Consider the following 121,896-nt stretch of genomic DNA (forward strand, 5'->3'; position numbering starts at 1 on the left):
ATTGCCCTAGACTTTTTTACTTCCATTTCCTTCCTCCTGGACCAGCTGACTCCTACCATTTGCTAGAAGCAGAGAACTATTGAAGCCCTCCCTGCTGTACCAGCCTATATAGGGGGGCATCAGAGAATCTTGCACGCTGCAACTATCTGCTGGTAGGGGGGACAAAACCCACTTGTCTGGACTGGTTTGGCAGGATGAAGAGGAAGGTATTAAATTCAAGCTATTGTAAATAGTTATTTGATAGGCAGCAGAAATAGGGGAAAGGGGGGAGAGTACCCCACAAGGGTAGGTTGATAATTTGGGCAAAATATTTAGTAGTCATTGCTAATTGGAGGCTTATAAATAGCTATTGAGCAAAAGTTCACATTAAGGGCTTGATTTACTAAACATTTTTTCCTTCCTATAGATAAAGAATGAGAGAAAAGCTTCAGTTATCAAGTCCCAGCTTTCTCTGTAACTTTTCAAGCACTACTGATTCTTTTTACTAACTCACTGCTTGAGCAGAGACTATTGTGGTCATGAAATGCAGGGATTTTCTAATTTTTACTTATATATGTATCTCTCTTCATATATCTCTCTATCACTATCTATATAAATAAAGGATTGTGTCAGTCAGCCGGTCACCCTGTTATGTCTGTCTGTGGCCACAGGTGGAAGATGGAACAGTGGAAGATGCACTATGAAGGGCTTGTAAGGATGTGTGTGTGTCTCTCTCTCACACACACGGGCAGACAAGCTTCCCAAAACACACACCAGCAGAGGCACAGGCCCCCACCCTCACAGGTTGTTACTGACCAGACATCACCAGGAATGCCAGGCACTTTTTGACTTTTTGTTAGTATATACAAAAACACACACACATATATATACACACACACACACAGATATATATATATATATATATATATCTGTGTGTGTGTATGAACATAAGAACATGCCATACTGGGTCACACCAAGGGTCCATCAAGCCCAGCCTCCTGTTTCCAACAGTGGCCAATCCAGGCTACAAGTACCCAAACACTAAGTATATCCCATGCTACTAATGCCAGTAATAGCAGTGGCTTTCTCTAAGACAACTTGATTAATAGCAGATAATGGACTTCTCCTCCAAGAACTTATCTAAACCTTTTTTAAACCCAGCTTGGTTTTGACTGTAAATATTACCACCCTTAACATAAGGCTTGGGCATATCCTGCATGGAGCGGCAGTTACTACCTTAACTGCCGCTTGCTGGACAGACTGGATGGGCCGTTTGGTCCTTTTCCGTCATTACTATGTTACTATGTATTTTTTAGCCAGGTAGACTTGGGAAAGCCAGCGCTCAGCTCTGGGAGTGAGATACAAGAAACAGATCAAGTACTGGGGGGATCTGACGGGTACTTGAGACCTGGACTGGCAACTGTCAGAGCCAGGATGCTGGGCTCAATGGACCCTGGTCTGAGCCAGCAGGGCACGTCTTATGTTCTTATTTTTCTGTTTCTTGTCTTATCTTTCTTCACCCTTCCATTTCACCTTCCTCTGTCATTTTGTTTCTCTCTTGCATCAGAAATGAAATTGTGCAGACAAGATAGAATCTAGTTGCAGATAAAGACCATGAGGCCTATCATTTTGTTTTCACTTATTTAAAGTGTCTTTCTTTGGGTTCTCGTTTTCTTTCCTCACTGTTTTTGCAGACTGTACATGATCCTCTGGCTCTCACCACCTCACCCTCTACCCTATTTCCCCCTTCTCTCACCACCTCATGGAGAAACTTAACACTGTAGGATTATTTCCAAACATTTCATCCACGGAGAATACTTACTTATCCTACTTGCCCTGAAGTTGTAGACGGATTCAGTGTTCTTGAAATGCATCCACTGTATTAATGTTGATGTAAACTCCAAATGATTTTAACCAAACAAAAAAGCCGAATAGTGTTTGTTCGTGCCTTTGGTCACCTTTTTTCTTTTAAAGTTGTATAAATATGGACTTTAATTTGCAATCTATAGAAACATTATTTAAAAAATAATAGTGTTTATGGCCAGTGGCATTTTATGCACTTGGATGAAGAGCTGAAATGTTTGTAAACCTTCCTACTTTGGAAGTCAATTGGTGCTGTCAGCTTTATGGGCCTCTTGGGTCAGGGATGTTGGTTTTATAGTTCTTAAGTAAATACCATAGCAGTAGATGCCCTGTAAATTATAGGAATGTACTGAGCCTAAACCTTCCACATTTACAGGTAGCAATTAAAACCACTTGGGTGCTAATGTAAAGAAACACCATGTTCTCAGCCTGGGCCAAGAATAAATGAGCTGGTCATTGTTCCTCAAGTGAGTTTTACTGATCAGTTAAATTGTCGCCTGAAATGTCTTTTTAAATACTGTGGTGCCTGTAAGTGCTGCCCTGGGATCAGGGCGGTACCTGTTGCATGTGAAGTTCATTCATTAAAAATGTTTGCAGTCGTGATTTCCCATGAAACTATGATTTTTTGGTGCAATTTTTGCACTGGAGCAAAACTTTGCTGAACAATACCCAGAGTGTGTGGCAACAGCCTGTTGCTTTGTAGGCATCACCCGTATATCCTTGCAGTGCTGTTGGTTGGTGCTAACCTGTGAGAAACTCTAGAAGACACAAAAAGATCTTCTTTTAAGGATCTGGAAAAAAGCAAGTCACCAGCCGAAAGAAACTAGGGGCATTAGTTAGTAATTCATAACTAAGGATCTGATTTATCCAAGCATTTTCCCCTCGAGCCTGTGATAAGAAGCTACACTAGATTTTAAGTTTTACAGTACTGAGCAGTGAGCACCATTTCAAATCTCAGGTGCTCTGCTCTCTTCTTTCTTTAATGAATGAAGTAAAGTAACATTAGGGGCTGATTTATTAAGCTTTTCTCCTGTTGATACAGAATGAGAGAAGTCTTAGTGAATCCGGCGCAAATAATTGATGGCCTCTTTCTACTGCTCTAAGAGGCTGGTGCAATAAAGTGCACCCAGCCTAGCACACAAGTTAACGAGTGGTTGCACGGATCCGTAACCCCTGACACAATAAGGAGATCAGTGCCTCGAACGCGTGCATACAACCAAAGGTGTAGCTACTGCTCATCACACGTAAATGCCAAGTAGATGAGACTATTAGATATTACCCCGTGATGCAAAAAGAAATTGCTGTGTGCTCAAGGCGTGCTTTTTAACCCATCCCATTTTACGTCTGCCCCAGAGCAGGTATAACGTCTTGCCATGCATCAAGGGGGTCTACTTAGAAACAAAATATATTGCTTTTCCATGGTCCCTCCTACCTAGAATTGTTGTGGTACAAGTAGGAGAAAGCAGCATCCTGAAAAAAACAGAAAGGCTTGAGGGAAAAAAAACAATTCTGGGTGCACAATACACACTCCAGGCCGTGTACATTGTGCTGGTAAATTTGCTGCTGCGGAATAAAATGGGCCGATTGTAAATTGCGTGTCTGTTTTGGTAACCCGCACACAGCCGCGGCTCCTGAGCGCCCGATGCCAAGGACGTGCTAGGGTACGTATTGCCTTGGGCACCCAGGAGAGATGGATGTGCGTGCATTAAGAAACGGGCGCCCAGTTCGGACACACGTTTTTTTTTACATGCACTTTATTGCATCGGCCTTTAAGAGGGATTTTTTTGCTGCAGAATTCCAGTTAAAGACTGACCACGATTACGGTAATACAAATCTGCTTTCAGTCTACAAACGAGATTGGGCTCCTTTGCATGCAAGTGTTTTAGTAAAGAACTGAAAATGCAACTGCTGCTGAGACTTTGAAGAGAGTAGGGAACAGGGGTGGCCAACTCTACTCCCCGAGAGCCACAAACAGTCCAGGTTTTCAGGATATCCACAATGAATATGCATGAGATAGATTTGCATGCATAGCCTCCATGGTATGTAAATCTATCTCATGCATAGTGATTGTAAATGCCCTGAAAATCTGGCCTGTTTGTGGCTCTCGTAGACTGGAGTTGGCCACCCCTGGAGTAGGGGTTTATTTCTCAGCTACCTGGTTAATGACCCATTGAGCTTCAGCTTCTGGCTCTCACCTGCTTCCTGGCAGGAGCAGTGGGTCTGGGGTCAGAAGCTACTATCACACACTTACAGCTCCAGACAAGGGGGCAGGAAGTAGCTCTGAGCCATGCCAGGTGAGAGCCACAACGCTCTTGGCCACAGACAGATGGATTTGTCTAAAAATGGAGTTGGCAGTTTTCTGACCTGAACCTATTCTTGACTTAGTCTCACACCAGGAAGCCATGGGCCAGTGAGCCGGCTATGAATTTATAAATGTTATGGGAGAGGGGTAATCAATAACAGGAGAGATGGCTAAATGGAATGAGAGAAGGGGAAGACTCACTACGATTATATGAGTTAGCTTTAATTAATGTATTTAAAAGGTTTATACACCAGGAACTACATCAAAGTGTTCTAAGTAGTGCACAGCTTTACAGAAAAACATCAATTAAAACTCCTCATGTATTAAAACAGTGGTACTAAAACATGTTGAAATAATCAATTCAAGTATCTACAGCACAACAATCAACAATTCTCAAATTCTTCTGTAAACAAGGAAGCTTTCAACTGCTTATGAAACACCTTTACATCATGAATTAATCTTAAATACTACGGAATGGCATTGCAAGGTTGTGGTCCAAAATACAAAAAAGCCCGGTTTCATGTCGCTTCTAAATGATAGTTGCTCACGCCCGGCGTTGTTGATAAATCTGCTTTTGATGGTAAGGGCCAGGTAGGAACCTATTTCTGCATGAAGGATGGATAAATAAGATGAGCTCATTTCAACGCTTTACAAACTAACAAGAGAACTGTTTGAGGAGGGCAGCAGCATGGTAATACACACGTGCGGCGGTATTCTGTAACAAATGAGTGGACTTTATAGCACATTTTGGTAATCCGACTAGCAGGGCATTGCAATAATCTACTGTGGTTAATAGAAAGGACTGAACAAGATTTCTAAAGTCGGCTACTTCTAGAATAAAACTCAAACGTCTCAGCGTACCTAATTTGTAGAAAACAGATCTTAAAACTTTCTTTATATGGTCAATACATGTCAGAGAGGAATGCATGACAAAACCTAGATTCCAAATATGTTTTTAAAAAGGAATGAAACTCATTAAATATTACTAGTTTTTGGGGGTTTTTTTTTAAATTTAAAAGCAGCTGGTTAATATTCAACCAAGAATAGATATTAGTGGTGCACTAGCAGATGGGAAGATGCAGTGAGCATTTGCACAAAGCATTGGACAAAAGCTGAACCTGAGGGCTCTGATTAACCTGGGTGACTATGGAGAAGGGGGACACACTCTGAGAGCCCCTGGTAAAAGGGACTAAACGCAGGCAGCAGGGCAGGTACGGAGGCTCCTTTCTCATTAAGATAAAAGGTTTATACAACAGCGTCTAAAGCCCCCTTCTGGGATTTGCAGGCCATACTGCCAGCCAAGGAATAAAAGAGAAATAATGCAGTCAGGAAAAGAGGGCAGATTGTGCATGCAGATTAACGTCTGCCTGGAACAGGGGAACATTGCCCCAGGAGAAATCAGATGAAGATGGTGATCCAGGAGGGACGGAGAAGGAATCCAAGGAGGCAGAGCCATTATCAGAGCGGACTATTAGTGCTCCATTGTCACGCGCTGCCCTATAAGCCTTGTGAAGGATCAAATTATCATCACTACAATGCTCAAATTCGCCCACGTATCGTATTAGAAGAGATTAAACATGCCAGGTTTGCTCCCATGTGGAAACAAGAGCTGGATTTCACTTGTTTTAAGAGCTCTTCTCGTCTCAAAGCCCATTACAGAGACCTGGAGCTGGCACGCCAGGCCGGGCTGAGGTCCTTAGCTGCAGGACAATTCAGGACGCCAGGGCACCAAGTCCCGGGAAAGCTGCAGTTCTGTCCATTGGATGGAGTTGGAAACTCTTCGCTGTGGTGCTGAAGGACTTGGGTTTCCCAGAACCATGGGCTGATCTGTCTAAGCTCTGGCCCAGTTTCCAAATTCTGCATCTTGCTCCCTTGTACGATTGGATGCCTCTACTCAGCCGCGGGCGAGTCGCACTCTTGCAGGGAAAGCACCACCACTGTGATGCTGCTAGTGCTGGGTGTTGACAACAACGGCATCTCCTCAGTGTTTTGGGTTAACTGGGTACGCAAACGTCCAAGACAAACTGCTATAAAATATCTTTAAGAAATGTTTACAAATGGTCTCTTTGGCACAGCATACAAAGACTCCAAAAGAACATAAGAAAATGCCATACTGGGTCAGACCAAGGGTCCATCAAGCCCAGCATCCTGCTTCCAACAGTGGCCAATCCAGGCCATAAGAACCTGGCAAGTACCCAAAAACTAAGTCTATTCCATGTAACCATTGCTAATGGCAGTGGCTATTCTCTAAGTGAACTTAATAGCAGGTAATGGACTTCTCCATCTCCAGCAGAACCGCATGGTGAAAAGGAAGCCAGACTCTTGCTGTTCCATTGCAGTTCTTTCAATAGAAAGCTTTGACCAGGAGGGAGAGGCTGGAACAGCTTGGCTCAAATAAATGACCAGTCTTAGGGGACGAACAATCTTCTGCAGCGCTGTACTCAGGGCAGCCTCTGCAGGAGGACGCTGAAGGCTGGGCAGTCTGGACGGATTTATTTGCACTGCAGGAAGAATAAGTTAGCAAATCGATGGGCATCTCCTCTGTGGCTGTGACCTAGTTATGAACAGGCGGCTTCAGGGGGTGGATAGGGCTGAGCTTTATTAAGTCTCCTCTGGTGAAGATGCCCCAGCAGCGAGATGATTTGTTACAAGCAGATAAATAACACAAGGGGCTCCCAGCTGAAGAGGCCTCCAAGGTGATTATGGTGTAGAAAGGTTTAGCGACAGACCTGAGGGGAGATATTAACTCGAGCAGCCGCGACCATGTGGCCGCCCCGACTGCGCTCACCTCCCCACCCCAAACCACACAATTAAAACATAAGCATTAGGTGGGTGAAAAGGCCGCAGCTTTATTGAACAGCAGAGGTAAACTTTCAACACCTGTACCCCAGCCGACCCACAAAAAGCCAACCGGTAGCAGTGAACCAAACAAGGCAGCAATCTATCAGGGCCTTCAGGAGTATGGGGCCCCCATACTCCTGAAGTGTAACAACGCCTCGTCATTAGCCGTAAGGCGCCAGCCTGGCGCTGTCCTTACCGTGATGCACTCCTATCCCACGTCTGACATCCCCAAACAGGCTCAGGCACCCGCCCCCCCAAGCTGCGACAATATAGCCCATACATAGATATATCTATTTGTTTGCTAACTGCATAACATTTGCTGCTCTCTGCGCTACATGGGGCGGATTTTAAAAGGGTTACGCGCATAACCCTTTTAAACCCCCTCCTGTGCGCGCTGAGCCTATTTTGCATAGGCCCGGTGACACGCGCAAGCCCCGGGACGCGCGTATGTCCTGGGGTGGGACCGAGGCCTCTGGCACTGCGGCTGTGCCGGGGGATCGCGTGCCGGCACTCGGCTGGCGCGCGCAAGCTACGCCTGCCTTAAATAAAAAAAAAAATAAATGTGGGGGGGGGCGGAAGGAAAGTTCCCTCTGCGGCCACTCTGAATTTCGGAGCGGCCTCAGAGGGAACGGGGAAAGCCATTGGGGCTCCCCTAGGACTCGGCGCACAAGTGTGCACCCCCTTGTGCATGCCAACCCTGGATTTTATAAAATCGGGCGTAGATTTGTGCGTGCACAAATCTACGCCTGCGCGTGGATTCGAAAATCTGGCCCTATGCATGTAACAAGAAAAGTTTCACATATACTATATATACTATATATACACACACACACACACACACACACACACACACACACACACACACACACATACATATCTTTGATATGCCATTTTCTCATTCTCCCCTGTTTCACCACCCTAGTTTTACGTAATTTCATTTCTTTTGTTAACTATGTTCGATGTAAACTGGCACGATGTTCCCACGAATGTCGGTAGATAAAAGCCTTAATTAAATAAATAACATATCATTGATGACTAGCTGCCATTCTAAACTATCTAACTGGAGATAACAAACAGCCCTGTAATGCCCCACAAAACCAACTGAGATGCCATCCAGATCTCAAGAAATGCCTGCCATGGTGGGCATGCACTAGCTCAAATTGAAAAAGGGCGACCGGTCCTTAGCACAGTCCTTAAATATGGTGCACTGACATCATAACAGCATGCCGACGGCTAGTCCTCCCCCCCGCGCAATGCTATCTGGGTAACACGGCCGAGTGGAGGCAGGCAGTCAGGCACCACATCGACATCACTCCTCCAGGAGTTCCGGGCCACGTGGCGCCCAGTTACTGGTGGGCTCCAGAAAAGCTCAAGCCCACCCGTGTCAGAGATATAAACTTATGAGTCAACTAAATTCAGGACTTTTAACATTTGCAGCCAGAAGACAGTCAAACATGCCCCCTGCTCCGACTCGTGTCACACATTATCAGAGCATGAATCTCATTTTTCCTTTCTAGATAGGCAGTTGTTCTTCTGATGTCACCAACATCTGGACTTGCAAAGGAAGCTCATTGAGTATTCTGGATTTGTAAGATGGCGTGGTGTTAGGGAGCAGTACGTGAAATGCGTTGGTTGTATGCTAGTGTTATGAGCAGACAGTGAGGATAAGTCTTACTTGCTAATGTGGCTAAGCAGTATGCCAATACTATATGTACTTTTTCATATTCCAATGGCAAAATAAAAAAACTATACGGGTACCATAAATACCAGTAAAATTATTAAAGGATGGTTATCTTACATTAAAAAAAACTACAAAATGTATTCTTTATACAAACACCATTTTAAGTCACCAAAATAAATACTCCTCCAGAACTGATATCAGTGATGCATGTGTAATAATCCATGTCTACAGCTTCTGCACTTTTGGACAGATCCCCTTGATGAAGGTCCTATGAAGGGTACAGCCTGCTGTTAAATATTAATAGAACGTTTCTCATCTACAGACCAAAGGAATTCTGATTAAAGAATGGTGACTGATAGTTGGGCGTTTTAAGTTTAGTTTTAATGAAATGTGTTTGAAGCCCTTCGAATTCCTATATATTTGCTATCCTGATAAAATTCTCTTTTTGTCCGACTTTGAGAGAGAGTCCGCATGTGCAGCGTTTTTGTAGTTGTTTGAAGTCTTTCTACTTGCAACATATTCGCTAACAGGTAATGTATTTCTCTTGCAGTTTTGTGTTTTAATTTTGGCTTGCTAAGCATTATTTATGCAATAGTTAAATTTACATTTAGGGACATATTTTAAAACTTATGCGCATCATGTGACCCGCCGCAGCTGCTGGTTATGAAGACCGACGCCGGTAAACTTGGCCTCGGTTTTCATAACCTGCCTGTCTGCCAGTAATAAAAATGGCTGCCGAGGTTATCTGAGACGCACATTTATCTTTTTGCATTCGGAGTGAATGACTAATAGGCTCATTCACATGAATTTGCATATGATGAGCACTCTCTCATTCACTCTGTGTCGGACGTGCGTTAAATAGGCACTAATCCCCCCTATTAAATTAGGGGATGGATTGGCGCCTATTTATCCCACGGACTGCGGATTATACAGTACGCTCAGCTCGGCTGCAGATTATACAGTGCACTCGGCTCGGCTGAGCGCACTGTATTGCATCGGTCCCTCTGTTTCCTGTTTTTTAACCAGTTTGTAATCCACGAAAGGACATCACCTCCTATCCCATGACTTTTTAGTTTTCGTAGAAGCCTCTCATGAGGGACTTTGTCAAACTCTTTCTGAAAATCCAAATACACTACATCTACCGGTTCACCTTTATCCATGTTTATTAACCATCAAAAAACTGTACATATGCGAGGCAAGACTTCCCTTGGGTAAATCTATGCTGGGTGTGTCCCATTAAATCATGTTTATGGTTATCGGGTAGTGGTTTTCTCATTTATACGTGTTTATTTTTCACTTTTGAGGATTAGATTGTGTGCAATGAATTAATTAATTTCAGGTATTGCTATGTTCAGTTTATTATTACAAATTTTGTATAGGATTGATTTTTTTTCCCCAACTTTAATTTGGTCAATTAAATTGATATTTTTTTTTATAAAAATAATTGTGAAATTTTTTTGGTTTTAAATCATGTTTACCATTCCCTTTTAAATGTGCCCTTTTTTGAAATAGTTCTTTTCTTTTTTTTTGGAATCAGCCACCAAGCAGGGGAAACACCTCCCTGATACCTTAGCACAAGCTGGCACCCACCAGAGGAATTTTATCGTCCCTGGGCTGGTATAGACGGGGGGGAGAGTGACCGGCCCACCAGTAAATACTCCCCCCAGCTCACCGGGTAGGAACACAATCTCCAGGTAAAAAAGCATTAGGGCACTGCCCTGCCTTGCCTGCCCTTCAGGACGCTTGCCTTTCCTGACAGTATTTATTATTAGTTATAGAGATATACTTTTTTTTTTTTTTTTTTAAATCAAGATTGATCTAGCCAAAGGTCTAAGGGATATCTCAGATGCCAAACCTTTCTCAATGTACAGGATTATCACGGAATTTGACAAGGAACAGGACCGCAGGTTATGCTTTCCTTCATCTGCTAGAGTCAGAGAAATCTTGGAGGATCGCAGGTGGCACACCGGTATATCTAGGGGGTGCCTTTCAGCTTTTCTCTGACTCCATCTGCTGGAAGGGAGGCATAACCCAGCAGTCTGGACTGATCCTGGTACGTACAGGGAAACAGTAATATTGATATGCACGGTACAGGATCAGCTTTAGGGATAACCGTGTCCTGCGTGAGTGCCAGAAGTGGCACCTTCCACCCCACCAAACAGGAACAGCACTTCACATTAGTGAGAAGTAAAATTAGATAGTAAAGCTCCATGGAAACCATGTTAAGCAAAGTGGCCCAGTAGGCTGCCATCCCTCGTGCTGATGAACAAGTCTTTCAAATACCCTCTAAAATCGGAAGTGTTTGGGGGAAGGGACTTATTGTACCACAACTGTAAGGGAAAAATATCTTGCAAGAAACCTTCACTGTTATTGGAAAGGCAAACTAAAAATCTCAAAATTAAAGTTAAATAAGGTAAAAATAAAAGATAAAAGTTGTTTCACGCACAGGTGGGCCCGCCTGGTCCTGCTCTTCCAATCTGGATCGAGAGATGAAAGGCTTTCCCTAGGTCAGGTTTGTGCTTCTGTTACTTTCTCACCCTTTCTGGGGCCAATGCAATAAGGGGGCGCTAAACCTATCGCAGCTTTTTACTCACATCTTAGCATGGGTTTTTCAGCACTAATGTAGTTTTGGTATGTAAAAATAAATTTAGGCCACCCCCCCCCCCAAAAAAAATAAAAAAAAAAACCACGCACTAAAAAACCCTTGGCAGGCTTAGTGCATGGTGCATGCAAACTGCATGGTAATATCCTAATTAGCTATTACCCTGCAATGCAAGAGATTGCCTTGCGTGTCTCTTAGTACAGCTAGAAATTGACCGAAGCTCCCTCCGCACCCACACGCAGCCCAGGTCAAACTCGGAGGTCTTCTACCTGAAATGCTGCATTCTCAGGTCCATGACTTAAAACAGCACTTGCCAGATCCTAAATCCTCCCTCCAGCAGGACTGTTCCCAACTGGTCCTTTTCACTGACACTTGTCAGTGAATGCACCAATTGGCAGTAAGTGAAAGAGTGAATAAATTAATATTAAAGTGCCCAGCAACTAGCTGCGCAGACTACATGGACAACCTTTTTTTTTTTTTTTTATCTGCAGCAATTTATTATACTACTATGAAAGATAAAACAATTTGTGAGTGGTCTTGTGTGTTAAGAGGGTGTGTTTATTGTAGATAGCTTACTTACCTTTCCTTAAGCCTAAAAAAGTTTTCAGACTGCTCCCAAAATGCTCAGCAACACTTGCGCCTAGAATAGCAGCACATACGGTACATTTGAGAGATCTGGGAGGCAAGCAAAAGTCACTTATGCAGATGGGAGAAAGCAAAATTGCTTACCTTGTAATAGGTGTTATCCCAGGACAGCAGGATGTAGTCCTCACATATGGGTGACATCATCAGATGGAGCCCTGGTACGGAAAACTTCTGTCAAAGTTTCTATAAACTTTTGGCTGGCACTGTGGGCCTACTGAGCATGCCCAGCATGCCATGATATTCTCAGCCACAGGGGTCTCCCTTCAGTCTTGTTTGTAGCATTTGCGTAAGCCAAAAAAAATAAAATAATAATAAAACGTATCGGACCCAACTCCGGGGGGTGGTGGGTGGGTTCTGTGAGGACTACATCCTGCTGTCCAGGGATAACACCCATTACAAGGTAAGCAATATTGCTTTATCCCAGGACAAGCAGGATGATAGTCCTCACATATGGGTGATTAGCAAGCTACAGGCCGAGTCACTTTTATATTCTACCAACAGCATACAACTGGTGCAAGAAGCACAACAACAGGTGTACTGCTGGAAAAAATGAGGCAGCCTGAAATCACAGCAGGATGGATGTAGAAGGAGTTGGGATTAAACTGGAAACAAGTTCTTTTAAGACAGATTGTCCAAAGGTTGAATCTTGTCGTCCTTCTTTGTCCAAACAATAATGAGCTGCAAAGGTGTGAAGGGAATTCCATGTTGCAGCTTTACATATGTCTAGGATGGGCACTGAACGATAGTGTGCTACTGATGTGGACATAGCCCTTACTGAATGCGCTTTTACTCGCCCCTGGAGAGGAAGGTTTGCTTTTTCATAACAGAATTTAATACAGTCTGCTAGCCAGTTGGAGAGAGTCTGTCTTTCTACCGCAACTCCTGGTTTATTTTTATCGAAAGAAACAAAGAGTTGGGTGGATTTCCTATGGACCGTCGTGCAGTTCAGGTAAAAGGCTAGTGCACGTTTGCAGTCCAAGGTGTGTAAGCCTCTCTCTCCCTGGTGAGAGTGAGATCTTGGAAAGAAAGTAGGCAAGACTGTTGACTGATTGATGGGAAAATCCGTTACTAATTTTGGTAGGAATTTTGGGTGAGTGCGAAGGACTACTCTGTCATGCAGGAACCCCGTCTTTCCACAGCGGGTCCTCCGCAATGGAATGCTCTCCCTCCAGATCCCCGGCAAGAAAGATGCACTACAACCTTCAAAAAAAAAAGACTCAAAACCTGGCTTTTCGGTCAAGCCTTTCCTTAACTCACTAATGACCCACCCCTCATCATAGGCTTGTCAACATCCAGACCAGCTCTCAGCTCTCAGTTGTCATCTCATTATCCATTTCCATTCATAGCATTGTAAACAAGGCAAACTTCTATCATTAATTTTTCTTTATTGAATTCTGATCCTATTTCTCTTAGTTTATTGTATTTTAATTCTTTTAATTCTATTACTGCCTCACTTGGGATAATGTTCTCCACCCCAGACATTTTTTGGTGTTCAATAATAGTTTCGTCGCTCTCCAGAAGAGCTCAGTATTTATTTGTACCCTTTTGTCTCCCAGTTACATTTATCCCTGTTCTATGTAATGCATTCGTCTATGCTTGTTTCGTTTCACTGTAAACCGATCTGATATGTTCTTTTGCACATGAATGTCGGTATAAAAAAGTTCTAAATAAATAGTACAGGGTGAGTATGTGATGAGAGCTTGCAACTCACTGACCCTCCTAGCTGATGTAATGGCTACCAAGAAAATTACTTTCAATGTAAGAAATTTTTTATCACAGGAATGTAGAGGCTCAAACGGAGACCGCATGAGTCTCGTCAGTACTATAGTTAGGTCCCAGTCAATGACCAGTGGTCGAATGGGAGGCTTAAGGTGAAGTACACCTCTCATAAACCTACTTAGTAGGGGTTGCGCTGTTATTGGCGCCTCCCCTATTCCCTTGTGGTATGCCGCTATGGCACTTAGGTGTACCCTTACAGAGGATGTCTGGAGACCAGAATCTGAAAGGTGGCATAGGTAATCTGGAAAAGAAGGAGTGGGGCAAGAGAAAAGATCAAAACCTTTTTGTGTGCACCACTTAGTAAATCTAGTCCCCTTAAAGTGGTAAGATTTACATGTGGAAGGCTTTCGTGAAGCTACGAGAACTTTAGAGACTTGTGTTGAAAGATTAAATGGTTGCAGAATTTCAACATCCAAGTTGTCAGGGCAAGAGTTGTCAGGTTGGGATGATGCAACTTGCCCTGATTCTGAGTGATGAGAGTGGGCTCTGTGCCCAGGCGGATTGGTTCTCTGGTTGAGAAGTTGAGGAGTATGGGAAACCATACTTGTCGAGGCCAGTACGGGGCTATGAGGATCATTGTTCCTCTGTCCTGTTGTAGCTTCACGAGAGTTTTGGCTATGAAGAATGGGAAGCATACTGGTGTCGGCCAGGACGTGGGTCTGAGGAACAGTAAACCCCGTCCCGGTTCAGCAGTAGATGAGTGCTGGCTATGAAAGGCAGCGGAAGAGACACATTTAAGAGGCCCTTGATGGAAGAAAGGCATCTATTGGAACGCATTAGACACGTGTAGGGAGTAGAATCTGTGTACTGTATGATTCGATTCGGACGCAGAGGGCAAGATGGTTGATCTCAGCGCTAGACGATTTCTCTCGCTACACATGTAGTCCGAGACCATTCGAGAAGATGGACACCTATATGGAGAAGGTCTGCTAGTGCGTTTAGTAATGTCTTAGATAATTGGCCAGAGGATGCATTGAGTGAGCAAGGGCCAAGGGTAGAGCTGTGCAGCTTCCTTGCCGAGCAGCTAATCCTATGCTGTCTGTCTGTATGCACAAAATTTGTTGCAGATGCAGTATTGGAAGGCATAAGGGTATAACTCATAGCTACAAGACCCAGGAAGTTCATATGAAACTGTGCCTGGAGTGGAATAGACACATATTGGGTTGAGAAGTTTTTAGGTCAAACTTACAACCCTGAGTAGGATCAGACTAGGTTTTGGTTCTAGATCTGCAATATGGATGAGGGACAAAAGCGGTTGAACAGCTTAGACCCACTGATAATGGAATTTCACTGAATCTAACCCATAGCAGTTTTGGATCTATGAGGAAAAATGCATAGTAGAAAAACCCTATGGCCCAAAAATGAAGAACAGAGGGGCTGAGGTTATGGAAAAAAGCGCTCAGGGACACGTAAGAATTTATTAGAATGACTGCGCGTATGCTGGACAGGAAGGTCATTATGACTGTGGTGTCCAGAAGTGTCGTATAAGGGATTTATGGCAGTGACAGTAATCCCAGTTAGTAAATGTATAGTGAGTCATGAAGAAGTGAGAGCTCCTTGCGTGGAGTGGCTGTGGTTATGCAGCTGTCTATGCAAGGAAAAACGTGAAGATTAGAGGTAAGGTACTTACTGTGATATGGAAGCATGGTAACAAGAGATACCATTTTACCTGTGCCTTCTGAAGAAAGTTGGTATTTCTGAGGTCCAGGATGGGCGGAGTGTAACTACTTTCTGTTGAAAGAAAGAATAGTGTAATTAAAACTCCCCAACCCCCCCCCCCCCTCCTTCCCAACTCTGCGCTTTGTAGCGTCTGGGGAAGTGTACCGGAAACCTTGGTACAAGGTGGGGTGGCTGCTCTGATATCCGGCCAGCTGGAAGACCAGGAGGTGTCCAACTGGAGGGGCTGATGTAATCTGGATATCACATAACCTCCCACGGGAGCGGTAAAGTCTTACCGGTATTTCTGTGTACTGTACAAGGATACATCGAGACCTGTCATTAGGCTTCGAGGTGGACTTGTATTTGAGGCAATATTTGCTGTATCTCATATTTAGCAGATCAGCGAATGCACCTGGAGCTTTGGTTCTGAAGCAGGAACCAGAAGCCTGAGCATTAATTAGTACAGAGCCTCACTGCTGAAAAAGGGAGGAAGCCCTGATACAATCCCAAAGAAATGATAAGAGAGGTTCTCCTGGTATTGTGGCTGACATAGCGATGTGTGACACTAATACGGTCCTTGGACGGTACATGACCTAGAACTTTTCGAACCATGTGGCTCGAATTAGTGAACACATCTCAATGGGAATGCTGCAGAAGCGGGTACTTACCATCCGACGTGGATCGCCGAAGGACGAGCAGATGAAGATTGCTGGCTCCGTGGATTTCTGGAGTAGCCTGTGGACGTAAACGTCCGTCTCAACTCTGATACCTGGTATGGTGGCGCAGGTATAGAGGAGACAGGCTGGGCGTGGGTGGCGCTTACAGCGTAATTAGCGGAGGGCCACAATCCCGCATCGATGATGATGGGGCACGCCTGGGAACAGAGGAGCCGATGAACAAACTCGTGATCCCGATCCTCGTCGCAGCGGCTCGATGTGTTGTGACGCCAGTGCAGAATCCTTCTGACCTCAATCCAGTGTTTCTGGAGCAGCAAGGACTGACAAAACTGTGCGGAACAGTGCCGATGGCAGTGATGATGTTGCTCGGCAAGAAGGATAGCACTGATGTGCTGGATGGCGTCGGTGGTGGACTGTCATCATGTCGGTGACGATGCATGCCATGGTGCTTGGCCCGGTCTTTCCCCAGTGCCCAGATGGAAGCCCTTGCTGTCTTGGATGGCGACTGATGACGGACTGTCAGCATGCCTGCTGTGCTCCTGGTACTATGTAATGTCATAGGCTAATATGGGGCTTTAATAAGAACCCAAAACATGGAGCACTGTGTTCAGGCGAGGGCATTACGTGGCAGTGCTATGTCGGTACTGACGGTGTCGATGGCGGCCTCAAGGATATCGACAAAAATGTATATGAAAAAACATCGATGACTCGGCCAGAGCAATGATGACAGTGATGGAGCACTGATAGCATCGGCTTAGGTATCTATGGGAATGATGTGGTATCGAATAGTCGAAAAAACATCATTGGTATTGAAAAATGATGCCGGCATCGACGGATTCGATGACCGCATTGATAGGAATGTCGAAGACACCGATGGAACCGACGCGGGCATCAATGTATGAAGGTGGGCGGCGACATCGATGGCATGGCCACGGGCATGGACGGTATGGACCATGGATGTTGACGGTATCAATTGGATTGACTCTGGCAGCAATGGTATGCATGGCATCCGTGCCACGGACGGTATGGACCATGGATGTTGACGGTATCAATTGGATTGACTCTGGCAGCAATGGTATGCATGGCATCCGTGCCACGGACATGGGCATCAATGGCACCGACATGGGCACAGAGGGAATCGATGTTGGCATGGACCCCATCGATGGAATTGACTGACATCGATGGAATCCACTTTGGCACTGACTTCATCCATGGAATCGGCATGAGCATTGATGTCCATCGATGAAAAACATAGAAACATAGAAATGACGGCAGAAGAAGACCAAATGGCCCATCCAGTCTGCCCAGCAAGCTTCACACATTTTTTCTCTCATACTTATCTGTTTCTCTTAGCTCTTGGTTCTATTTCCCTTCCACCCCCACCTTTAATGTAGAGAGCAATGATGGAGCTGCATCCAAGTGAAATAACTAGCTTGATTAGTTAGGGGTAGTAGCCGCCGCAATAAGCAAGCTACACCCATGCTTATTTGTTTTACCCAGACTATGTTATACAGACCTTATCGGTTGTTTTTCTTCTCCCCTGCCAATAAGCAAGCTTCTCCCCTGCCAATAAGCAAGCTACACCCATTCTTATTTGTTTTACCCAGACTATTTATTTTATTTAACACTTTTCTATACCGACCTTCATGGTAGGGACCATATAGGGTCGGTTTACATCAAAAAGGGGGAACTGTAACGAAACCGTAGGTAACAGGAAGAACAAAGTTACATTCAACAAGGGAGGTAAAACTTGGAAGCAAAGACTGCTGGAAAGAAAAGATTTAGGAACGAAGTGCTTAGGATAATAATAACAGCTGTTTTAAGAGTCAGGGTAGGCTCTTATATCGAGCTTGGGGATAGTAAGGGGATCCATTGTTCATGATGGCTATGTTACACAGCCCTTATTGGTTTTTCTTCTCCCCTGCCGTTGAAGCAGGGAGCTATGCTGGATATGCGTGAAGTATCAGTCTTTCTTCTCCCCTGCCGTTGAAGCAGAGAACTATGCTGTATATGCATTGAAAGTGAAGTATCAGGCTTATTTGATTTGGGGTAGTAACCGCCGTAACAAGCCAGCTACTCCCCTCTTTGTGAGTGTGAATCCTTTTTTCCACATTTCCTCTTGCTGTTGAAGCTTAGAGCGATGTTGGAGTCACAGTAACATGTATATGTTTATTTAATAAGGGTATTGTCTCCAGGCAGTAGCCATCATTCTGGCGAGTCACCCACTCTTCATTGGCGGCCTCTTGACTTTATGGATCCACAGTGTTTATCCCACGCCCCTTTGAAGTCCTTCACAGTTCTGGTCTTCACCACATCCTCCGGAAGGGCATTCCAGGCATCCACCACCCTCTCCGTAAAGAAATATTTCCTGACATTGGTTCTGAATCTTCCTCCCTGGAGCTTCAAATCGTGACCCCTGGTTCTGCTGATTTTTTTCCTACGGAAAAGGTTTGTCGTTGTCTTTGGATCATTAACACCTTTCAAGTATCTGAAAGTCTGTATCATATCACCTCTGCTCCTCCTTTCCTCCAGGGTGTACATATTTAGATTCTTCAATCTCTCCTCGTACGTCATCCGATGAAGATCCTCCACCTTCCTGGTCGCCCTTCTCTGTACCGCCTCCATCTTGTCTTTGTCTTTTTGAAGATACGGTCTCCAGAACTGAACACAGTACTTCAGGTGAGGCCTCACCAAGGACCTGTACAAGGGAATAATCACTTCCCTTTTCTTACTCGATATTCCTCTCTCTATGCAGCCCAGCATTCTTCTGGCTTTAGCTATTGCCTTGTCACATTTTTTCGCCGACTTCAGATCATTAGACACTATCACCCCAAGGTCCCTCTCCTGATGGCATGGACCCTGGCATGGATGCCCATCGATGGAAAGGACTTGAAAATCGATGGAAATGTCCTGGGCACCAATGGCATCTATAAAATAAAGGATGGCATCGATGAAATGACCCTTGCATCGATGGAAGTACCCTGGGCACTGCCCCGAGTATGGATGGCAGCGACGAGACAAGGGTGTGCGTCAATGGCATCCATCTGGGCAGTGATGGCACCGATGGAACCCAAGAAAAAAATCAGTGCCATGGATAAAAAACATGGACAGCACTGATAAAAACTATGGCAGGAGGATGGCATCAAGGTACTGCGGGGGGAGGGGGTACCGATGGTAGCGATGGGGCATAGATTGCGTGAGGGTACCGAGGAAAATCAGACCTGAATCTACAGGGGCCCTGGCGGCAACGGAAACCATGGAAGTCCCTGTCCCACAATAGCTAATAACCAAGCAGAGTGTCACAGAGGGACACTCACAGGCTATGTGTAGCTAACTGAAAAAAATAGGGAGAGGGAAGGCCGCAGTTGGTTGGCAGCCAGAAAGGTGATAGGAACAGACCAAAAAAAAAGGGCATAGTACTCAAACGTTGAATAAACGCACGCAGAGGGAGACCCGTGCAGGGAAAAGTGTTTTTGAAGTAAAGTTTAAATCTTTCCGTGAGGAAAAAATGTTAAGATTTCTCACAGAGCTCCTAACCGCTGTGCTTACTGGCAGAGCAGAAAAAAGAAGACTGAAGGGAGACCCCTGTGGCTGAGAATATCATGGCATGCTGGGCATGCTCAGTAGGCTCAGTGTGCCAGCCAAAAGTTTATAGAAACTTTTGACAGAAGTTTTCCGTACCAGGGCTCCATCTGATGATGTCACCCATATGTGAGGACTATCATCCTGCTTGTCCTGGGATAATCAATATTTGTATCTGCGCCTGTGCCTGGAGCCGAGGCCAGTTATGGGGAGTCTGTGGGAGCTCTTCCTGTAGCTTTGTGGCAAAAACCTGAGCAGTGCCCATCATTACCCCTGACTATAACTTGTAAAGGATGGACAGAGAAGTCATAAAAAGGGGGTGGAGTAGCTCTTTATGTCAAGAATAGCCAAGCAACTGAAATGCAAGGGACATGGGGTAGGGAAAAAGCATTATGGGCTGTCAAAAAATAAAAATAAAAGAAGATGGTGCTTCCGTTTACACTGGTGGTGTGGTCTACAGGCCTCCAATTCAAAGACAAGAACTGGATAGAGATCTGATTGAAGACATACAAAAGATGGGAAAGAAAGGAGAAGAGTTGCTTGATGGAAATTTTAACCTGCCGGCTGTGGATTGGAGTATCCCTACTGCAGAATATGCAAGTAGTAGAGAGATAGTGGATGCCCTGCAAGGGACTCTGCTCAAACAAATGGTAATGGAACCCATGAGGGAGTGCACGATACTCAACCTAGTGCTCACAAAAGGAGATATGGTCTCTAATGTGCAGGTAGGGGCTTACCTGAGCACCAGTGATCAGCAGATGGTATGGTTTGATATTGCAGAGCAAGCCAAACACAAACCCCTCACACACACAAATGCTGTCCTCAGACAGAATAAGTCACACAAACAAGGATCAGCCAAAACAAAAATAGTAAAGGCGAAAAGGGGATGTCAGAGAATGTAATTCAAATGGGGTGTGAGCAAGCCGAGCGAATGGGCAAGCCCTCCTTAAAAACAGGAGGTTACCCGGACCTCAAAGAGCTGTATAAGTCAACACTACATAGTAAAAAAAAAATTATTTATTTATTTTATTGTAACTGCATTGACTCTCTTCACTTGTTCAAGGTTCAAAGTTATCACTCCCCCTGTTATTTTGTAAACCAGCATGATGTGATTGTATCATGAATGCCGGTATAGAAAAAGTCTAAATAAAATAAAATAAAAAATAAAAGAAAGTGTGATTGTTGAAACTATTTAAGCACTGTTTTCTACTGCAAATAAAAGATGCCTATAGGCAAAGCTCAGAGAAATCAATGTGACATAACAGAAACAAAACCCAGACATCAGCTGGTTTTTTGGATCTCCTGAATCAAGTGGACTTATCTTAAACAAGTCTTCTCCAAAAGTCACTCCAACTGGATCAAACGATCTCCAACAGGAGTGCGCTCCATACCGGTGTATTATGAGGCACTCTGTCATTCTCTCTCCGTCAGGTATACTTCATTATATTATTCCTAACATTTAATTTAAAAAGCTATTTTTCTCCATAGCTGTTGGCTCTATGCACTTCTTGGACCACATCACCTGGAGGAAGAATTAGAAGGCTAGGAGAAAAAGGGGGAGGTGAAACAACACTGGGCCAAATTAGAAAGAGCTATTACAAAGGCAACAAATCTATATATGTTAGAAAGTTACACCAAAGTAAGAGCATAAAAGAAGCCAATCTGGTTCTCAGGAGTATCCCTACATAACCCTGACCAGTTCTCCAAGTTGGGGCCCATTTACCATCACTCTTTAGATAATCCTTTGTTCTGTTAAAATCTTGCTGTTCAGGGCAATCTTTATATCTTAGGCTGTGTTTACAGATGCCCCTCTAATCGCCATTCTAGCCTGAGGTTCTGACCGTTGCCTTCTGCTCTTGTGACCCTATAATTAGGCATCTGTGATCAGGGAAATCTTTAAGAGGATTCACTAGGGTGCAACACATAATATCTTTGCTTGTTCTCATATATTGGTAGGACAAAGAGCAATTTGCACAGTAGAATCAAAGAACACAAGTTTCTCTTAAAAGAGAAGATGCATAATAGTGTGCTGGTGCCCCAAAGCTGGACATCAGAAAGATTTGGGTTTTTGGTTTGTTTGTTTTTTTAAATAAGCAACTTAAGTTTTAACTTAATGCACATGGGGAGATACTGATAGAAGGTTGACATTGTTGTGATGGTTGGGGTGTTAGCAAAAAATGTGGAAAATCCTCTGCCATTTGCAAAGAAAGGCTTATGATGCCACACAACCCTAGTAGAGTCTGGTTCTGTCTGAGCTGGCAGTCCAAAGGTGCAGCAGGAAACCAGGCCAAAAAAATCAAAATACATAAAATCAGGTGAATTCTGAATAGATTCATTGAGTACAATGGCATTGTATGAATTACAGTGAGCCTTCATAAGACTGTCGCATTCTCTTCTAAGTGTACTCACACACACATAAACAGCCAGTACAGTGATAAATGTGGCAGACTGTGAGCTGCCTGGAATACAGTTTTATATAATGAGATGTGAATGCTCTGGTATTTAAACTTCTCTTTTTTTTTTGCAGGTTTTTAAATAATTTAATTAACATATGTTTGACTATCTACCCAAAGTGGATGTTTCTCAACTGAGCAGACTGGATGATCTAATTTGGTTTTTATCTGCCATCATTTACTAAGTCCCATTATATGTAAACTGTTGCAAATCTGTAGTTGATTTTTTTTTAACATAAGAACATAAGACAATGCCATACTGGGTCAGACTAAGGGTCCATCAAGCCCAGAATCCTGCTTCCAACAGTGGCCAATCCAGGTCACAAGAACCTGGCAAGTACCCAAAAACTAAGTCTATTCCATGTTACCATTGCTAATGGCAGTTGCTATTCTCTAAGTGAACTTAATAGCAGGTAATGGACTTCTCCTCCAAGAACTTATCCAATCCTTTTTTTAAACACAGCTATACTAACTGCACTAACCACATCCTCTGGCAACAAATTCCAGAGTTTAATTGTGCGTTGGGTAAAAAAGAACTTTCTCCAATTAGTTTTAAATGTGCCCCATGCTAACTTCATGGAGTGCCCCCTAGTCTTTCTACTATCCGAAAGAGTAAATAACCGAGTCACATCTACCCGTTCTAGACCTCTCATGATTTTAAACACCTCTATGTATGTACGACAGATTGTTGGAGTACAAATCTCACAAGCCTTCTCCGATCCACCAGACAATCACTAATGGCCTTCCACTTTCACCCGACCTTTAGACACTTATCTCCATGAACTATGGACTCTGGCTCCTCCAGGTTAAAGCACCTTCAAGCTTTAACCCGTTCTCACTATCGTATTCATTTATTATTACTTACCTTCATCTTCCTTCCAGCTTATTATAAGCTTCCAAGTTCTCGATTCTAGTTGATTGTAACTTTGACTTATTCATATCTATTGTTATCTATTGTTTTACCTGAATTGTTTCCTTCAGTTATACCCCCTGTTAAATGTAAACTGATCCAATATGGTTATTTACTATGAAGGTCGGTATAAAAAACTGTTAAATAAATAAATAAATATAGGCGAGACCTAAATTCCATGGTCACTTTACTTAAGATTTTTTGGAGTTGTAGCCACTCAAAAGGTTGGTGCCTTAGACGTAGCTCCACCACAGGGTGTGACTCTTGCTTACTGGATCAAGCTAACAATCCAAACACGCTGTAATCCCTGAATTCAGAGCCATTAGGTACTTGCGGGATATCTCCGAGAAGTTGAAGAGGTAGTTCCCAGTCCTTCACCCTGCACACAAGAATATTAAGTGCCCTCAAGCCCAGAGTCACTCTGAAAGCCAGGGCAAGTGCCTGCAGAAAAGCAAGCTGTCATTTCTCAACTCCTCCAAATCCCCTGGTAATATCCATCTTCTTCTGCGGTCTCCAACCCAAGGCAAGCTTCCTTCTCCCTCCCTTCACTCGTGCCAGTGACGGCTGGGCCACCCAGGACTTCATCACAGCTTGCGGCGAGGCACAGAGACGCAGTAAGGGTTGGAAAGAAAGCTTCAGCTCCAGCAAACATCCTTTATAATTAGCCAGGCCGACAGAAAAGGGATATGCTTTTATATTAAGAAGTAACAGTTCTATTCTACTCTCTTTTAATGTTTAGGATAAATTCATATTTAGTTTCTCAGCAAAGAATAATGAGAAGAGGAAATTAGATTCCTTGCTTAATGAAAGGATGGCCGAGCTGCCCTGAACTGAAAAGGAGGCAACTGTGCCAGTGCGCTTAAAATGCCCTTTCATAATCGAGGTCACTGTGTTTATTTCCACTGTGACTGCAGCTATAGTGTCCCTATCTCTGGATACAGAAAGTACGCCTGCAGCCTCTGTCAACAGAATAAGAAAAGTGCTGGCTGTCAGGCAAGTCACTTTCTGACGTTAGATTTCCTGTCTTCTTGACTTGACGCTTCGTGGAATCCTCGAGTTGGGATGACCGCAGGGTGAGCGGAAGCACTAAATGAACTAGGTGATCGCCTAGAAAGCCATGGTTTGGGGACGGTGACAGGACCGGCATTGCAGTGCATAAAGTGGTCCCCGCCAAACAGAGGAGGCCAGGTGCCAGCAGGGCTGGTACAAAGGTAGCCGGTGCCTTAGCAAACCTTCTGCTGCTCCTTCCTCTCAACATACACACACACACAATTATCTTTGGAAAATCTGACACCGGCCGTGAATTCTTATGTATTACTGTAACTTAATTTCCTGCCTCTCTGGGCTTGCTCGAGACAGGTTTCAGGAGCATTCAACAAAATGCTGGGGGGAGAACCAAAGACAATAAAACAATTCACAGCACAGAATATTTATAAAACATTCAGAGACAAATGATTCCGACTACACTTTCACAACATATGCACCGGAAGGACTGCACGTTCAAGTTTAGAATTGTACTTTCCTTGCTTCCAGTTTAGTGCAATGTTTTAGTGCAATTCTGAGATCTACACATTAGGTGGCCAGCCCAAGTCTTTCTTGCACCAGTGAGGAACGAACGTATGTTTTAATTAACTTTAGCTTGGAAAAGCTTCGCTCACCCCTGGCCACAGAAAGAGGGATGGTGAAAAGGATGCAGAGGGTAGGAAACGAGTTTGTGACACTGTCCGCTTCTGTTTGCATACAAAGGTCGGTGCATTGTGTGGCGAGGAACACGTTCAAGCTCATCTTGCGATTCACTGCACAGATGTGAAGCATTAATAGCTTTGGAGTCCCTGGGTTGCTCCAGTTTCAGGAAACATTCCACAATTTCATTTGCAGTCTGCCAACCGTGAAAATCATAGAGGAAACCAAGCACAGCACTAACAATGCATCTGTGTGAATCTTTCTTCAACTGATTGCTGCAAAATAAAAGTCCACTTTGAATTTTTCCCCAGCATTCCTCATTGCCTCACTCTCGCTTTCATATGTGAACTGCTTCCTTGTTCATCCCTAGAGACCCCAGATCTGGTATCACCAGCTCCTAAACCAAGTTCACGTGTATCTACCAGTGTTTTCACAAACCCTTCGTCACTCCTGCCGTCTACAAGAAACTTATTGCCTTCTTTCAGTTGCTTAATGGCATCGTGTAGCTCAAATTCCTTTCACCTGAAGCTGTTTACCAGTCATAGTAAAGGGAGGATAATCAAGCTACACAGCAGGAGAAGCTACAAACTTGAAACCAGAAATACCTTTTGCAAGAGCTTGCGCATCTGCTCCGGAGGTAATGCCAGATGATCGTCAGGATACTGCAGGGTTGGTTCTTCCATTAGGCAATCACCTAGGATGCCAACATTTTTGGAGCTGGCAAAAACCTCCAGGTGCTGCCTAGCCACTTTTAAGGCACAGAACCCACTAGAGAAAGGAATGGATGCTGGGTAAATACAGGGGGTAGAGACAGAAGGGGAAGCTAAATGGGTGAGGGAGTTGTGGAGAGAGGGTGCTGGGCAGGTGAGGGTGGCATCAAGAGAGGATTCTGGGCAGGTAGGGGGTGAAGAATGATTCGAACAGCAACCAAGGGCCCCGACTTTTACTGTCTGGGGAAACAAATAAACATGGGGTAACTGTCTGCATACAGCGGTTACTACCCTTAACCAATAAGCCAGATACTTTGATGCAACTCCAACATTGCTCTCTGCTTCAATCGCAAGAGGTAACAGGGAATTGGATTCAAGCACCAACCAACAAGGGCCCCGTTTTATGGTCTGGAAAACTGATAAGCATGGGGGTAACCTACAGGCCACAGCAGATGCTACCTAAGCTTGCTGGGCAGACTGGATGGACTGTTTGGTCCTTTTTTTGCTGTCATTTCTATGAAAAAAGGGGACATAGATATTGGGATGATGCTGGTGTAACTGGGCAAGGAGGAAGAGGCGACAGAGGAGGATGTTGGGAGGGAGAAAAAGATGTTTGACAGGGAGACAGAAAATCGATGCTGGGCACCATGCTGAGGAGACAGAGAGAGGGGGATGCTGCACCAGGACAGCCACCAGTGGGTAGGGGTGTGTGTGTGTGGGGGGGGGGGTGTTGAAGATTTGCTTAGGGCACCTAATACTCTTGCACAGGCCGTGCTTAATGAGAACTCTGGTGTTCATGTTCCATGTCCATTTTCTAAAAATGGAGCAAGAGAAACTATCTTCATGTCTCATTTCTATCTATCTAGCAGCCTCCCACCCTACTCACTTGCTGGTGCAAGACAGACTGCAGCAGTGAGATGAGGAGAGGCCGATCCAATGCTGGGTTTACCCCTTCCTACTGTATGCGTGCACCTGAAGTTCTGAATCATATCTCCATGCAGGCACTGGGGGAAACGCTCAGACTGTTTCACTCTCCGATCCAGTGCTGGGTTTACCCCTTCCTACTGTATGCGTGCACCTGAAGTTCTGAATCATATCTCCATGCAGGCACCGGGGGAAACGCTCAGACTGCTTCACTCTCTCCCTTCGGACTTGGCGGAGTCCAGGCACGGAAGGAACAGGTGCCATCCTGTTGAATTTTTAGGAGGAAGGTGTAGGCTGCTGCACTAAGATGCTCAGAGTGTGAGGCTCGTAAACAGAAGGGTAGGCAGCTGGCCTTTCCTCTGAAACCAAGATGACGTAGGAGGCTTTGTGTTTTGGCAGAGACGCACACAAGGTGCTCCTCCGTTATTGGCAGAAGAGGCAATGTGGATTTTTTTCCATTGAGTTTTGGATATCTCCATGTTTTCTGAGGATATGGATATCCCCATGTTTTCAGAGGACTGGACCATCGCCGTACCTGTGCTGCTGGAGGCATGAAGGTATGGCCTGATGACAAGAGGCTAGGATTTCAGCCAGACTAAGGGGCTTGGTAGCCTGTAACGGTGCTGCTGTTTTGTTCCACTAGCAAGTTGTATACTGTAAGAAAAATCCAAGCACAAACTGTTCTTGTCCCCATACAAATAAAATGCAAAACTAAATGTGCTACGGGATGTGTGAAAATCAGCAAAAACAAACATTAAGACATTAACCTGAAGCCAGAGCTCCTCCCCAATTACTCTTTATCAGCACCAAAATCTGTCCCTTCCTTTCTGAACACCCTAGCCAAGCCCTTCTCCCCTCTCCTTACCCCCTGCAATCTGCTCCTTCCAGGCCTCCCATCTCTCCCCAGCAGAGTCTCCACAATTCAGCTGCATGACTTATCTTCCTCCACTGTCGGAGATCACGCAACCCCTGTCCCACCCACTTCTGCCTTCCCAGGTACCCTGTTCATAGGGTAAGCTGCTCTTCTCCTCCATCACCGGCTCCTGACTCCGCACCCTCGCTGTGTACCTGGAACAGCATCCCCCCGATTGGTGCCCATTACCAAGTTGCTCATTTCTTTTTGATGTGCTGCTGCACATGCTCAGGACCGAAGCAGATCACAAACTAGGGACCCATGATATCAAGAGCCGGGAGCAATCAGCTTGAGCTTCACAGTACATTCTCCATACGCAGTAACAGCCTAAGAGTCTATGATGTTTCTGAGGAAGAATAAAGGGGAGCGAGAGGTTAGCCATGGAGCAGGCATGTGTACACCACAGAAGGGACTTATGCTTGCAAAATTCTTGTTCCCAGTTAAGAGATGCTTGTGCGTAAGACTGAAGGGACCATATTCAGCATGCACGGTTCATCTTGCTTCCTTCTTTCTGGCAGGCAAGAGCACACAGAGGACTGGACCATCGCCAGCACAGACTCCTCGTCTCCGATTCCCCAGCTCCTTTTAATTCATTTCGCCCCTCACAAATCACCATAAATTTACATATGGCATTTCACTGTGTGATTGGTCTTGAAAGGTGGGAGGCTGAGAATGTGTGCTTGTAATTTTCTCTCATTACAATAACACAACTTTTTCAGGCATTTCTGTTGATTGCTGGAGATTGTAAAGAGCTCAATTGTCTCGTGGAACAAAAGCAGCAGCACCGTTACAGGCTACCAAGCCCCTAAGTCTGGCTGAAATCCTAGCCTCTTGTCAACAGGCCATACCTTCATGCCTCCAGCAGCACAGGTACGGTGTTATCCTATGTTGTTTCAATGAAACCTAGCACAGACTGTGGAAAACCTTCAGACTGGAGCGTGCAGCTCAGCTGAAATCTCTTCTTTGGGGAGCCCAGAGTCCTTCACCTCTAAGCCAGACAATCAGGCCGATACACTTCGGTGTGCTCAGCCGGGCGCACTGTTTAGCACGCACATCTATTATGCCTTATACTGTAAGAGGTTTGCATGTAAAAAACGCACAGCCAACCCTCCCCCCCCCCCCCCCCCCCGAAAACTAATAGCACTCATCACATGCAAATGCACCTTGATGAGGCTATTAGTTAGGCGCCCAGGATACTGAAAGTAAAATGTGAGGCCAAGCTGTACATTTTGCACTCAGAAATTAACACCTTCCCAAGGGCAGGCATTAAGAACATAAGAACATGCCATCCTGGGTCAGACCAAGGGTCCATCAAGCCCAGCATCCTGTTTCCAACAGTGGCCAATCCAGGCCATAAGAACCTGGCAAGTACCCCAAAACTAAGTCTATTCCATGTAACCATTGCTAATGGCAGTGGCTATTTTCTAAGTCGACTTAATTAATAGCAGGTAATGGACTTCTCCTCCAAGAACTTATCCAATCCTTTTTTAAACACAGCTATACTAACTGCACTAACCACATCCTCTGGCAACGAATTCCAGAGTTTAATTGTGCGTTGAGTGAAGAAGAACTTTCTCTGATTAGTTTTAAATGTGCCACATGCTAACTTCATGGAGTGCCCCCTAGTCTATTAACTGAAAGAGTAAATAACCAATTCACATCTACCCGTTCTAGACCTCTCATGATTTTAAACACCTCTATCGTATCCCCCCTCAGCCGTCTCTTCTCCAAGCTGAAAGTCCTAACCTCTTTGGTCTTTCCTCAGAGAGGAGCTGTTCCATTCCCCTTATCATTTTGGTCGCCCTTCTCTGTCCCTTCTCCATCACAATTATATATTTTTTGAGATGCGGCGACCAGAATTGTACACAGTATTCAAGGTGCGGTCTCACCATAGAGCGATACAGAGGCATTATGACATTTTCCGTTTTATTAACATTCCCTTCCTAATAATTCCCAACAATCTGTTTGCTTTTTTGACTGCTGCAGCACACTGAGCCGACGATTTCAATGTGTTATCCACTATGACACCTAGATCTCTTTCTTGGGTGATAACCCATGCTATAATTAGGTGCTGTTTTTCCCTATATGCATCACCTTGCACTTATCCACATTAAATTTCATCTGCCATCTCGATGCCCAATTTTCCAGTCTCTCAAGGTCTTCCTGCAATTTATCACAATCTCCTTGTGATTTAACTACTCTGAACAATTTTGTTTTTTATTTTTTTTAATTTCTTCTATACCGCTAGCCGTTTGCACATCGTATCAGTTTACATATAACTAGGAACATTTAGGCAGAGCCCCTACATGGAACAATAACAACTATATGAGGCAAGGAACAGTAAAATAACTATAAGTTAAGTTTGACGAACTATGTGTTACACATCAAGCAAAAGAACTAAAGTACTAGATAAAGTGAACTATAATACAAGAGGTACAGCAATTCTTGGTCATTCCAGAGCAACACTAGTGGATCAATTACAAGGAGGTAAGAAAAACGTCTGAGCTGAAAAGTTGGTTAAATAAGGATCAAGAGGAGAGGATCAAGGGTGGAGCTCACTGAAAGTACAATAAACACAATTCTGTGCAAGAGGAGCCTGAGAACAAAGGTTCATCAGAGGAAGGAGGGGCGCAAGGAGAGGAACGTTAGAGGACGAGGTGTTAAACGCTGTAAAATTAGGAAAAAAGTAGTGGATAGCGAAAAGATGAATGGAGAAGGGAGAGGTAGATAATACTAAGGTAACCAGGGGGGTACCAGAGGTTGAGGATAAAGGGGGGGTAGAGAGTGGAGAGACTGACACCTTTATAAGAACTCAATGGTTCAATTACAGGGATTTTCAGAATTCTTCGTGGAGAGGGAGGAATGTGAGGGGTAGGCCTGAAGGAACAACCATGTTTTTAGTTTGTTCTTGAATTTAGGAGTGGAAGTCTCTGTGCGTAAGTCTGGAGGTAGGGAGTTCCATAGGGTACGGCCAGCAAGAGAAAAGGCTCTGTTCATAGTGGAGGTAAGTTTGGTGGATTTGACTGAGGGCGTGCGGAGTGTTCCTTGGAGGGCAGGGCGAGTGGGTCTTGTGGACGTGCGAGGAAGGAGAGGAGGGTTGATCCAGTGGAGGTTTTCATTTATAAGGCTTTTATGGATGAGGGAAAGTGCTTTGAAAAGTATTTGTGATTGTATTGGTAGTCATTTTTGTATCATCTGCAAATTTGATTACCTCACTCGTCGTATTTCTTTCCAGATCATTTATAAATATATTGAATAGTAAGGGTCCCAATACAGATCCCTGAGGCACTCCACTGTCCACTCCCTTCCACTGAGAAAATTGCCCATTTAATCCTACTCTCTGTTTCCTGTCTTTTAGCCAGTTTGTAATCCACGAAAGGACATCGCCACCTATCCCATGACTTTTTACTTTTCCTAAAAGCCTCTCATGAGGAACTTTATCAAACGCCTTCTGAAAATCCAAGTACACTACATCTATCGGTTCACCTTTATCCACATGTTTATTAACCCCTTCAAAAAAGTGAAGCAGATTTGTGAGGCAAGACTGGCCTTGGGTAAAGCCATGCTGACTTTATTCCATTAAACCATGTCTTTCTATATGTTCTGTGGTTTTGATATTTACAACACTTTCCACTATTTTTCTTGGCACTGAAGTCAGGCTAACCGGTCTGTAGTTTCCCGGATCGCCCCTGCAACCCTTTTTAAACATTGGGGTTACATTAGCTATCCTCCAGTCTTCAGGTACAATGGATGATTTTAATGATAGGTTACAGATTTTTACTAATAGGTCTGAAATTTCATTTTTCAGTTCCTTCAGTACTCTGGGGTGTATACCATCAGGTCCAGGTGATTTGCTACTCGTCAGTTTGTCAATCAGGCCTACCACATCTTCTAGGTTCATCGTGATTTGGTTCAGTCCATCTGAATCATTACCCATGAAAACCTTCTCCATTACGGGTACCTCCCCAACATCCTCTTCAGTAAACACCGAAGCAAAGAAATCATTTAATCTTTCCGCGATGGCCTTATCTTCTCTAAATGCCCCTTTAACCCCTGGATCATCTAACGGTCCAACTGACTCCCTCACAGGCTTTCTGCTTCGGATATATTTAAAAAGTTTTTACTGTGAGTTTTTGCCTCTATGGCCAACTTCTTTTCAAATTCTCTCTTAGCCTGTCTTATCAATGTCTTACATTTAACTTGCCAACGCTTATGCATTATCCTATTTTCTTCTGTTGGATCCTTCTTCCAATTTTTGAATGAAGATCTTTTAGCTAAAATAGCTTCTTTCACCTCCCCTTTTAACCATGCCAGTAATCGTTTTGCCTTCTTTCCACCTTTTTTAATGTGTGGAATACATCTGGACTGTGCTTCTAAGCAACCTGGAAGAGTGTAGAGAAAAGCAGAAAATTCTGCTTTTCCGTATACCCTCCAACTTAATATCCTAGCAGAGGAAACAGAATAAAAAAAATAAAAAACAAATCTGCAGGTTCGAAAAATGGACACTATTTTACCGGTATCCATTTTCCTAACTCGTGGCTGTTAGCAGGGTTGGAAACCAACGCCGTCAAAATTGAGTGCCGGTTGTTGGAACCCACCGATAGCCACTCGAGACACTAGGGCAGTGATGGCCAACCTTTTGAGTTCAGTATGTCAAAATTCATTAAAAAAACGAGCATAACTCGGGTGGTGTGTCACTTCTAGAAAAATCCATAATTTTGTGATATTTGTAGCTCTAATTAATAACAAAAAGTTATAATTTTAATATATGTACTGTATTTATTAATAAAGCAAAAACAAATAATAAGAACATAAGAAATTGCCATGCTGGGTCAGACCAAGGGTCCATCAAGCCCAGCATCCTGTTTCCAACAGAGGCCAAACCAGGCCACAAGAACCTGGAAATTACCCAAACACCAAGAAGATCCCATGCTACTGATGCAATTAATAGCAGTGGCTATTCCCTAAGTAAATTTGATTTATAGCCGTTAATGGACTTCTCCTCCAAGAACTTATCCAAACCTTTTTTGAATCCAGCTACACTAACTGCACTAATCATATCCTCTGGCAACAAATTCCAGAGCTTTATTGTGCGTTGAGTGAAAAAGAATTTTCTCCAATTAGTCTTAAATGTGCGACTTGCTAACTTCATGGAATGCCCCCTAGTCCCTCTATTATTCGAAAGTGTAAATAACCAATTCATATCTACTCATTCAAGACATCTCATGATCTTAAAGACCTCTATCATATCCCCCCTCAGCCGTCTCTTCTCCAAGCTGAACATCCCTAACCTCTTCAGCCTTTCCTCATAGGGAAGCCGTTCCATCCCCTTTATCATTTTGGTTGCCCTTCTCTGTACCTTCTCCATCACAATTATATCTTTTTTGAGATGCGGTGACCAGAATTGTACACAGTATTAAGAACATAAGAAAATGCCATACTGCTTAGTGACTTTTTTTGTTGCTGAATTTCATTGGCTAAATATTCAATTAAAACACTCTCTCCCCCTCCACAAAACTCTTACTCCCCTGGATTTTCTCATACACACTCATGCTCTCACACTCACTGGCTCCCTCACATACACACAAACACATACACCCAGACAGGCTCCCAGTCATTCTCACACAAACACTGAACCCTAGGCAGGCTCCCATTCATTTTCACACCACTCCCGTTCCATCCTCCAGGCAGACACCCATGCATTCACACACATACATCCCCAGGCAGAGTCCCATTCATACACATGTACACACTAAAGGCAGATCCCCCTCTCTTTTGCCAGCAACTTCGGAACCTCTCTTATTCCTCTGCTGCCACTGTCACTGCTGCCACGTGGCTATTGGGAAGGTGCCGATTGCTGCTACTGACACTGAAGCCCATTCTGCTGCCTCCTCTGTGCAGGCCTCGTGGGTTTCCACTTTTTCCATGCTGATCTCGTACATTGTGAGCTCCGCATAGAGAAAGTGCTACTCTTGCACGTTCCCAAAGATTACATGTGCCAATCACTAAAAAGTAATTTATTTATTTTTTTTACCTTTGCTGTCTGATCTTAGTTTTCTAATTGGTTGGTCACAGGCTTTTATTTTCCACCTTCCCTTTCTTATTTTTTTTGCCAATTCCTTTTATATTGTCTTTTTTTCTGTTTCTTTTCTCTCCATCTTCTTCCCTCAAACACACAGTCAGGTTCTCATTCTCACATTTATTTATTTATTTATTTTTAATTTTTATATACCGGAATTCCTGTATACAATACAAATCAATCCGGTTTACAAGTAACGAAAAGGTTGCCCTAGTCTGGGAGGTTAGACCGGGGTTTTTTTTTTACATGGAACATTGAACAATAACAATCAGCCATTGAACCTTATTACAACTATTTAACCTTATTACAATGAACATTGAAAGTAATAATAATTATATTTAACAAATTTAACAATTAACAAAACCTTAACCGTGTAATGAATAGTATGTGTGAGTTCATCTTTTTACAAGGAATTTTAGTATCGAATATGGTCTGCAAAAAGCGGCTATATAAAGGTGAATAACATGCATTTCTCTCTCTCACACACACAGGCTCTCACTGTCACATGCTGTCTGACTCTCACACACACAGGCTCTCTCTCACTCCCATTTGCACAAATACTTGCTCAAGCACAGGCTCTCACTGTCACATGCTGTCTCTCTTTCACACACAGAGGCTCTCACATGCTGTCTCTGCAAACATTCAGGTCCTCACTCTCACACACAATCTCTCAACTCATCTCATACACGTGCACACACACACCCTCTACAGACCCTCAGCCTCTCTCTCACCTCTGGGCCTCCTCTTCACGGGCCGCTGCAGAGCCCATCCTGGCCTGATCTTATTGGGCCACGGCGGCCCTGCTACCGGGACTCTTCCTCTTCTTGGGCCACTGCGACTTGGGATTCGCGGTGGCCAGTAAGCGCTGCTCCTCTTCTGCACGTGCTGATGCTCCTCCTCCTTCCTGCCTGCGCGGCTCTGGCAAAGTTTACTTCCGGGGCCGCGCAGGTAGGAAGGAGGAGCATCAGTGCGTTTAAATGCGATCTTTTTCTTCAGGCCGTGGTGACGTGAGCCTCACCACGGCCCTGCCTATCTGCCTGTCGCTGCGCCGCATGAGCGTGGGGGTGGTGTGGAGGGGTCCGGAGGGTGGGGGATACTAAAAAACTAATTTTAAAAGGTCGACGCAGCTGATAAAAAAAAAAGGCTCGGCACAGCCGATTAAAAAAAAAAAAAAAAAATTCCCGATAGTCCAGGAAACGCTGCGCGTGTCAGCCAAAACATCTTGGCGTGTCATAGGTTAGCCATCACTGCACTAGGGACATGCTATTGTCCCTAGCACCTCTTTATTAGTATGACCCCCTCATTTAAATACAGAATCATTTGCCCAGGAGAGGTGGCTGGGCATGCGTTGGGAGAGCAGGCGCTTAACACAGATCGCCTGCTCTCCCACAATTCCTACTGTATTGGCCTGAATGAGCAGAAACATACAGCAGGTCCCTGCAGTGGCACAACATGCTACCTAGGAGGCGCTCTTACCAGGAAGCTTAAGAATCCCCTGGGCTCTGGCCCCAGGCATCCCCAATCAGTGGGGTTTTCTGGATATGCATATTCACTATGGCCATCCTGAAAACCTGCTGGGCAGGGGATCAGAAAACAGTCACCTAAGGACCCAGCACAAAGCACAGGGGGAAAATGCAGATCACCTTAGGTGAAATCTGATAAGATATACAGTATCTGAAGAATTGTAGTTGCACAGGTCCTAAAAACCACTCCTGTTCACTGCAGGAAATTCAAGCCACGGTCAAAAGATGCAACATTTCAAAACTGTGCAAACCAAAGGTGACTGCTGAGGGAGTGGGAGAAGGTGTTGTCTCTATTTGCCCAGTCATTAAATCTGCTCCAGAGAAATGAATATAGCACAGGAAGCCTTAGGAGGAGAGCCGAGAAGAGTTTAAACAAAAAGGCCAGACTGGACTCACTGCACAAGAAGTAAAAGAACGTAGATTACAGGACGCACACGTCTGTAGCCTGCACTTGTGCATGTGCGTGGATCTGATAAAAAAAAACCAAAAAAATCACCTGACGTGTTCTGAAAACGTGGGTTGGATAGGACGCCATCTGGGAAGCTCTTTCCTTCATAGAGTAGCCACAACCTTGCCAGCCCCATCTTATGGCTGTGTTAAAACAAGGAAGTGGGAATCCCTGTCAGGTCTCACTCTGAACACTCGCCATCCGCTCATCCAGAAACTGCCAGGAGTGCAGGCAACAAGTGGACAAGTCACGAGCATGGGCACAGGTCGCTCTCTTACCTCCTTCACCTAGGAAGCCGAGGCTTCCAGTTACCTGCAACACAGCGGACTCGTGCGCTGCACTTAACCTGTGCACCTCGCTTCTGCTTGAGGGGCGAGCAGTTATTTAAAATGCCAGCACACACTAAAAACCCGGATGCTCAATAAGGCCCGTGAAGGCAGCGCTCTCGCCGTTGGATTGCACAGCACTTCAGGTATGTAGTATAAGCAGGCGCTCTAGGCACCTTCTTCTTTGCACCGCCCACCCCCGGTCGCAGCCCCGGCTTCAGGGGCGGGACCAGATGCCACCGCCCACCCAAATTTAAATAAACCCACCCGCCCAATACTCACGTAAACCCATGGTGCAGCAGGGACCCGGGAGCGATCTGCCGCTCCCGGGCCATCGGCTGCCACTAACCAAAATGGCGCCGGTGGCCTTTAGCCCCTACCATGTGACAGGAGCTACCGGTGCCATTGGCCGGCCCATGTCACATGGTAGGGCAATGGCTGACCGACGCCATTTGAAAAAAAAAAAACCAAAAACCCAACCCCGGCAGATCGCTTGCTGGACCACCAGGGGTTTTCGTGAGTTATTGTTTTCGGTTTTTTGGGGGGGGGGCGGGCGGGCAGGCAGGGTGAGGCGGGGGCTGGCAGAATTTTGAAGGGGCACTTTTAGCCCCTTGAAAATTCTGCCGCCTCATCTGCTCGCGAGCGACGTCAGCGGCGCCCCCTAATGGTTGGCGCCCTAGGCCTAGGCCTAGCTCGCTTAGTGCTTCCACCGGTCCTGTTCTATTTTTTCAAGGTAGATCAGGATTTGGACAAATTATTCTCTTCTCCGGTGCCCAGCTGTCTCCTCATTTCCCTCAGCCGTCGCCTATCATCGCCAACAATGGGGGGGAGGGGGGTTGGCAACCTAAGGAGGCACCTAATCTGCCTTTTTCAAGAAAGGAGGGGGAGGCAGGGGCTCAGAATTCTGCTTCCTGGTGGCCACCTCACCCTGCCTCTTTGGCTCGTGAGTGGCAGTGGGGATGTCCCCTAATGGTTGGCACTCTGTGCCCAGGCCTAGCTCGCCTAGGTCTTCCCAGAGCCTTCATCATGATTGCTGCTGGGCCCCCTGCTATTATATAATGCATATCATTTTACCTGTTCATTTCCAGGTCACATTGAGGCTAAGCCCAGCCAGCACCTGGCATGTGGCTGTGCAGGCAACCTGTGTATGCATCATTAGTGCTGACATGTGCGCTGCAGCAGCAAGTTCCACACTGCAGGATGTTCTCCACGAGTTGTGCAACTTGGGCCAGCCAAAGACGACCAGGAAAGAAGAGAAACCTCTCCGAAAAGAAACTGGTAAATCCTGAGCTAAACCTAGGTTCTAGTTGCCATAAACTTGAAAAGCTACCAGTACAATTTCTGCATGAAAATCTGAGGCACTGGCTGTGTGCTTCTCTCCCCCTCTCTCCCCCTCTCTTGTAATCTGAGTGTTTTTAGCCCATCCATGTTGTCAGCAAAAGGCAATCTGGAAATGCATGACTTCATAGTTCTCAGTGCATTTCTGGCTCTAAGAGAGACTGCTGCATTGCTACAGATAGTCACAGAGTGGCTCCTGTGGATATATTTAGAGTTCCCTGTACGTACCAGGATCAGTCCAGGACACCTGGGTTGTGACTCCGCACCAGTAGATGGAGACAGACTAAAACTTGTGGGCGGAGCCATATATGCCCCTGTGCCAGTCACAGCCCCTCAGTCTTACTCTGTCTCCAGTAGATGGTGCAGGTCCGGTCACAGCCCTGCCTGCCCTGGTTCTGGTACTCCGTCAGGGTCGGTTCTCTTTTTTTATTCCTTTAGGCCAGTTAGGCTACGTTACTTGGGTAATTTTCCAAATTGTCCCTTAGGTCCCTTTCGCCCTGCCTCCCAGGGGGGTTGTGAGGTTCTGAGGGGACCACCCCCCCCTGGTTGAGGCCGCTGCTAGGGTCGAGGACCCAGCTGGCCTAGTAGCAGCGTCAGGGGTGACACCGGGGAGCCCGGTTCACTCACCCCTGCTGGATTAGGGCTCCAGGACCGTGGACAGCGACAGGCTTTTTTTGTTAAAAAAAAAAAAAAAAAAAGTCACGGCTACGCGTTAGATTTTGCTCGCATTCCAGTGGACAAGTTCCTTGTGTCACCCTGCAAGGCTCCCGAGAAGAAAGTGGCGGTGCTAGACACCATCCGCCGCTTAGAGGACTTGGGAGCCATCTCCCCCGTTCCTGTCAGCCAACAAGGAAAGGGCCGTTACTCCATTTACTTCATCGTTCCAAAGAAGGACGGCACGTCCCGACCAATTCTGGATCTCAAAGGGGTGAACCGATGCCTACGCGTTCCTCGCTTCAAAATGGAGACCATCCGGTCCGTCATCGCCGCGGTCCGGCCAGGCGAGTTCCTGGCCTCCCTGGACCTCACGGAAGCGTATCTTCACATAGGTATCCAGCCGTCATTCCAACGCTTCCTCAGATTCTGCATTCTGGGTCGGCATTACCAGTTTCGGGCGCTCCCCTTTGGGCTCGCAACGGCCCCTCGTATTTTCACGAAGGTGATGGTCGTGGTGGCGGCTCAACTGCGCCGAGAAGGTCTCCATGTCCATCCGTACCTGGACGACTGGTTGATTCGGGCGAAATCCGAGGATCAGTGTCGGATGGCGGTGGCCAGGGTCCTCCATCTGTTGCAGTCCCTGGGATGGGTGGTCAACTTCAGCAAGAGTCATCTGACACCAACGCAGACCCTGGAATATCTGGGAGCTCTTTTCGACACAAAGCAGGGCAAGGTGTTTCTTTCCCTCGAACGGATGGTCAAATTGCAAACTCAGGTACAACGCTTGTTGTCTCTCCGCCAACCACGAGTCTGCGACTACCTTACGGTCCTAGGGTCTATGGCTTCCACGCTGGCGCTGGTGCCATGGGCGTTCGCTCATCTGCGACCCTTACAGTCATCCTTGCTTTCCCGCTGGAAGCCGGTCTCGGAGGATTTCCACTTACCACTTCCTCTAGCGGGACACGCGAGATCCAGCCTGCGTTGGTGGCTGGACCCCAGTCACCTTTCCGCCGGAGTCTCCCTCCTGGTGCCCAGTTGGACAGTGGTGACCACGGATGCCAGCCTCTCCGGTTGGGGAGCGGTCTGCCTAGGGAGCTCAGTTCAAGGCCTATGGTCGGTGTCGCAAGCCCAGTGGTCTATCAATCGCCTAGAGACCAGAGCGGTCCGTCTGGCCCTGCAGGCTTTTCTACCATTGCTGAGAGGAAAGGCGGTCCGAGTGTTGTCGGACAATGCGACCACCGTGGCATACATCAACCGGCAGGGGGGGACCCGGAGCCCCCAGGTGGCGGAGGAAGCTCAGCGCTTGATGGCCTGGTCGGAGCTACATCTCAGCAACCTCGCAGCGTCTCACATTGCGGGAGTCGACAACGTGCAGGCGGACTATCTCAGCCGTCATCGTCTAGATCCCGGAGAGTGGGAGCTGGGGGACGAAGCTTTTCTTCTCATTTGCGAAATGTGGGGAGTGCCCCACATGGATCTGATGGCCACGTGGCACAACGCGAAGGCCCCGCGATTTTACAGTCGACGTCGAGAGCGGGGGGCAGAGGGCGTCGATGCGCTGGTGCTTCCCTGGCCGACGGATGTGCTGCTCTACGTGTTTCCCCCATGGCCGATGATCGGCAAGATTCTACGGCGCATAGAGTTGCATCCGGCCAACGTGATCTTGGTGGCACCGGAGTGGCCTCGCCGGCCGTGGTTCGCAGACCTCGTACAACTGGCAGTGGCGGCACCCCTTCGGTTCCAGGGAATGGCGGCCCTACTCCATCAGGGCCCCGTCTGTTTGGAGGATGCGGATCACTTCTGTCTCGCGGCATGGCTTTTGAGAGGAATCGACTGAAGAGAAAAGGTTATTCAGATGCGGTGGTGGCCACGCTACTGCGTTCCAGGAAGCAGTCGACGTCTTTGGCTTACGTCCGTGTCTGGGTTGTCTTTGAGGACTGGTGCGTGCAGCGCGGGGTGGACCCCACTTCGGCTTCCGTCGCTGAGGTTCTGGCGTTCCTCCAGGCGGGTCTGGCCAAAGGTCTGGCGTGCAGTTCCCTACGGGTCCAAGTGGCGGCGCTGGGGTGTTTGCGAGGTAAGTCTCTGGCGATTCACCCGGATATTGCTCGTTTCCTTCGGGGTGCTAAACACCTTCGCCCCCCCTTACGTCTGCCTTGTCCGGCTTGGAACCTCAATTGGGTTCTCTCCGCTCTATGCATGGCGCTGTTTGAGCCCTTGAAACGCGCGACTCTTAAGGATCTCACTTTAAAAACGGCATTCTTAGTGGCGATTGCCTCGGCACGGCGTGTTTCCGAGTTACAGGCCCTGTCCTGTAGGGAACCTTTCTTGCGTATCTCTGAATCGGGGGTTTCCTTACGGACGGTCCCTTCCTTTCTACCGAAAGTGGTCTCGTCTTTTCACGTTAATCAATCGGTGGAGTTGCCCGCTTTTGCGTGCGGAGACTCCTCTGCTACTGAAGAGAGGGAGTTACGGAAGCTTGACGTGCGGAGATCCCTTCTCCGATATCTGGAGGTCACTAATCCGTTTCGGGTCACAGATCATCTGTTTGTACTGTTCTCTGGACCAAAGAAAGGAGCTACAGCGTCCCGCACAACGATTGCTCGTTGGCTCAAGGAGGCCATTGGTTCGGCTTACTTGGTCCGGGGCAAACCTCTTCCCGTGGGGCTGCGGGCTCACTCGACTCGTTCTCAAGCAGCGTCTTGGGCGGAAGCTTCTCAGGTGTCGCCTCAAGAGATTTGTAGGGCGGCCACCTGGAAGTCGTTGCATACTTTTATCCGGCATTACCGGCTGGATGTCCGGGCTACCGATTCTGGGGGTTTTGGAGAGAGGGTACTCCGAGCGGGACTCTCTGCTTCCCACCCTCAGTAGGTTGCTCTGGTACATCCCAGGTGTCCTGGACTGATCCTGGTACGTACAGGGAAAGGAAAATTAGTTTCTTACCTGATAATTTTCGTTCCTGTAGTACCAAGGATCAGTCCAGGATCCCGCCCGCAGTGCTGCGCTGAAGTAATGGAGAGTCCGCTCTGTGTTTTTTGATTTGCTCTGTTCCGCTTGTTCGCTCTCTCGGTTGGAGAGTCCGTTTCCAGAAGGGGTGTTTCTTTCCCCGTTAGTTAGCGGTATCTAGTTTGGTTTACTTCTCTGGTTGTGTTCTACTTTGACATTCCGTAAGACTGAGGGGCTGTGACTGGCACAGGGGCATATATGGCTCCGCCCACAAGTTTTAGTCTGTCTCCATCTACTGGTGCGGAGTCACAACCCAGGTGTCCTGGACTGATCCTTGGTACTACAGGAACGAAAATTATCAGGTAAGAAACTAATTTTCCTTTTTATGTTTCTAAAAGCTCTTGCTGCTTCCGCCATTCAGAGACTTTGCTATCCTGATCAGAAACTCATGAAGGCATCACGCTGATGCAGGGAGGGCTTGAATACAGCACAGACAGCTGTAGAGTCTCATGCAGGAATACATAAAAAGCACAAACACAGCACTAACAGCTGAAAAGTGAGCACAAAAGTGTGGTAGGACCATAATAAAAGGTGCAGACCTTTCATTTGTAAAAGAGTAAACATATAAATCCACCAAAGAACGTTCCTTCTCCACAGCAGGCCCTGTCCTCTGGAACAGACTACCGACTGACCTAAGGCTGGAACCCTGCCTTCTTACCTTTCGAAGAAAACTTAAGTCGTGGCTTTTCCTCCAAGCCTTCCCCTAAGTCAAAATGTCACGTCAGACTCAGCCCAAGGAATGGGATGTTTACTAATCTCTTAACCCGTCATATATTATTTATATGTTGTTAATTCCGCTCTGTCTACTTCCTGGCTACTATAGCCCCCAAGTTCTATCCCCTTGTTATATGTAACTTTGCTTGTTTCGGCCTTCTTGTTTGGTTACACTTGTTAATCCTCTAAGTTCCATGTAAACCGGCCTGATGTGAATTCCATTCATGAAGTCCGGTATAGAAATATATTAAATAAATAAATATAAACAATAATATGTAATGGACAAAAAAAGAAAGGAAGCTTATGAATAAGACTCCATGAGGAAGCAAGACAGCCAAGAAACAGGCAAGTTGGTGCACTGAGAGATAACATAACATAATTCGATCCACGGGGCTCCAGCGGTGAACTTGGCCTGCGCGATCGGCGCTGAAGCCCGTCGGGGTAAGGCCTCCTGTTCCGCTCCCCCCGATCGGGCTCCCTCGCCGATCGCCGGCCCTTCTCTCCAGCGGCTTACTTACCTGAAAGGCCGCGATCCTCCGCCTCCAGCCGGCCTTGATCGGAGCCGCGAACCCTCGCCTCCAGCCGGCCTCAACCCGGACCACGAGCCCACGCTGCCAGTAGGCCCCGAGCCGAGCCGCGAGCCTTCGCCCCGAACCGCCCACAAAAAACGTCGCGGCGGTGACGTCACAGGTGCGACCGGCGGGGTATTTAAACCGCCGCTCTCCTCTTCATCCTCCTTTCGATCCACGGGGCTCCAGCGGTGAACTTGGCCTGCGCGATCGGCGCTGAAGCCCGTCGGGGTAAGGCCTCCTGTTCCGCTCCCCCCGATCGGGCTCCCTCGCCAATCGCCGGCCCTTCTCTCCAGCGGCTTACTTACCTGAAAGGCCGCGATCCTCCGCCTCCAGCCGGCCTTGATCGGAGCCGCGAACCCTCGCCTCCAGCCGGCCTCGACCCGGACCACGAGCCCACGCTGCCAGTAGGCCCCGAGCCGAGCCGCGAGCCTTCGCCCCGAACCGCCCACAAAAAACGTCGCGGCGGTGACGTCACAGGTGCGACCGGCGGGGTATTTAAACCGCCGCTCTCCTCTTCATCCTCCTTTCGATCCACGGGGCTCCAGCGGTGAACTTGGCCTGCGCGATCGGCGCTGAAGCCCGTCGGGGTAAGGCCTCCTGTTCCGCTCCCTCGCCGATCGCCGGCCCTTCTCTCCAGCGGCTTACTTACCTGAAAGGCCGCGATCCTCCGCCTCCAGCCGGCCTTGATCGGAGCCGCGAACCCTCGCCTCCAGCCGGCCTCGACCCGGACCACAAGCCCACGCTGCCAGTAGGCCCCGAGCCGAGCCGCGAGCCTTCGCCCCGAACCGCCCACAAAAAACGTCGCGGCGGTGACGTCACAGGTGCGACCGGCGGGGTATTTAAACCGCCGCTCTCCTCTTCATCCTCCTTTCGATCCACGGGGCTCCAGCGGTGAACTTGGCCTGCGCGATCGGCGCTGAAGCCCGTCGGGGTAAGGCCTCCTGTTCCGCTCCCCCCGATCGGGCTCCCTCGCCGATCGCCGGCCCTTCTCTCCAGCGGCTTACTTACCTGAAAGGCCGCGATCCTCCGCCTCCAGCCGGCCTTGATCGGAGCCGCGAACCCTCGCCTCCAGCCGGCCTCGACCCGGACCACGAGCCCACGCTGCCAGTAGGCCCCGAGCCGAGTCGCGAGCCTTCGCCCCGAACCGCCCACAAAAAACGTCGCGGCGGTGACGTCACAGGTGCGACCGGCGGGGTATTTAAACCACCGCTCTCCCTGGCGTCGCGCGCCGGGCGTCGCGCGCACGAAGGAGCGCGACAAAGGGGCCTACCCCTTTGTTTCGCCCCTTCGTTTCGACCCTCGCGTCCCCGAGCAGTTTTCACACCAATACCACACTAGAGCTCAACCAGCATCCAACATGCTCACGTCCTTCCAGCTCTCTTCCGCCAAGCAACCATCCAGCGCCCATACAGCGCCCTCTAAGTAATCAACCATCCTGCACCCTCTCAGCAAGTACCCAGCAAGCATCCAGTCTGCGCACTCATCAGCAAGCACTCAGCAAGCAACCAGTCTGCGCACTCATCAGCAAGCACTCAGCAAGCAACCAGTCTGCGCACTCATCAGCAAGCACTCAGCAAGCATCCAGTCTGCGCACTCATCAGCAAGCACTCAGCAAGCAACCAGTCTGCGCACTCATCAGCAAGCACTCAGCAAGCATCCAGTCTGCGCACTCATCAGCAAGCACTCAGCAAGCAACCAGTCTGCGCCCTTTAGTCTGCGCCCTCTCAGCAAGCACTCAGCAAGCATCCAGTCTGCGCACTCATCAGCAAGCACTCAGCAAGCAACCAGTCTGCGCCCTTTAGTCTGCGCCCTCTCAGCAAGCACTCAGCAAGCATCCAGTCTGCGCCCTCTCAGCAAGCATCCAGTCTGCGCCCACTCAGCAAGCAACCAGTCTGCACCCTTTCAGCAAGCAACCAGTCTGCGCCCTTTAGTCTGCGCCCTCTCAGCAAGCACTCAGCAAGCATCCAGTCTGCGCCCTCTCAGCAAGCATCCAGTCTGCGCCCTCTCAGCAAGCACTCAGCAACCAACCAGTCTGCGCCCATTCAGCAAGCAACCTTCCAGCGTTCTTCCAGAGCACTAACCAACCAATTATTTATCTCCTAATCCCAGCCTATCCTCCCATCTGCCTTCCGCCTACACTCTGCGCCAGCCAGCTAACCATCCACAATGTCTCTTGCTCTTCCAATACCAACTCTACAATACCGCCTCCTACCTAAAAGAACATCTACCAGACGAGCCCTTCACAATAACTTAAAAACCCTCACCCCAATCTTGATTACACCAATCACCCAGCTTCTAGGCCTCTCCCTCTTCTCACTCTCTCTTTTCAATGCACAATCTCTAACGAAGAAATCCCTAATTTTCAATGATTATCTCACCGACGCCAAGCCAGATATCTGTGCAGTTACCGAAACATGGCTTAAGCCCTCAGATACAGCTTTAATAAACCAACTACCTACACAAACCTATGATTTCTTTTCACTCCCGAGACTGAAAAAAAGAGGAGGTGGTATCCTTCTGGCTACCAAAAAAAGCCTCAACTTCTCCCAACATCCTTTCAGCTCTAACTCTAAACTGGAAGTCGGCTTCTTCACCTCACAACATCTTCAAATCCTTCTTGTCTATGCCCCCCCGGGACTCTTAGAATCCAATGTCTCCCCCATCCTTGAAATCACCACCATGCTCATTAACCTGGATACTCCAGCAATCATTTTAGGAGATTTCAATCTGCACATAGACAATCCCTCACCATCTAACAGCTGTGTAACACTCATCACAGCCCTGTCTGCTATGGGATTCCAACAACTAGTCAACGAACCCACACACAAAGCGGGTCACACTCTGGACTTGATTTTCGTCAACAAGGGCATTACGACTACATCCAATCTGAAGAACAAAAAGGTTCCATGGTCAGACCACACTCTCATCTCTACTTCATTCACGCTGAAAAAATCCAACACTCCCTACATCCCCTCTCCTTCATTCCACTACAAGAGGCGATGCTCACCAGAAGACCTTAACAACCAATTGGTCTCACAGCTCCCCCTATTAGACCTCACCGACCCGAACACTGCCATTCGCTCCTGGAACAACATAACAGAAAACATAGCCAACAAGCTCTGTCCTTCAACTACAAAAAAATCTCACACCAATGCATCCAACAGACAACCTTGGTTCACTAATGAACTCAGAAAACTAAAACAAAGTTTAAGAAAAAAAGAAGCGACTTGGCGCAAAACCCCTTGTGACATCACCATCTTTTCATACAAATCCACACTATACCAGTACAAATCCCTCACTTCAAAATCAAAAAAAGACTATTTTGCTTCTAAGATTCACAGCCTGGTCTTTGACGCCAAAGCCCTCTTCGCTTATGTCTCCAGCCTCACTCAAACCATTCCGCGAGAAATCCCCGGCAACATGGCACAACCCAAAGCGGAAGAACTCGCTCAGTTTTTCCAAGATAAAATCACCAATCTCCTAACACAACTGCCTCCCAATACAGCCGACCTCCAGACATATCAACAACCTGCCCACAAAAACGTCAGCTTAAACACCTTTGAACCCGTCTCTTCCACGGAAATACAAACCATCCTGAGAAGAATGAAACCTTCGTCTCATCCTGCAGACCACATCCCCCTCCAAACTACTTCTATCTGTTCCAGACACAATAGCCACCTCATTGAAAAATATCATCAACTGCTCTCTAGCCCAAGGAACCTTCCCAGATGATCTCAAAATGGCCTCAATCTCACCGCTCCTAAAGAAACCTAACCTAGACCCGAAGGACCCTAACAATTTCCGCCCCATAGCTAACCTCCCATTCATCGCCAAGATCATGGAAAAACTAGTGAACTCCCAACTCTCAGATTTCATCGAAGACAACAATCTTCTCTTCACACCACAACACGGCTTCCGAAAAAATCGAGGCACAGAATCCCTCCTCACCTCGCTGACAGACCATATATTACTGGGCCTCGACAAAGGAAACTCTTTCCTATTGATCTTGTTAGACCTATCCGCAGCGTTCGACACTGTCAACCACGCCATCCTCCTAAACCAGTTGTCGTCCATAGGAATCTGCGGCACCGTCCTATCTTGGTTCAAAACCTTTCTCAATAACAGAGGTTACAAAGTTAAACTCCAAAACAAGGAATCCTCAAGATTTGACTCAGCCATAGGAGTCCCACAAGGTTCTTCATTATTTCCGACTCTATTCAATATTTACCTGCTTCCTCTCTGCCAACTTCTCACTGACCTCAATCTAAAGTACTTCCTATACGCAGATGATATTCAAATCATCATCCCCATCAAAGACTCATACTCTAAAACTCTTGACTACTGGGAATCATGCCACCAAAAAATCAAACATCTACTCAACAGCCTTCACCTCATCTTAAATTCCTCCAAGACAGAAATCCTACTCATCTCTCCTGAGAACAATACACCTAACATTGCTCTTCCTACCAACCTACATACCACACAAGTTAGAGACTTAGGAGTGTTATTGGATAACCGGCTAAACTTCAAGGCACACATCAACAAAACAACCAAAGACTGCTTCTTTAAACTCCAGGTTTTGAAAAGGATAAGACCTCTCTTCCATGCTCAAGACTTCAGAACGATCATCCAGGCAGTCATTTTTTCAAAACTAGACTATTGCAATTCCCTATTGCTAGGTCTGCCTTCTTCCTATTCCAAACCATTACAGATGGTGCAAAATTCAGCAGCCCGACTACTAACAGGCACAAGAAAAGAGACCACATATCACCCATCCTGAAAGAGCTACATTGGCTACCCGTATACTTCCGTATCATGTACAAAGCCATATGTATCATTTTCAAAACTATACATCAATGCACTTCCCTCGATCTTCAATTCCCTCTCCAAGTATACAACTCGACAAGACCTACCAGAGATGTTTATAGAGGCACACTCCAAGTTCCCCCTGCGAAAACGACTAGACACATTACCCTAAGAGATCGCGCCACTTCCACAGCTGGCCCCCTTCTGTGGAATTCCTTGCCCACAGATCTCAGACTAGAACCCTGCCTCCTAACTTTTAGGAAAAGACTTAAGACTTGGTTATTCAAGCAAGCTTTCCCAGACACAATTTAATGACACAATCCAAGGACACAATCCAAGGACTCCTCTAAAACATTCAGCCATTAATCATGCCATTTGCACATAACTTGTAATTTGACTTGTATATCGTTTAACCAGTTTATTCTTTCCTATTTCTTCCTCTTCACCAAGTTTTGCTACCCTTGTTAATTGTAACTGTACCTTCGGTCACCTCAGTTCTAGTTTGATGTATTTAATGCACTCCCGTTTCATGTAAACCAGCAAGATATGTTCTCATGATTGCCGGTATATAAAAACCTTAAATAAATAAAATAAATAAATAAAAATAATTCAAAATATAACTACACAATGCAAGGTTGCACATTAGGAGTCCAATTCAGGAAAAGTTCTAGGCATCATCAATGATAATACATTGAAATTTCCTGTTCAGTGAGCAGCAGCAGCCAAGAAAGCAAATAGAAAGCTCGGGATTATTAGGAAAGGAATGGAGAATAAAACAGAGGATATCATAATGCATCTGTATCGCTCCATGGTGCGACCTCATCTTGAGTATTGTGTGCAGTTCTGGTCACTGCATCTCAAAAAAGATATAGCAGAATTGAAAAGGAACAGAGAAGGGCGACTGAAATGATAAAAGGGATGGAACAATTCCACTATGAAAAAAGACTAAAGAGGTTAGGACTCTTCATTTTGGAGAAGAGACAACTGAGGGGAGATATGATAGAGGTCTATAAAATAATAAGTAGAGTATCAAGTAAACATTAATTCCCTGTACGTACCCAGATCATTCCAGACTTCTGGGTTTATGCATCCATGCCAACAGATGGAGACAGAGAAAGTTTAACTGACACTGCTCAATAAGCAGTGGTGCCACCTGCAGTTCTGTCTCCAGCAGATGGTGGCTGGTGCATTCACCTGCAGTTTCTGGTGATTTTCGGTCTTTTTTTCTTTTCCATTTATTTTTCTCAGGAGTATTTCTCCCAGGGGTTGGGTTAAGGTGAACAAGCTGGACGTTGGTGACCTTTTTGTACGCTTGCTCTGGCTCCCATCCATGAGGTGCAAATCTGGTGGTCCAGATCCCTCCCTTCAGGAGGCTGCCTAGTTGGCTTTTCAGCTCGGGGCAGCTGCTTTTTGTTTTTAGGGCTCTTTCTCCCCTAGCTTTCAGGCTGAGCTGAAGCTGGACAGCTCCCCTTGGCCTTAGGAGAGCAGAGGCCCTGTTATCTTTGTAAATTTTTAAAAAAAACAAAAAAAAAGTTTCAGCAGGAAGCAGCAGCAGCTGGGCGGTAAGTCTCTCCCAGCTCTACGGGCGGCGTTTTCGCAATCGGGGTGGCGTTTTTCGGGGGACTGTGTTTCGTGGTTAACCGGGTGCTATGGTTGGGCTTGCCGCGCGTGTGGCGTGGTTCCTGACTGCCTCAGCCGTCTCTCTCTCTGCTCGGTGTGTGTTTCAGGTTGTGAGGGGCCTTCTCTTTCCCCTCCCCCTGCAAAACACCGGTGCGTTGGGCCTCCTTCCGCTGCCCATATGGTTGCTATTGGGGACGGGGTTTCCCGTGTTGGGCCTTCGTCCTTGGCCAGCGCGGGAACAGCAGCCATTTTAGGTTCCCCGGAAGAGTTGGCAGTGCTTTTGGGGGGTGGGGTGGCTGGAGGACTCCCCGCCCCCCCCTCCTCCCCGTGGCTTTCCCCAATGCACCCGGGCCCTGTAGGGGGGGCAGGGGTGCCTGGATGAGGCGCTGCCGGTAGATTTAGCTTGGTCGGGGGGGGGGGGGCACAGGGCCTATGGGGTCTGCTCCCCACGGTTTCTCCTCAGAATTTATTTTACTGCTCCACTGTCAGACTAAGGGTCAGACTAAGGGTCCATCAAGCCCAACATCCTGTTTCCAACAGAGGCCAAACCAGGCCACAAGAACCTGGCAATTACCCAAACACCAAGACGATCCCAAGCTACTGATGCCAGTAATAATGGAGGCTTTTCCCTAAGTCAACTTTATTAATAGCAGTTAATGGACTTCTCCTCCAAGAACTTATCCAAACCTTTTTTGAACCCAGCTACACTAATTGCACTAACCACATCCTCTGGCAACAAATTCCAGAGCTTTATTGTGCGTTGAGTGAAAAAGAATTTTCTCCGATTAGTCTTAAATGTGCTACTTGCTAAGTTCATGGAATGCTCCCTAGTCCTTCTATTATTCGAAAGTGTAAATAACCGAGTCACATCTACTCGTTCAAGACCTCTCATGATCTTAAAAACCTTTATCATATCCCACCTCAGCTGTCTCTTCTCCAAGCTGAACAGCCCTAACCTCTTCAGCCTTTCCTCATAGAGGAGCTGTTCCATCCCCTTTATCATTTTGGTTGCCCTTCTCTGTACCTTCTTCATCGCAACTATATCTTTTTTGAGATGCGGTGATCAAAATTGCGCACCGTGCTCAAGGTGCGGTCTCACCATGGAGTGATACAGAGGTATTAATACATTTTCCGTTTTATTAACCATTCCCTTCCTAATAATTCCTAACATTCTTTGACTGCTGCAGCACACTGAGCCGACAATTTTAAAGTATTATCCACTATGATGCCTAGATCTTTTTCCTGGGTGGTAGCTCCTTTTTAGATATTGGGGCAAAATATATTTTAGATGTTACAGGAATTTTTTCAGCTGACATTAATAACACGTCCATTAAATATTTCTTTAATTGTTCTTTAGGAGATATCGCTTTTATACAAGGAAAATTTAATATTTTTAAGTTTAAATAGCGTGTCCTGTTTTCAATATTTTCAATTTTTCTTCTCATTAACTTATCTGAACAAATCAAATTAGTTTGGACATCATAAACAGAGTTTAGCTGATCTGATACTTCTTTATAAGCCTTATAAGCCAGTTTGAGTTTTATTATTAAGACAAATCTATTTTTTATACATGAATATTCACAAAAAAAGGAAAAAGAACAATAAAATGTTTTTTTGATGCTAATAAATTGATTTTGGAGGTTTTTTTAGACCTGTGATTGATCTACCCATTTATATGCTTATATGTTCTACATAGGTTCTGAGGTCTTTTTCCTCCTGGACCAATTATTCTTTAATATCTGCTGGTATATTTAATTTTTGCTTTAGTATCTATATGGAAGCTTTTTGTGATTTTTATTACTACCTCGTTGTCTTACATCTGAGTGTGGAAGGTTTTTGAGGCTTGGTGTGTGGCCAAAGGTGTTGCTGCTTTGCGGGCTTCAGTGTCCCCGGTTTTATCCTTCCTGCAAAATGGCTTGGCCTAATGGTCCACCTGACTCCCTCGCAGGCTTTTTAATTTGAATGTCCCTGAAAAAGATTTTATTATGAGTTTTTGCTTCTTTTCAAATTCTCTCTTTGCCTTCCTTATCAGTGCTTTGCCTCTGACTTGCCAGTGCTAATGCTGTTTCCTGTTTTTCTTCATTCAGATCCCTTTTCCATTTCTTGAAAGATGTTCTTTTAGCTATTATAGCCTTTCTCACCTCACCTTTTAACCATGCCGGTAGTCGTTTAGCCTTCCTTCTGCCTTTTCTAATGCGTAGAATATATCTGGTCTGGGCTTCCAAGATGGTATTTAACCGTGACCATGCCTGAGGTAAACTCTTAACCTTTGCACCTGCTCCTTTCAGGTTTAACTAAGCACTTTCCTCATTTTATCATAGTCGCCCTTAATGAAGTGGCGGTTGATTTCTTTAGAGTTTAATGTGACAGCCTGGAAACCAATCTCGCCTCTCTCTTGCCCAGACTCGATACTTTGTGGACCAGCGCAGAGTTTCTGTATTCGGAGGAAAGGGAGGCCGAGGCGCCAGCTGTTTCCACAGTGAGCCCAGGAAGGAGTTTGGAGGACCTGACGGTGGTGATGGGGGTAATGGGGGACATGTGATTTTAAAAGGTAAAAAGATGGGGGTAGAAGGGATTTGAATCCAGGGGCCAATGTCCTGCACAAGTTCCTTGTTACAAGACAGAACCTCTTATCAATTGTTTAGAAAAACACCTGTGCTTTTTTTTTCCCCCTATATAATAATTTCTGTGGTGAACATTTGTGCTTTTTCTCATTGCTAATGTAGTTGTATGGCTCTAATTGCAGTAAGAAAAAGCCATGCCTTTTGCCATTTACAGGATCCTTTTGCCTTCTGTCCTCCAGTTCTGTGAATGAGAGACAGACTGCTGTTGGCATTTTGCTAGTGTCTTCAGGAAGCTGCACGAGTTGGCATTTCTTAAACTTAGACCCGTGTTATATGTGATTCACTAATCCTGTTCTGTCATGCACTTCTGTTAATGCATATTCCCTGTATGTACCCAGATCAGTCCAGACTCCTGGGTTTTGCCTCCACTCCAGCAGATGGAGACAGAGACATTTTTACAGCCAATGGCATATAACCTGGTGTAGTCTCTCAGTAGTTCTCTGTGTCCAGCAGATGGAGGAGGTACAAAACCTACAGTTCTGAACCTCAAAAAAAAAAAAGAGACGAAGTCAGAGAATTGTCAGTGTGGTGATAGAAGATCCCCTCCCAGGAGGTTGTCTGGTCCTGGTGGGACCATCTCTTCTGGTCGTAGGGTTGGGGACCCTTATCTGCTCTTGGTGACCTAGTGCAGGTGACCCAGTGGAGGTGAAAACTGATGATTTAGTTCCCTGACCTCCAGGAATCTGAGAAGGATCCCTTTGCCACTCTTCAGCTATGCTTCTCTGTGTTTTCTTTTTCTGTAGCTGTTTGTAGCTTTTTCTTTTTCTTATAAAGTTTAAAAAAAAAAAAGAAATACAGACAGGTAGGGCTCATCGGCGATCGGGTTTTGTGTTTCTTCTTTCAGCCGGGCTGTGAGGCATCTCAGAGATTAGTTTGGTTTTTTTTCTCTGTTCCTTCTCCCGCGTTGCTTCCTCAGCCCGTGTTGTCACCACTGCAGATCGGCATGTTTCATGAGCTCCGCTGTACCGTCTGTGGGTCGGCCTCTCCACACTTGTTGCTTGCAGGCCGCTGTGTCCGATGCCTCACCGCCAGTGAGGGCATATTGGGGGGGGGGGGGCCCGTGGCAGCATCTCCCTGGCTACGCAGGTCGAGAGGATCAAAAGCTGCTCAGAGTGAGGTTGTGGTTTCGTTCCCACTCAGCATGGGAACGGCGGCCATTTTAGGGACATTTGCGCCTGAGGCACCGATCGCAACAGGGGGAGGGGATTCTCTCTCCCCCCCCCCCCCCCCCGCGCTTTTCCCAACCAATTTAAGCCCCGATGAGGCCCAGGGCACCCGCGGGGGCAGTCTGAGGAGGAATCTGATCCTCTGGATGAGGATGAAGATTCTTTTTTTTCCCCCTTTTGGCCTGAGTTTGTGCTCTTAATGCACAACGTCTTCCTAGGCCGCGAGGGCGGCCCTGTCGTAAGCACCGGGCCACTGATAGAAACATATAGAAACATAGAAATGACGGCAGAAGAAGACCAAACGGCCCATCCAGTCTGCCCAGCAAGCTTCCCACATTTTTTCTCTCATACTTTTCTGTTTCTCTTAGCTCTTGGTTCTATTTCCCTTCCACCCCCACCCTTGAAATATCTAGCTTGATTAGTTAGGGGTAGTAGGGGTAGTAACCACCGCAATAAGCAAGCTACACCCATGCTTATTTGTTTTACCCATACTATGTTATACAGTCCTTATTGGTTGTTTTTCTTCTCTCCTGCCGTTGTAGCAGAGAGCCATGCTGATCCTCCGAGGGTGAAGAGATCTAAGCTCTCCAAGGCCATGGGGTCCCACGAGGGTTTGACGATTCCAGGTGCTTCCAAAAGCAGGGAATTTGTAGGGGGTCTCCTCCGATGCGTGTGAAGGGGAAGTGCCACCGGATGTTGGCACCTCAGACACTGATCCTGAATGGGGTCCGCAGGATCCATCCAGCGAAGCAGAGTCTGTCCCTGCCGTAGAGAGCGACTATCCCAAGGTGTTTCGCCTGTTTCACAAGGAGGAGCTGGGTCCCTTGATTTCACATGTCTTGGCGGAATTAAGCATAGGGGCTCTCCATGTGGATTCTGACTGGGAGGAGGTGGACCAGGTCACGGCAAGCCTGCGGGATCCAGCCAAGACATTTCCTTTTCCCAAGGCGGTGCAGCAGTTGGTGATCCAGGAGTGTGATACTCCAGAAACGGGCCTGAAGGTGAGCAGAGCTATGGACAAGCTATACCCACTGCCTGAGGACACTTTGGAGTTGCTTTGGGTCCAAGTTTGCATCCAAAGGTGGATTCCTCCGGTGGTTACAAAGAGGACGACCATCCCGGTGGTGGGGGTCGCTGCTCTAAAGGATGTGCAGGATAAGAAGCTGGAATTGCATCTTAAACAGATTTTTGAGGTGTCTGCATTGGGCATTCGGGCGGCTGGCTGCAGCAGTTTTATTCTTCGGGCTTCTCTGAGATGGGTGCAGCAGTTACAAGAATGGGCGGACATGTCACCTGCAGCGTCTCAGCAGGCACAGCGTCTGGAAGCTGTGGTTACTTACAGGGCTGACGCCCTTTATGACCTCATTCATACTTCATCCTGTTCGATGGTTTCCGTGGCTTACACCAGGAGGCTTCTTTGGTTGTGGAACTGGTCTGCAGATGTTTCCTCTAAGGCTCAGCTTGGGGCATTGCCGTTCAAGGGCAAGTTTCTGTTTGGTGAGGACTTGGACTTGCTGATCAAGCTGCTGGGAGAGAATAAAATCCACAAATTGCCGGAGGACAATACCAAGGGCTCTAAGGGTCCCTTTCGGTCTCGCTCCCGTTTTCAGGGGCAAAGGCGATTTCAGGCAGAGCAGAGCTCCGGCGACTGGTCAGTGGCAGGCCTCAGGAAAGTTGCAAACCTGGACTCAGTCCTTTCAGGCCCCCAGGTCGGGTAGGGATGGCTCCATCCAGGGTTCTGGTGGAGCTAAGCCCTCTCAATGAAGCGAGGCTGGTCCACCCCGGTGATAGGGGGTCATCTTTCTCAGTTTTATGAGGAGTGGGCCAGGATCACATTGGACCGGTGGATTCTAAACGTGATAGAACACGGTTACGCTTTAGAGTTTGCTCGTCCACTGCGAAGCCTCTTCATGGTCTCTGCATGTGCCACCGTGAAAAAGCAGCGAGTCATGCTTCAGACTCTCAGCTGCATCAGCTGGGGGCCATAGTTCGGGTTCCTCCACAGGAGCAAAGAATAGGTCGTTACTCCATATATTTTGTGATGCCGAAAAAGGATGGGCGTTTCATCCCAGGAGAATTTCTGGCATCTCTGGACCTGATGGAGGCATATCTGGACTATCAGAGGTATCTCTGGTTCATGGTACTAGGGGGCATTTTTAATTTTGCGCCCTTCTGTTCGGATTGGTAGCAGTTCCCCGGACCTTCACCAAGGTGATGATGATGGTGGTGGCAGCGGCCCTCAGGAAGAAGGGCGTGCTTGTTCACCCATACCTGGACGACTGGCTGATTCGAGCAAAGTCGGAAGGCCAGAGCAAACAGGCGGTGGAGACAGTGATGTGCCGCTTGCAGTCGTTGGGCTGGATAGTTAACTTATCCAAGATCCAGCTGCTCCCCGTCCAAGTACTGGAATTTCTGCGAGCACATTTCAATACCCGAGCAGGCAAGGTGTTTCTCATGGAGCAGTGCATGCTCAAGTTGCAGGCCGCTTTACCCAGAGTTTGGGACTACTTACAGGTTCTCTGCTCCATGGCGCCTACCTTGGATCTCATTCCCTGGGCATTTGCTCATATGAGTCGTCTGCAACAGGCTGTACTGTCTTGCTGGGATCAAGTGTCAGAACAGTTCCATCTCAGTCTACCACTTACCAAATCAGCAAGGTCCAGTCTGTTTTGGTGGCTTTCTTGCCGCCACTTGAGCCATGGAGTGGACTTGGAAATTCCTCAGTGGATGGTGGTGACTACCATTGCCAGCCTCTCCAGTTGGGGAGCAGTCTGCCAGTCCCAGGCAGTCCAAGGTCAATGGACATATCAGGAAGTGTCATAGTCCATCAATCGGCTCGAGATGAGAGCGGTGCGGTTAGCACTCCAGGCGTTTTTACCTCTATTGCACAACCGTCCGGTCAGGATCCTTTCCGACAAAGCAACGATAGTGGCCTACATCAACCGCGAAGGGGGACCAAGAGTTGAGCAGTGGCTCAGGAGGTGGAGATGCTAATGTATTGGGCAGAGCAACATCTGTCTTGGATAGCAGCCTCTTACATTGCAGGGGTCTGACGATGTACAGGCAGACTTTCTCAGCCGCTGGCAGGTGAATCCGGGAGAATGGGAGCTTTCGGAGCAAGCGATCTGTCTCATTACTGGCAGATGGCAACTCAGCAGAATGCCAAGGCTCCTCGATTCTTCAGTCGCAGGAGAGAGTGAGGAGCGGAAGGGGTCGATGCCCTGGTTCTTCCTTGACCAATCGACATTCTATTCAACGTATTTCTGCTGTGGCCTCTGGTGGGCGAGATACTCAGGAGAATAGAGGTACATCCAGGCAAGATAATCCTGGTGGCTCTAGAGTGGCCTCAGAGACCTTGGTTCTCCAATTTGGTCAATCTGGAGCTGGATGGTCCTTTGAGGCTGGGTCATCTTCCGAACCTGCTTTTTCAGGGACCCATATTTTTCGATCTGGCAGATTTCTTTTGTCTAGCGGCTTGGTTTTTGAGAGGTGGCGACTAAGAAAGAAGGAATACCCTGAGGATGTTATTACTACTCTACTGCAGGCTTGAAAGTCTTCTACTTCCCTGGCGTATGTCAGGGAGTGAAGGATTTTCAAAGCTTGTTGTGCTGATCAGAAGATCGATCCGAGGCAAGCATTAGTGGCCCAGATCCTGGCCTTTCTGCAGAAAGGGTTGACAAAGGGTTTGTCTTTCAGCTCCCTCAGAGTTCAGGTGGCGGCTCTGGGCTATTGAGACTATATTCATGGGAAGCTTCTGGCATCGCATCCGGATGTGGTGCGGTTTTCTCAGGGGGGGTGAAGCATTTGCGGCCTCCTTCTAGGTCTGTGTGTCCCTCTTTGAGTCTTAATTTGGTTCTCAAAGGCATGTATGCGGCACCGTTTGAGCCTCTCAAAAGGGCTACTCTAAAGGATCTTACGTTGAAGGTGGTTTTCTTGGTGGCCATTTGCTCCGCCAGAAGGGTCTCTGAACTTCAAGCCTTGTCCTGCAGGGAGCCTTTCTTGCGGATCTCAGATTCAGGGGTCTCTTTGAGGACGGTTCCATCTTTTCTTCCTAAGGTGGTTTCGGTGTTCCACTTAAGTCAATTGGTGGAACTTCCGGTTTTCTTAATCTGGAACCTGCTATGCATGCTAAGGATCTCAGGCGTTTGGATGTCTGACGTGCTTTGTTATGGTACTTGGAGGTTACTAATAGTTTCAGATTGTTGGATCACTTTTTTGTACTGTGGAGTGGTGCTAAAAAGGGTCAGAAGGCCTCGAAAGACATGATTGTTCGATTTATTTATAACTATCTAATTTTTACGTTCTAATGTTCAGACACCCTGTTTAATGTAACGCCTTAACCGTGACTGTTTTGTTTAATGGAAACCGATCTGATTTGATATTCGTATCGAATGTCGGTATATAAAAATTCTAAATAAATAAATGATTGCACGTTAATTGAAGGGGGTCATTGGTCCCGCTTACATTTGTTGCAGTTGTCCTGTCCCAGAGGGGTTAAGGGTCATTCAACCCGGTCCCAGGCGGAGTGACAGCTGATCTCACCACAACTTGGAAATCGTTGCATACCTTAGTCAGACACTATAGATTGGACGTTCAGGCACCGGAAATTGCCAGTTTCGGAATTCTCACAGTCCCACCCAGGTTAGGGAAGATTTGGTACATCCTAGGAGTCTGGACTGATCCGGGGACGTACAGGGAAAGGAAAATTGTTTTTTACCTGCTAATTTTTGTTCCTGTGGTACCACAGATCAGTCCAGAAAAAAAAAGGGGGGGGGATTTACTGTGGAGAGTCTGTTCGATCTGCCTTTTTGTCGCTTGTCCTCATTGTCTGAAGAATGGCACAGGTTTCCTTTTCTCCATGAGATTTTCAGTTAGTTTTTGAATATATCTGGGTTTTTTTTCCCTCTGCTTGTTCAAGAGGTTTAATGTCTCTGAAATTTGTTAGGCTTGTTTCTTACTGTATCTGCTTGGGTACCTAGTAATACTGAGGGATTGCAGGTGCTACACCAGGTTTTATGCCACTGGATTTAAAAAATTGCTCTGTCTCCATCTGCTGGAGGGGAGGCAAAGCCCAGGAGTCTGGACTGATCTGTGGTACTAAGGAACGAAAATTAGCAGGTAAGAACCGATTTTCCTTTCACTCCAAACTTGCCACTGCTGTGCTCACAGTGGAAAGAGATCACAGAGTGAGCATCAGACTAATCTTGGAGTAAGTAAAACTCACGCCTGCATTAGTTATTCCAGGAGTAAGTAATTCTGCAGTAAATGATTGTGAATGGACTTTTGCAGTCCACTCCAGGATTAAGCTGGAACAATTAAAAACACTGGCCCACATTTAATTCTGGAGTAGCTCCCCAGGTGAATGGACCAGGGAGTGAAGCCAGATTAATCAAGGGGGTAGTTAATCCAGGCATAGAAACCTTTATATTTGGGACAGTATAATATGGCAGAGATCTCCAAACTGCTCAGAGCATGGCTGAAGCAAGCAAAGCTGAAGTTGAAAAAACTCTTAATTATTTTTAAATCCCTGGGAATGGTTTTAAAGAGAGCTTATTTCCATTTCAGTGGATGGCCAGGTAAAGTCGCTTTCTCTGGTGCAGCCGGTGTATCGGGGGATAGATGGCGTACCTGGAAGCAGCAAAAACTGCTTTGGGTGCAATGGGGAGAATCTGTACATAAAGGTAAGCCCCTGCTGGCACTTTCCTGCAGCATCGACAGCTCCTGGATTCTTAGCTGTGCATTTTTCTATTTGCAAGGTCCCTTTGGGCACTCTGGTGAAAGAGAATGGGAACGTGGTGGCTGATCTCAGCCAGCCTGGGGACGAGTACGTCGCAGCCTTAGGGGGAGACGGAGGCAAAGGGAACCGCTTCTTTCTAACCAATGAGAACCGGGCACCAGTAACAGCCACAATGGGACAGGAGGGCCAGGAGAGGACCCTGCAGCTGGAATTGAAGACCATGGCGCACGCAGGGATGGTGAGCTGCATGGCATGTCGTTTGGTTACCTGTTTCTCTCCAGTGGTCAGAAAGCAAGAATCTATGATCATTGCACACCCAGAAAGTAGCCAAGGAGCGGAACGTTAGCTTCAGGATCTCTGGTTAAATGCTAGACTAGAGGTTACCAAACCTGTCCTGGAGGACTCCCGGCCAGTCAGGTTTTCAGGATATCCACAGAGAATATGCATGAGAGAAAATTTGCATGCCCTGCCTCCATAGCATGCAAATTTTATCTCATGCATATTTATTGTGGATATCCTGAAAACCGGACTGGCTGGAGGTCCTCCAGGACGGATTTGGGAACCGAGAGACTGGCCAAACTTTGACCCTGCAGTCGTTGTCATGCAGGAACCGGGGCGTAGCCTGGGTAGTTTCAGGCATGCTGTTCAATTTTGCATTATGGTCCAAAGATTGATCCCTGGAACTCCAACAGTGAGTGGGAGCTGCAGATTGTGAAGTTAGCTTTTATTGTGGTGTGTGAGGACTGTATGACGCCTGAATGAAGTTATTTCTGTGTGATGTAATGCTTGGAGCCCAAGTCTCCTTCCCATCATTCACTGTGTGACCTCGAGCAAGTCCTAATGCTCAGGCAGATTGTGAGCTCATTGAAGATGCAATGTAAAAATGAATACTTGCGATATATTCTTGTGGTGTGACAAATGGACAGCCGCAAGGACTTTGAGCTCTTACACTCTGGCACGAAGCAGCCAGACTTCATCTCATCTTGTCTCCTGGTCTGGTTTCCAGGTGGGATTTCCCAATGCAGGCAAGTCATCGCTGTTGCGAACCATCTCCAATGCCAGACCTGCCGTGGCCTCTTACCCCTTTACCACCCTCAATCCCCATGTTGGTATCATTCAGTACCAAGACTACGAGCAGCTCGCAGGTGAGATCCATGGGAGTGGGAGTTAAAAATGGAAAATTGTCCTGAGTAGCAGATGGAGTCAGTCAGCTGACTGTATCTGTGGACTACAAGTCCCAAGAAGCACTGAGGCAAAACTAGGTCTGGCTCAGCCTGTTCTGTATGACATGGACCTTGTTTATAGCCCTTAGTATCAGCAATTATTAGCCTTGCCCTGCAGGTATCCCTGGTCTCTGTGTGAATCTTTTTCTGACATTTGCTTCATCAGTCGGTGTGGTAAATTCCAAACCAAATCTGAGTTCGGAGGCATTGCACATGGGGTGTGATAGAATGCACATACGTTCCCCAGCCACCAATCAGCATCTTCAAACAGGATTTAATTGGTGGCTGGGGGCACAGCGAGAGAGGAGACAGACTCTTATATACAAATAAAATCCCCCCTACCCTGCACTACAAATCTCCCAGAGAACTCTGGGGTTTCATCATCAGCTGTTTAATATTCAACTGGCTGGTAATTAAGATGAAAGTTCTAGAGACGAGTACGTGCATTGGAAATGGAGCTCTGAGCCATGGTGGTTTGAGTAGAAAGCACACTGTCCAAAGGCAACAGCAGCGCTGATACAAACCTCAGCTCCCCTTTTCCAGCCCTATCAGTTTCTGGTTCTGGGAGCTGCTCCTGTGCCGTTGGGTAGAATAGCATTTCCCAACCCTCTCTTAGAGGCACACCTAACCAGTTGGGTTTTCAGGATTCCCACAATGAATATGCATGAGAGAGATTTGCATTCATTGAAGAACCAGGTGATCTAGCTCTATCTCATGCATATTCATTGTGGGAATCCTGAAAACCCGACTGGCTAGGTGTGCCTGTTGGAAAGCACTGGGGTAGAGTGAATCTGGGACATGTACAGATGGTTGTGATGCTGTAGTTGGCTCCAGCTTTGCTTTTCTCGGAGATCCTTTTTAACCATGCCGCACTGTAGCGGTTTCCAGAAGTTGGCTCAACAGTTTTTTGAGAGCATGAGAAGCTCTTCCCTGTGCGTACCCGGGTCAGTCCAGTTAGCTGGGTTTTGCCTCCCTTCCAGCAGATGGAGACAGAGAAAGTTTGAAGGGCTTCACCTTTTAACCTGGTGTGCCACCTGCTGCTCCTCAGTATTTCTCTGTGTCAGGCAGATGGAGATGGTGCAAAACCTGTAGTTCTGATCCAAGCTGGTTGTAGGCGTTGGACAAGCAGGGTTTGGGAACCCTAAATTTGCTCTTTGCCGGCGGGGTGACAGCTGGTGGTCCAGCTCCCTCCTCCTTCAGCCTTTGCCAGTTCTTCAGGGAAGTATCCTTTTCTTCTCTTTTCTGCTGTTAAAGTTTTTGAGTTTAAAAAAAAAAAAAGGGGGGGGTGCAGACTTTGTCATCGACAGCTTGCTTCTGGCGGCAGTGTTACTAGGCTGTGCGGCAGGGCTGGTCGCTGATCCTGGGCCCCGGGGGACTTTAGGAGGAGGTCTATTGTTTTTTCTTCCCTCCCAGTAGTTCTTCCTCTCCCACCCCTGTTGCGGCTGCCGGCATCTGCCTCGCGCTTCTTCGGCACCAGTATGCCACGCACGAGCCGGTGCTCGCGCTGTGGGGAGCGGCTGGCGAGCCACATTTCCTCTGGCTGCTGCGATCGCTGCTTCCCCGGTGGGGAGGGCTTTTCGGGTGCATTTGCAGGGGCGGTTGTGCAGCAGTCGAGCGCCGGGAGGCTGCTCACTGCTCAGGAGCTCCCAGCCGATCCGTTTCCCCTGAGCGTGGGAACGGCAGCCATTTTGAGTGCTTTTCGTGCCACAGAGGAGAGAGCTGTGGGGAGTGGGGATCTTTCTCCAGCCAGTGCCTGCCCTGTGGCGGCCTGAGGAGCAGTGGAAGGGCTCCATGGTGAGGATCCCGTGTTCCCGGAGGGGAGTTTCGGGGGGCCCACCTTCTTTTCTCCTGAGTTTATCTTAACGCACCAGGCCTTTTTAGCCAGCGGTGCTTGCAAGTGCAGTCTCCCCAACCCCCAGGTGCCTGTGTGTCCGTTGGCTAAGACCCCAGGAAGGAGAATATGCCATCAGCGACCAGGATCCGAAGAGTTCAGACCCCCAGGCCCGGGGGGGGGGGGGGGCACTTGGGAAGTCGCTGCTGAAGATTCAGAAACAGGGGAGGGGCCGGCAGACCCCATGCTGGCCCCGGATCTTGATATAGAGCCTGAACGTGTACCGTTGTTGGAGAGGGATGACCCTAAGGTGTGCGCCTTTTTCAGCGTGACGAGTTGACGCCACTAATTCCTCATATCCTGGCGGAGCTAGGAATTTCAGTATCTCCCTTGGACCCAAGCCCGGACACAGTGGACCCTGTTCTCGCAGGCTTGTGGGGGCCTGCTAAGACCTTCCCTTTGCATGACTTGCTCAGACAGATGATGCTCCGGGAGTGGGATACCTCTGAGACGGGCCTCAAAGTCAGCAGTGTAATGGACAAGCTTTACTCCTTGCCTAAGGAGGTCTTGGAGCTTCTGTGGCTTCCGAAAGTGGATGCCTCTGTTACGGCGGTCACCAAGCGCACGACCATCCCTGTGGCAGGTGCGGCAGCTCTGAAAGATCTCCAGAATCGCAAATTGGAGGGTTATCTCAAGAAGATATTTGAAGTTTCTTCCCTGGACATTCGTGCTGTGGTGTGTAGCAGTTATATGCTCCGGGCGGGCCTCTGCTGGGTGCAGCAGTTGCAAAGCACCAAGGACCTTGATTTCCCCCCCTCCCCAAGAGGCGAAACAGGCTGAATGCTTGAAGGCAGCGGTAGCTTATGGGGCGGATGCCCTCTATGATTTGCTTCACACTTCCTCGCGTACCATGGTCTCTGTGGTCTCTGCACGTAGACTGCTGTGGTTCCACAATTGGTCAGTGGATGTTTCCTCCAAAGCGCAGCTGGGGGCACTCCCGTTCAAGGGCAGGCTCCTGTTCGGGGAAGACCTGGAGCAGCTTATCAGGCACCTAGGCGAGAACAAAGTCCATAAGCTACTGGAAGGTAAGCCAAAAGGACAGCAATCTTTTTCCTCCTCCCGCTCCCGTTTTCGCAGCCAAAGGCAGATTTGTCAGAGCAGGGCCCAGAACCCGGGCCAGAGACAAGCCTCGGGGAGGTTCCAGCCTTGGTTGAAGTCCTATCGCGGATGTCGAATGGTCCAGGCCAGGGCAGGACAAGGGTCCAGCAGGGCCAAGTCGGCACAATGAGTTGTGGCCGATCCACTCTGAGAGTCCTGTCATAGGGGGTCGGCTGACCCTCTTTTTCGAGGAGTGGGTCAAGATTACGTCGGATCAGTGTTAAAACACGGCTATGCATTAGAGTTTGCTCGTCTGCTGCAAAACCTATTTCTGGTGTCCCCTTGAGTGTCTCCAGAAAAATAATTTGTGGTTCGCCAGACCCTCTGCCGGCTCCAAAGTCTGGGAGCTATTGTTCCCGTCCCTCAATCTGAGCATGTGAAGGGACGTTACTCCATTTACTTCGTTGTCCCAAAGAAGGAAGGTGGATATGGTCTTAGGCCGCCTAAGGTCCCAAGGTTATGGTGATAGTAGCGGCATTCCTAAGGAGGGAGGGGATTCTGGTGCATCCCTACCTGGACGATTGGCTCAGTCGAGTGAAGTCGGAGACTCTATGCTCGCCGGCGGTGGATATGGTCTTAGGCCGCCTAAGGTCCTTAGGCTGGGTGGTCAACTTTGCCAAGAGCTGTTTAATCCCCTCCCAGGTCCTGGAATTTTTGGGAACTCTCTTCAACACCCGTGTGGGAAAGGTCTTTCTCTCTAAGGACAGGAGGGAGTCGATGCTCTAGTGGTCCCTTGGCCGGTTGGCGTTCTCTGTGTTCCCTCCCTGGCTCTTGGTGGGCAAGATAATCAGAAGGATAGAACTTCAACTGGGACGAGTGATTCTCGTGGCTCCCGAGTGGCCGCGGAGGCTGTGGTTCTCTGATCTCGTGAATCTGGCCTTGGATGGACTCCTGTGTTTGGGTCATCTGCCAAACCTCCTGCACCAGGGTCCTATATTTTTAGATCAGGCAGATCGCTCTTATCTTGCGGCCTGCCTTTTGAGAGGAAACCGATGAGGAAGAAAGGTTATCTGGAGGTGGTTATTTCTACTCTGCTACGAGCCAGAGAAACCTCTACGTCCCTGGCATATGTTAGTGTCTGGAGGGTCTTCGAGTCCTGGTGCCAATCTCACGGGCTACATCCTCGACGAGCTTCGGTGACTCTGGTCCTTTCCTTTCTGCAGAACGGACTCGACAAAGGGCTGTCTTACAATTCCCTGAAGGCTCAGGTTTCGGCTCTGGGGATGTTTTAGGGGCCCTATCCAGAGTTCTTCTCTGGCGACTCATCCTGATGTGGTATGTTTTCTCAGGGGAGTGAAACATGTGTGCCCACCGCCTCGCTGTCTTTGCCCCTCATGGAATTTAAACTTGGTGTTCCGAGGATTGTGCAAAGCCCCCTTTGAGCCACCGAGGAAAGCCACTTTGAAGGATCTCACGCTGAAGGTGGTTTGTTTTTTTTTGTGATTATTAACTTTGCCAGGAGGGTGTCTAAGCTCCAGGCCTTATCCTGCAGGGAGCTTTTTCTCCGCATCTCTGATTCCGGAGTTTCGCTACATATAGTTCCATCATTTTTACCTAAGGTGGTCACAGCCTTTCATCCGAACCAGTCCAAGGAGCTCCCGGCCTTTTCGGATGCACAACTGAAGGATCCTCATTCGAAGGAGCTGAGACGGCTGGATGTTCGCTGGGCCTTGTTGCTCTATCTGGAGGCTACCAATGGTTTCTGATTATCAAATCACCTGTTTGTGCTGTGGCATGGTGCGAAGAGAGGTCAGAAGGCTACTATCGCTCGTTGGTTGAAGGAGGCAATTTTGTCTGCATATATTTGCCATGGTTGACCACTCACTCTACTTGAGTGCAGGCGGCCTCATGGGTGGAATGTCAGCTGGTTTCCCCACAGGAGATCTGCAGGGCGGCTACTTGGAAGTCTCTATACACCTTTTGGACGTCCAGGATTCGGATACCGGCAATTTCGGTGCCAGTGTCCTTCGAGCGGGGCTCTCACAGTCCGCCTTACTTAGGAAAGCTTTGGTACATCCCAGCTGTCTGGACTGATCTGGGTACATACAGAGAAAGGAAAATTGGTTCTTACCTGGTAATTTTCTTTCTTGTAGTACCACAGATCAGTTCAGACGTCCGCCTTCTGGTGTGGTTTTAGGGTTGTGTGAGGAGAGCCCACTCAATCTGTTCTATTATCTCTAGCCTTTTCTGAAGAATGGCATGTGCTATTACTTGTTTTCATTGGGGTTTCCTCTTCATATTTCAAAGTTCTGTTCTTCATTCTGCTCGTTCAGGGGTAGAGGGAAGTTTAATTGAGTTACACTGTTATTTATTACCATTGTTCTGCTTGGGTAAGAGTACATACTGAGGAGCAGCAGGTGGCACACCAGGTTAAGAGGCGGTGCTATGAAACTTTCTCTGTCTCCATCTGCTGGAAAGGAGGCAAAACCCAGCAGTTTGGACAGATCCGTGGTACTACAGGAACGAAAATTAGCAGGTAAGAAACAATTTTCCTATATTATGCTCATGAAGGGAATGTAAAGTAAATTTGTCTCTCACTAAGGGCTGAAGTTTTTTTGTGTTCCCTTTGCTTTCTCATACTTTCCTCGCCACCTTATACTCTAGTTTGCGCATTAGTTCTCAAGCCCACTCCTTCTCACTTTTGCTTGCAAGCCTCACCGTGTTGCACATTTGTACTCACTCTCCCACACCTTCATTCTCTGTCTCTCTCTTGTTCTAGTTGCTGATATACCTGGGATAATCCAGGGTGCTCACCAGAACCGAGGCCTTGGTTTTGCATTCCTGAGACACATTGAACGCTGCCGCTTTCTCCTCTACGTTTTGGATCTCTCTGCGGCTGAACCATGGACTCAGTTCCAGGACCTGAAGTACGAACTGGAAGCATATGAAGAAGGCTTGTCGAGGAGACCTTGTCTTATTGTTGGGAATAAGATTGACTTGCTGCAGTCTAGGGTTAACTTGCCACTCCTCCGGGAGAGGGTGGGAGAGAAGGTCATCGCTGTGTCTGCGCTAACTGGACACAACGTGGAGGAGCTGATATTGTACCTCCGGGAACTCTATGATAGTTGCATAGACACCGATCTCTCAAAGCTGCAGAAACCGCTCAGGTGGTAGGAGCTAAGGCTGTGAAGAAGTGCAGGGTGTAGTGCTTGGGTGGGCTTGCCCCGTCTTCAGGTCACAGGAGGAGCTCTGGACAGAGTGAAAGAGCACGGAGCGATTACAGCCATGTTCAATGAAGGAAACTGAAATTCTGCAGAACAAAGAGGCCTTTCAGCTCTTCCATCTCTGGCCGATGAAGAAAGCTGCCGTCCCTCACCTCTCACCGCAGCTAGACAGTACCCAGGAACCGCTTTGTGGTGGAACATCGGCTGTTACTTCTTGTTCTGCTCTCACCACTAATGAGCAAAGGACAGCACAGCCTGACTGTCCTCATATTTGTCCCTCACAGGTTTCAGATTGAGCTGTGGTAACTTTCCACTGGGCATCATTGAATAATATCAGAATAATAGTACAGGGGTGTGGCATGGGGACAGGGCAGTAGTAAGAGCCCGTTTGTCACTTTAAACCCTGATTTGAAAGGACACGTTTCCATAAAATCTTATTTACAAGTCTACTGTGTGTAATAGTGATACATGATCAGTGCTCACAGAAAGGGATGGACAGGCCAGACCGATTCATTCCTGCTCCGATTGCTCCCAGATCTCTGAATCTATAAATCCATTTTAAATGCAACTTCACATCTTTACATACAACTGGAATTTGTGGGGCCGGGTTCAGTTGGAAGTTTATAAGTGAGCAGGAGTCGTCGTCACCCAGCCACGCAATGCTGAATGTGTACCTGAATCAAGCCAGGTCAACATTAAGTGTCTCGAGCTCTGGTTGACTTAGATGCCAGTGAATTGTACCACAAGAGCTCTTATGTAACAAAGGATGCAGTCAGGACACTCCTCCCTTACTTGTGAGGGGGTCTGATGTAATTCACTGTAAGGGCACAGTTTACATAACACAAGGACACAAACCCAATGACAGACCTTGTCTTTAACACGTAAATGCCCTACAGGGTGTGAGGTACAAGGCATAACAGTGTTGCACTCGGAGAGTTTTCTTAATGCATGAAATAGCAGACACTGGCACTTTCCTGCTCCTCCTCTTGTGCTTCCAGTTTAGTTGGAAACTGCTTCAGATACACACCTCCTCTCCGGTCCTTGGCTAGGAGCCCCAGACTGGGGCTTCCTCCGGAACCTGGTACCCGTGCACCCCAAGTCTGGCCACGAGGTGTCATCATTGCATGAGGGCTGGGAGAGTCGAGAATCCAACCCAGGTCTCCCACATGGCAGCAGAGCTGTGGTCTGGCCTCTGACCAATTTTAAACTCTGTTTAACTTTTTCATCAGAGACGGAGGCTGCATTGTTAATAAGGAATAGCCATGGGCTTGAAGGGAGAGGCATCATGTGTTAATCAGTGAGGCCCTAGCAGTTGAGAGAGGTAAGATATTTTTGATGCCTTATATGGCAGAAGTACTTCTTTACCGCTGATTAGAGTACAGGTATGCAAATGAGTGACAGGTGAGCTTTTGCCTTATTTGGAAGGGGCTCTTTAACTATAAATCTGCTTTTCAGGCTATGCACGTTGAATATATTTGCCTGCACTGCCTCACGTGTATGCAAATGAACCACGTTCAGGATAGCGGAAAGGCAGAGCGGTTTGAGGCCCTTGGCATCCCTGCTATAAATGGATCCAAACGGGCCTTGGCTCCCTGATTGTTACTGGTCCAGAGCAGACTTTCCCCTTGCTGTTCTGGCATCAAATTATTAACGTGTGAGACATTGATGAACGAAGGTTTCTGTGCTGCGTCTAGTGGTGCTGTACAGGGGCAAGTCTGCAGTCCTCTGCTTGCTCTCTTGTGGCTCCTTCTTTCTTATTTTCCAAATACTCTTTCCCATGCTTGGTAGAGTCTCAGCGGGTTGGCACTTGTGAGTCCTAAATAATTAGTTTCAGGCATTTTAAGAATCTCTGAGATAATCAGAAAACTGCGTGCACTTCACACTGCCTCCTTGCCTTCATGACAGTGGTGGCCTGGCATAGTTTGTGCTCAGAACTGAGAGCCAGCACCAAGCAAGAAAGGAGCTTTTGCTGCCCTGCATTGACACTTTCAGGTTAGTTTTGTATTGGCTAAAAGTCAGGTTTTGGTTTTTTTTACTTTTAACATACTGTGTTGCTGTCCAGTAAAATGTATTGGAAGGTTCAGGGTGGCTCTTTTCAGGAGTTGACATCCTCTGTTGAATTTGGCAATATTCCTCCTGAATTTACTGAGCATTTAAGATCTTTCCTTTGAGTGCATGAAACTGTGATTATTCCAACTACAGCAAACACACATTGCATAAAATAATTCACTGGAATTGAAATGAAATCATAAGCTAAATCTTATTGTGTGACCTCAACAGATGATGGTAAATCTTTCTTATTTATGTACTCAGTTGTTTGTATTCTATCTCTGAGTCCAAGCAGAGCACAATAAAAACACAAACAAAATTTAAAACAAAGTTAAATACAACACAAATACAGTATGCAATGCAATAACATCATATAAAAGACATGCAAACACTACTAGAACAGATAAAAATGATATACTCAGGGCCAGCGGAAGCACTAGACGAGCTAGACCTGCGCCTAGAGTGCCGCCGCTCGTGAGGCAGGGTGAGGTGGCCGCTTCAGGTGGCAGAATTGCCAATGTTCATAGGAAAGGACTCTGAGCTGGGAACTCTGAAGAAGATACCTCTGGTCTGTTCAGCTCATCCAACTAAAATAAGCAAATGCTATGCTTTATATATATATATATATATATCTCTCTCTGCAAGTAAACCCTGTGTATGTTTATTCAATAAACATACACGCGGTTAATGCGACTCCAACATTGCTCTAAGCTTCAACGGCAAGAGGAAATGTGGAAAAAAGGATTTGCATTCACAAAAAAGCTTGCTTGTTACGGCGGTTACTACCCAAAACCAAATAAGCCTGATACTTTACTTTCAATGCACATCCAGCATAGCTCTCTGCTTCAACGGCAGGGGGAATGAAGAAAAGTGGATCTATATACAGACAACAACCAACAAGGACTGAATTACATAGTCTGGGTAAACAAGCCTGGGTGTAGCCTGCTTATTGCGGCGGTTACTACCCCTAACTAATTAAGCTAGATATTTCACTTAGATGCAGTTCCAACACTGCTCTCTACATTAATGGTGGGGGTGGAAGGGAAATAGAACCAAAAGGTTACTAAGAGCTAAGAGAAACAGATAAGTATGAGAGGGAAAAAAAAAGTGTGAAGCTTGCTGGGCAGACTGGATGGGCCGTTTGGTCTTCTTCTGCCGTCATTTCTATGTTTTTTCTATGTTTAGGTGCTTCAATTTGCACTTTTACCCAGCAAGATATTTCAGTACCAGTCTTTTGAGCTCCTATTTGGTAAAAGACATCAATTGTTTAACTTATTATCACCTCATTGGTATGGGTACTAGCCTTTAGCATTTGATCTTCCCAGGTGATGATAAATACCAAATGTCTTAGTCTTTGATGTCCCCAGAGATACCAGATGTTCCTTGGGGCCATCCCAATTCTTTATCAGTACATTGGTGCCAGGAAGTCTCAGGAATAAGGGATCAAATGGTGTTAGTGTCATGCCTTTGTACAATCCCTGCACTCAAATCCTATGCAATATATTGAATCATACTCATCAATCATTAGAACCTGTTCTGATCTATAGCTGTCTATTCATGATGCAAAGTTTTCCAGAGATCTAGCTAGCTAAAATTATCTTTACACACCCTGTTGAAGGCCTTCTACTGATCGAGGGACAAAAAGGCCGCTGACAGACCAGATATATATCCCGGACCAAAAAGATGTTATCGAAAACGGTGCATCCGGGGTTCCCTGTACGTACCAGGATCAGTCCAGACCGTGGGTTGTTCCCCCCCACCCTTCCAGCAGATGGAGTCGGAGCAAAAACTGAGAGGGTGGTCCCTCATACCTGGTGCGCCCTCTGTAAACCTTCAGTATTTCTCTGACTCCAGCAGATGGCAGTTGCACCTTCGGTTCCCCAGTTCATTGAGAGGATAGTTTACAGAATTTCTTTTTCCCTGTACGTACCAGGATCAGTCCAGACTGCAGGGTTATGCCTCCCTTCCAGCAGATGGAGTCGGAGAGAAACTGAAAAGGCACCTCCTATATACCCTGGTGCGCCAAACTCAAGAGCCTTAGCAGGCCAGGCAGGGCATTGCCCTAGAGCCTTTCCCGGAGTGTCTTGCTCCCTTACCCAGTGTGAGGAAGGGGAGGATTAATCGGTGGGCTGGTCACTCTCCCCCTCCGCCTCCAGAGATGCCCAATTCCTCGGAGAAGATATGGCAGAGGGGTATTGTTAATTGGCAACCCTCTGCAGGCTCTCAGGTTTTCTAATAAAGTTTATTTAAGAAAAAGCAGTGATTGAAAAAAAAAAAAAAGATAGAAAAACGAGGTATGTGGCTTTCCTTTGTGTTGTCCCCTGCCTGCTTCCTCACTTGGGTCTCCGGAGGGGGTAGCTTGCCACCCGGTCCCGATTCGCGCCGCTCGCGCTTCGTTTTCCCGCCGCTTCGGGATGCCAAGGGGGACTGCCTGTACCGCGTGTGGGGGGGCGGGGCTTCGGCTCTGTTCCCGATGCGTTCCCGGGGACGAGGGGCCTTCGCGGGGAGCGGCCCCGAGGGAAAAACCTCTGCTGCCGTGGCAGACAGTGGCATGGCTCGCTCCCGATATCGGGGGTGGCGGCCATCTTGTCCTCCTCCGTGCAGGCGGCGGCCATGTTAGAGCAGGAGGGGAGTGAAGCGGATTCAATAGAGGACGAAGAGGATCTTCCTCCTTGGTCTCCTCTGGACTTTAGCCCCCACCGACCCTGTGATTTACAAGGCGAGCTTAATTTACTGCCTTTGGGCACAAAGGGAGGTCCTTTGAAGAGGACACATCCTTTTTCATCTCAGTTTGTACTATTGCTGCATAAGGCTTACATGGAAGCCGAGGCTGAATGGGAGTAGGGGGTCCCTATCCCCGATAAATGTGGTAAGCCTTCTCCAAGTCCGGTTGGCCTAGAATTGGGGGGTTCTGGTCCAGTTCCAGCTCCTAGGCCTCCCAGTGCAGATCCCAGGCCTTCCCCCAGCGCAGATGCGGATCTGTTATCCCTGGGCTCGCACTCTCCGGATGCAGGGATTGACGTGGCAGCTGCGGATTCAGTAGAAGGGGATGACCCCCAGGTGCTTCAGTTATTCCGCAAGGAGGAGCTGGATCCTTTAATCGCGCATGTCCTTCAGGAGCTGGGGATTCTGGTGCCACAGGCAGAATCCGATTCCTTGCCAGGGGACTTAGAGTTGTCCGGGCTCCACGCGCCGGCATATACATTTCCTTTTCATCATAAGCTGTTTCAGATTGTATCCCGGGAATGGGATACTCCGGAGGCTACTTTGAGAGTCGGCCGGGCTATGGATAAACTTTACCCGCTCCCTCTTGATTCCTTGGAGCTCCTTAAGGTGGATTCGGCGGTCACAGCCTTTGCTAAGCATACCACCATCCCAGAGACAGGGGGCATGGCTCCTAAGGACCTTCAAGATTGGAAATTGGAAGTCTTGCTTAAGTGGATTTTTGAGGTTTCAGCTTTGGGAGTGCGGCCTGCAGTTGCATGGTGCAGAGGGCTACCCTCCGCTGGGTACAACAGCTATTAACGGCTCAGGATTTGCCTCCGGAGGAAGCTGAACAAGCTAACCGTATGGAGTTGGCGGTGGCTTATGCTGCAGATGCCTTGTATGACCTCTTACGCACCTCGTCCTGTTCCATGGCTTCGGCAGTTTCAGCATGACAGCTACTATGGCTGCATCATTGGGCGGCAGATGCCTCTTCCAAGGCGCAGCTAGGTTCTTTTCCGTTTCGAGGTAAACTTTTGTTTGGGGACGAGTTGGAGCAACTTATTCGCTCGCTGGGGGAGAACAAGGTGTTCAAGTTACCTGAGGATAAGCCCAAATCCTTTCGTTCTATGGGCGCCTTCCATGGCCGTTTTCGAAATCAACGCCGGTTTCACTCCGGGAGGGGTTCATCCTCATATACCCCGAGACAACCACCCGCACGATCGCAAGCGTGGACACATTCCTTTCACGGCAGACGGCCATCGCGTACTGGCGCATCCCACGGCTTTGCCAACAATAAGACGACAATGAGGGGACGCTGGCCCATCCCTCCATGCCGGAATTCAAGGACGACTCTTCCACTTTCGGGAGGAATGGGCCAGGATTACTTCCTACCAGTGGGTTCTCGACATTATAAACCACAGCTACGCTTTGGATTTTGCACAACCCTTGTGCTATCTGTTTCTCATTTCTCCCAGCGGGTCAGGGACGTGCTGTTCCGGAGGGGCTTACTGATGAAGCAGGAGGGTAGGTTGTCTAAGAACGCCGTTTGGGCAATAATATAGATTAGACACCAAAATAGTCCAAGTATAACCTTTTATTTGAGTGGAGACATATATTCATACAGGTGCCCGACTCTGGCCGCGTTTTGCCCCTCTTGGAGCTGCCTCAGGGGCTGTATGGAGAGGTTCTCTTTTTCTATGTCACAACAATATGCTTACGGATAAAACTTCAGTTATCTAATAATTTAGATAGAAGTACTGCGCACATAGTCTCCGATCAGGTTTAGACCGGAATTCAAATTCCGGTCCAAACCTGAGCGGAGACTATGTGCATCAGTACTTGGACTATTTTGGTGTCTAATCTATATTATTGCCCGGAGGGGCTTAAGGCACACTCTCTCTTCGATCACAAGCGGCTTCTTGGGCGGAGTGTAGTTTGGTCTCATCTCAAGAAATTTGCCGGGCGGCTACTTGGAAATCTGTACAAACGTTTGCCAGACACTACCGGTTGGACGTTAGAGATCCGGCGGTGGAGACGTTTGGCAGCGGCGTGCTTCCAGCGGGACTCTCTAGGTCCCACCCCATTTCTTACATGCATGTTAATGTTAAAATGTAAACCGAACTGATTTGTAACTCTGCTACATGAACTTCTGTATATAAAAATGCTAAATAAATAAATAAATAAATTTAGGGCAGCTTGGGTACTTCCCAGCAGTCTGGACTGATCCTGGTACGTACAGGTAAAAGGAAAATTAGTTCTTACCTGATAATTTTCGTTCCTGTAGTACCAGGGATCAGTCCAGACGCCCGCCCATAGCAAGACGAGTCCCACACGTATTCTGGTATTTCTGTTTCCTTTTTATTCCAGTTTTTCAGAGCACTTGGATGTGTGAATTATAGTTATGTACGATGGCATTTTTTCACCTGGTTTCCTCGTTTCCCAGAAGTTCAGGTTTGAATTGATCTAGTCACGGGTGGTTGCTGTAAATTTTTATCATTCTGCTTTGATATCGATTATACTGAGGGATCGCAGGTGGCGCACCAGGGTATATAGGAGGTGCCTTTTCAGTTTCTCTCTGACGCCATCTGATGGAAGGGAAGCATAACCCAGCAGTCTGGACTGATCCTTGGTACTACAGGAACGAAAATTATCAGGTAAGAACTAATTTTCCTATTCTTTGTTTTCCTCTACTTAAAATGTTTATTAAAAAATAAAAAAAAGCCTGTGTTCAGCTTTGCTGGAGCCTTGCAGGCAGAACTTTGTTTTCAATGACAGATCTGACTTGTCCATTCCGTCTTATGTTATTCTGTTGTTTTTGGGGTAAGTGTTTACTTATTTCTTAAAACCAGTATTTCAGCTGCCTTATGGGTGAATGTTGGTGGTCCAACCTCTCCACCACGACCCCCTGCTGCCCTTTATGAAGGTGAATCCGGAGCGGGCGTCTGCGTGCTGCTCGCACCAGATGTCCCCCCAAAGCAAAACGCAGAACAATCTCCTGCAGGAGCCTGGCCTGCAGCATCTTCCGCTCCTGGGCCCTGCAATTGAGCGGGCCGAGGGTGACATTGAAGTCCCCCTGAGCGCCACTTCCTCATCGTGGTCCAGCTCGCAGAGGAAGTCACCAACTGGCGAAAGAGTGCCGTCAGCTTGGTCCCGGCATTGGGAGTGTACACGTTCACGCAGTTGACCATGCAGCTCTCAAATCGCAGCCTAACATGCAGCATCCTGCCTAGCTTGACAGCCTTGATGCTCAGCATCTCCACCTGCAGGACCCTTGAAAACAAGATTGCCACCCCACCAGCCACTCCTGAGTTGTGACTGAAGGCCATCTCGCCGGCCCACTCCAGAAATCAGGCTGCTTTGGCATCCGGAGTGGTGTGGGTCTTCTGTAAAAAGGAGACCGATTACCTGCTGCGCTTAAGGGTAGCAAGTACCCAGTGCCTGCAGAACCCGGTCTTGCAGCTGTTGGCGTTAAGGTTGCAGAACATTAAAACCATTCTCTATCAAGAAGTGCAATAGGTACGTGCATGTTCTGCCCCATTACAGGGCCTCCCGGAGCACGCACGGTTCATGACCATTTCTTTCCTTGCTGAGGAGGGAGGCAGCTCATGAGCAGTGCCGGGCCGCCCATTTCAGAGACCCCTCCCCGACTACGCCATGCTTGATCAACCTCCATGGTTGAAAGAGAAGCTCACTTGCAGGGCAGAACGTGGGCCGAGAAGCCCGTGGCCCCCTTTCCTCAGCCCCTCACCCACTCATATTCACCCACCTTACCCTCTTCATTGAGGCCCCAGCCTGGGGGACCTGTTCCCATCCTTGTAAGAGTGGACTCCCCGTTGTTGAGAGCCCCTCTGGTGTCCTCTCCTGGGAGCTCCCTCCATCCTCTCACTCCCTGCTGGGCTCTGGCCTGCTCTACTGGGTGCCGGGCTGCCTGGAGCAGGGGTAGAGGGCTGGGGAGGGAGAACAAAAGAGAGTGGTGCGGGAGGGGAAGGAGGAATAGGAGGAGGATGATGAAGAGGGGTTTGTGGGATGGGGCAGAAAGGAAAGGAGAGGGGCAGAACACCACCATATTCGAAGGGGGGGGGGGGGAGGGAGGGTCAGGGTCTCCCCTCTTCTAGGGAAGGGTGCCTGACAGAAGCTGGTCAATGAGCTCCTCCCCCCAGTTGGAATCCTGCTGAAATGGGGCCCCTTCCGAAGGAGGGAGCCCGGCCGGACTAGGCTCCTACTGGGACAGGGTGGGAGTGGGGGAGACAGTTGAGGGTAAGGTTCCCCCTTGGGTGAAGGAGGCCCTCCTCCCGACCCACTGAGCCTTCCTCCATTTTTTCTGGAGAAGGAGAAGCAGGGGTGGAATCGGGATTTGGGTTTGGCAGAGGATCTTCCTAGGCTGAAGGTGGTCGGGGTTGGCCCATCTCCTGTTGGTCAGGAGGAGTGAGGGTGGTGTCATTCAGGGCCGGGGGGGTTCTGAGATGGGAGTGGGGAAGGGCAGACCCCCAGAGAGATGGCCTCTTCTTCAGCTGGGGGTGGGAATAATTCTATCTGTCCCTCATCTGTGGATCCTGCCTGAAGGAGCCTGCACGTCCCCGCCTTCCGGGAGGCTAATCCCCAGAGCCAGGTCTGGCTCCCTGCCCAGATCACCGGGCTGAGACTCCAAGGGCCCGTCCTCCCCTCCTATGACCTCCACGGTTATGACCACTTCTTCGGTCGCAGTGGATTCGGGAGGGAAGGAAGGAGGTGCCTCATGGGCAGGGTGGGAGTCCCTGACGCTAGCTATGGGTGGGGGGAGGGGGGGAGGCAGGAGGGAGAAGAGGGCTCCGGCCCCCAGCCAGCTGCCTCCTCATCTGAGGAGGAGGTGCCTTTTGGTTCCCATCCAACTTCCTACCACAAAAGCAGAATTTTGCTTTCCCTGTATGTACCCGGATCAGTCCAGACTCTTGGGTTTATTCATCCCTGCCAGCAGATGGAGACAGAGAAAGTCTTGCTGACACAACTTGATAAGCCCTGGTGCCACATGCAGTACCTTAGTATTTCTCTGTCTCCAGCAGATGATGGATGGTGCATAAACCTGCAGTCTTTTTTTTTTTTTTTTTCCCTCTTTCTTTTTTGGGTGAGCCTTCCTCTCAGGGGTTTGGTTCCCAAGGGGACCCTTTCCCTGCTTGGTTGAGGTGGACGAACTGGAGGTCGGTGACCTTTTTGTAGGCTCAATCTGAGTTGATCCGTAGGGTGTAAATCTGGTGGTCCAGATCCCTCCCCTCCACGAGGCCGCTCTAGTGGCTTTCAGCTCCTTTTCTTATTCAGGGTTTTTTTCTCTCCTGGTTTGCTTGTGGCTGAACTGAGCTGGACAGCTCCCTTCAGCTTTAGGAGAGGTATTCCTCTGCTATTTTGTGAATTCTGTTTGGTAAAGACAAAAAAAAAAGCTCCAATAGCTGTGAGGAGCAGCTGAATGGTAAGGCTCTGGCCCCCCCCTCCCCCCGTTTTTTCCTCCGTGCCGTTTTTTTTTTTCTCCTGCCTCGGGGGGGAATGGTTCATGGCTCGGTTTGCCGCATGGGCGGTGCGGTCCTGGCGTGTCTCAGTCATGCCGGCTTATGTTCTGCATGCGTTTCGGGGGGGGGGGGGAAAGCCCTCCCTCCTCCCAATGATCGCAAAACGTAGGAGAATTGAGAGGCGCAAGGCAGCTGCGGTCAGGCCTGATATTGCTGCTGCCGATTTGCCTTGTGGCGAGAGTGGCGGCCATTTTGGGTGCTGATTCGCGCGCGCTGCCATGTTCGGAGGGGGATCTCCCTCCGCGGTTCTCCCCGGCTCACCCGAGTCCCCTAGAAGGGCAGGGGGGTTCAATAGGGCTAATAGGTAAGAGGAGATAGTTCCTTGGCCTGTGGGAGATTAGGCCTCTGCCTTGCCTGCGGCTTCGTGCCCATTTCCCCCTGATTTTATACTCCTGCTTCACCAGACTTATCTGGCTCAGCAGGAGGGCTTTGCTATGATATCTCAAGGTTACTAATGATTTCAGGAGGTCGGATCATCTTTTCGTTTTATGGAGCGGATCAAAGAAAGGTACCCATGCCTCCAAAGCAACCATTGCAAGGTGGCTATTGGGTCGGCGTATATTATCAAGGGCCATCAGGTTCCTGAGGGTTTGCGGGCCCACTCGACTCAGGCTCAGGTGGCTTCGTGGGCGGAAGCTCAGTTGGTGTCCCCGCAGGAGATTTGCAGAGCGGTGACTTGGAAGTCGCTGCATATGTTTGCGAGGCATTACCGATTGGATTTGGGGGATCCGAACTCCTGGTCTTTTGGTGAAAGTGTCTTGCGAGCGGGACTCTCCAGGTCCCACCCTCTCTAGGAAGCTTTGGTACTTCCCAAGAGTCTGGACTGATCCGGGTACGTACAGGGAAAGGAAAATTGGTTCTTACTTGCTAATTTTCGATCCTGTAGTACCACGGATCAGTCCAGAACCTGCCCGGTTTGGAGGGGGAGAGGCTTTTGCTTAGCTGTAATCCTTGCAGCATACTTCTGTTCTTCGTTTATTCACAACTTACAGAATTTTTACAATGATTCCTTGCCTCTCTGCAATAATGTACTCGCACGTCTTCCAAATGGTTCTGTTTGGCCACCTAATCATTGGAATTCTTCTCTGCCATTACAACACCAGTCATGTCATTCACTTTCCTAATAGTCCTAGAGGTTCCCTCACTAAAGTCCAACTTATCACTAACAAAACTGAGTTGACAGTGCTTTCATTCAGTCTATGGGGTGCAATATCTCTGTTAGGTCACCCTAAACCTTCTTATCGTATTGTTTCACCTGGTATATACTTTATTTCCGAATTTGGTGCTTCTAAGTGCTTTTGGCACCATACTGCCAGATATGCATTATTATGCTAGTCCCAACCATACCCACATCCATCCTGACAACCACCCACATACTCGCTCCCGTCATGCATTACGAGATGTATTTCCTCGTACTTACAACCCCATAGCCAAGCGTCCAGATGAATTTAGTCGCTTCATGCGCATTCTTCTCCCTCGGTGGGGGGCGTGGCTGGTATGGAAAATGCCATTTGTAAGCTTTTTGTCATTATCGAAAGCTTAGCAAATGAAACAGCTGCCTTAGGCAACGCTTTACAAACTGAGATGCCCTCACTTCTTGCCAGGCTTTCGATATGTTACTTGCTGAAAACGGAGGGGTGTGCCAGTATATCAGTACCTCCTGTTGTGCATATATTGCTCAGGACGGGTTACCTCCACCCTCCGGGCCCTCTCCCAGCAGGCTCACATTCCTCCAGCTGTAGATGGGGCTTGGGATTTCTTTCACTTAGGTTCCTTATTTGCAGGGAGGGGCAGAACTATTCTTCTTGGACTGTATGTTTTTTGCTTTTTGTGCCTGTTGCATATTTTTCCTTTTTTGCTAAATCCATTACTCAAGTTGCTATTTCTAAACTTGATCCTCAGGTGTCTTTGATCAAGAATTTTTTTTTTTTGAGAGAGATGTAATCCTTCTCTGCCGCCCTGGGGATGGATTAGGTTGGGGGTTTGTCTAATTGCTGGCCACAATTAGCCCACCTCAGTTAGTGAAAGGCGGCAGAGAAGGAAGATGTCTATGACACCTGCTGCAAATGCTGTTATTTTTAGAGAGTCCTTTCTAGATGTCTCTGGGAACTAAAAGTTATTGGTTTTTTCCAAAGGCTGTGCAGACACTAAAAATGCTTAGGTGCTGAAACCCTGAGAACTGTTAGCCCAAGGTCAGACCAGAAACCTGGGAGTAACAAGGGAGGCAGTAAGCACCAGACAGTACCCAGCAGGTGTACTGAAGGCGATAAAAAGGTAAGCAGGGCTGTGAGAGCAGCAGAGAGTGTCGCCTGTAGCTTATTTCAGTCTCCTGGAGCTGAACGATTTCATCTGTCATTAGGGACGTAAGATTTGCTGTCTTTCTATGTATCTTTCAGTACCTTTCTAATCATTGATATTATTTGCTTGCACTCACCCCTCCAGTGCTTGCTGTTTATGATTTGTATTATTATCCCTTTCCATCTAATCCCTGGGTCCTGCTGTACTGACTCCGTGCAGGTGTGCATCGGACAAGCCCCTCGGTATATTCTCTGTGTGTGTACGGCCAGAACCTAGAACAGGAGGTGACTTGGGGGCTGTCGCCCCAGGCTTCACCCCGCGAGAGCTTCGTCCTCTTCTTGCAGAGAAAGGAGGGTCTGACTCGCTCCGGCTGCAGAGCGGGGAGAGGAGGCAAAGGGAGAGCCTCCATCTCCTCGGGCGCCCTTGCATTCCCCTCGCCCTCGAGGAGCAGCGCTGGGGGTAACCTCTTCCGCCTTGCCCCCTCCCCTCCACCAACAGGAGAGGGGTGGCCCAGGATCCGTCTCCCTCCCCTCACTCAGTCCCTGTCCTACTTCATTGTTGGAGCTCCCCTCGACAGGGAGTTCCGACTTGGGGGGGCTACAGTTCAGGGCCACCCACAGCCACATCAGTGCCCCCATCTGTATGCAATCAGGGGCTGGGGCGGGGTGAAGGGCTTTATTATAATGCCCCTGCAGTGCCTGCTTTTGGAGGGCATGGGAAGAGTACTTGCTGATTTGAGTACCTGAGCAGCAGCAGAGAGCAGGTGTGTGTGTGTGTGTGTCAGGGGCAGACAGAGGAGTGAGTGCGCGCTTTGCTTGGACGAGGTCCCGTTTGAATGTTTACTAAGAAAAGTTCCGAAATAAATAAAAAGAAAAACTGGTGACATTTAGGCGAGCAGGGGGATGGAGGGGGAGGTTTATCGTATGCGCTTTGGGTGCAGCCTTGACCTGGACGGTCCCAAAGGGCAGGCAAGAAGGGCGACCGCCCTGGGTGCCAGGCTGACATTTGGAGTCGGTCCGTGAGCAAGTCCAAAAGGCAGCTGTCATGGCAGCAGATGCCATGTTTGTCATGCCAGCAGCAGAAGGTAAGTATATCAGGAAATGCCCACCGATGGAATGCATTCAGATCCACCCCAAGAATAACTGAATCTCATAAAGCTTGAGTCTGTCCAAACCCACCCCCGCCATTAAACCCACCCCTAACTAAACAAACCCACACCGAACATTATGATCCTGTGTGCAGAGAGCCTCCAGGCCCCCACCAGATGGCCCTGGTGCAAGTTGGGAGAGGGCTGCACGGTTCTGCAGTAGGGAGGGGAGGGCTGACCAGAGAGAGCAGTGTGGGATTTTTGGTTGGGGTTCGCAGGGGAAGGAGCTGTTTTCCTCCTGCCTTTTGTTTGGGTCTCACAGCCCAACCCTTTTTTTTTTTTTTTTTGAGAGAGAGGTGCACTCCCTGCCTGGCAGAGTCCTGGATTAGGTGAACGGTTCTGAGACGTCAGCTTTGCGGGTTTTGTGGTTTTTCTTTTTGTGAAGTCCTGCCTGCAGGAGGGACGGACGCTGCTTTCGGGAGGACAGAGTAGAGTAGACCTGCTGTGCCCCCCTCGCCATCAGTTGGGGGGCAGTAGTGATGCGCCACAAAAGAGCATACCTGGGAAACATTTTGAGTTGTGGTCACCCTGAGATTGCTCTTTATTAGCAGAGGGGGTGAGGGGGGAAAGAATGGAATATGGTATCAGCTTTCTCTCTTCCACCCCTCCCCCACATCACCATCACTCGTCCCTCCTCCCGAGATGACCCCGCAGACTCTCCCCTTCTTCTCTACCTGACCCCAGCGCTCTTTGCTCCTTCCTTCTATAAGTCTCATTTCAATGACTTACGTGTACTCGCTCTACCCTTAGCCGAGTGATTCCCACGTCCTGGAATCTCAGCTGCAGACTGAGTTTTTTCTCTGTGTTGCAGCCTCTCTCCAGTTTCTCCCCACATGCTGCTTGCAGTCTCTGCTCCAAGCTCGCCCCACTTCTCCTGCTCTCCGCAGGTTTTCTGAGGAAGGGGAGTGACTGAGCTGTATACAGAGAGGCCCTGAGATTTCTAGTATTTCCTCTGAGACCCTGCAATTCATACAAATTCCCCGAGTCTCAGGGTGAAATCCTGAGTTCCCAGGTATGCAAAAGAGTGTTTCTGGAGTCAAGAAGATTTGGGGTTTTTTTATCCTTTTCCTAATTTGGGGAGAAAGTTTGAAGCCATCCTTCCTTACCCAGAGGTTGAGAAAAGTGAAGCACTGTTTTCTCAGCCAGAGAGGTCCAACTGAGCAGTTTGGAGAGGGGAGCAGAAGCATCAAAACATCTGGAGTCTTCACCCCTGCAGACAGGACAAGGACTGGTTTTTGAAGATCTGGAATTTGCTTTGGACCTCAGATGCTGTTGGGGAAGGGATCCCTCTACGCACCCAGCTGGTACACTTATCTTTCCATTCCTTGCAGGGTAAACAAATCTCAGGAGCCAGCGCTGAGGGACTCTTACACACAGGCCGATACAGTACAGTGTGCTCTGGCGGAGCGCACTGTTAAACCTGCGTTTGGGCGCATGTTTTCGACGCGCTAGCTTTACCCCTTATTCCAGTGATGGCCAACCTTTTGCGCTCAGTGTGTCAAAATTCATTAAAAAACCAGAGCATAACTCGGGTGGTGTGTCACTTCTAGAAAAATCCATAATTTTGTGATATTTGTAGCTCTAATTAATAACAAAGTTATAATTTTAATATATGTACTGTATTTATTAATAAAGCAAAAACAAATAATTCTTTACCTTACCTGCTTAGTGACTTTTTTGTTGCTGAATTTCATTGGCTAAATCTTCAATTGAATCTTCGTACACTTCAAGCCCAAGCAAGAGTTACAAACTTCATCTGTCAGTCTGTTTCTTTTATTGGCTCCCATTCATTTTCACACCACTCCCTCCCCATCCTCCAGGCATGCACACATTCATTCTCACACACACAGACCCACAGGCAGGCACCCATGCATTCACACACATACACCCCCAGGCAGAGTCCCATTCATACACATTCACACACTAAAGGCAGAGACCCCCTCTCTTTCTTTTGCCAGCAACCTCAGAACCTCTCTTTCCTCTGCTGCCACAGTCACTGCTGCCACATGGTTATTGGGGAGGTGCCGATTGCTGCTACTGGCACTGAAGCCCATTCTGCTGCCTCCTCTGTGCAGGCCGTGTGGGTTTCCACTTTCTCCATGCGGATCTCGTACATTGTGAGATCCGCATAGAGAAAGTGCTATTCTTGCACATTCCCAAAGATTACATGTGCCGATCACTAAAAAGTAATTTTTTTTTTTTGCCTTTGCTGTCTGATCTTAGTTTTCTAATTGGTTGGTCACAGGCTTTTTTTTCCCACCTTCCCTTTTTTATTTTTTTTGCCATTTCCTTTTATATTGTCTTTTTTTTCTGTTTCTTTTCTCTCCATCTTCTTCCCTCAAACACACAGTCAGGTTCTCATTCTCACATGCATTTCTCTTTCTCACACACACACACAGGCTCTCACTGTCACAAGCTGTCTCTCATACAATCATTCATACACACAGTCTCTCACTGGCACATGCTGTCTGACTCTCACACACAGGCGCTCTCTCTCTCCCACATGCTGTCTTGCTCAAGCACAGGCTCTCACTGTCACATGCTCTCTCTCACACACACACACAGAGGCTCTCACATGCTGTCTCTGCAAACATTCAGGTCTTCACTCTCACACACAATCTCTCAACTCATCTCATACACGTGCACACACCCCCTCTACAGACCCTCAGCCTCTCTCTCACCTCTGAGCCTCCTCTTTGCAGGTTGCAGCAGGATGGGCTCTGCAGCAGCCCTGATCTTCTCGGGCCGCGGCGGCCCTGCTACCGGGCCTCATCCTCTTCTCTGGCCGCTGCGACTTGGAATTTGCGGCGGCCCGTAAGCGCAAGTGTTGCTTCTCTTCTGTACATGCTGATGCTTCTCCTCCTTCCTGCCCAAGCAGCTCCGGCAACGTTTACTTCCGGGGCCACACAGGCAGGAAGGAGGAGGAGCATCAGCGCATTTAAATGCGATCTTTGTCTTCGGGCCGTGGTGACGTGAGCCTCACCACGGCCCTGCCTATCTGCCTATCGTTGCACCACATGAGCCGCCCGGGGGCATGGGGGTGGGGGGATACTAAAAAACAAATTTTAAAGGGTCGGCGCAGCCGAAAATAAAAAAGGCTCGGCATAGCCGATTAAAAAAAATAAATAATTCCCGATAGTCCATGAAACGCTGCGCGTGTCAGCAAAAATGTCTCGGGTTGTCATAGGTTAGCCATCACTGCCTTATTCAGTAAGTGGTAATAGCACGTGGAAAATGCACGGTCAAACCCCCCCCCCCCCCTCCCCCGAAACTAATAGTGCCCGCAACATGCAAATGCATGTTAATGGCCCTGTTAGTCCCGCGCGATTCACTAAGTAAAATGTACAGCCAAGCCGATTTAAACTCAGCCCTCGGCTCAAAAACCGGACGCTCAGTTTTGCTGGCGTCTGGTTTCCGAACTCGTGGCTGTCAGCGGGTTTGAGAACCGATGCCAGCAAAATTGAGCGTCAGCTGTCATACTCGCCGACAGCCGCCGCTCCTGTCAAAAAAGAGGCGCTAGGGACGCGCTAGTGTCCCTAGCGCCTCTTTTTACCGCGGGCCCTAATTTGAATATTTTTTTTTTTTTAGTGAATCGCGCATGCCGGCAGAGCGGTGCTCGCCCGCTCTCCCGAGAATTTTACTGTATCGGCCTGACAGAGAGAGAGAGAGAGACCAGTCTGGACACAGATGTAACTGGGAACAGCTTTGTTGATGTAAACTGATTATTTTGAACAAATCACAGTAAATTTTATTTGAAACAGCCAACATAGTAACATAGTAATGACAGCAGAAAAAGACCAAATGGTCCATCTCGTTAGCCCAGCAAGTTTCCTATGGTAGTAACTGCCGCTCCGTACAGGATATCCCCATGTATCTGCTGAGGGCGGCAACTGCCACTGTTACCCCTAAGCCCTATGTTAAGGGAGCAATATTTACAATCAAAACCAAGCATCTTTCAAACCCATTACAAGATTATTGCTAGCAAGTTTTTACAGGGTGCGCAGCCTTCATGATAATTCAGACAATGCTGCTTGAGTGTGCTTTGCTTTTGGACGTGGTCCGTGGAAGCTGTCCTGCGATTTGTTCCTAATGTCAGTACCCTGGATCGTAAAGGTCAGGGTTCAGCATTGGCTATCCTCTGAATCCAATTCCCCTTTTCCCCCTGCCATCAAAGCAGAGAGCGATGTTGCAGTTGAGTCACAAGCATCAAGGCTAATTAGTTAAGGGTAGTAATCCTCATGCCTTCTGATCAAGGTAGTAACTGCCACTTCATGCAGGTTACCCCCAGGCCTTCTGTTAAGGGCAGTAACTGCCACTTCATGCAGGTTACCCCCATGCATTTTTTCCTTTACTTCCAACCTCTAGCCTTTTAGGGATCCACAGTGTTTATCCCATGCCCCTTTTGAATTCCTTGACTGCTTTTGTCTTCACCATCTCTTCATGAAGGGCATTCCAGGCGTCCACCCCCCTCTCCGTGAAGAAATATTTCCTGATGCCAGCGTGTCCTGCCTGTTCCATGCAGTGCACCTACACCTAAGGGGCATCAGTACCACACAGGGAAGGGATTACGCACACACACACACACACGCCTTGGGCCTTGAAGGTCATCTCCCCCCCCTCCCCCTGGCGCAAAAGGACCGGTGACTGTACAGTTGGGTCTTAGCCCCAGGACTGAGTGTGACCCCTGCAAAGTTCAGTTAACACACTCTGGGCCTGCATGTATACTCAATAAATTGAATTATAAGGAATTGCTAATTTCTTTGTATGAGACTGATTTATGTATTTTGTGATGGGTGGAGAGTGTTATTTTGTAGACACGTAAATACTGCTTTTTACACCTCTTAATGTGCGTGGGAGATATGACTGGCAGCATGAGCAATTTATTTTTCTTTTATTATGCAATCTGATGTATTTCATTTTGTTTTATTAATGTAATATGTTAATGGATTTTACTGCTTTGGGTCCCCACTGGGGAGGAAGGCAGTATCTAAGCCTAGAAATAATCTTGTAGCTGTGTGAAGAAAACAGATGGATTCCTTTAATTCTTTTAACAAGAGCTGAACAGAATAAAGAAACACCGCCAGCACTACGGCTTCTGAATTCTATTCCCCAAAAGTTCTGGATGTTCTCCTGGCCTATCAGAAAGACGATGAGGGTTGAGGGTGTGAGGAGGGAAAAGGTTGAGAGGGCTCGCTCTTCTGAAATAAGTTCAACGTTTTTAAAGATTACGTACTTCATGGAAGAAAATGAGACAGAGACAAAATAACCAGCGTCACAACTGCTTCCGCCCCCACCCCTCCACATGCACCCCTAGTCATACATAAAATAACCAACGCATTAAATAAACATTTTGTTCATCGAAAGTATTAGAAATGTGAGCAAAAGAAATCATATACAAATTAAGACACATGTAGAAAGTGCTCTTCCAGGACATTCAAGATATTCTTAATGTAAGAATTTGACTTCCTTTACGTTGTGCATCAATCATGACATCCTTCGACGGTCCCTTAGAATAACATGGGGCTTTGGACGCATCGCAGTCTACAGTCACGTCCCCATGAAATGCGCATGCGGCTGAACTTTGTAAAATCCACCGGCGGCAGCAGCAGCGGGGGCGTGATGGAGCAGACTCGGGACTGACCTGGGAGATTCTTGTCATGATGACACTAATGAAACTTCATGCAAGGGACATCGTTGGCTGATTTTGGAGTGGTAGAACACCCAAGACCTGTACACTACAAGGAACACTGCGTTGTCTGATTATCTTTCGGGACTGACTTGCCTTACGGAAGCCGTGTACATCCATTCAAACCAAGACGCCATCAACTGTTTAAAAGTTTGAGGGGGAGCTGGGATTCAGAGGTGCACTATTCTTTTACAAACAGAGGAAATACATGACTGTACTGTAGGGAAAATATGCCCTTAGGTTATAAAGGCCTCTGAGTTTATTGATTACAGTGCCTTGCTTTACTGCAGAGTGCAAATGGCGTACGATGCTCAGGCTGTGAGTACTTTCTGGAGGGACATCGTTAGCCAGTGACATTTTAATGCCCAAGGAAGTCAGCTAATTGCCAGGAATGATACAAGCTATAACTGAAACTTAAACCGGCCCGCTCATAATACTTGAAATAAATATGCTTCTGAGAAATAGGGGTTAATAAACAAAAAACCCCAAACACTTAGAAAGAAAATAACCAAAGCTGATTCCATGGCAAGGAGGAGCACCTAGAAACCTTAAAGAGAAGCTATGGAGCTGTAACGAAGTCCTGCCCGATGGGCCTTGCTTGGAGCTGGATTTCAGAACACCCTTGAAGTGTCCCTGGGTCAATTATGTAAATCTCAGATGATGCGTGAAATCCCTTCCCCCACCAGCAATGGCATTTTAGAAACATCAAGAATGGAAAGACAGGAAACAAAACTCATGGATGGTGAAGTATAGAAAGCAGCAGAAGAGACGGTGTCAAACCATGGACGTCTTCCAGCCGGTGCCTGGGAGCTCCTTCTGCAGCATGAAATGAACACTGGTCACAGACGGATGGTGTTTTGTGCTAGACACAGAACCAACTTGTTACCATGAATGAAAAGTGTCCATGCAGTGAGGTCCAGAGCTGGACATCTACTGTCAGAACAGGCCGGGCCTGCGGGAGCTTCCTCCTTATTGCTGGTAATTTCCGTACTGGCTCTGTCCACAGAAGAGAGAGGGAAAACATCCACATTAGCAGGGACACAGGTGCAAATGTCCCATCTGACAAACTATCTGCAAAGGGAGGCTAAATGACAACGGAGGGGGTGAGGTAAGGGAGCTTAAAGTGGAGCGATGGGAGACAGAGAGAATAAGATCAAGGAGTAGAAGACAAGCAGAGGGGGGATGGTAAATGAGATGAAGCTGCAGAAAAGGAGATAGTACAGGTGAACCTAGAAATGGAGAGAAGGAGGTGAAAGATGCAAGGACAGGTGGAGAAGTGAGAAGAAGACATATATAACAGAGCGGAGACCCACTCGCCTGTTCGTATCCGTAAGGCCTCTGCTGTTGTGCCGCTGGGCCTGTCTGAGAAGCTCGGTAGGTTCCATACTGCTGGCCCTGGCCCTGCTGGTAGCCGGAGTACTGAGACGCAGCTCCTTGTGCTGGGCCTGCGAGAAGAACAATGCAACGCCGTATAAAACACCCCCTAAAGCCTTTCTGCAAAGAGAATTCAGCCACTATTATTAGCAAGCCTCAACGGTGAGGCACTGCAGAAAGACCTCGTGAGGGCAGCAGCTGAAATTGAATGTGGAAAAGTGCCAAGCGATGCCCACGGAGGGAAAAATAATCCCAGCCACAGGTTCATGATGCTGGGTGCTGTATTGGGAGTCGCCCAGGAAAAGGGCCTGGGAGTCCTTGTGCTCTGCACGCAGTGGCGGCTAAACCAACAAAGAGAACGCTAAGAATGAGCTGAAAAGGAACGGAGAATAAAACAGAAAACATTATATTGCAACTGCACCTTGAGTATTGGGCGCAGTTCTGGTCGCCCCATAATGAAGACGGCAAGTGGCACTAGAAAAGGTGCAGAGAAAGGCAGTAAAAATGATAAAGGGGATGGAACATCTCTCCTGTGATGAGAGGCTGCGCAGGCCAGGGCTCTTATTTATTTATTTATGTGCTTTATACACCGTCATTCCATGTGAAAATCACTGTACAGGTTAGACATTCATAAAGAAATGAGAACGGAGGTAGGCATAAGTACAGGTAGCAAACTAGGGAAGCACTCAGAAACAGAGGGAGCCTGGAAAAGAGAGGGGACAGGATAGACATTTATAAAATCATGAGTGGGGAGGAACGGGTAAGTAAAGGAGGATTATTTACTCTTTTAAATAAAACAAGGGGACGCTCCGTGAAACTGACACCCAGCAGATGTAAAACAGATCATGGAAAGTAGTTTTTCACTCAGCGCACGATCAAGCTGTGGCATCTGTTGCCAGAGGACGTGGTCGAGGCGATGAGCACAGCGGGGTTTAAAGGAGCTTTGGACAAGTTCCTGGAGGACAAGTCCAGAACACATTCTTAGCCAGGCAGACTAAAGGAAGCCACTGCAGTCCCTGGCAGTGAGCAACAGGAATGGGATCTGCTTTATGGGACCTGCCGGGTGCTTGTGACCCGGACTGGCCACTGTCAGAGCCAGGATGCTGGGCTCGATAGACCCTATCTGGCACTTCCTAGGTTCTTATGACTCTGATTATGCCTGTCTCACAGAGGCCTGACGTTGCACTCTGTGGGGGTGAACGGTCAGCCTGCACTCACCCAGTTGATTTCAGTCATGAGGTTGCCGTGTAACATTGTGTTTCAGTGTTGACTTGTAATGCGGCTAAAACCTTGGGTGCACTCTTCCATGGGGGTTATCCGTTGGTATAATGTACACACATTAGTGGCATGTCTACTGCAGGTGTATATATTTTTTTTAATTGAAATGTGTGCATGTGGTTTCCATCCCCTTTTTCCCTTTCTGCCCTCCCGAGATGCCTCTTTACAATGTAAGCACATTTCAAAAGGATGAACCTGACTTGGATAGAGAACAGGAAGATGTTGACAGAAAAGGAGCACATGGTCCATCCAGTCTCCCTATTTCAATGGCAGATTTAAGCAGGTTCAAGCTATTTTGTACCTGCATGCAAGGCACCTGAGCCTTTGATAATTTACCCCGGTATACCCTAGAGAAATGTCTTTCTTCCTTCCTTCAGGGTAGGGCTTTCTTCGTAGAGATTTTCAGAAACACCCCTGCTATCTTGTGGCTGTGACACCCCAGAATGAGCGCGCACCGTAGCCTTGCTGCTGTCCTGGGTAGCTCTGCTGGTTCTGGTATTGCGGCTGTGAGTATGATTGCTGCTGTCCTGCTGCACCCTGCTGGTAGCTGGCCTGCTGCTGGCTGTACTGCGAATTCCCTAGAAAAAGGCACATGGATAAGAATTAATGTTCAGGGACCACTCAAAGAAGAAACGGGTTTTACTGTCAGGAACGGGGCTGAGCAGCTGACCATCAGGCATTCATTTACATTTACATTACATTTATTATTATTTATGAATCGCCTAACACTAAAAGGACTAGACGATGAACAAGAGTACAATCATAATATAAAATTACAAATCCAAGGACAAAGAATACAAAATAAATAATGAACAACCAAACAGCACATAACTAAAAAGAATAAACATATCATAAAAATCAATAAAATAACACGAACTAAAAATAGGCAAGGTTAAAAAGAAAAGTTTTAACTTGTTTTCTGAAACTCTTAATGGATTCACATTGCCTTATGTCAATAGGAAAAGAGTTCCAGAGGGTGGGCCCCGCAACAGAGAAGGCACATTCTCGTGTAACACGTACTCTAGCAACTCTCGGAGACCACATTGAGAAGAGCACAATGATCTTGTAGGTTGATAAAATCGCAAAATGGCATTGGCTCATGACATATTTGATTGCTTAGCAGTTTAAAAATGATCATGCCGAGCTTGTATTTAATTCTTTCATGAATTGGAAGCCAGTGTAGATCAATTAAAGTAGATGTAATGTGATTGTTTTGTCTTAAGCTAGAGAGCAAGCATTCAGGCACTGCCCCAGGAAGTTTCAGGTTATCTCCATGTTTCAAAGACATCAGACAGCCCCACATTACTTCTCTCCAAGAACCCTAAAACATGCTGCCCTGGAAAAAGCAAGAGTGAAGGGCTTACAGGTGCCATGCTCTGTGGGCACCAGGCCCATGGGACTACTGGAGGTGTTTCAGGAGAAAATGGGTAACTCCCAGCACAGGAGAACCGAAGCAAGAAATTCTGAAAATGCGGGAGGCCTGATGGAAGCAGAGCTGCCTTTAACTCCATTTTTTTGATGAATATTAGCACAATTCACTACTATTACCGAATACATATTACGGGGCAAGAACAGACTTGTAGTATAGTTAGGTAGAACACCACCGCCACAGAAGTGCACTGCAAGGGCTCACGGTGCCACGAAACAAGGTGCACAACACATGTGACTGCTGTACACACTGCTGCAGAGCAGGGACCTACAACATTTGTCTCTGCCGAACACACTGCGATAGAGAGGGGCGCACGGCACAGGCTTCCTCTCTGCTGTTAACTGTTTCCTCACCTCCTTCATAGTAATGCTGGGAGGTCTCCTCAAATGGCCTGTCATAGCCCTGCTCAGTGTAGGACGGCTGCTGGTATGTGTAATCCCCATGACCTATAAGGAACAAGTGTGTCATGGTCACTGGCCACTAATTCACAAACAGCAAATGGTCCACTCTAATTACGTTCGCCTCAGCTAGGACTGCGTGCCAGGGCTTATGCGAGCCATAGAGGTCACAGCAAGGATTCATCTGCTACCAGAAATATTAGCAAAAGCCAGAGGTGGGTAGCGTTTCCCCCCAAGTGTCTTTATCAAGGTCATAATTCTAAATATATACTAATAAGACTAATTTAATTACAGCGGATCTGCTTCTTGTACTCTGTGGCCCTTTTATCCTGTTTATGTTGACAAGCATAACGAATGACATGTGAAATCATGTATGTAAAATCTTAAAGTGATGAGCTCCTTTTATTTCACATATGTGAGACAAGGTGAAAAAGGCAGAGCAGAGTCTGATGGCAAGAAAATGAGGCAGGATCTTTCCCTAATGACCTAAGGAGGATGCACATAAGTTTTAAACTATGCACATTCTTTGCTAAAGTCTTCTAGGAATGGATGCAATGAAGTCGTGCTGTCCATACTGCTGAGTCGTAGAGAAGTCTGCACTGGATACTCACCGTCAGGGTAGTACTGCTGATTCAGAGGCTCGGCGGCGCCTTGCCCGTGGCCGTACTGCTCGCTGTAGTACTCCTCCTGGCCCATGTACTGCTGCGAGGAGCCTGCAAGGGAAGGAGCGCTCAGGAATTCCCGGATTTTCGTAAGCTTAAAGAGCAAGGGGGCCTCTTAACCCCATCTACTCCATGGCTCCAAGACCCCCCCAAAGGCAGCAAATCTAAGAACTATAGATAGGGGAAACTCAGCCAGATTCAGGGGGGTGTTCAGGAAGGCTGGAGAGACCCCCAGAAGGAGCTAGGGCACGGGGCTCATTACAATTAATGACAGCCACGGTCTCCTCGTGGGAAACCTAGCTTGCTAAAAGCACGATTGTAGCACAGCATTATGTTTTGCAAACGTAACCGGCACTGCTGTCCATATTTTCTATGGTGAGATGTAATAGAGATTACTTTTAATTAATATTCTGTTTTTGACTGCAATTCAACATCTGGCTTATTTTCTTGCCAAAAAGATGTCAGTCAGGAAGGACATCTGTCCAGAGGGGTTTCACCATTTTACAGCGGAGTACTGAGAAAACCTTATCGCTCCTCCCTCATGAAAAAGAGAAACTATGTCGCCCAGTCCTCCCTTATACAGGGCTTCCCAAACCTGTCCTGGGGACCCCACAGCCAGTCAGGCCTTCAGGATACCCACAAGGAATAGGCATGAGATACATTTGCATAGGCCGAGTCTCTATCTCATGCCTACTCCTTGTGGGTATCCTGAAGACCTGACTGTAGGGGTCCCCAGGACAGGAGTGGGGAGGCCTTCCCTATCCTTTAAGTTACCCACAGAGGCAAAGCAAGGCTACAGTACATGTGTGCGGCGTCAGTAATTCCCTGAACTGGAGCACTCCTGTCTTACCTTGCTGTGAAGGCCTGTAAGGGCCCAGTGGTCTCTGGCCCATCATGCTGTTGCCTTGGCTGCCCTGACTCATCATCCCGATGGAAGGCTGGCCCTGATAGTGCTGGCTGCCTCCTGCCGCCGAGCTGTAATGGGAGCTTGCAGCTTGCTGGTGCATCATGGAGACTAGAGGCACAGAAGGAAGACAGTGTGAGACGGGTAACCCTCCCCTCCCCCTCCCTGCCCCGCACCATCATCCATTAGTCTCTTAGTCAGCACTTATGCTCTTGGGAAACTGAAGTGTGCAGGGGGAAAATGCTGTTTCCTTTCGTTTTCTTTGTATTTCGTTTCATTTGGTTTTTTCCCCATCTATTTCCTTGATTTTGTTGGCATTATTCATTGTAAAAGGGGGTAAAGTTTATAAGATCTAGGCGGATAAAATCGGCTTTTATCTGCATTTAAAACTGCCGTCCCCTCTGCCCAATCCAAAGAAAAAGATACTGGCACCGGACATCTCCCTGATGGAGGGAAAAAGAGTGCGACCCACCCCGGCCTGGCCAGCAGGAGGGGCTATCACTGCTGCCCATGGCAGCTTGCTATTCATTTATTCTCATCACTTTAGCAGAAGGGAGCAGTTCCTGTTCAGAACCAGAGAGAGAGAAAGAAATGAAAAGCTTAGTCCTGGGCAACATGGACGTCTTTCTTTGCAGAGGTTGGAATTGCTCCTGGAGACGGACACTGCACCCTTTCTTCCTGGTCACTTACTGCCTTCCACTGTGCCCATCTATCCAGCTTTCCTTGTTTTTTAACTTAGGGTCTGCCGGTTGTGACTGGCCAGCCACTTCCCTAGCAGGTTACATTCAGGCACTGCAGGTAGACCCCTGCCCCAGAGAGCTTACAGTCCCAATTATTAACCTGAGGTAATGGAGGGGGGATCGTCACTTTCTTTTTTCATTCTAATCACGCCACAAATTCCCACCAAAAGTTGATTTTGTGCAACTAAATCTGTGAATCCATTGATACACAGTGCTTGGAATGAGCTCAAGGGAAATTAGTCTTGCAGAAAGTATTAAATGCTAACTGGGGGAAGCTGGAGAGGCTAGGACAGGGGTGGGGGGAATCAGATTTACTGAGGGCTGCAGAACGGCAGCAGTAAGACACAGAAACCTGAAAAGCAGAAGCGGAGCTTGTAGGCCAGCTCCCAGGGAAGGTGCCCTCAGACGCTGACTGACCCAGTCCTGCTCTCGCCCTACTGCAGGCCAGGGGCCACCCTAACAGGGAACATTCCAGAAAGAGCGTGGCTGCTGGGAAGGAGGTAATAAGGAAGAAGACAGTAAAACCCTAGACTTCTGAACCAGTGGCAGAATGCCTCACACAGTCTGTACAGCACAATCTCTTTCATTTGCTTTCGTTTTTTTTCTGTTCTTTTTTAACTGTTGGTTTGGGGTTGGTTTTTTTTTTTTTATTATTATTTCTACCGACTCTTAAGATTTACTGAGTTTCCCAATCAACAATGACCAGCAAGTGCCTCATTCTCCCACTATGTTATGTAATTTATTCCCTAATATACCGCTAATCGGAACATAGTCATCAAAGCGATGAACACATTAAAAACAATCTAAAATTAAAATACAAATCCCAGGGGCAGCGGGGGCTTTCTAACAGCATCTGCAGGGCTGGGCAGAGGGGCCGGCAGGCACGGTCTCCAGGTGAGGTGTGCGTCGCGCCGGTTACTGCAGAAGGTAAAAGCTCGAGCTTTTGGTCCCGGCATTAAGTGAACGGTGTGAGAGCTCGAGTTCTTTGAATCCAAACTACACTGGGATTCTCCCTCTCTCCAGAGAAACAAAGGTCAATGCACAGGTTGCAGGTGATACCTTTACTAGATGGGGCTAACCTGAAACGTCTGGGACCAGCTTTCAGGGAAGTTATCCTCCCTCCATCAGGCCAGTGTGAAACGAGGCCTCCTTATCCACCGAGCCGATGCAGGAAGTGCAACTCTCAGAATCTGGTCACCAACGGATCTGGTCAATCCAACAGGAAGGATCATCTGCAGCCTGATCACCCGCCGACTTTAAAACAGCAACATCCTCCCCTCCTTCAATACGGACATCTGCCCTTAGCAATTAGAAATTGACTGGCGTAGGGCAATAACTGCAGCAGAAGTCCCAAACCACGAGATCATGACACTTTGTTGTTAACCTCCAGGGTGGCGAATGGGCGGACAAACTGGCAGCCAGCATTCACGGTGCAATACCGGCTCTGCACGGCTGTTAATGCTGCTTCAAACATGGGGTGCCACTGATCAGGGCTGGACATCACCCAAGCCGGGCTGTAAATCAGGCTGGCCCTTCACTGCAGCTTCCAACCTTCTCTAACCTGACCGGCTGGGGATTCGGCCTGCCAGTGGTGCTGCTGCAGAGGTCAGCAGAGAGGACTGCCTCACCTGGGTTGGATGGCATGCTGAGGTTTGTTCGGGAGACATAGTTGCCTATTGCGCCTTGGCCCTGCATTGGCACATTCTGGGAACTGGGCACCGTGTGGCTGTACCCAGGCCCGGAAGCGTGACTGCTGACTGCCATGCTCATGGAAGTGGTAGGCAGAGTGCTCTGGCCTGACTGCTGCATGGACACGTGATTAGGACCTGGAAAGAAGAGCAACCAAGAGAGAGAGGTAATCCCGGTTCCAAACGCACAGAGTTAAGTGCCCTGCGGAGCACGCCTACGCTGACTGCTTCTGCTTATCTGCAAGCGGCTTTAGTGCTCGTTAAAAAGGCGTGGGAACCGAAGGCTTCCTTTCGGCTAGAAAGCAGGGAGAGCCCAGGGTTCCCCCTTGCGGGGTAACTCATTTGGACTTTAATTGGGATCACTGCAGGGCTGCAGGTCAACAGAATAGACTACAGCAGTCTTAGGGTTTCTCCCTGCATATCTTCACTGGGAAAACACCTGGAGCATATCAACGTTGTCCTTCTTACCTGAAGGCATGGGAAGACCCTGCTAGAACGACTCTTACTGCATTTTATCATTTGCGTATCATTTTGGGGTGTTTTCGTGTGACAGTTTTACTGAGTGGACTTATTTGAAGCAGATATAGAGAGAGAGGAAAGCAGGGAGATACCATCCTGATCTCGGTCCTTGGAGAAATGCAACCTGAAATTTGGGGGCTCCTTGAGCCATGCAATCAGTGATCCACAACGCCTTTCAATTTTACAATCCCTGATCCTGATTCAGAAGGGGTGCAGGGCTTGCTGTGTTGTGTATAAATATCTGTCTGATTGTCTCTTTGGACTAACAAATGCTGTGGATAGTGAATAGGATGAAGAGAGGGGATGGAGAGAGGAAGGAAAAGAGAAGATGATGAGAGAGGAGAGAAGGCAGGAATGAGCAAGAGTCCTCAGCCACAGGCCTGGCTCGGACATTTCTGCTCTTCATGGGTGGGTGGCCTTGTTATGCGGATGATCTATTTTTGCTTTTGTGTGCTGGGAGATATTTAGGCTTTGCTTGCCAGGCCTCCTAAGACAGTCACCTCACAAATGCTAGCTTGAGAGGTGAAACTATTTAAAAGATTAGCCGTGCCTTCTGGGTCCTGTGCGCATGCAGTTAGCAGTAATTAGCAATGACAAACCTTTCAAGCAGCTCCCCCTGAGGTTTCTCTAAATCCCAGGGCTCCGTTATGATGACAAAAGGGTCAAAAATGAGCCTGCACCCCAGATCTGGTTGGTCCACGTTAAGAGTGATGTCACACATGACATCACACGCACTGCTTACACACTTTTTACTTTTAAGCAGGAGGCTTAACCTCTCTCCTTTGGCAATGGTCGCAACAAAACCGTATCCATGGTGAAATCGTGCATTAATCCGCCTCCCCTTTTCCCCATTCCCGCATTGTCGTGGCGCTCACTCTCAGCCAAAAGGCCAAACCTGGCCCATCCTTACGCCATAGCTTAATCTTACATTTGTCTACCTCCCTACGCCCTTCCCACCTGTTCCTAGGGTACCCGAGAATTGCCAATTGGTTATGTCGGGCTCTCCCCAGCTCTGTTCCACTCAGCGAGGCACTTTTTTGTGCTCATACAGGGGCCGTATCACTGCAGAGGGGCAGCTTAAAGAAAACAGGCGACTGATAAACGCTGCTAACTAAATCCCTGCATGTTCCTTAAGCTGACCGAAGAGCTTGTCTGCAAGCGGCCACAGAGCGGAGGTGCTCACCGTTACTGATCTGGCTGTGCATGAGGGAGGAAGGGGGCAGGCCACCCCCGATGGTGTCACTGAGGCTGCTCTGCCCATGCAGGGACTGGTTCGATGCACTCTGGCTCATCCCTCCAGGGCCCAAGTTCATATTCTGTGTTGGTGGCTGGAAACAACAGATGACAGAACAAACCAGAGCAAAATGAAATCCTAGCAGCAGCAGCAGCAGCAGCAGTGCTTCCCTCATGTGAACTTTGCAAATTACAAACTTCCAGTTTAAAGCACACTATTATGTCACTATCAAGTTTAACTGAAAAGAGAAAAAAACTAACTCTGGTACTATATGAATAATTCAATTTTATATCAGTTTTCAGTTTATATGCCACCCTCCTCCAAAAAGGACCCAGAGTGGCTCAGGTCATCAGGAAAAACGCATCAAGACTCTAGCATAGAAATACAACACCAAAAGGCACTAAATATTCCCACCACTGCTCCTGCCCACACAGGGCGCCATCAGGGCTAGGGCCGGCCTTGCGACCACCGCAGTCTTTTGCTTGCTACAACCGGGTCCCGTTTTCAGGCGAGCAAAAACGTTATTCTCGGGTCAAATGTAGGCAATGCATTGTTGAACACTCAATCAGGCCGACGCAATACTGGCGCGTGGAAAACGGGCGCTCAGGACTGAGCGCTCGCTCTCCTAACGCGTGCCGATCCACCCCTCCGGTGTGCCACGGTAAAAGGGAGGCGCTAGGGGAAACTGTGCGCCCCTGGCGCCTCCTCGGCAGCGGGCGCCCAGGAGAGGCGGCTGACGGTGCGCGTCAGGAAAACGGACGCTCAATTCAACTAAAGCATTGGTTTTACTAACCTGACCACTGGCGAATTTTAAAATATTTTTTTTCCCTTACTCCTTTTTTCTGTTCCTCTGACATAACATCGCCACGATATTGGGTCAGAGGAACCGAAAAAGGGAACAGAAAAGTAGTATTTTCCGCTTTTCTGTTAACTTTAGGGGCTTCTCAAGAATTAACGCCTGCTCCGGGGCATTTTCGAAAGTAAAAAATGTGTGCCTTGGACGCACATTTTTTTTTTTTGCATCGGGGGTGGTGGGCGTAATAGCTAATAACTCATCAACATGAATTTACATGCGATGAGCGCTATTAGCTACGCACTGGTTAGGATGCACATTTTGGATGCGCTAATCCCCTTATTGCATAAGGGGTTTTGGCCGTGCATCCAAATTGTGTGTGTTAAGTCATGTGCTCGGCCGAGTTCACTATATTGCATCGGCCTGATTGTGGATTTCCTGAAAATCAGACCCAGAATGGCCAATTATCTGTAAATATTTGTGATATCGGACTCCCACGGAGATTTACTCCTGCAAATGGAATCAAGGCCGCCAAGCACAAACATTACCCTTTAGCACAAGTAGGAGACTGTACAACGTGTGTCTGCTTAATAACTACAAGCGGCTTTTAGTGTTTGCAGACTGCGTCAGGGCATTACAATTGGAGTCTGGAAGCATTTTCCTCAGAAACCCCTTCAGAACATTTGGCCTGTGGACTGTTAACCTCTCCGGTCTTTGCTCTCATTTGGTTTAAAATCATTTTCCCTAAGTAAACAAAGGAAACCAAGACCCGTCCTTATTATCAGAGAGAAGAAGCAGCTGTGCTCCTGGCCCGTGATGGCCACGGTGCTACTTACGGCTGGAAGCAGGGACTGCATATTCTGGTTGGAGTCTGCTATTGTCGCCAAGTACACCAGGTTTCTGTGCAAGATTTGTTGATATCTGCAGGAGCAGGCGATAATGTTAGTTAATGCTGTGCACGATTTTGCGAATTCAACACAGATTAATCTCCAGCAGTGCATCTTCGGAGCAGGGCTACTTGTTGAGGTGGCCCTCAGCAGGTCTGCTTTTCAGAAGATCCACAGTGAATATGTATGAGATATATTTGCATCTGCTTAGTACAAGAACAAGGTTTGTGCTCGTATTTTGGTTCTTCTGAAAGGCAAACTTCTTTGGGGGCCACTGTACTAGTTACAATACATAAACAGCAAATAATACGTTTGCAGAATGGAAGTGCAGCCTCCGGCATTCTCAAGCCATCAGTGATCATTATCTTTAACTGATCTGGACACATCTCTGCATCACTGACCTAGAGTCTCCATATCCATCTTCTAGCCTGCAGAGTTCCCCCTCATCTGGTCCAATCTGAAGACACCCATCCAACCCTGGGCTTGCCTTATGGCGTGCATGAAACTACAGGGCTACCGTACTCTTCAGGAGAGCAGAACTACAGATTCATGGAGGCAGCAGGGCCTGAGTGAGGTGGCAATCCCAATCTCTCTCTCTGTAATACCTATCTCCAGCCTGTCTCTGTGACTCGGAATGGCGCTCCCTTCTGGCAGAATTAGGCAAAGACCATCTCAAGGGCCCGTGCATATTCATTGTGGATATCCTGAAAACCTGACTTCTTTATGGCATTCGAGGACTGGAGTTCGCCAACACTGGGCTAGACCCATCTCCCCATACTGGACACAAGATTTTTTAAATTATATATTCAGCTAAAGGGGGAATATGGCGACTACTTTTATTGTTTTTCACACCAAAAAATAGCTTTTTAAGTTGAAAATGTACTGAAATCAAGGAGAGCTCAGTTTCCTCTTGGTCTTCATTTAGCTTTTGAGGTGCAGGCACCAATCTAAAGTCGAGAAATACTCCAGCTCTCCACAAGACTTAACAAACACTGAGGTGGGGAATATGGTTACCCTATAACTCCATGGCTATAGGGAGAAACTGAGCCAGTCCTGGTTTTCCACTCATTGCATGCTGGGTCCTGTAGTTCCTGTTCTTTAAGAAATCGGCACGCCATGTCCATGCAAGCAATGACAATAAAACCAGGACTGACTCAGTCTCTCCGCGCAGACATGGAGCTGTCTAGTAACTCTGGGGGAGAGGGGCAGTGGAGGATGGCCAGGGAGGGTCTTCCTCTTTAATGATGAGCTTAGACAGAGGACAATAAACAAGGTCACCAGCTGACCTGCCTTTACCCCATTGCATTTATGAATTTTCAATCCTTTTTTAGGGAAATCAGAACTACAAGCCCCTAAATGCTGATTTTATCCTCCCCCTCCCTGGGGGAGGATAAAATCCGCGCAGGATCAAATTGTGCCGACAAAAATGAAGCCAGTAAGCAACCCTATGTAAATAGCACAATATAGAGCTGCTGTTTGTGCAACATATAAATCTAAGAATAAGGCAGAAAAAAGAAAAATTGAATGCACATTTTCTGAAGGTAAAATATTGTGCTTTACAATTTAATTTCTAACCACATGGCACCAACAGTACTCTAGGCTAGTGGTTCTCAAACTTGTCCTGGTGAACCCTAGCCAGGCTATCCACAATGAATATTCATGAGCTAAATTTGCAGACAGAGCAGGCAGTGCGTGCAAATCTCCTTCATGAATCATGCACATTCTTTGTGGATATCCTGAAATCCTGACTGACAGTTTGGGAATCACTGCTCTAAGCCATGGAGGATAACTCTCTCTCTAACCCAGGGCTCCCCATACCTGTCCTGGGGACCCCACAACCAGACGGCTTTTCAGGATAGCCACAATGAATATGCAGGAGGCACGGTTTGCGTCCTATGGAGGCAGTGCCTGCAGGGGAAGCCCCTGTGCTAACCCATTCTGGCACCTGCAGTTCTGTATTTCTAAGGATAACAACAGGTAAAATAAAAAATAGATAGCCTATCAAAACTGTGACAGCAAGCCGGGCTAGAGAATAACCATTCAGCGAAAAGAAAAGTTCTTACACCCTGGGGCTGGTTTACAAATGTTGCCACAGAAAGATACCCAGAGAAATATTGAAGGACAAGAACTGGGCATAAAATCCAAACAAAGTCAAGAAATGGGTTTCCGCATGCGTAGTTGTTTTCCGGTAAGCGCCTGGGAAGAGCTCTCGCTGAGCAGCTTGCGCTGGACTTACTGAGTGCATTCTGCAGTTTTGCCTTTGCTCTGATAGTCCATAATACATTGTATGAGATGATGATTCTCATCCAGCATCTGGACAAAAGAAATACAAAGAAATGATGGCAGCTATTGGAGGCAGATCCCTCGGGGCCTCCCCAATCTTTCCTGGGGATCCACCGTCAGTCAGGTTTTCAAGATATCCACCACGAACATGCAGGAGATCAATTTGCATTCATTGGACTCCCAGTGTACGCAGATTTATCGTATGAATATTCATTGTAGATATCCTGAAAACCCAACTGATGGCTTGAGCAGCCCTAGAAACAGAATGACGGCAGGTAAGGACCCTATGGCATTATCTAGTTTACCCAGCCTGGTGCAATTCCACCTAGACCCTACTACTTGAACTCTGACACACAATATTAAGAGAGTCATCTAAAGCAGTGATATTTCCTTCCAGCCCTCTGAGTCCACAAATGGCTCAGGATTTTATAGGATATCCCTAATAATTATTTATTTATTTATTTATTTATTTTCTGTACTGTCATTCTGTAACAACAATCTTGATGGTTCACAGAATTAACAGAATTGTATGTAAATCTATCTCATGCATATTAATTAGAGATAGCCTGAAAATATGACCTATTTGCAGCCCTTGAGGACCGGAAGTGAATACCATCGAGTACTCAGTCTCATTTTGTGAGCCACTGTGGCGTGATTTGAATTTCTAAGATCCACATTAAAACCTTATTTTCTTAAAAATTGTCAAGTTATTTGTTTTATTTATAATGATTTTTTGACCATCTTTTTGAAAGTAAATTTTCACCCAAGTCAGCGTACAATGATATTAATCATGGGGTGGGTAGGCTAGACACCCCACTTTCTGTAATAAACTATTGGTACAGCCATCATATAGGGAACACACTAGAGTAAAAAAGTATCATTGGTATAGCTGAACTGACAGATACAATATTTAGAATTGTCTAATACTAAGTTTTTCTTCCCAAATCTGTCCCAAAGGACCCTCAGCCAATCAGGTTTTCAGGATATACACAATGAATATGCAAGAGGTAGATCTGCATACACTGCCTCCATTGCATGCAAATTTATTTCATACATATTAATTGCAAATATCCTGAAAATCTGACTGGCTGTGGGTCCTCAGCACAGGTTTGGGAACTGCTGCCATGGACATTTATTTATTTATTTAGCATTTTTATTTAATATACCGACATCCGTTGGGAACATCATATCGGTTTACATGGAACATTAAATCAGCGAAACATAGCTTTACATGGAACACAAACAAAATAAAATATTTGTAACAGTAGGCTTAGATAACATGGATATTAAATTAATTTGACATGGCTAAAATAGGAGTCGAAGGTATAAGAATAGTCAGGCCGATACAGTAAAAATAGCGGGAGAGCGGGCGAGTGCCCGCTCTCCTGGCGCACGATTCAGTAAATAAAATTATTCAAATTAGGGCCCACGTCCCTAGCGCCTCTTTTGACAGCCGACGCTCAATTTTGCGGGCGTCGGTTCCCAAACCCGCTGACAGCCACAGGTTCGGAAACCGGATGCCGGCAAAATTGAGCATCCGGTTTTCAACCCGCGGGCCGATTTTACATTTTTTTTTTTTATTTTTGATTATTTTTAACTTTCGGGACCTCCGACTTAATATCGCCTTGATATTAAGTAGGAGGGTGTACAGAAAAGCAGTTTTTACTGCTTTTCTGTACACTTTCCCAGTGCCGAGAGAAATTAACGCCTACTTTTGGGTAGGCGCTAATTTCTGAAAGTAAAATGTGCGGCTTGGCTGCACATTTTACTTTCTGTATCGCGCGGGAATAACTAATAGGGCCATCAACATGCATTTGCATGTTGCGGGCGCTATTAGTTTCGGGGGGGGGGGGGGTTGGCCACGCGTTTTTTTTCCTGGGGGGGGGGTTCGATGCGCTATTACCCCTTACTGAATAAGGGGTAAAGCTAGCGTGTCGAAAACACACGTCCAAACGCGGGTTAACAGTGGACTCCGGCGGAGCGTACTGTACTATATCGGCCTGAGTATTTGTAACAATAGGCTTGGGGTAACTATGTTAATGGATTAAGATTAAGAGAGACATAGAATGGGGAAAAAAAAGCTTTAGTATAGAGGATCCCAAACCTGTTCTGGGAAATCTCCAGTCCATCAGGTTTTCAGGTTATCCTTAATGAATATGCATGAGATAACATTTATATGCGGTGGAGGAAGTGCATGCATATTTATCTCATACATATTCACTGTGGATATCCTGAAAACCTGATAGGCTGGGGGCCCTCCAGGAAAGGTTTGGGATCCTCTGCGTTAGTACATTAGCTCTATTGGCTGTGTCATTAGAAAAATTATATGGACCTCATTAAGGGCCAATTTACAGCTCAAAAAATCATTAACCAGGCCAAAGGCAGGTGGCTGGTCAGTAGCAGTCCACCACTAGGTGGCGCTGTTCTATTGAAAAAGTGCATGTCAGATAACTTTATCGTTAGGTGCGCTGCGGCAGTCTCAGCGCCTTATTCAGAAAAAAATAATCTTTATTGAATAAGGCCCTTAGAAGATTGCGATTCCTTTCATTTCGTCAACATGAAAGTTGCAGTAGATGAGCTCTGGAGATCACACAGGTCCTTTCCCTTGCCTGCTGCAAAACACAGTGATGTCGCGCTCTTCTAACGCCAGAAAGTGCAAAGTGCGTTAGGATTCGTTTTACACACACACACACACACACACAAAAGCGCTTCTATAAAGAGAAGTATTGACTGCGAATATGACCCTGCTTTATTATCATATGGATTTCAAATTAATGCAATTTTTGCTTCCAAAGAAAATTCCTGCACTGCATGCAGAAAGACAAATGGGTTCAGGCTCTCGTCCGGAGGTTTCCACTCTGCCTGACAATGACCAAAGGGGAATTCCCGACACTTATTCAAGGTCACAGAGGGGGCTGATTCCTTGCCAGTGCCGGCTCTCAGCTCCTCCTCCCCCTCCTACACAGGAAAGAGACACCGGGGACAGCCCCCGAGCTACAGTGAGACTTCTTCACCCGATTTAGCGCTCGGATAAAGACTGCAAAATGAGTGTGAAGTTAGTTATCTGTTGAACCAACCACATGCCCCGGGAATCAGAAGGTTGTTTTTCAGTGGGGACCGCGCTCTTCCTCCGGGGCATCTTCCACTTCGCGATTCCTCTCCCACCCCGGAATCCGTAAGTTGGCCGCAGAAGCCCAGATTTCCCGAGCAGATGATTTTTCCCCGACACCTTGTGTTCGCCATAAAAAAAATAAAATAATAATAATAAAAGGCACTCCCCCCCCCCCCCATTCAAACCTATCCCCCTTTGTTTAAAATAAGAATTGCGAGAATCCTCCGGTGCCAGGCTCCGGAGCGCCGCTCGGGGCCCCGGGGCAGACAGCGGCCCCCTGCCTTCCCTCCGGCTGAGGGTCACAGGGGAGGAGGATTCATGCATTCATTCATTGCACTGGCCGCAAAGGCGAAGCTGCCAACCCTGCGCTCGGACCCGCGAAGCCGCGTGCGTGCCGACAGCAGCACAGAGCCCCGGCACGGGAAGCCAGCCCTGCAAGTTTCTGCGCACCTTGCTTTGTTCCACCTCCCTCCCCAGCTGTCCATCTTTCCAATCCTTGACATTCACTGGTTTCCTCCCAGTGAAGACTCGGGAGCACCTTAGAAATAAACCCGCCAGAGCGCAGAATAAAGGCAGAAAAGGCAACAGAAGCTTTACCTTTTGGATGGTTTGCTGGGTCACCTCCCCTTTCCCTCTCGGGCGAGCCGAAGCAAAGGCAACCGACATGTTTGTTGAAATATTTTTATTTCAATCTTAATTTTTTTTTTTATTATCTGGCCGCTATTACTGTCCAAAGGTTCTCATTCTCTGCAGCAGAGGGGGGAATTAGTGTCAATGGGATAATCTAACTTCCTTTATCCTATTACATTCATAAACTAGAATAACTTATTACATTAAGGTTTTGATAATCATGTAATGTACCTTTTCAGTAAAGATATACAGATAAAGAGAGACCTTTCAAATAAGAAATATCTAAAAACCGTGCCGCGGGTACCCCCTAAGCCGGATTGGTGCAGTCGTACTCCTTGGAGTTTCCTGTTGCTGGCAGACGGCGTCTATTCTTCGGAAGGCGTTTGCGCCGAGTGCGTGCGCTGCGGCGATGGCGTAGCGCGGGTCGGCGGGCGGGCGGAGAGGAATCCTGCACTGACGCCGCGCACGCGCGCTACGGAAGCGGCGCTGCGGCGGCCGGGCAGGGAGGGCCGGCGGTGACGCAGGCGGCGTAGCCGCGCTTGGTGAATGCGGAGGCGCGCAGGCCGTGAGTCTGCGCTTTCGCTTTTGCTCCGGCCCTTTCGCCGGTGTAGCATCGCCGTCGCCGCTTCCTCCTGCCGCCCGGACATGAGCTACGACCGCGCCATCACCGTCTTCTCCCCGGACGGGCACCTCTTCCAGGTGGAGTACGCGCAGGAGGCCGTGAAGAAAGGCTCCACCGCGGTGAGTGGGAGGAGAGAGGCAAAGGCAGGCCGCGTGGGGTAGAAGGGCCCCGGCTCAGGGGGGGGGGGCTCTGCGCCGCCTTAAGGACGCGAGGATGCCCAGGGAGTGATCACCGTCCCCTCTCCCCCCTCCTTTCCGAACAGAAAGTGAGTGTCGTCCCCCCCCCCCCCCCATCCCCCCGTTGATGACCGAGCAGGGACCCCTTCACCCCTCAGCCACCTTGCCAGGAGGTTCCCCGGCGTTTGCTATTGCTGAGACACAAAGTTAAAATCAGAACCGATTTGGGTTTTCAGGATCCCCCGGAGGTGGAGGTCCAAATCGAGGCCGAAACCTGCTGTCTTGAGGAGTTCAGTGCTGCAGTGGTAAAGGTGTAAGACCTGGACTTGCTGCTCTTTTTAATTTTAATCCTTGGTTTGCTCTCTTAAACGCGGCTGGTGTTCTTCTGAGGGCTCCCAGTTTGGGAACCATTGTGCCTGCTGAAGGTCTCGGGTGCTAGGAAGGTGGGAGGGGGTTCTGGTGGGGTGGGGGATGGAGCTTATGTGTTACTTATAGCCTGGACTGGAGTTTGGACCCATAGATTTAGAGGATGCTAGGAAGAGTACTTTGGCGCATGGAGACTGGTATGACTTGCCAACCAGTAATTTAGGCTTTGGTTATTATGCATTTGGTGAACCAATACATAGGGAGAATAGAGGCCTCAGTGACTTAGCATTTATCTTTATACAGGAACTTTCCTCATTTTTCCTGTTGTGATGAATTAAATTTTACAATAAGCTTGACTTCATCTCATGTCCACTTGTGTTCTGTAGTTTTTATTTTGGAAGGGCCAGACCCAGGCGTTGTTTGGTGTGTCTGTTTCCTTTGGCCTTCCAGCTCAGTCTGACCTGGTTTCTAAATAAGGTTATGGCAGCATCACCCTTCCTTTGTAACTCTCTAGATCCCCTCCCCACCATTATTTTAAACTTCTCCCACCTGGTAAATATTTACGCAGAGTCTGGCCACAGACCACTAAATTCTCCTTTATGTGATGGTCCACCAGGGACCATAAATGCTACTGGTCTGAGAAACTGGGCCTCGAACTCAGGACTGCCACTGAGCCAGCCCACAGACCTCCTTTTTAAAGACTTTGTCCTTGTGTTGGGTTTGAAATGTATTTATTGCATTTCCATTCTGCATCATCTGAATACATTTTGATCCGTGCAGTTTACAAACTGACATGCATAACCAGCATGACACTAAAACATTTATACATTGAAACTAAAACATAACTAAAATAAACCAAACCTTCCTTGTCTCTCTGCGTTCTAAAGTCTAGGCTCACTCTAACTTTTCATCAGCAGATCGAAAAGAATGCACATGATACGACTTAAGTAATTCTGCTAATGGACTTCCTACCACATCACCTGCTTTTATGCAGTAAAGATATCATCTTAAAACAGAGGCAACCAGTGCAGCACGGACTAGAGATATATGCTCAAGATGCTTTATCCCTGTTAAAAGCAGAGCTGGCTTCTTTTTTAATTAATTGAAAGTAAAACCTTTTGCAAGCCCGTGTAGAGAGTATTACAATTGTCAAGTTTATGTATACAAGGGCTTGAGCTATTCTACAAAATTCTGCTTTAGATATTACATTTTTTAATTGCCAATTTGCCCTAAGCTTTCTAGGATTTTACTTAATGAAAGATTTGATATAATTGACGAGTAAGCTTATTAATCACCTGCCTCATGCCTAATATTGCCATAAGCTCTAAAAATTGCTGAGCTTTCCTAGAACTCAAGTTATCAATTTGAAAATTAAACTCTCCTAAGATAATGTTGTTATGGCCCAGCACTAAGCTAACCAAACTATTAGAAAAACAAAAAACAAAACTGACCTTTTTTTGCCTCTAAGAGCTGGAGGGCGATATAGTAAACAGAACCATAAATCGGAATCTTAATGCATCTTCTCTTCCATCACACAAAGTCACAGGTAATGTTTGCACTAACAGACTTTTATTCATAAAATACTCTCTCCCTGTTTATCAACCCAGACTTGATCCTGAAATAAATAACCCGGCACTATCATCTGGTTTGATAAAAGCATATCTGCTTCTGGGCGCCATGTAACATATCTAGCATATGCTGCATTTTTCTAATGGAGTGAGCATTAGTATAAACAAAAGTTAACTTGACAGAGCTGACCTGACCCATTTATTTAGTCTGCTCCCTCCCCCTCCCTACATAATTCCAGCACAGTAAGCCCAAATCTTCTCTCTAACCCTCCATAAACACCTTGCCCAGTAAGCCCAGCAAGATGATGATTTACAGTAACCAAACACATTGCAGCAATCAGGCAACCAATGGCCATTATCCGTTATCACAGCAGATGCGTAGCATAGGTTGCTTACCCACCAGAGAGATGGAAGAGGTTATTTGCAGTATATCACTGTAATGTATTCAGCATTGCATCCTGTGGTGCCCACGGAGGGGCAGGCATTTAAAAAAAAATTGAAAGTCAAGTTGGGTAAGCCGAGCTGCTCTGCCACTGCACGACCTTCTGCCGTACACTCCTTCCTTTTTCAAAGTGATATTTTTTTTTTAATGGTTTGAATTTGTTTTAAGGTTGGCGTACGAGGAAAAGAAATAGTTGTCCTTGGAGTTGAGAAGAAATCGGTAGCTAAACTCCAGGATGAGAGAACAGTACGGAAGATCTGTGCCCTTGATGAAAACGTCTGCATGGCTTTTGCAGGTATGGATTCTATATATAAAAAGGGAACCTTTCTGGCACATTGTTCTGTAATTTAAAAACAGAAGTTAAGATGAACTGGCGTTTGTGGGTTCAGGTGACGCTATGCCTTTAGACTATTTAGTGTTTAGTTTCTCAGGAAGGGTGATGTCTATTGAAGGCGTTATCTTTTTTAAATTAGTAACACCTTGAAAACAAGTCTCTTTCACATAAAATGAGGTGAGATGGTGGCTCTTTCATTGTAAGACTAGCAGAAACATGCAGAACATTTAGTAACAATGGCAAAGAAAGACCAGAATGGTCCATCCTCTTTACCCAGCCACCCCCATGCAGAAATGGTACTCCAGAAGTTACCACAGGTTACCCTGTTTCTTCATTTCCATCCTCTGGCTCTTTTTTATGATTGCACTCCAGTTGTACAAATCTGCACTTCCTGGCATTGAATCCTAGCTGCCAAAATTTCAACTACTCCTCAAGCTTTCTTAGATCACTGCTCATGCTCTCTATTCCTTCAGAATGTTCACTCTGTTGCAGATCGTAACATCATCAAGAGTGGAATGGAAGAGCAGCCTAGAGGTTAGAGCGGTGGGCTGAGAACCAGGGAAGCCAGGGTTCAAAACCCACTACTGATCCTTGTGACCTTGGGCAAGTCACTTCACCTTCTGTTATATTGGTAACTCACTTTGAGCTACCAATGAAAAAAAGGCCAGAGCTAGCTAACATTCGGGCTGATACAGCGGTGGAGCGCACTGTTAGCCCGGGGTTGGCCGCACGTTTTCGACGCACTAGCTTTACCCCCTTGTACAGTAGGCTGGCGTTAATTTCTGCCGGCGCCGGGGAAGTGTACAGAAAAGCAGAAAAAACTGCTTTTTTTTTTTTTATTTTTTTGGGGCCTCTGACTTAATATCTTTTCTGTACACCCTCCAACTTAATATCATAGTGATATTAAGTCAGAGGCCCCAAAAATAAACAAAAATCAAAATTTAAAAAAAAATAAATTTAAAATCGGCCCATGGGTCGGAAGACGGACGCTCAATTATGCCGGCATCCATTTTCTGAACCTGTGGCTGTCAGCGGGTTTGAGAACCGACGCCGGCAAAATTGAGCGTCAGCTGTCAAACCTGCTGACAACCGCTGCTCCTGTCAAAAAGGAGGCGCTAGGGAAGCGCTAGTGTCCCTAGCACCTCTTTTTACCGCGGGCCCTAATTTGCATAGGCCACCCTCCTGAATTGTGCGCCCAGGAGAGTGGCCGGGAGAGCGGGCACTCGCCGGCTCTCCCGCGCGTTTTTCTGTATTGGCCTGTAAATAAAGAGGATACATTTTCTTTCTAACCCCTCTGCAGTTTCGCTCACAAAGATCTTGACTAGAACTTGCGCAGAACCAATCCCAGAGGCACTCCACTTATCACCCTTCTCTCCTCAGAGTGTGTTTCATTTACCACTTCCCATTCCACCACCTTGGGATCCACTCCCAGGCTGCTCATTTTATTCATGAGCCTCCTGTGTGGGAATGTATCAGAAACTTTGCTAAAATACAAGTAAATCACATGAAGAACTTGTATTGAGCTAATTCTCTAGTCGATCACAAAAATTAGATTGGTTTGACACAAACTTCCTCTGGTAAAACAATGTTGCTTTGGATCCTGCAACCCACTGGATTATAGATAGTTCACTATCCTTTCAGTAGAGTCTCCATTAATTTTCCCCCCCACCACCACCAAGGTAAGGCTAACCAGCCTGCAGTTTCCAGCCCATGGAGGAAAGAGGATTTGTAGACCCCAGCTTAGCTGCTTCGTCATTCTGCATCCTTCCATTGCTGCTGTTTCCTTCAGCTGACCCGTGCAGGCTGAGCGAACCTTCCCCCATCTGTTGCTGCATCTCACATAGGTTACTGTTGTGTGGCTATGCTGCCGAGTCGTCTGTCTTCTGACCCCATGGGCCTCCTTCCAGCCCACATGGCCACTTGGGCGAGGAAGGTGTGCACCGGCAAACACATGCACACCCACTGTCTAAGCTTATATATAATATAAAAGATAGATAATGGTTGAAGAATGGAGAATTTTAGCCGGGTACCATCACTGAACTAGAAAAAGGAAAACTGGAATCTGTTTAAGGTTTGGTTCTTCTTTCCTCTCCGTAGGCCTCACAGCTGATGCCAGGATAGTTATAAACAGAGCCCGTGTAGAATGCCAGAGTCACAGGCTGACCGTGGAAGATCCTGTCACAGTGGAATATATCACACGTTACATTGCCAGCCTTAAGCAGGTAAGTGGTGGTAAAAATTGCCAAGAAATCCTTGTGTACTTTTGGTTTTTTTGGACTTCCTCGCAGCCATTCTTTCACTTTGTCTAAAATGGGAGAGGTTTGCTTACAAAGATTATTGCCCTGTATATTGTAATTCTACAGAGCTTAGCAGCTGTGCGTGAACTAGTAAGACTGGAGGCTCCTCTTCAGCTTAGATCATATCCCCAACATATCCTGAATTCTGAGTGAGGACAGGCAAAACTAGCCCATTTGGAGACGTAACGCCTTAGGACTTACTGAAACACTGAAGCATAACTTGTTCCAGTTTCACAAAAATGTACAGTTTGTTTATCTTTTGAACTGAAAAATAAAAATGCATTGCATTCCATAATTTGATCTAAAAGTGAAATGTTCTGTTGCTGTTTACGTTATGTATTATATGCATGAATTACAGTACAGCAAGGACGATTTTCTTATTTTACTGTGTGTGCAGGAGGCAATGGTTCAAGTTGAGCAGCGCTGTTCTAGACATTTTATACATGCTAAGATCTGCACTATGAGCATGTCCCCATATTTTAATAGGTGTTTGCATGAGACCAGAACAACTGCACGGCCACCAAGTCTCTTCATTCCTTTCCCAGCTCTGATACTTCACAGGAAACAATGCAGTTTCACCTCTCGCAGCAGTAGGGCAAACGGGCATCTACATGCAGGCTGACACAACTCCTGGCAACCATCCAGCGCCCGTCTTGGCTGCCCCATGACACTGCTAAGCTCTTAGCGGCAGCCTCTCTAATCTTTTTCCAGTTAGAATGGTCACGCCAACCACTTTCTGCCTATCTAGTGGTCTCCTGGCCCTCCTGCCCTCTCCGTGAGCTTCCTCTTATTTTTCTGACCCCCACCTGTGCCTCCCTGGGGCTACGATTTCAAATAATCACTCTTTCATTTTGCCTTCTGGAATGCCCCTTGCCCCACCCCCACCAGCGGGCTAACTGCTCCCATTTCCCAGGGGTGGGATCCTAGCTCTGTCACACTGGGAAGCTGTTCAGAAAATAATTTATGCAAACTCCTGCTAATCAAATGGTAGCCCTGCAATTCCAGTTAGAACTGCTGCTCAGGACAGCACGCTGGAAGAGGGCCGCCCCCTCTCCACAATCCCCCAGGTAGATTTAGTTTGGGACTGCCCGTTAGGGCAGAGGATGTAGAAAAGAGCAGTCCATGTGAAGTGGCGAGAGGAAGCAGTAGCTCAGGGGAGTCATTCAGTCCGTGTGAGGTGGCGAGAGGAAGCAGTAGCTCAGGGGAGTCATTCAGTCCGTGTGAGGTGGCGAGAGGAAACAGTAGCTCAGGGGAGTCATTCAGTCCGTGTGAGGTGGCGAGAGGAAGCAGTAGCTCAGGGGAGTCATTCAGTCCGTGTGAGGTGGCGAGAGGAAGCAGTAGCTCAGGGGAGTCATTCAGTCCGTGTGAGGTGGCGAGAGGAAGCAGTAGCTCAGGGGAGTCATTCAGTCCGTGTGAGGTGGCGAGAGGAAGCAGTAGCTCAGGGGAGTCATTCAGTCCGTGTGAGGTGGCGAGAGGAAGCAGTAGCTCAGGGGAGTCTTTTTTCGTTGGGCCGTTTGGTGCCGTCGGTGCAGAAGTGATCTCTCGCCTGGAACAAGGTTGAGTTTAGATGACAGAATCACTTAGACGTAGCACCCAAGTCATCAAGCTTGTTGTACAAACTCTCAGCTTTGTGTCGGTGATCACATGCATCTTTTATATCCCTGTATACACTGAGTATTCAAAGCAAGATGGTCTTTATAGTTGTGTTTCTAAATTCTTTACAAGAAAGGGATGTAGGGTGAGGTGCAGTTTACTGAAGTAGAAAGAATTCTCAGCTAGAGCTTTAAAAAAAAAATCTGTGGCTATTGATTTTTTTAATTTTTTTAATCTTCTTGAGGATCTGTACACCAAAGCCATTGTGAAACAGTCAAATGCACACTGAATCATCCTCTCTTTGTCACTAGCGCTATACCCAGAGTAATGGGCGCAGACCCTTTGGGATATCTGCCTTGATTGTAGGGTTTGACTTTGATGGGACTCCCAGGCTCTACCAGACGGACCCCTCTGGCACGTACCACGCGTGGAAGGTGAGCAAATCCTCTCTTTTGCTAATATTTGGAATATAGTAGATCCTGCACATAGTAACTCTTCTGCTATTCCTTACGTCCTATCCTTTTAGACATATACGGTAATTCAGTTGCATCCATTCAGGTATCCTTTTGGTCAGCTACTATTTAGGGAGTGTGGGTATAATGGTTTAGTGTGTTTTGTGAGTTAACCTTGATGACGGTTCATATTAGAACCAGAATGTTGGCATGTTTGAGAAGGCAAATAACTTGTATTTTTTTAATCCACTAACGTACTTCTACTTTTGTTCAGTAATGGAATAAAAGGTCAAGTATTCAATATATGTATGTGTGTTTTTATTCTGTGTGCTGCCTAATGAGTCTTGTACAAATCAGGGAAACTCCAATCACTTTAACATTAAATATTGGTATAGGATTAGGAAGTCACCAGCTGTTTGTATTATATGTAAAGAAACATTAAAGGGAATAATTTATTTATTTAGACATTTTATGTACCATTGTTCCCTGTAAAAGATCCCTGCTTTATTTGTTAAAACATTTCTTTGCTGCTTTACCTGAAATTCTAAGTGGCTTATAATAATAATAGCATACCCAAAAGTAACAAATGAAAATAGACTTCAAAATACCAAAACTCTGCCATCATTTTAAGTGAGCATCTAAAATCACTAACATGGCCACGTCTGCCCGATCTCAAGATGGAACTAAGCCGCTGCCTTTTCAAATCCTGTTTAAAAGTTTTGAAGCTAGGCTCTCTTCGGAGACCGTCTGGTGTACAGGGCCTGATACAGCAGACATCCTTTTCGGAGCCTCTGTTGGCACTGCCCAGAATAGCTCAGCTTCCCCTCTGGCCTGTACATTGTGCGGCGGTGTTGTTCACAGTATTTTGAATGATATTCTCTAGTTTACCATTTATGCCTTTGATGTGTGTGATTTATTCAGGCTAATGCCATTGGCAGAGGAGCCAAATCCGTGCGAGAATTCCTGGAGAAAAATTACACTGACGAAGCTATCGAAACGGATGATCTCTGTATTAAACTCGTTATCAAGGGTCTTCTTGAAGTGAGTATCGTTTAAAAAAAAAAGAAAAAAAATCCCTAGCAATCATGTCTGCCATGTAGGGTGCAGAGCTGCTGCTGTGGACGTCCTGGTATAAAATGAATCCAGCGGCTTTCACTGCCTTGCACCTAGGCTCTCTGGAGAGGGAAGGGGCATGGTAAACTTGGGCAGTCTTGCTTTTAACTTAAGGATGAAACAGGTTGGACAGGATTTTCTTACTATGTTGTATTTGTACTATTACTTTCACAGGTATAACTTTTTTTTCCCCCCAGTGACTTCCTGTTCAGCCCTATTAAGGGCTGTGGTGTCAGGAGCACTTATTGGCAGCTGACTTAGCGATTTCCCCTTTTACTGTAGCAACAATCTCTGGTCAGGAACCATCATTTCCAGCTCTTTCCAGAGCCACCTGCCCTCAGAGGGCTGCAAGCACAGCAGGGCTTCCCTAATTTGGCCTGGTGATCCCACACAGATATCCATCATGAACCTACCTCAGACATTTGCGTATCCTGAGTCTGATATCCACAGTGTACATACAAGAGAAATGTGCATGTGAAGGTCACCGGGACAAGCTTGGAAAGCCCTGGGGTGCAGTGTCGGCCACCCCTTTGGGACCGGTGATTAGTGGGGGCTGATAACTGAATTGTGGTCTCACTTGGCTCTCTGACTCTCACCCACTTCTAAAGGCACCATGAGGGGAAGGTCTTTGTTATTAATTCATAAACCGGAGTTTGATAGCCTAAGTGTGTGCATACAAACGCTTTATCTATTCTTTACCAGCTGTAATACTTCTTACTGGACTTTTCTTACACTATAGCCTTTCCCTAGCATTGTCTCATATTAACATGTGCAAGATCATGCTTCACACACAGAGGTTTCCTAACACTGTATTGAAAAGTAAGTCTACGTTTCTTTTTTTTTTCATCAAGGTTGTACAGTCAGGGGGCAAGAACATAGAACTAGCGGTCATGAGAAGAGATCAGCCACTTAAGGTAATGATGATGAATGAATATGGCAGCTTTTCCCTGCTAGCACTGCTCAGTCAAATCGCCCCTTTGATATAAAAGATAAAAGCTACAGGCGCTCTTACCCCGAAAATGTTTCATGTGGGATTCGTAGATAAATAGAATCTGGATGTCGCCAAAATGGACTGTCCTGTTGCAGTTGAGGTGATCATTTTGGTTGTATATGCACCATCTTCAAGGAAGCAGAGTTGTTTCTATCATGGTGTGATCCTTATCGTCTTATCAAGGTTAGGAAATGGCCAGAGCTTGTCTCTTTTTGTAAGTGGTTAGTGTGGCCATCTGGCAGTGCCGGCTCTAGTGTGAGGCATTAAGTGATGGCTAAAAAGAAGCTGTAACCTGTTTGATTAAAAGATGAATTTTTGAACGAATGCCTCTTTCAAGTGTAAATTTTACATTTGCCACAGCACAGACCTCCAACTCAGATCAGGGGATGCTGTTTGAAAATACTTTGTCAATACTTGCTTTATTGGCAGCAGGGTTCATTATTTTGGGAGGGGCAATATCTGGCCTAGACCCCATGCCGAGCAGATTGGATGGGTTATTTTGGCCTCTAGTTGTTGTTATAGCAAATGAAATCTCTAAAAGGATATAGACCGAGGTGACCCAGAGAAGGGCTGCTGAAACGGTGCAGTTTGCATCAAAAGTGGCGTGAGATGAGACTTAAGTACGGGGAGGGATTAGATACCACACCGGTAGAAGTAAAGCAGAAGCAAGAAGAAATATTAATGTTCAAAGGCTTGAAAGCAGCAGTCTGGCCTGCCTGCCAGAGGACGACGGCGAAGCCTAACTTGCTGCTGCTCTTCCTCCTCTCAGCCTGCCCAGGGCCAGCAGCGTGGGGGGTGGGGAGGTTGGGGTAGAGATTGGAGGAGGGGGGTGTGTGTAATAGGAGGATACTTGGGATGGGAGGCAGTAAAACCTGGGGCAGGGGACAGAACCTTCCCTCCCACCCACCCCCATTTTCCTACCTCCTCTTCCACACCTGATCCTGAATTCTCCATCCCTCCTGTGCAAGATCCTCTCTCTCCCCAACCCCAATCACCTGAATCTCCTTTCCTCTAATAAAGAGCCAAATACCAGAAAATGACTTTTTTTTATAAAATCTGTACATTACCTTAAGCCTTGGGCAAGATAATCAAACAAATCTAAATAAATGCAAACTTAAAACATTTGCCACATTATTTCTGCAGAAAGTTTGAGACTGCCTGTACTAATAGTAATTTTAAGGTGCGGTTTTTCATTGTTCCATGACTTCTGTCCCTCTTATAGATCTTAAACGTGGAAGAAATTGAGAAGTATGTTGCAGAAATTGAGAAAGAAAAGGAAGAAAATGAAAAGAAGAAACAGAAGAAGACAGCATAGCTGCATTGTATTTTGGTGATTTTAGTAGGTTTTAGATTGATTCTACAATAAATCTGACTTTTTAAAAGGTGGCAATCTCCTCATGCACCAGCAGGCATAGACAGCATCACTGAATGCATTTTGTTCTCTTCAGCTTACTGAGGCTAATATTAAAAAAAAAAAAAAAAAGCCTTAAGATCGGCAGCCGACTTCAGCTGGAAATGCACCTAACACGCCCTTCCCATCACCCACTTCTTAAGCTCTTAAAGTTAGGGAATTGCTGTAGAGAGAGCCCGACATGGTCAGGTTGCTCCTGCCTGGGAAGCATTGCAGTTTAGGTTTCAACTACCATTCTCTTCTCATGAGGGCTCCTCTATATATCCCAGGCCACCTTGCATCTACCATCTCTTCTAAGAGCACGTTCAGACAGCCACTACCCTTTCTGCCATTGTTCAAGGCCACCCCTTTTGGGTGCTTCATATCATAATCCCTTGTGCTATAGCTGCTTTTCCATTAAAAAAAAAAAAAAAAAAGAAAGGTTTGCTTTTTATACATTATTAAAACTTTTCAGGTATTTAAATCTATCCTATCTTCCCCCCCAACCTACGGCTCTTCATGCTGTAGACCCCCCACCCAATGCTGATTGCCTCTGTCTGGCCTATCTCTCACCTTTCTGAAAGATGGCCTCCTCAACTAAACATAGTATTCCTTATCCCCTACCAATAGATGGAGACCGAGAAGAAAAGCTTTACTCTGCTGTTGGTACATAAGGTATTCACCGTCTGCAGGAGATGGTGAAAGTGCCAAACCTGCTAATGGATTTAGAGATCAAATAGCTACTAGGGCTGGTGGCTCCATCCTGGAGAGAGGGGTTTGACAGCCAGTGGTTTGGCTCTCTTCGTTCCCTATCCTCATCTCCCTGTAGCTCTCGCTATCCTCCGGAGCCTCCTTCCAAGACTGTGGACAGGGAATAATCTGGGGTCTTGTAGCTTGTTTGGTTTTTTGTTTGTTTTTGAGGAGCTTTTTTTTTTTTGTTTGGGGTTTTTTTTTTTTTAATGTTTTAAAGAAAAGCGGAGGAGCATTTAGGGGATTGAAGGAGTCGACAGAGCTCAGTGTGCTATGGCAGTCAAAAAAGCAAACAATGTTAGGAATTATTAGGAAGGGAATGGTTAATAAAATGGAAAATGTCATAATGCCTCTGTATCGCTCCATGGTGAGACCGCACCTTGAATACTGTGTACAATTCTGGTCGCCGCATCTCAAAAAAGGTATAATTGCGATGGAGAAGGTACAGAGAAGGGCAACCAAAATGATAAGGGGAATGGAACAGCTCCCCTATGAGGAAAGGCTGAAGAGGTTAGGGCTGTTCAGCTTGGAGAAGAGATGGCTGATGGGGGAAATGATAGAGGTCTTTTAAAATCATGAGAGGTCTAGAATGGGTAGATGTGAATCGGTTATTTACTCTTTCAGATAATAGGACTAGGGGGCACTCCATGAAGTTAGCAAGTAACTCACTTAAAACTAATCTGAGAATTTTTTCACTCAATGCACAATTAAGCTCTGGAATTTGTTGCCAGAGGATGTGGTTCATGCAGTTAGTATAACTGGGTTTAAAAAAGGTTCCGATATATTCTTGGTGGAAAAGTCCATTAACTGCTATTAATCAAACTGACTTAGGGAATAGCCACTGCTATTAATTGCATCAGTAGCATGGGATCTACTTAGTGTTTGGGTACTTGCCAGGTGCTTGTGGCCTGGATTGGCCACTGTTGGAAACAGGATGCTGGGCTTGATGGATCCTTGGTCTGACCCAATATGGCAATTTGTTATGATCCCACAAAGGAGGTGGCCTTGTACAAGAGTCCTGTCTTCCAGTGTAGCTGTGATAAAAGGTTGTCTAGCGGTCGGGGTTGTTTTGGCATGCTGTGGAGGAAATGGCTGCTCCCACTGAGCACGAGAAGCAGTGCTTTGTGGGGAGTGCACATCAACGGATTTTGCTTTGGGGTTGTGTGGGGCCTGTGTGGACAGTGGAGAAAATAGTTCAGAAGTCCTGGTGCTGCTGCAGCGAAGAGAAAGTTGGCCACAAAGACTGCAGAAGCCAGTAGTGCAGGGGAGCTCTGCAGCATAGAAAGCAGGGGCCCATCTTAGTCAAAAGAGGAGGAAGCAAAATCCTGAACCATATTTGGAACTGGAGTTGGGGGCTTCCAAGGAACACATGGAGGGAGGTCCATTGGACAGAAAAAGGATCCCTTGGAGGAAGGTGAGATCTCGGTGGCAGAAGTGGAATTACACCATATGATTTTTTAAGTTCTGGAGGAACCAGGGATAAAGGAGTTGGTGTAGGTCAGAAATATGAAGGGGAGGATCAGGTGTTCTGCTAAGGCTTTTCCCTTCCATCAGACAGTTAAGGTGGGATACTCTGGAATCCAGCGAGAAGATGGGCAAGGCCATGACAAAGCTGTATCCATTGCCAGAGGATGCATTGGAGCTCTTAATGCTGCCCAAGATAAATGCTTTGGTTTTGGCTGTTACTAAGAGAATTACTATCCCGGTTCAAAGCTGTACAGCCCTTTAGAAATTCCTGGGTTCGGAAAATGGAAATCCATCCTCAAAATAAATTTGTTTGAGGTTTTGACCTTGTAGAGCTGAACGGTGGTGTGTAGTAATTTCATGGCCTGTCTCTGTTTATGCTGGGTGCAACAAATTCCAGTGGCAGACTCACTTTTGGAGAAGGAGACAGAGCCCCTGGACGCTAGCTTGGCTTTATAGCAGATGCCTTGAAGGACTTGCTTCATACGTTAGCTAGAAATATGGTGTTGGTAGTTTTAGCTACCATCTGGCTGGCTGCATAACTGGGCTGGCTGCATAACTGGGCAGCTGATGTGTGGTCAAATTGTCAGCTGGGTCGTCTCTTTTAAAGGGAAGGTGATGTTTGGAGAGGGTTTGGATCAGTTGGTAAAATGCCTTGGAGAGTCAAAGTCCCATAAATTGCCAGAGGAGATAAGCTCAGAGGAGACTGGAAGACCTTCCCCAGCAGGTCAGGTGTTGTTATCTGGGGAAAGTTTCCTCCTCACAGCATCCATAAATAAGTAAATCCCAGTCCTTCTGGGGGAGTTCTCATGAGTTCAGGCCCCAGTTTTGGAGAACTTAAGGGAGTGCAGTGAGATTAAATTTTCCAATTTCCATGTGTGCGTTTAGGAGGGTGGTTGGCCCACTTTCACACACTGGACCAAAATAACAGACCAGTGGGTCCTGACCATCAGAAGGGATGGCTACGCCTTAGAATTTGCTCTGCCAGTGGTAGAAGCTTTCATGGCTTCTCCATGCACTTCAGTGAAAAAGGCCACTGATTCGAGCCATGTTGGACCAATATGCTGACGCATTCTGGACCTCAAGGTGAACGTATGCTTATGGGTACCCAATCTTTGGATGGAAACTATGCCTTCAGTGATCGGTGCAATCAAAAGAGGGTAATTTCTGGCATCCTTAAATCTGATGGAGGCCTATCTTCACATCCCTGTTCAGAGATATCATCAAAAATTCCTCAAGTGTGTGGTGCGCCAGGGACCATTTTTCAATTTCAGGTGCTTCTATTTGAGCTGGCAATGACAACACGCAGGAAGCGCTTTATGTCCAAGATGGCATACAAAATGAATCTTTATGGGTAGAAATCCCTTGTGTGTCGGGGAAGACTATAGTGATAGGGGTATACTACCGTCCACCTGGTCAAGATGGTGAGATGGACAGTGAAATGCTAAGAGAAATTAGGGAAGCTAACCAAATTGGTAGTGCAGTAATAATGGGAGATTTCAATTACCCCAATATTGACTGGGTAAATGTATCATTGGGACATGCATGAGAGATAACGTTCCTGGATGGAATAAATGATAGCTTTATGGAGCAATTGGTTCAGGAACCGACGAGAGAGGGAGCAATTTTAGATCTAATTCTCAGTGGAGCACAGGACTTGGTGAGAGAGGTAATGGTGGTGGGGCCGCTTGGCAATAGTGATCATAATATGATCAAATTTGATTTAATGACTGGAAAAGGAACAGTGTGCGAATCCAAGGCTCTCGTGCTAAACTTTCAAAAGGGAAACTTTGATAAAATGAGAAAAATTGTTAGAAAAAAACTGAAAGGAGCAGCTACAAAAGTAAAAAAATGTCCAAGAGGCATGGTCATTGTTAAAAAATACCATTCTAGAAGCACAGTCTAGAAGTATTCTATACATTAAGAAAGGTGGAAAGAAGGCAAAACGATTACCGGCATGGTTAAAAGGGGAGTTGAAAGAAGCTATTTTAGCCAAAAGATCTTAATTCAAAAATTGGAAGAAGGATCTAACAGAAGAAAATAGGATAAAGCATAAACATTGGCAAGTTAAATGTAAGACATTGATAAGACAGGCTAAGAGAGAATTTGAAAAGAAGTTGGCTGTAGAGGCAAAAACTCACAGTAAAAACTTTTTAAAATATATCTGAAGCAGAAAGCCTGTGAGGGAGTCAGTTGGACCGTTAGATGATCGAGGAGTTAAAGGGGCACTTAGAGAAGATAAGGCCATCGCAGAAAGATTAAATGATTTCTTTGCTTCGGTGTTTACTGAAGAGGATGTTGGGGAGGTACCCGTAATGGAGAAGGTTTTCATGGGTAATGATTCAGATGGACTGAATCAAATCACTGTGAACCTAGATGTGGTAGGCATGATTGACAAACTGAAGAGTAGTAAATCACCTGGACAGGATGGTATACACCCCGGAGTTCTGAAGGAACTAAAAAATGAAATTTCAGACCTATTAGTAAAAATTTGTAACCTATCATTAAAACGACTGGAGGATAACAAATGTAACCCCAATATTTAAAAAGGGCTCCAGGGGCGAGCCGGGAAACTATAGACCGGTTAGCCTGACTTCAGTGCCAGGAAAAATAGTGGAAAGTGTTCTAAACATCAAAATCACAGAACATATAGAAAGACATGGTTTAATGGAACAAAGTCAACATGGCTTTACCCAAGGCAAGTCTTGCCTCCCAAATCTGCTTCACTTTTTTGAAGGAGTTAATAAACACGTGGATAAAGGTGAACCGGTAGATGTGGTATACTTGGATTTTCAGAAGGCGTTTGACAAAGTTCCTCATGAGAGGCTTCTAGGAAAAGTAAAAAGTCATGGGATAGGTGGCGATGTCCTTTCGTGGATTGCAAACTGGCTAAAAGACAGGAAACAGAGAGTAGGATTAAATGGACAATTTTCTCAGTGGAAGGGAGTGGACAGTGGAGTGCCTCAGGGATCTGTATTGGGACCCTTACTTTTCAATATATTTATAAATGATCTGGAAAGAAATACGACGAGTGAGATAATCAAATTTGCAGATGACACAAAATTGTTCAGAGTAGTTAAATCACAAGCAGATTGTGATAAATTGCAGGAAGACCTTGTGAGACTGTAAAATTGGGCATCCAAATGGCAAATGAAATTTAATGTGGATAAGTGCAAGGTGATGCATATAGGGAAAAATAACCCATGCTATAATTACACAATGTTGGGTTCCATATTAGGTGCTACAACCCAAGAAAGAGATCTAGGCGTCATAGTGGATAACACATTGAAATCATCGGTTCAGTGTGCTGCAGCAGTCAAAAAAGCAAACAGAATGTTGGGAATTATTAGAAAGGGAATGGTGAATAAAACGGAAAAATGTCATAATGCCTTTGTATCGCTCCATGGGGAGACCGCACCTTGAATACTGTGTACAATTCTGGTCGCCACATCTCAAAAAAGATAAGTTGCGATGGAGAAGGTACAGAGAAGGGCTATCAAAATGATAAGGGGAATGGAACAGCTCCCCTATGAGGAAAGACTAAAGAGGTTAGGACTTTTCAGCTTGGAGAAGAGATGGCTGAGGGGGGGATATGATAGAGATGTTTAAAATTATGAGATGTCTAGAACGGGTAGATGTGAGTCTGTTATTTACTCTTTCGGATAGTAGAAAGACTAGGGGGCACTCCATGAAGTTAGCATGGGGCACATTTAAAACTAATCGGAGAAAGTTCTTTTTTACTCAACGCACAATTATACTCTGGAATTTGTTGCCAGAGGATGTGGTTAGTGCAGTTAGTATAGCGGTGTTTAAAAAAGGATTGGATAAGTTCTTGGAGGAGAAGTCCATTACCTGTAATTAGGTTCACTTAGAGAATAGCCACTGCCATTAGCAATGGTAACATGGAATAGACTTAGTTTTTGGGTACTTGCCAGGTTCTTATGGCCTGGATTGGCCACTGTTGGAAACAGGATGCTGGGCTTGATGGACCCTTGGTCTGACCCAGTATGGCATTTTCTTATGTTCCAAGATGATGATAGTAGTAAGGTTGACTTTTTACTTAAGGAAGGTATCCTTATACTCCCTTTATTTGGAAGACTGGCTTATTTGGGCAGAGTCATCTGTTCAGAGGATGGTGCAGATTTTGCAAACCTTGTGTTGGCAATAAATTTTGCCAAAAGCAAGCTTCTATAACAGAATTTGGAATACGTGGGGGCACGTTTCAATACAAGTGTAGACAAGATGTTCCTTACAGCGGACAGGATGCTGAAATTGTATTTAGGTCCTTCACTTGTTATGACTGAAGAATCCCAGGATCTGGAACTATTTTTAGGTCCTGGGTTCCATGGTGTCTATGATAAACCTTGTTCCTTGGTGTTTGCTCATATGCAACCATTACAGAGCTTTCTCTTGTCGTGGTGAAGTCCTCAGTTGGAGGATTTTGAGATCAGTTTTCCCCTGTCTGGGAAAGCTGGATTGAGTCTTTCCTGTTGGCTCGTGCAGGACGGTTTGAAAATTCTGTTTGGGTTGTAGTAACTACGGCTGCCAGTCTCAAAGGCTGGGGAGCCATTTGTCAGGGTAAGACAGCAGAGGGCCTGTGATCAGCGTCTGGAAACCAGAGCAATCAAGGAAGCCATGTCAATTACACAGCATTTGAAATTCTTGTCTGACAATACAATTGCAGTAGCATACAAGAACTCACTGGTTTCTTTGGAGGTAGAGATATTGTTCTGTTGGTTGGCGAGGCTTCTGAAGGACGTGGCTGTGTCTCATGTGGCCAGGATGAAAAACATGATCCTGAGCAGGCATACTCTAAATTCTGGAGAGTGGGAATTGGCTCATAGAGTGCTGTTGCTAATCAAGGACATTTGGGGTAAGGGGTCCCAGAGTTGGATTTAATAGCAACCAGCATGAATACTAGAGCTCCACCATTCTTCATTTAAAGAGAAGTGGGTTCAGAAGGCCTTGACATGATCTTCCAGCTGTGGCCTCCTGCAGTACTGCTTTGTTTTTCATCCTTGGCCGGGTTGTCAGGCACATAGAAAGACATTGCGGCAGAGTGATCTTGATGGCTCCAGAGTGGCCCAGGCAACCGAAGTTGGTGAACCTGGTGAATCTCAAGTTAAGAATCCCCTAAGGCTTAGTCATATTGGATTGCTACGTCAGGGCCCGATTTTTCTTGGAGCAGGTGGATCACCTTTGTCTCACGGCCTGGCTTTTAAGAGGAGTAGATTGAGAGTTAAGGGTTATTCAGAGGATGTCATCACATCCTTGCTTCAAGCTAGGAAGCCTTTGACATCTATGCTGTATGTGTGGGATTGAAAGGTGTAAGGTTCTGATATCAGAAGGCAGGGATTGCTCTGCTTCAAGCCTCTATCCCATTGATCCCTTTTTTTTTTTTTTCTCAGATGGATCTAGCTGAGTTCTCTTAAGGGTGGAGGAGTAGCTGGATGTTTGAGCTCCAGCCACAGCAGTGTTTGGCGAATGTGTGCTGTGCGTAGGTGTTATGGGTTCTTGCCCAGTTTAGGGAAGCTTTGGTATATCCCAATCATTTGGACAGCGTGAGAGAGGAGGGAAAGTTTCTTACTTGCTAATTCTTTCCTTGAGTCAGAGACCAGTACAGAATCCTGCCTTGACTTTCTGAAGATTGCTTCACAAACATATAATATAGATACAGCAGCAGATTACTTTACTTTTCTACTGGCATTCAAATTCCATTTATTGGAGAGAAGGACCACTTAAAATCAAGCTTATCCTTAATTTTGTCTTTGCCCCTGCCCAAGGATAAGGGG

General features: G+C 47.0%; 3 protein-coding genes across 10 annotated transcripts; 2 read left to right on the forward strand and 1 right to left on the reverse strand.

Annotated features, from left to right (window-relative positions):
- Positions 1 to 36,037: 36,037 nt before the first annotated feature.
- MTG2 (mitochondrial ribosome associated GTPase 2) lies at positions 36,038 to 65,641 on the forward strand. Of its 5 annotated transcripts, XM_029611768.1 has the most exons (7): positions 36,038 to 36,095; positions 36,668 to 36,857; positions 50,693 to 50,840; positions 57,645 to 57,760; positions 57,836 to 58,054; positions 58,823 to 58,961; positions 64,748 to 65,641. In XM_029611768.1, the coding sequence occupies exons 2-7, from the start codon at positions 36,702 to 36,704 to the stop codon at positions 65,140 to 65,142; spliced, it is 1,173 nt and encodes a 390-aa protein (XP_029467628.1). In that variant the 5' UTR covers positions 36,038 to 36,095; positions 36,668 to 36,701; the 3' UTR covers positions 65,143 to 65,641. The 5 variants fall into 5 exon arrangements, with proteins under 5 accessions (XP_029467628.1, XP_029467623.1, XP_029467625.1 ...); XM_029611763.1 differs by having other exon boundaries at positions 57,645 to 58,054; XM_029611769.1 differs by lacking the exons at positions 36,038 to 36,095; positions 50,693 to 50,840 and adding an exon at positions 36,172 to 36,312.
- Positions 65,642 to 83,337: 17,696 nt separating this feature from the next.
- Positions 83,338 to 102,934, reverse strand: SS18L1 (SS18L1 subunit of BAF chromatin remodeling complex). Of its 4 annotated transcripts, none has more exons than XM_029612776.1 (11): positions 102,514 to 102,582; positions 98,758 to 98,834; positions 96,471 to 96,555; positions 94,791 to 94,935; positions 93,029 to 93,226; positions 90,607 to 90,771; positions 89,706 to 89,807; positions 89,050 to 89,142; positions 87,723 to 87,845; positions 85,933 to 86,060; positions 83,338 to 85,611 (listed from the first exon to the last, which is right to left on the reverse strand). In XM_029612776.1, the coding sequence occupies exons 1-11, from the start codon at positions 102,580 to 102,582 to the stop codon at positions 85,585 to 85,587; spliced, it is 1,212 nt and encodes a 403-aa protein (XP_029468636.1). In that variant the 3' UTR covers positions 83,338 to 85,584. The 4 variants fall into 4 exon arrangements, with proteins under 4 accessions (XP_029468636.1, XP_029468639.1, XP_029468638.1 ...); XM_029612777.1 differs by lacking the exon at positions 102,514 to 102,582 and adding an exon at positions 102,778 to 102,934 and having other exon boundaries at positions 85,585 to 85,611; XM_029612779.1 differs by lacking the exon at positions 93,029 to 93,226 and having other exon boundaries at positions 102,514 to 102,708.
- An 80-nt stretch (positions 102,935 to 103,014) lies between these two features.
- On the forward strand, positions 103,015 to 114,010 carry PSMA7 (proteasome subunit alpha 7). Its single transcript, XM_029612780.1, has 7 exons — positions 103,015 to 103,287; positions 105,889 to 106,015; positions 108,152 to 108,276; positions 110,256 to 110,378; positions 111,318 to 111,437; positions 112,361 to 112,423; positions 113,723 to 114,010. The coding sequence occupies exons 1-7, from the start codon at positions 103,093 to 103,095 to the stop codon at positions 113,813 to 113,815; spliced, it is 846 nt and encodes a 281-aa protein (XP_029468640.1). The 5' UTR covers positions 103,015 to 103,092; the 3' UTR covers positions 113,816 to 114,010.
- The last annotated feature ends 7,886 nt before the right edge of the window (positions 114,011 to 121,896 follow it).

This window comes from Rhinatrema bivittatum, chromosome 8 (assembly GCF_901001135.1).
Source record: "Rhinatrema bivittatum chromosome 8, aRhiBiv1.1, whole genome shotgun sequence".
In the NCBI taxonomy this organism is placed as follows: Eukaryota; Metazoa; Chordata; class Amphibia; order Gymnophiona; family Rhinatrematidae; genus Rhinatrema; species Rhinatrema bivittatum.

What these genes read in the sequence shown, in the direction of transcription:
- MTG2 (XM_029611763.1), top strand. Translation starts at nt 36,702, where the DNA reads ATGTGGCTGTGCAGGCAACCTGTGTATGCATCATTAGTGCTGACATGT. An exon ending in ACCTCTCCGAAAAGAAACTG is followed by an intron (nt 36,858 to 50,692) that starts GTAAATCCTGAG and finishes TCTCTTGCCCAG; the next exon opens with ACTCGATACTTTGTGGACCA. An exon ending in CCATGGCGCACGCAGGGATG is followed by an intron (nt 58,055 to 58,822) that starts GTGAGCTGCATG and finishes TCTGGTTTCCAG; the next exon opens with GTGGGATTTCCCAATGCAGG.
- SS18L1 (XM_029612776.1), bottom strand. Translation starts at nt 102,582, where the DNA reads ATGTCGGTTGCCTTTGCTTCGGCTCGCCCGAGAGGGAAAGGGGAGGTG. An exon ending in GCACAGCCAGATCAGTAACG is followed by an intron (nt 93,227 to 94,790) that starts GTGAGCACCTCC and finishes TCTTCTTTCCAG; the next exon opens with GTCCTAATCACGTGTCCATG. An exon ending in CAGCATGCCATCCAACCCAG is followed by an intron (nt 90,772 to 93,028) that starts GTGAGGCAGTCC and finishes CTGTGCCTCTAG; the next exon opens with TCTCCATGATGCACCAGCAA.
- PSMA7 (XM_029612780.1), top strand. Translation starts at nt 103,093, where the DNA reads ATGCGGAGGCGCGCAGGCCGTGAGTCTGCGCTTTCGCTTTTGCTCCGG. An exon ending in TGAAGAAAGGCTCCACCGCG is followed by an intron (nt 103,288 to 105,888) that starts GTGAGTGGGAGG and finishes ATTTGTTTTAAG; the next exon opens with GTTGGCGTACGAGGAAAAGA. An exon ending in GAAGAGATCAGCCACTTAAG is followed by an intron (nt 112,424 to 113,722) that starts GTAATGATGATG and finishes TCCCTCTTATAG; the next exon opens with ATCTTAAACGTGGAAGAAAT.